Consider the following 144,179-nt stretch of genomic DNA (forward strand, 5'->3'; position numbering starts at 1 on the left):
GCCAGTTATCCTGGGAGTAATCCCTCCACTGCCAATGACACTATATTGCAACAATGGCATGTCTACAAACGTCTTGACCAATTATTTTGACTTGTGGGACCATACTTTAAGAAACACTGCTTTGGATCTCAGACAGCAAAGGTCTTATGCTCTCTACAATGAGAAATGGAAATAATGTTGCTGGGTCTGCGCCCTCTCCATCCCAGTATTGTTCCAGACCTGAGTCAATCTGGGCTCTAAGGCAGGTAATCATGTTGAGAGAAAGAGCATGCTGTACTATGTAAGGAAGGACTTCAGTGCTGTATTTTTAGTGATTCAATTGTGTGGATAAGTTTCTCTAACTAAAGAGTTAGCATTTGATGCAAATTGAGGAAGAATGATTGGTTTCCTGGCACTTCAATACATAGGATTATTTTTATTTTTTATTTATTTATTTTAACATTTATTTATTTTTGAGACAGAGAGAGAGCATGAACAGGGGAGGGTCAGAGAAAGAGGGAGACACAGAATCTGAAACAGGCTCCAGGCTCTGAGCTGTCAGCACAGAGCCCGATGCGGGGCTCGAACTCACGGACCGCGAGATCATGACCTGAGCCGAAGTCGGACACTTAACCAACTGAGCCACCCAGGTACCCCTATAGGATCATTTTTAGAATTGGGGCACAGTACTAGCAGCACAAGAAACATCCTTTCTAAGATAGGGTGGCTTGTGTTCCTATTTACTATGGTGTAACAAAAGGCCACGGGCTTTGCAGTTACAGCGTCCTGAGTTTGCATCCTGCTTCTGCCCCTTGAAGGTTCCCACCTTGGGCAAATTAGTCTCCATAAAATCTCTTACGCTGTGTGTGTCTGTGTGTTTTAAGCAATCAAAGAAATCTCATATGGAGACGACAAGGCACAGAAGTAGTGAGTTCTCACCCTCTCTTACTCCCTTTCTCAGTAGCATTTCCTGTCTTGATTAACCGTATGACTGTGTAGTAAGTCACACTAGAAGGTTCAGGGTGGTTTTTAAAACTTCACCCCCTTTTTCACGTGTCTTATCCAATTAGCCACCAAGTCTACCAGCTCTGCTCCTGAAAACCTTACCGACTCCCAACTGCTCTATCGCAGATGTTTATACTTGGTGCATCCTTTATCTAGAATGTCCTTCCCCTTCTACTCCTCTCTAGGAGAGGGATGTCTCATGCTCTCAGAATGTCACAAAGCCTTTGATCATTCAGTGCTGCCCAGACTTCCCGAGGATAACAAGGCAGCTATGTGCCCCACAGTGCTACAGGCAAAACTGTGACGCTGTACAGGTGGATTACTCCCTACAATGGAGTTCCTTCCTCATCTGGACCCTTTCTCTAGGGGTTAACGAGTGACCTTTTAACACAAGCTCTGGTGGAGTGCTGAAGATGGTTGTCATCTTTAATGTGTATCACCAATACCTGCCTCTGCCCTCTTGAGACTCCTAGGGCTGCCCATGTAAAACAGCCTACTCCCATCTCTCCCTGGGGCTAACCTCTTAGGAAAGACAAATGAATCTCCTGGGTCACAGATAAAGCCGTGGTTTCAATTTGCGTGTGTAAAGGAGCTTCCCTTGAGTGTAGTTAACAAACGGAATTAAGATACAAAGACCATCTATGCTAATTAGAAATAGACCTAGAAAACAAAAAATCAAGAGACCTTTCCAGAGAAAAAAGATTTCTTTTCAAGAAGGAAAACCTGAATTACCTATTTAAGAATAATTATGTGGAATTTAAGAAACAAAGCAGATGAACAAAGGGGAAGGGAAGGAAAAATAAGATAAAAACAAAGAGGGAGGCAAACCATAAGAGACTCTTAAATACAGAGAACAGACTGAGGGTTGCTGGAAGGGAGGTGGATGAGGGATGGGCTAAATGGGTGATGGGCATTAAGGAGGGCACTTGTTGGGATGAGCATTGGGTGTTATATGTAAGTGATGAGTCACTAAATTCTATTCCTGAAATCATCGTTACATTATATGTTAACTGGCTTGGATTAAAATTTAAAAAAAAAAGAAAAATTTTAAATGAATGAATGAATGAATGAATGAATGAAAAACATTTCAAATGACCTACCTTGGAACATAGCTACTCTATCTCCCTACCTTGGTTTCTCCAAATAGTTTCTGAAAGCTAAACACCACGAATTACATGTTAGGAAACCAATAAACATTTGTTAAGCGATTTTCAGAAACCAATCAATTGGTTTTCAAAATTCATATACAGGTAGACCTAGATATACAAAAGTACAATTACACAAAATATAAAGTGATGATTGAAACGAAATCCAAGAAGAATGTTGTTGCTTTCATCTCGCTGCTGCCCATTCCTGGAACCTAATTGTGAAGTCTTGAATGTCAATGACTGAGAGCACAGTTATAAACCCAGCGGTGGCTAGCTTAAAACTGGCAGGGAGAGAAAAGCGGCATGTGTGGGCCCCAGAGACTGGTCCATCATAAATGGACTTAACAATGATTAAGAGATTTATTCAAACATTTGCCAAATCAAAGACAGCTTCGTGAGGTTACTACAAGAATGTGTCCTGGGACTCTGGTAGAAGCATTGATGCTTCTGTAATATCATGATAAGGAGGACTTTTCTAGGACACAAATTCCCTACCGCTTTATTATTCTTCCATGGCATTTTTAAAAGGTCATTTATGGTTGGAAATGCTTATGCCAACTAAAGAAATAAGTCCCCTGTAAGAGGGTGAAGTAGGTACAGTTAATCACAAGATTAGAGCTAGAGAAAGAGCAAGGCTAGTCAGACTGTCTAGGCAATAGAGTTCCTTTGCTGGAAACAAAGATTATCGGGAGCTGTTTGATACTGTGTACATCCAAAAGCCATAACTGGCATTGACAGAGCACCTACTCTGTGCCAGGCTAATGCAGAGTTGTGCTACACTCTTTGCAGCCCTGGTCTCATCCGATCCTTACAGCAACCCTATGAAAGAAGCACTAGTTATTACGTTTTACAAATGAAATATTTAAGCCACAGAGAGGTTCAGTAATTTACCCAAGGTTAAAGAGCAAACATGAGGTAGAGAGCTCATGTTGTTAACTGCCACACTATCTGGCCAGTTTACTACGTAATACTGAAATTTGTTTTAGCTCATCAAATTTTGTTTACTTCTCATAAAGTGAAAAAACAAAACAAAATCTTGTTACCTTGTTTAAGGTAACTATCAACTCATTTTTTCTGTCTACTCAACATAAAACTAAAAGATTTAATCAATCCAGATAAGTGAATTAGACCGTGAAAAAGGTACCAGGGCACTCAGAGAAAGGGAAGGTGTTGTCTTCGTGAAAATGAGGTTGTGGAAAAGCCAGCAATGTTCCCAAGGTCTAAAAGTTGTCCCATTAAAAGCAAAAAGAAATCAAAACTGTACAAATGGTTCCAGACTGTATGAATGCAAGACCTAGTTAACATCTTTTTATTTTAAACTCATAAAACTCACAGCAATTTAGATCTACAACCCTCTCCCAAATAGCAACAATACTAAATGTAGAAATAAAATTAATGCAAAACATTTGCTTCTACTTCCTTCATGTCACATTTTAAGGTAAGAATGAGCACTTTTTTAGTCAAAAATCCCCACCCCCTCTCCCACAGGAAATTATGCCAGCGAGTGGGATACACATGGCTGGCTGGGCAGAGGATCTAGAACACAGTTAGGTAGGACACCGCCTGGTTGATGAGCACACACCTCCCTGAAAGAGGAAGGAGAAAATGCTGAGCCTGGGTTGGGCTGAGAATGGTAAGAAACAACTCCTAAAGCAGCTTCAGAAGCATCCGGAACAGTGTGCCTCATCAGCTAGCCCCTCTGATGATGGGCTGGCGGGGGGCAGGGGGGGAGGGTCAATTTTACCAGGAGAAGGAACAAAACCAAAACCTCAAGTTCCTAGCATTGAAGTCGAAAAACTAGCCCCTCAATTATGCTTCATCCACAAGAATGTATTAAAGGCACGAAAATGTGACAGTCATCAGGTTAGACACTGAATATAGAAAAATGACAACTCTGTTTCCAAGGAGCCTATTTGTAGTCTAGCATGAGACAAACAAGATTTTCAACAGTCCCCAGCTACAGGGAAGGGTGGGGGGCTGCTGAGTTAATCGGGAATAGAAAAGGAGAAGCATGGGTTCATGATATGGAGGAGAAATTGGGCTCTGCCAGCCTTGATAGCTCCTACCTCCACGGAGGACACAGCCTTTGTGTGAAGTGCTGGCACCCACCACACAGGGGTGGGGTGGCAGCGGCAGTAGCCACAGCCACGGCCAGTGGGTTCTCAGGCCTACACTGAGAAGTTCATCAGAAAAAGTCCAGGTAGCTGCATTTCAACAGAAGGAACTTTCCAAGAAACATCTCCTTTATTAACTAGAGAGACATTTGAGGGACCAAAGCACAAAATATCTGTTGACTCATCTTCTGATGGGCCCCCAAGGCCAATGACCTAGGGGAATCATGTCTGTTATGTATGAGTATAAGGCCATTTTTAACAGCAAGTAACTGGTAAGTATTTCTTGAGCTACTATCAGCATGCTAGACCCTGGGCATGCAATGAAGGAGTAAGAAGGCATGGTCCTTGTGGTCACCTGTTGAGATGCTCAGGTGGGGAAGACAGACAGTCAGCTAGCTAGATACCCAAATGAGAAAATATCCTAATTGCAGACTAAGCTGATTTTTCCTAAGAAAAGAGCCTGGTTTTATAAACCATATAAACCACAAATGAGGGGCTCCTCGGTGGCTCAGTCGGTTGAGCATCCGACTTTGGCTCAGGTCACGATCTCATGGCTTGTGAGTTCGAGCCCCGCGTCGGGCTCTGGGCTGATAGCTCAGAGCCTGGAGCCTATTTCAGATTCTGTGTCTCCCTCTCTCTGCCCCTCCCCTGTTCGCACTCTGTCTCTCTCAAAAATAAATAAAACATTAAAAAATAAATTAAAAATAAATTTAAAAAACATGTAACAAAGGAAACTGGCCTAAGTGGGTTGGTGAGGTGGAGACAGTTTCCCATGTGAAAATCTTTTATACTAATAGAACAGTATGTAACTGAACTGTTAGCGTTGAAAGTTATTGAAGAAATCCATTCACCATAGTAGATGACCTATAGGATTCTAGAAATATGTAGGGAAAAGAAACGTGCTCTGGATTGATTTGTTCAGATTAGCACTGCTAAGCAACCAGCCTCTAACAAGCAATATTTGATGGATCTTATTATTGCAGTTTCATATAGTAGTTGTTAGAAAATCAGCGTTTCTTAACTAGTTCCGCTTCTAACACGCAGGTGTGGCATGCACTGCTTTGTTATTAACAGTTCTCACCAATGCCCAATAAGGAAAGCTAACGTTCTTAAGTTCGTGCCCATGGAGAAATTCCACAAACCACAGCACACGGTAGCTCAAATTGAATGGCTGTACATTCATGAAAGGAATAAAATGAATTTGAAAATGAAAAAGGTATGATCTCCATACTGAACATGTTTTAAAATGTATTTTTAAACATTACGTTTACCATATTTAATCTTTGAGACAAATTAAATTGTGATAACGCTTAAGCAGAAGCAATTATTTTCAAATACTGCTCTGTGAAGAGTAGAGTAAGGAGCTGTAACCACATTCCTCATAATGATGATGATAGCACATTCAGAGAGACTGAAGAGAGCCGATTTAAATGGAAAGGGAGCCGCTAGTTAGAAAACAAAAATCTGAGTAACAGTTCTGTACTTTAGGTTGTTGCAGTAATGATTATGACCGAAATTCCTTTCAAGGGAACTTAAGTTATAATACTTTCATATTTAGCCTATTTATCTTTTAACTTAACAAAAAATAGAATACGCATTGTTCTAAGGAGATACGAACTTTGAAAGTGAAAAAAATTTAAGAATTCTCAAGTTCTTAAAATATTTCTGTCGAAGTTTTGAAGAGGTTTTCCAAGACAAGCCTGCAACATTTAACATAGTATTGGGGACGCCTGGGTGGCTCAGTTGGTTAAGCATCCGGCTTCAGCTCAGGTCACGATCTTGCGTTAAGTTTGAGCTCTGTGTAGGGCTCTGTGCTGACAGCTCAGAGCCTGGAGCCTGCTTTGGATTCTGTGTCTCCTTCTCTCTCTGCCCCTCCCCCGCTCACACTCTGTCTCTGTCTCTCTCAAAAATAAACATTAAAAAAAAAATAGTATCATTCCTAATTCCCGTTGAATATCCTTAAGCAAGTTGGAGATTTTAAGAAATTCAACCCACCACGGCCAGGAATCTGTGACATAAATAATTTTGAGGTCTGTGCCTACTGAAATTATGTTGTTTATCCTCCTATAAATTAGTATGAAAGGCATCAAATACAAAACCTTGATCTTACTGTGTGTGGCTAAGCTTACAAAGACAAAAAAACATCATGAGAGCTTAAATGACATCTCCTAGCTGATATTGTTTTGGCAAAAATAAGAATACTGGGCTCACCTTTGCAGCATGTCAGGAGGCGCCCACAACTCAGAATTTCAGCACATGCTGGGGTACCAGCTCGGCGAGAGTTGCAGACACGCCTTGTGAACATGTTGTCGAAAGCACCGCTACCCCAAGTCTGTTCTTGGCATCAGAAGTCAGAAAGACGAATCCGTGGTCCAAACTACTCAATTAGAATCTCTGTGGTGGGGCCCAGCAATCTCTCCACGTGATTCTTGGTTGCACTCAAGTGCAAGAACTTCTGGTCTAATGGACCCCCACAAGCTGCGTGAAAGGACTTGCTACAGACAAACAGGTGAAGGAGTTTAAGTTCCTCCACTGACAGCAGCATGGACATCACCTGGGAGCTTTTAGAAATGCAGAAACACCTGCCCCAACCCTACAAAATCAAGAATCTGCATTTTAGTTGGCAACCTCCTCTGTTCTCAGGAGGTTTTAATCAGCCCTGCCTGCTCTTAAGCAGTAGCCACGGGGCTATGGGCTTCTTTCACTCTCTCCTCCATCAGGATCTCCAGTTACCCAACAACTTGCTTAGCCAAGGGTGGACAGGGATGAGGAGTGATTTTTCTAAGCCAATGAGCTTTATTGTATACTCACTGATAAAACTCAATGTGTTACGGATTCCTGTAAATATCAGTATTAAAAAGAAAAGATTTCTGGAGGTGACTATATTTTAAGCCAAAGAATGAATCTCTAATGGTAAGATTCTAGGCACAGCGAGAAACTGTAGAGAAAATAAAGATTTTGTGAAAAGTATAGTTTTGATACGCCACAGATCAGGCCAGAGATGAGCTGAGCTGGTCTCGGTCTTCACTTGGATTCCTTTATATTAAACAGAGAATTCACCCCCAAATGGGACTCCAGTCACCTCTACTAATCAATCACCTAGATTTGTTGCAACTAGACCGCAAGCCCAGTGTTCGCTGTGTTTTAGGCTTGTAACATTCTCGTGGCTCGAGCAGTCCAAGAATTAAACTGAGCACACACCTGGGGTGGGGTGACTTTGCATCAGTAAATAGTATCTGCACCGGTACTTTGCAGCACCCTGAGGAGTCCTGGAATCGCACATTTGCTTCCCCCATCCACCTACCCCATTGCCAAATCTGGAAATCCAGGTTTCCAAATATCACGGTTACAGGATGGAGACGGTGGCCGGGAAATACACACAGTTTAAAAAAACCTTTCTAGGCAATTCTGATACACATGCCCAACTTCTCCAACTGATAATCACTGATCAGCTGTGTAAGTTTTATTATTGCCCATGAATTTGATATATAACTCAGTGGTGGCTACTGTGTTATTACTTGAAATGATCCATATCACAAAAGTGCAAGTTTTTTTTTTCACACATATGAAGTTATTTTATATCTCAGTTTGATCCACGCATGATTTGATATATACAAGTTCTGAATCAAAACATTGGTTCACGTATGCAAAATCAATAGCTCTTAGGATTTTTAATTTTGAAAGTTTCTCTAACTTTACTGTAACTCTTTTAATCTTGAAGCTTTTAAAATGAAAACACAGACTTGAGGGGAGCTACAGTTAATAGACACTTCTGCATCAATATTTAGTTAACATTGACAATGCACTCAAAACTAGAGCAAACAGCCTCCTGGGGTTTGGACAATCATTTATTTTCAATTAAAATTCACAGTAAAGTTTGAAAATATGACCCTGTACTGCCAGTTTAAGCTTGGTTTCTGATTTAACTGACATATTTGAAGTAAATAAACCAAACCAAATCTTCTTGAATTTCAATGGTTTACAACGTACTTCACTGATATGAAACAAGCCTTTATGAAATGGAGATTGTGGCCAATTTTTAAAAGATGGACAATAAAGGAGAAATCATTTTTTCTCTTTACTTATTATAAAAACAATATTACCACGTAAAGGGGAAGATTAAACTCACCCACAAATCCACCACCCTAACATCTTCTCTGTGTATTCTTTAAATCTTTATCTACAAACATAATATTTACATAGTTATAATCTGCCTATTTATGCAATTTGGGGAAAATCACTTTAAATACTAATATACAGGATTATATGTAGACTCCTCTTGAAGGATATTATACAGTGGAAAACCTACAATATGCCTCATGATCCCCAAATACCCAAGACCTTAAAACTTGAAAACTAAATTACAACTGCCTTTCTTTCCCTCTCCACTTGAGTACGTGAACTAAGACGACTCTCACATGAGGTGAGTTCATCATCTCTAAAACAGTATATGGAAAATATAGTTGTTATTGTCTTGGTTCAGCACATCGTCTTTGTATCATCCTGCTAAAATCTTAAAATTACATCTCTAACATCCCCATACTAACTTAACCAATAACAACAATGATTCTTTCCTATTTCACTCCTCTTGAACCTGTTTTATAGGCAAGGTAGTTAATACAAACGATAGACGAAGGGGAATCTGCACGTACGTACACTTCCATACCTAAACACCACTATTTAGGTAGAGTAGGTTCTGTGTTTGCAGAAATACCAGCCTAGGTCCGCGAGACGCCGACTACGTGGTCTTGGGCCATTTTGTCCTCTTGCACTTCAAGTTACTCTACTGGAAAATGTAAAATGAATATTTGCAATCTGTCTCTTTGAGGCTATTATGGCAACATCAGAATACAAGTGAAGAATGCTGCAATCCTCAGACAAAAGGGTTCATTTTTTATTAATATTGATTAGGACAAATATAACTTATTACTAACCTATATGCTAAAAGTTCTCTGTATCATTCTCATTGAAAATTAAAAATGAGTTCACCTACCCCGTATGTTTCAAGAATGGATCTAGAAAAGCACGCGGAACCAGTTTCGTGTAGTGACACACTGACATCTAGTGGAGATTTATGGTGCGCCATGGGACACTGCAGAGCCCCAAATAACTTCACAGTGCTGGTGGGACCCGAGAAATGCAAAAGCTCTTCTTTTGGTCTTTATGCAAAGCATCAAGAAAAAATATAAGTGAATTAAAAAATAAAGGTACACTTCTTGTATACTAAGATTTTTGTTGCCAAAGTAAAAACACTGACCGATTCTCAAGAAACTGAAAAGTTTACGGGATGATATGAGGGAGTGGCAAAGATCTGGTTGATGTTGCTGTTGTGAGATATCCCCCAAACCCTCCCTCTGACTCAGTTTAAAAGAGCGAGGATGTGTAACTGTGTATTCACCTGCTCTTTTCCTTCTACAGTGAAAGCAGGGAAGAGCTGGCAAGGAAGGGGAGAAGGTAAATGTGGGGGGAGTAGACTTTCTAGGTTTTTCATGATGTCCCTTGAATTAATTTCTGTACTTCTTTGCGGTGAGCATTTTATTAAATCCAGAGGAAAAGTTCCTTTAAGCAAATACACGTGTAAGCTTTTTGGCACATCACTAAGCATTTATCTAAACACGCTCATCTAAATATACTGCATTTACTTTGCAACAAAAATATAAAATAAAGTGTTTCTATTACCCTGAGCTTTCACAAATACGAAGCACCATCAGCAAATTATGGCTTTGCATTTCAGGTCTGTCCTTTCCAAAGGCTACAGGAAATACATGTTGAGTGGCCTTAGGAGAAAGTCAACTTGGCACCTACATACACTAACATGTATTTAAATTAAGATCACAAATATTCATTGGAAGGTTGTCACAATCACATTATGTCTGCTACAGTACCAGTTACATGTACATGTTGTCCCCTCCTCCCCCTTTAGTGAATGTGGAAAGGACGGTTTCATCTACACCAGCCCATTTCCTTGTTTTCTACAGAGCTCCAACCACTGGATGGGACTTCTTTACACCACTGTTTAAGGGCTTCATTATTCCAACGAACAGGAAAGGTTGAAGAGGAAGAGTTCTGAAAGCTGGAATAATTTTTTATTTATTTATTTTTTTTTTTTGAACTGCTGTGTGCTTAGCCTCTGGTTCTGGGAGACACTTCACCACACCTCTTCTGAAAAGAAAAAAGAAAGAAAGAAAAGATAGGAAAATGGGTGGAAACATCTTACTGTTGGTCTGGAGGAAATAGCATGGAACTAAAAGAAACCTCCAGGACCAGGAAATGTGTGATTTGTCTCTGGAGAAGAATGTGCATGAGTTTGTTCCCACCACACCCAGAATGCTTTTAAATTCTTTAACTTCTTCACTCTTTTGTGGATGTCTGGGAATCGGAAGAATCATCTAGAAATGATTAGACTAGACCAGATGTGACATGTAAAATCCTAGAAGAATCTTAAGGCAGCTTAAGATTCAATCTTAATTATAATCAAACATTCTTTAGTAAATATGTATCTGTTATTGGTGGTGTTAAATTTAAAAGAAGAAATATACTCACTTATGTCCCTCTTGGCTATTAATAGCAAACTTCCATCTTCAGAGCCCAGAGACAAAAACAAACAAAAAACAACAAAAAAAGATGCGACACAACCTATTAGCACAAGCAAAAACAATGTTCTAATAGTGAAGCTTCATGCTGCACTCAAACATGTAATTATTCATACAATTTGCAATTGTCTTGTTTTGCTGCTTTAAAAAAGTCTTTCCAGATTGCTTTTATGATGCCCAGTATTTTACCACTCATTTTTCCCCATCACTAAATGTTTCTGCATTGTTATTCATTGTCTTTTGTTCAATTATAGAATTAAGAAAATTCAGGCCCAGAGACATTAAAAAAAAAAAAAAAAAAGGAACACCTACAGAGCAAGACATTAAGAAATTTGAAAGCTTAGTTACTCTACCACAGGGTGGTGGTTAAACTTCTGGCTGCAGAGTTCAGTATCCCTAAGACCCACAGTATGAACTGAAATAATTATTGGGTGTTTTACCCACAAGCAAACTATTGTGATAAATCAGTGACTTCTAATTACACTAACTGGTAATACAACTTTAAAAGTTGTATTTAAAAGTTGTGACCTCCATATCCATTTCTTTCAAGAGAAAGTGTCAAAATGCCAGGCTACAACGCTTGGTAATTAGTTTTCATATATATGTAATACAGATTCCACTTGAGGATCCAGTTTTGTTTTGGAAAACGTGATTTTAAAGACTCCTGGGCAGGACCTCAACTTTGGAGCTAAGGTTTACAATCCCTACTGTGTTGAATAAGCAGAGTCCAGTGATTTTCAGAGAGGTCATCAGTCATTGTGGGGAGGGGGTGTGTGTGTGTCCTAAATCACTCTTCTAGTTCCGTGTTCCCAAACTATGCATACGCCACTCTGTGGTAGACAGGAAGGGGGTCTTCCAGACATCTGCAAAGTGTACATGATAAAGCAGAGGCAACTTACTATATAAGAGATTGGTCCATGGGTATGAGATGTGAAAAGACCGAGAGCTGTGGTCAGGGTAAGTGTACACAACACATTTAATGTCAGAAAAAGAATTCACAGTAACATTATAGACCCAATACTAATATCCCCACCACCAGAATCCACCAGCCTTTATGGTCTTGGCGTCCCAGGAAATGTAGAGAAAACAGAGACAAGTCTGATTTACAGATTCTGAAGAAACTTTTTATTGATCTCTTTATCCTTCCAGCATATGAGAGCAGGCAATACAATATTTTAACCCAAGCTCAGAAGAGTATACCTTTCCCCCAAAGTTTAAAATGGTCTGGACATTTTCTCCGCGGTATAGTAGCACCCTCTTCTAAATCAACCATCATTGTCCTCCATCAACACTGTAACCCATGACCGAGTGCAGAATAGGGTGCTTTGCTATTTTTCTTGAGATCCCCACTGGAGTGTTATCTTGTGAGCTTCTGGCATCCTATATTTAACACCCAGCATTCCCCAAATGATAACTACAGAGTTATGAAAGAGTTATGAAGAGAAAAAGTACATTTCTAGCTAATCACCAAGAAGGCTCTAACAAGCTGCACATCAGAAAGAATACAAAACGATTTCTAATTTTAAGTAACAAAATATAGGGCTTTAGAGATGTTTTTCAATGCAGTCTTCCAGCCAGGCCTTAAATAAGGAAATGCTGTGTTAGTGAGGTGCCTGAGAAGAGGTGTTAACCAGGGGGAATAAACGGAAACCGAGGACAGATGACCAATATGAGACTTAAAAAACCTCTGTTCCTTTAAACTCCCTTCAGCAACATTTGGAAAGCTTCCCTTTTGATCTTAACTAACATTAGCTTAGCTAACAGTTAACTTTAAATCTGCAAAGTTTTATATGCCTGTGTTTAAATGTGGCCAAATACTTGTTAATCTTAGTAGAAACATTATCACTGTAATGAAAATAAAAACAAGTTGGAGCCATATGCCAAACTGATACACGGTGCTTATCCACTGATTATGTACTTACTACACCTGTAATGTCATTTCATGAAGGTGCTTACAGTTAACATGTAAGCTAAAAAAACATTTCCAAATATTCAAATCCAGAAAAAAAAAAAAAAGTACAAAGTTGCCCACTCATCACTGAATTATTCTGGACTGAACAGAAGGCTCAATTTCAGCACTGCCAAATGCTCTTAGGCACAGAAGCAATGCACCATCTGTCTTGAAGCACCAAGTATATCAATTCAGATTTCAAATACTGGTGTGCCTTGCGGTGTATCTGAAGCAATCCATTTGCTGATGCTTGAAACCTCACATGGCCAGCAACAAGGTTGCATGCATCAATACTTTGAACCGCTACTTGGAAAAGAAATTATAAAAATGTCAGAGCATCAAACGAGTTGTGGTCCTAGGAGCAGAAAGCCTTGAAGAGTCAGAGGATTAAGGAAGTGTTCTCAATAAGTCACTATTGCTATTTCTCTGAGAAAATATTTTTAAGTGATAGATGGAACCGCTGCCATTGGCAAGAGCGACCCTGGGATTTCACTACAGAACGAGGGCATCTGAAGCTGCTATTGAAATAGATGCTGCTGGACTGATCACGGGAGCACATGGAGGTCATGACACAAAGCCAGGGTTCTAAGGGGTTTGGACTTTATTCTGTAAACAATGGGCAACCACTCAAACGTGTCTTATGAGCAAGGAATATCCTGATAAAGAGCTTACTCTGGGAAGATTAATGTGATAGGGGTGTGAAGAAGAGACCAGAGTCCTTTGTATGGACAAGAGGTTAACTTAAAAGGCTCCTATAGATAAGGGATAACTGTGAGGGCCTGAATAAGACAAGGACTAGAACACGTGGCTAAATCTAAGCACTTAGAAATTAAAATTAAAAAAAAAGGAAAAAGAGGCTAGAACTGGAAAGGAGAACAGACCATGAAAACATGTTCTTCAGAAATAAGGGAAAAAGAAAAGGCAATTAGCCTGTAGAGTACATGTGAAATATTCTAAAGGATATTGTTATGATGAACTTGAGAAAGAAGAGGCATACCCTATTTCTTTAATTGCAGATCATAAATACAGCTGGGTTTAAATGTACAATAATAATCACAGCAAAGGTAGTGTTCAGCAAGACTCAATCAGGAAAAAAAAAGTTAACTTGTAAGTATTTGTTAACTCTTGACTCTCTAGGCAAAATTAAGTGGTTGCATCGATCATGGATCAGGCCTGACTGGGTTTTCAGAGAAAATAAGCTATGTCCCCTTTCTTATGTATGAACCTTGGGGAGCAGAAAGTCAGGACTGTAGCAGGGAAAGGAAAGCCCACCAGGTGGGGGCCTTGGTCATGGCTCACTGCCCTATGGGTTCTCTGGAAATGAAACCTGCTCTTCAAATTCCCTACTTCCTGGGTAAGGTGGGGCCCAACAGGATGAAGGCCTGCAACTACTCAGGAACTGTTTACTGTGGGACTAGGGTGGAAGTCAGGGTAACGGGGATTGGTGTGACTATGTCTTTCTTTGACCATCACATCCACAAAGCAGACTTGGGGTAAAGAATGCTCAATTTTCTAGACTCATCTGAGTAAGCAAGAAAGGACCTTCAATAAGCCATTTTGCTCTGCCCAATGCAGAAAAGTCTTCTGCCACATCATCTAGAGGTGCTTCCAAAGCTCTCTGTACTTACCTAGGACATCCCTTTTCTCAACTAGACTATGATGAGCTCCCTAAGAGACCTAAATTTCTCCTGTTCCCATTTATAGCAGTTTAGCATTCAATGAATACTTAAAATTCCTCTAGTTAAAGTTGGTATCAAGGTAGATCCTTCAATGACAAGGAAGATCAAAGGAAAGAAAATATTAAGGTGCTTAAGACTGAAACCAACTAACAATTGCTGACCATATTTGGATAAAAAGAGCCATTCCAAATGCTACTGGAGTTAAAACTGCTTAATTATTAACATGTAACTATGAAATTGAAAGCCCACCTAGATAAAAAAAAAATCACTTAATCATACATGTATTCTCCAGGGCACAGAGGAGTCACACAAGCACATTAGCTCTGGTCCTCTCCCAGCTCAGTTTCAGCCAATAACCACCTCCTATTTCATGGAGGTATAAAAGCAACAAGAAAGCTTCCTCCTCCATCTACCCTCCAGCCTGGACCTATCCGCTTGTCCTTTGCCGATTTTCCTGCGAACTATGGATGGGATGACATTTTGCAGTTCCCAGCAAAGGACAACCACTTCCTTTGTGTGTTAGATCCCATTCCCTCCTGCCTACCTAGGAGAATTCAAGAATTTGGTGAAGACCTGGACTGCTGTAAGTGGGGGTACTATTTCCCAAAGAGTTCTCGAGTCTAGTCAGAGAGAAATGTCCAAGGCAAGTGCAGGGAACTTTGGAAACACCCTCGGCAAACAGCATAGTGGATGATCTTCTCCAGGACATTGCCCCTCTGCCCCACTCATTCGTTTCCCCTGGCTTCAATTTTCCCATGAACAGTTTTTCCTATGTTAAAAAAACCCCAAAACTCCCAACTATTCCCTATTTCTCTACTTTACTGCAACATTGGGGTCTCCAATTTCTCTTTCATTACCTGTGGCACCCCCTCCAACTGAGCATTTGCCCTCACCACTCCAATAAAACTGTGCTAGTGAAAGTCACCAATGCCCACCACCCATTGACTGCTAAATAAAATGGGCATTTTTCAGTCCTCAGCTTATTTGACTTAGCAGTTGCCCTGTATCCAGTAGATCACTCCCACCTCCATGATACTCCTCACTTCCTTTCCAGGTACCCACACATTCCTGGGATTTTCCTTTTCTTTCTTTCTTCTTCCTGCACTTTTGTTGATTCCTCATCTCCTCAGCTTAATGTTTGGAGTGCCCAGACTTCTTTCTTCTCTAGCAGCACTGACTTCCTCAGTGATCTCATACAGTCTCACAGCTGTATCACCTATCCACTCTTGAGTCCCAAATGTACATGCCTGGCACAGAACTATTCCCGAATTCCAGACTGGTGTATCTGCTGCTCTGACACCTCCATATGCATACTGAAGAGGCATTTCAAACTTAACCTGTCAAAGAACAGCTCTCACTTTTCCCCAATCCTGCTCCACCTCCAGATTCCTTGTTTTAGTTGATTCCAACTCCAGCCTTCTTAATTTGCTTAGGTGCCAAATGTTGATTCCTTTTCCACACCACTTAGTTAAATGAATCACTAGCCAATCTTGTTAGCTCTACCTTCGATCAGAATCTGATCACTTCTTACCATGTATTATTAGCACCCACTAATGCTGTTCAGGTAGGAGTCATCACTAGCCCTTACCCTGCTCTCCCCCCTCCTACTCTCCTCCACCAAGGCCCTTCCCTAACAGTAATCAGAGATTCTACTAAAACACATCTTATCTTACCACTTTTTGGCTAAAAAAAAAAAAAAAAAACCTTCCAATGGCTTCCCATCTTATTTAGAATACTACCCAAACTCCTTACAACGGACTACAAGACCTTACGTGGTCGGTCCAGCTGTCATGGTCCTGACTTGCCTTCCACGCTTTTCCTAGTTGCTTCTTTCTTCTCCACCTTCCCAACTCTTGCGGGCTTTGTGCATGCACTGGGCATGCTCTCAACACAGGGTTTTTCATTTGCTATTCCCTTTGCCTGAAATACTCTTCCACCATGTGGCTTATCCCCATCTTTAGCTCCTGATTCATCTTTTGGATCAGATCTTCTCTGACTACCCATTTTATGACTGCACTGCAACCTTCCCTTTCCCCTGCCCAACAACACCCTCCCTCTTTTACTGCCCTGCTCTCATTTTCTCCATAACACTTACCATCATGGTTTTTGTTTTTAAAACTTTGTTTCCTTGCAATGTCAAGTAAACACCATAAAGACAGGGATTTTCATGTGCTTTGTTCACTGCTAATCCTGAGCACCTAAAACAAATTTAGGAGAGTATACAACTAGTAACTTATTAACTAAGTGAACTGGATCCTTGATTTCTAGGGGCTCATGATCAAGTAAGACAGACCACATATAAACACAAATGAAACGTGTCATTAAAAAGAACATCATCTCACATGTATGTTTAAAAGGACTTTTACCATTTGGGAGCTGAGTGGACACAGTTCAGCAGACGGCAAAAGTGCTCTGAAAACATGATTAAGGAATCAGAACAGGGGTACTCGACATGTAGCTTTATTCCCTCACTCCCTCGTGTTCTTCATAATTACTCTTCTTCCTCACTTTGTAGATGAAAACATGAAATGCTCATGTAAAGATTTGTCACAACACTCTGATTGTCGGGACATCTCTTGGTGCCCAATACCTCTCCGTAACCCATTTCTCCACAGTTTACCATTTTCCCCTCCTGGTCTGAGGTGGGCCTGGAGCAACAGGCAGCCTGCCTGAGTTCGCTCAGCCGATCCGTGAAATACTCATGTTACGGTGTGCAAGAAGTTGCTGGAATTACATTTCTGGAATTAGGGAGCTTCTACCCAGTCACCTTTCAAGTATATCTATTGATGCAGAAATAACGGGGCAATAAAGAAAAAAACTGAACCCTTTGATTCTTTATTCTATCCCCTTATCTCACAGAAGCTAGAAGTGAGGAAGAAAAAGAAACAAAAAGACAGAGACCGTATTTCAATAACCACCTTTCAATGCTCAAGGACTGCCCCCTCCATACTATATAGTATACTAATTCCTTTCCCCTGAAATATTTCTTTTAACAGAACTTTTCTCAAAGGCTCTAACTTTTCACTTTCCTCTTACAGTCTCCTCAAAGAATACTGTAAGCAGGTATTCCTTTGTATCTTTTTTCTTTTTACCAATAAAAGAGAATAGAAGAAATAGATCAGTTAAGAAGAGAGTTATGGCAATGGAAAATTATGTAAACTTTACAGGACAAAAAGCATTTTGGTATATTTAAGGTCTTTTAAAATTACAAGATTAATTCATTCTCCATTATAAACACGTTATGGGTTATGGCAACAACCCACTGAAACTTCTATTTCAAGTTGACAGGACTATGTCCAACATCTACTACATACTAAGCACTGAATCAGTATAAGGGGGAATTAAAGAAGACATGACTGATTTGCTTCACGTGGTCTTTGGATAACCTTCTGGAAAAGATTTATACCCATAATATTAATTCATCCAGCAAATATATATCATGTTAGATATTAGGCTGAGATAACAAAGAGTATAGCTATTATCTTCCAAAAGCTCGCTATCCAGAAATGTGTATAAGGTGTTAAACTGAATGTAATAAAATGCCAAAATGCATGCTGCAGACACTGGGTACTAAGAGTAGTTTGAAAGACAGTAATTCGTTTAAAAGCATCAAAAAGTATTAAGTATGTTTAATATCATATAGATTGGGTAAAACTTACCGATTATACTAATATTTTCATAACTAAATCAGCAGGGACATCTGTTCAATTTCTCATTCAACAGAAAATGGAAACACATTAGCAAAGATGTGTTCTCCTTTGCTAAGATGAGGCAAAAATCTTATCTGGGCAGGAAAATGATGAACTATTTAAGGATGTGACAAGGTATTCATCTCTGTATGCATCATACTGCCTGAAAGGATCTTCAGTCAGTAAACAATCAAAATCTGTAGAATGAACTGGAGGTCAGTTAAGGGGTTGTACAGCATAACCAACCTCCACCTACCCACCCCCCCACCATTGGAAGAAAAAAAAAAAAAAAAGGAAGAAAAAGAAGGATTCTTCCTGAGGAAGGCACCTGGCACTTGGAAATACACACATGCTTGACTTCCTTTTATTATATCTGAGGTCTATGCACATGGGCTCTCTGAAACAGACAGACTAAAAGTATATGATAGTAAAACAGAAAGGCTTCATGAAAGGATGTGGACTTGAGATAAACTTTAGGGATGGAGGACTCAGGGAAGGAAAAAGCCTGCTTTTCATGTTTTGTGCTGGGTAGGTTGGCATAATTGGCTTTAGCTTACTGGATTTCAACAAGGTAACCTATAGCTGTGGAAGATTTAAATTGAATTTACACTTGATCATAGCCAAAAGGCCGAGAAGCAATAGATTTAAATTGAATTTAAATTTCTCCAAATATACTCATTGGTAATATCTAGATTTGTTGAACAATTCCGTTCCTATGTCACTGTGCTGCTTGTTTCTGAATATATCCAGGGCTAGGACGCAGAGCTCTGCTGCCTAATCATAGTCGAATCACTCTTTCTCACATACAACCAAATTAATGATAAGTAATGGCAAGGGATGTTTATACTGTCCTGTCCTTGTACCTGTATCTGAGTAATCTATTGCCTTTTTTTTCCCCCAAACTTAGCATCTGAATGGTCTAATATAACTTGAAAGACAGTAATTTATTTAGACATGAAACAAAACTATTTATATACTCTACTCATCTCAATAAGGAATGCTAACTTTCAATAAGTGGAAAATGTAATTATTATAGACTCATTATCTCAGCCTCAAAATAATCTGCAGTGGTTTTATAAAAATAATGTTTTCATATCATGCCATAATTCTGTCTAAAGATCACAATATAAATGTCAAGTGACAATGTGTTAATGTACTGCATTAACATAACACAGCTTAATATACAAAGTCATAGGACTACAACTGAATTAAATTTTACATTATAGTCATTCTTATATTGTTATAAGAATGTACTTGGACAAATTAGTGGGCAACACCTCAAAGTTCTTATTAGAAAGAGTAGCATATACACATGGGTCAATTCAAACCACAAGTGCCTAAAGAATTTTATCCCTGTGACGACTTAAGATTTCCTGCCTTTAAAAAAAAAAAAAAAAAAAAAAAAAGGCAATGTCTAATGTCTAGACAAATAATACATCTTTGTTATTTTGAAACAGGTAATTATTAAATGTTTGACAGACTTATCAATATAAATTTCCTAATGTGGTTTTTTGTGGTGAATGGTTAAAAAAAAAAAAATTAAGATAACATTATTTAGGGGCGGCTGGGTTGCTCAGTTGGTTAAGCGTTCTGATTTCAGCTCAGGTCATGACCCCAGGGTCCTGATATTGACCCTGATTCTCTCTCCCCCTATCACTTCTCAGACTTTTGGCTAAGATCAAGTGAAGATTCTCTCTCCCTCTGCCTCTCCCCCACTCGTGTGTACTCTTTTCAAAAAGGATAACTTTAGCTCGTGTTCCCAATTAAAAAAAAATTTTTTTTTTAATGTTTATTCACTTTTTGAGAGACAGAGACAGAGCATGAGCATGAGCAGTGAAGGGGCAAAAAGAGAAGTAGACACAGAATCCGAAGCAGCCTCAAACTCACGAACCGCGAGATCATGACCTGAGTTGAAGTCGCACGCTTAACTGACTAAGCCACCCAGGCACCCCTCGTGTTCCCAATTTAAAAAAGGGAAATTAGTAATGTTAAAAGTATTCCTATGACAAATGTCTAAAGTAGAAGATAAAAACATGCCTCATATTCACTGGAATCAATCAATAAAATCTTCTTTTGTAAGGTCACATTTGAAACTTTAAAATAGAGTATTAAAATAAGAATTTGATACAATGCAAATTTTACTTTATCCCATAGAGTCATTTTCAGAAGTTATCAACCTATGTATATCTAATTTTACATATATACATATATATAATCAATATGAGCTGTGATGTTATGCACTGAAACATGGTGAAGAATGGAGACTGTACTTCCTCATCATATTAGCTGTGTAATCTGGGCAAGTTATTTAACCAGTCTATGCATCAGTTTCACTCCGTCAACCAAAGATCACTGGAGTGTCTCCTGTCCTAAAGCTCTTTAGGGGATATTAAAGGAGATAAGATCCATCAGTAACTAAGCGGTGCTGGCCTGCAGTGGTATATACCACATGGCTCCTCTGAGGGCACATGACCATAATCAGAACACTCCAGGCTCAATGGGATGCTCAGTGCCTTGCCTACTCTTGAATACTTACAAAGTGACATTTGGACTTTTACTTGTAAAAACTGTTCTTAATGGATAAGAAAAAAATCTGGGTTCTAAAATATCACAGTTTACATCTTAGAGCAAAGTTTCACGGGAATAAAACCTACCCTGTTTGTAGTATACATAGATGAATACTTATGTGACTAAAAAGCAGATCTACAGTTTTCCAGAAATAGAAAACAAGGTAAAAAATTCAGAATTTTAAGGGAACTTGATAGGAAGAAACTAAACGATAATTGTTATTTTTCAGTCCATTGGAAATTGTAGCCTGTTTCCTGAAAGAGAAAGCAGAACAAGTGTAACAATGTTACAGGATTAGAACTACTGAGTTTGAAGAAAATAATCAAATTCAACTTTCGTTTCATAGATGAACAAAATAAAACTCAAAAGAAGTTGGGAGTGTTTTATTCAAGGCCACAAAGGTAGCTTGTGAAAGAGCCACAAATATTTTTAGGGAACCAGTTCCCTCTTCTCTGTCCCCAGTGAGTATGGGGTAGAGCGTACAAATAGCAAAATAGGTTGGTGGGAGTAATCAGGGTGCTAACAAATAACGAAGTCCAATGACAGCATCCCAAACATCCTAATATTCAGTATGATGAAAGCCTTTCTAGCATCAAGACAGAAGTTCATTACTCTAAGATGCAGAATGTACATTACTGGAAGAGGGGAAAAAATAGCCTTCTGCAACACACCTACACAGAAAACCTTACAGCTTACATAAAAGGTCCCCGGCTCTCATGACATTGACTTGAACTCCATTATAGATTATTACCACCTAAAATAGTCAAGGCTCAGAGGTTTTCATAGATCCAAGCCTGAATCCTTCAAAACACTACCTATTTGCTTAGTGTTCCTTTGTAATATGGAGATATTTGGGGGGGGGGGGGGGGGGGGTAAGTGAAAAATAGGCATATAAATGTACTTTTATTTTTATACTAATTTAAGACTTCTGTTGACCAGTACTCAAGTAGGAGGTCCACTATTCTTAGTAAGGGTGTATGCAACTATAAATGTTTTACTTTATGATCCTGAAGCAATGTATTTTTATGCTAATAACTCCATTCTGTAAGTTTTAAAATGGTACTCTAAGAGGCTCCATATTTAGGACTGGAAAAGACATCTGCTCCATATTGCACAACCTTGGCTACAAGACCAGAAAATTACCTCAACAACTATTGTAGTAAAAAAAAAAATAAAAAAAATAAAAAAGGCACATTTATAGTATTTACCAAACTTGAATACTGCAAAGTAATTAACTCCTATAAGAAACCTAACATTTAATAATTGTAACCAAAAACAAGGAATTTATATGATCTGTAAAACCCTTAAAATTGGTTTTGTTTTGTTTTTTCCAATTGAGAAATAATGCCGCATCTGCACACTAATCCAGAGTTCTAGTCCACGTTCAGGGCAGACAATGGTTTCTATGTTCAACTCTGCCTCTAGCTCTATCTGCTGGCTAAGTGCCACAAAAAGAATGGTAACGCACACCATACACCACAAAAAAGCTAGACAGGATTGGAAGTAAAGTAAAAAATACACAGACACAGAAGCAGTATCAGATTAAAGTTATTTGACAATATTGTCCAATGGTGGATGTTCATCACCAATTTGGAAACAAAATGTTCTATAAGATAATACCAGATTCCTGAGGCAGGATTTCATATTATCTTGTGCTCAAATATGGTCTTATCAAAGTAGAGCTTCATGTGTTTTGAGATCAATGGTTTAAAACCCAGTGCTGCATCTTTAAGCTCATTATATTCTCTCATCATACCGAAAAAAAAACTCTACACATTTAACAAGATTTCAAATGTTTTCAATTTAACAATTCATTTATTTGTACTGGTCCTTAGTAGTCAATCTTCATATCCACATTTTTATTTCATCAACAATCATCTCAGACACACCTTCTAACAAGATTGACTTAAAATATTACGACAGGAAACTATGCCTTCAGGAGCATGTTTATTGTGTTTGAGATGATACATCAGGTGCTCTCTGAGCTACAAAGGGTAAAAGGAAATCCTCTCATTACAAACTGACAAAGGTAAAAGGTAAAACATTTTTCACAACAGCATGAACCACATACTCAGAAATAGATCTGGGTTTAATACAAATGACGTAATTCCTAGTCATCTACAGCTACTTTTATAACTTCATACAGATAATGAATTAGGCTAAAATGCACTATAATATTTGGTAGACTTCAGGACCAGTATCCTTAGTACATCACAAAATACATTTTGATATCCCAAAGAAGCAAGACTTGCAAGTAGGCGTTTTAAACATAACTAATCTACAGCTACAAAGTTCTACTCTTGATAGCATTTACCTTTTTGGGGAGGCTCCCAGTCTCCAAAGGATAAAAGCAGAGAGTAGAATCAGTATAACATATACACAGAAGTCCGTATTGTAAAGGCTATAAAGATTTGCAGCACAGTGAGAAGAGGCCCTCTGCTCCTTCACACTGCATACAAATTATGTGAATTATGTGGCGTATCTCTTGGTCCACTGTCTGGCTATCCTGTCATGTTCTGCTCTGTTGGTCAAATACTGAGTGGCTATGCTTCCAACCAGAGGATCCGCTGAAAAAGTAGAAAGAACATTAAAAGATATATCATGTGGAGTCTTAATGTCACAGTTTTAAGAGTCGATTAAATCGAAACACTAATTTTCAAGGCAGCACCTCGACAGATATATAATGGCTAAATTTTCAAAATTAAAATACTTAACATCACATAATCAGCTGTATATTTTAATATTCAATTTTAAAAAGCCCTTTTAACTAAAAACAATGCATGTTAAGTTAATAAATTTGATTTTAAATGTATGCCTTTAATAAAATATAAAAACTATTTTTCACTCGGCATTTTATTCAGTAATGCTAAGATGATTATATTTCTACCTTCTTATGGATATTTAAAAATGAAATTTATAGGGACGCCTGGGTGTCAGTTAAGCATCCAACTTCAGCTCAGGTCATGATCTCGTGGTTCGTAAATTCAAGCCCTGCATCAGGCTCTGTGCTGACAGCTTGAAACGTGGAGCCTGCTTTGGATTCTGTGTCTCCCTCTCTTTCTGCCCTTCCCCCACTCACTCACTCCCTCTCTCTCAAAAAATAAACATTAAAAAAATTTTTTTTTCAATGCAATTCTTAAATAAAAACTCAAATCTTATAACACAGTGCTACTCAGAATGTTTCCTTCATTCTGCAATAGTAGGATTCAAATCCTTATCCTTATCTCCATTTAAAAACTTGTCATTTTGTTTTAAACAGAATTCTAAACTAAAAACTGAATCTGAGCTGTAAATTTCTACTCTGAATTTGTTTTTCAAAAAGGTAAATATGTACACACAGCATAATATCTGAAGTGCACCAAAAGAAAGCCAGTGAAAAGTAAAGCCCTCTTCCCTCCCGACTCCCAATTACTCAAGAAGCTTCTCTACCTAGCAAACGATGTCACCTGCTAACAGCATCTCTATCCAGGGACAGTATGCACACGTACACGCATTTAGAACAGGACTGTTATGCATACGTACTTTTCTTCGGTGCCTTGCTCTTCCACTTAATATATCTTAGAAAGCTTTCTCTATCAGCTCATTTAGAGCTGCCTCACTCTTTTCAATCCTGTTTTTCTACCTTTGGCAGATGTATAACTGTTGGGTTTCAGACAACAGTAAAAGCCTTTGGTGATTAGCCCAATATTTAGAAAGAGTAATTCTACTTCTTTAAAAATGACCACTTAGTTAGACAGATAACATATGCAAGATCTCAGGATTAAACGTCACTTTCTCAAGTCAACTACACATGTTAATGCATGGCAATTATGCATTTCCTTTTTTTTTTTTTTTAATGTTTATTTATTTTTGAGACAGAGAAAGACAGAGCATGAACGGGGAGGGTCAGAGAGAGAGGGAGACACAGAATCTGAAGCAGGCTCCAGGATCTGAGTTGTCAGCACAGAGCCCGACGTGGGGCTCAAACTCACAGACCGTGAGATCATAACCTGAGCCGAAGTGGGACGCTCAATGGACTGAGCCACCCAGGCGCCCCTATGCATTTCTTAAAAATGTTATGGATTATATATTAATGACTTTGCATTTCTATAATCATAATCCTAGTCCAACTATCTCATCAACTATCATTTTAATATCCACTATTACTACACCTAAAACAACCAACTGTAAGCCAAGAAGGGAGAACAAGAAGCTCTTCATTACTCATTGGTAGCTTTTAAAGCACATGGCAGCATGGAAGGAGCAATGAAAGGATGCACAGGTGTCCGAGTCATTATTTTACTCCTGGCAAATATGATCTGTAGAGCTACATTAATTCAGAAAAAGTCCATCAAGGACAGAAAGAAAGTAACTATAGGTAGCACGCCATTAATAAACTCAAGAAAGTTATTGTGAAACTTCTGGTCTATCTAACTGAAATGGCATTGATCATTTCCTTGCAAAATGCTTTAGGCTGATCTTTCCACCAGTAGCACTTACTTTCTCAACTCAGTTAAGGTAACCAAGAAAACACGTTGGTTTTTGTAGCCTCACTGTATGTGTTAATAAAGATTTGCTTACCAGGGTTGCAATCTGTCAAAAGCGAACAAATCGACAGCAAAACCTTTGAAATAGTCAAAGCAGGACTCCAGTTGTCTTTAAGGATGTCCAGACAGATGACTCCCTGACTGTTGATGTTGCAGTGATAGATTCTGGTGCGGAAAGTAACCTAAGGACAGTTCCATTAAAAACAAAGAAAATGAATGCTTTATCACCAACTAAAACTCTCACCAACAAAAGTGAAGGGTAACACAGATACTAAATAGAAAATAATATGACTGAAGAGCTAATTAAACACTAGGTGGAAGTAATATCAAAAGTAAATGGTTTCTATTTATTTAATTCAGTTGAAAGACATTTCTTTTACCCAGTAGAGCAGGAACTTTCTTGATTTCACACCAAAGTGAGTAGCTGATTTGGATGGTTTTCTCTAAATGAATGATACAATAATTATAGGTACCTATGACCATATATGTACCATATACACATACATGTACACACGTGCACATACAGCCCTCTGTTTAAACATGGCAAGTGAGAAGTGTTTTACTGCCAAAGGAAAGGAGGAACTGGTGAAGAATTTTTTTTCACCATAAGACAAAAGTTACATCAGTTTCTTAGTAGAAAAGATCAGTATCAACTCTGCTAATATCCTGTCATGTATCAGAAAATACTGGACAAAGATTTAAAGGAAGGCTGATGAAATCACCAGTCTATTTTTCAGCTTTTCATTTCTCCAGCTAGTTCAATGTCTTATTAGACTAAGAGAATAAAATAAAACAAGCAAGGTACTTAAGGTACTGAATAAAGGAAACTAATATATCTCTGAGATATATGAAAAAAGAGACTAAATCATAGGAATAAATACTGGCAAGTTTCAAAAACAGTCACAAACATTAACAGGGTGGTTAATTCTTAATTTGGAGTTGCAGAGAAAAACAAAACAAAACAAAACAAAACAGTTCCTGATGTCTTAGAACTCGCAGCGTACTATGATCACCCACATGGAGTCTAGAAAGAAAATATTAAAAGCCCTCAAAAGTGTATTTCTGATAATGGTGCATAATTAATTAAAAACAAGAAAGACAGCAGTGGTCTAGTAAGGGAGAAGGAAGAGACTGTACTTCTAGAACCTGTCTAATAAAGTACACATACTAGTTATATGGATCTTAAAATGTGGGCTAGTTGAAGTGGGCTAAAAATGTACAATACATACCAGATCGGATTTCAAAGACAGTACCAAAAAGAGAATGTAAAACATCGCATTAACAATATTCTTACATTGATTTCATGTTCAAATGACAGTATCTTTGGTATACTGGGTTAAATGTTATTAAGATTAATTTCACTCTTTTTTTTTTTTTTTTTTTTTTTAATTTTGGAGAGAGTGGGCGTGAGCAGGGAAGAGGGGCAGAGGGAGGGAGAGAGTATCTTAAGCAGGCTCCACAATGAGCATGGGCTCAGCAGGGCCCAATCCCAGGACCCCAGGACCCCGGGACCCTGGGACTATGACCTGAGCCAAAACAAAGAGTCAGATGCTCAATCAACTGAGCAACCCAGGCGTCCCTCTATCTTTTTTAATGCAGCTTGTCGAGTATTTAAAACTACACATGTAGCTTGCATTGTATTTCTATCAGACAGTTCTGTTCTAGAATATGGGAATAATATGTTTAGATCATTGACAGCTGACTACTCAATAGATATGTGTAGTTTACAAACATGATGCAATAAATAACTTTGAATCCTTTCAGCTATTAATAATCAATGAACAGAAGATAATTAAACTTGTACTATTTCATAGAAGTTCAGTACTTTATCTGAACTTCAAAAATAATCAGAACTGTATAGAAATAATTGTACCTAACACCAAGATAAGAGCAGAGGTATTATTTCTTTTTCACTTGTCCAACTACAGATCCGAATAATGCTTCATAATACTGTGTAAGATATCTCAGGCAAGAAAAATGAATCAACATGGAAAGGTTAGAAAATTAAAATACTGAGACTTCAGCAAAAAAAAGTAACATGCTAAAATAAAACATAACCACTATATTAACCAAAACAATTGATAAATCATATACAGAACTATAGTTTGAAACCTGTTAGAAAAAGAAAAATAGAACTCTTTTCCTTTCCCTGATATACAAATATAGTTTTGTAGAAAATAAACCTTGCAAACTTTTTTCTGCTAATTTTGCTACCATATAAAAACCAATTTCAAGAAAAATGAGGCATGTAGAAGTATCACTATTTATAAATACAGCCATGAGCTATTTTGCTAAGGTTTTGTTTTCTGTAATACAGAAAACGTAACCACTGAATGCAAATTGAGCAGTTAATGATATACCAGCATTTAACATGTATCATTCTGAATGTGAATACAATTTGTAGTATTATTAACATGGGGGCTTTGTTCCTTTATTTGATCTAGCAAGACATACTCTACATACTTGGGAACATTAAATAAGACAATCATTTACAGATCTTAAATTCAGATGAGACAGTATAGTATTCAAAACACTGGTAATTCCAGTAGACAGCAAATAACCTCTAGGTGATAGGGAACCTTGGTGTCTGTACTTTGAGGTAGATATCACTAGGTGGAACTGTTGTTACATTATTAGATAATGGAGAAATAACCCTGGGTTTAAAAAAAAAAATCCTTAATTTTTACTCTCTCTCTTCTCCCACCCTCACCAAGCATGCATGTGCACACAAGCATTAAATTGCTACATGTGTTTTAAATAGTGTAGGGGACATAAGAAACTATGTTGAAAAGAAAAACATTTCATCATAGTTAAAGGCCTGATAACAATATACTTTTCCCTGACATGTCAGAAGTCTCTGTAACTAGACCATAATTATGTTCAGGCTTAATATTGGCAGTTTTCACCTGCTGGCTTGACCATTTTATAATGAGAAGAGGAGGAAACCATTCAGGTAACTTATATTTAAGACTTGAAAAATAATTGCCAAGGCACAACTCAACCCTTGTGTTACCCATCTAAATTCATACTGAGAGACAACTAAGGCTTAAGCCACCCAGCCCACCCTCATTCTCATTATTACATCCTATCTACAGAGGGCACAAAGCAAGCTTTTTGAGTAATCGTTTCCTTCTTCTTTGCTGCGGTTTTCTAGTTTTGCTGTGAAGAGATGGTATTGAGCACAAAATTCAACTTACTTAATTCTTATTTCTGCAAGTTGTCAAACAGCTTTACTTTTAATCCCGACAGGTATCTCCAGGAAGCTTCATAGGATATTTTCCCTTATAACATAAATCTAAAATTTATCTCCTTTATTGGTGTGCAAAGTGGCATATTTTTATTTACAATTAACAAACTCTTTCTGCTGACTATAAAGTTATCTGTATAAGGCAGAAAGCAATTTCTGTCAGTTTCAAAATTCTTGGTTATAAGAGAGTTTCCATATCAATTCATGAAAAGCAATGCCATGAAAATGATTACATCAGTACATATTTAACCTCTAGAATTTTAGAGAAGGCTAAAGATTAAAGAATGGACTTGTAGGTTCTTACCTTTGGTGGCTTAAATGGATAATCGGATGAAAAAGTGATATCCAGAAAAAACACACCACCTTCATATACAGAACCTGGTGGACCAAGTATAGTCGATCTCCATTCATAAATGTTATCTCCTTTAGGCCCAGCACTATTTAAAAGAAATTAAAAATCAATGTGTATATCTATAAGCAATAAATGTTAACATCTTAAACCAATTAAGTATTAAAGGTAAATTAGCAACCTAGAGCAATAAGCGATAAATATGAAAAGTAAAAGAACTAAGTCCCAATGTGTGTATACATGTATGTATAAACTTATTTGCAAACATTTCAAATTTCCAGAAAAACTGCAAAACCAAAGAACATCTGTATAACTTAACCCAGAAACTACCTGTTAGCATTGTGCCCCACTAGCTTTTTCATCTTCTCCCTCCCTCCCACACCCTCTCTCTTTCCCTCTCTCTGTATGTATGTATGTGCACATACACACTGACACCCAAGGCTTTTTTTTCTGAGCTATTTGAGAGTAAGCTGAATGCATCTGGCCCTTTCCCCATAAATACTTAAGTTTTCACATTTCCTATCCTCCAATATAATCAGAGTACAGCCACAATTTCTGTAAATTAAAAAAAAAAAAACAAAACACTTTAACCAATTACCTGCAAAATAATGTTGTCAACTGACCCAACAATAATGACTTTTTAAAAAATTTAATTCTCGTCCAGATACAGAATCTACTCTTAAGATCATCTATGGCCTGTGTCTTTAGTTTCCTTTAAGATGGAACTTTTTGGCCTTGACTTTTATAACATTAACATTTTTGTTAGTGAATACAGTCATCCTCCTTCCCCATCATCTCCTACTTCTTTCAATAGCATGCTCATCTTTTTGGAGTTATCTGATGTTTCATGGTTAGATGCAGACAGGGCATTCCTGGCCACAACAGTGCAGAAGTGATGTGTTCTCAGAGTACCAAGGTATTCATTCACCTGTCCCTAACCGGTGTTGTTAATTTTCATTACCTGGCTCAAGCGATATCTGATTTTCCTACTGCTTACTTACTATCTTTTTCCTACAATAAGCAACCTTTGCTCTTCAACCAAATTTCTCCCCTACATTTAACATCCATTTGTGATTCTTGACTGAACTAAACTTTACTATGATGGTGATAAAAATCATAATTTTCCAACTTTAACATTTACTCTACATTTACCAGCTGGCCCTTGATTCCTCTCTTCTCCCGTTTGTATGAATGTGTGTATTATTCACATGGTCTCATGGATTCTCTCTTTTTTTTTCTTAATGATTTATATAATTCATTACTGCCTTTAATTGTTTTGATGCTCAAATTATCCCAAATTTGGCTAGTGGGTGCCCCTTCAAAATGGCCCCTCTATTCTTGTGAGAAGTTGCTGTATTTTTATAAATACTTCCTTACTTTCACGGCATAACACGGCACAACAACTGTTCCAGGATCCCAGGCTTGGAATCAGCCATTTCCTCAAGGAGCCCTGGTTCCTTTTAGTCCCACATTTAGGGAATGTTAAAAAAGCAAAGTCTGAATGCTCGATGCTACTAATTCCCAGGTACACTGCATTATGCTCAACAACATCATTTCATTTATAAAATACAAACAAGAAAGATAATTCAAATAAAATCTAAACTCACAATTATTTGCTGGTAAGGCATACCCAATATTCCTTAAATTCTCTTCAAATTTACCTTACAGACTTCCATTTTTCCCTAACCTTTACATCATAAATTATCTTGACTTTGTGAACTAATGTACATCTAGAGCGTTTCTTCTTTTATTTTTTTTTTAATTTTTTTTTTTAACGTTTATTTATTTTTGAGACAGAGAGAGGACAGAGTATGAACAGGGGAGGGTCAGAGAGAGGGAGACACAGAATCCGAAGCAGGCTCCAGGCTCTGAGCTGTCAGCACAGAGCCCGACGCGGGGCTCGAACTCACGGACCGCGAGATCATGACCTGAGCCAAAGTCGGCCGCTTAACCGACTGAGCCACCCAGGCGCCCCGAGCATTTCTTCTTTTAAACTGACCTATTAGTTTACAAATGATCTGCATGTTTGATTTAAAATAAGGGTAAACCAGCATTGATAAATCAACCACTTGATAATCAACCTATTGTATTAATTATAATAGGACTTCCAGGTATAGTCAAAATAACTGTGTATTATTAATTCTGTAAAACAAACTGAACTGTAAACATCAGGTAAGTGATGCTATCAAATCAAACCTATGCTCTAAAAAATAGTCCATACAGAAAGGATGTAGAAAACTTGATGGTATAATCAAAATATTTGCAGCATGCTTTAAAAACCTATATTTAAGGCAGATGCATGAACAATAAAATCTCACTATTTTGGCCCATTTAGGGAAAAATATTTTTTAACATAAATACTGTTTTATACGTCTTCAGTGTACACAGCAACTGAAACTAATTACAGTAATGGCTCACTGTCCTGTCATCATTTGAGAATCAAGTATATTCCCTAAGTGAATTTTCATTGTAACTAAAAACATAATATTGAGCACTAATTTTGTAAACAAACAAAAAAGGGTTTAACCTGATTCAACAGCATTTCCTTTTCCAAGTTAATTTTTCCCTTGGTGGCTTAAGGTAATCATCATAAAATGAAATTATAGTGTCAGAAACTTTTATGGTAGAGCTGCTTCACTAAAATGATTCTAAACTATACATGTCACACACTGGTAATGTTAATAATAGTAGTAGTCATAATAATAATAATAATAATAATAATAATAACAACATTAGTTAAGATTTACTCCATCCATATTGCAAGCCAGGCATTGTTCAAAGCATCACGGCATAACTCATTTAATTCTCCTTACAAATCTATGAAGTAGGTACTATTAGTACATTACTATTTTTAGATGAGAAACAAAGGTTCTGAGAGTTAAACAACTTTCCATATGTCCCACAGTCACAAAATGACTCAGAAAGAACTTGGACAAAGTCTGTGAACTAGTCTGTATTGTCTTCAACAGTGTGCTGTATTATATTTCTAATTTAATTTCCGGTCAAATTTTGCTAATATCTATTTGTGTAAGAACCCAAAGGGAGCTGTTATCCAAAAAACTAAAAAACAAAAACAATAATAAAAAAACAAACCATAATACAAAGTTCCTCAGTAATATTTCTTAGTTATTACTAGAACTATGTTATGCTTCAGAGAATACAAAGAAGTTGGAGTGGGGTTACTATACTTTTTAATGAATCACAGAATTTCAGACTGAAAAGAATCTGGTTGCAGCCAATCCCATCTCTTTATACTTGAAAAAACCAAGACACAGAAAGTAAATGGTACATCTTAAACCCCCTCTGCCAGTTGGCAGTAAGAGCTGTGATTCCTACATCAAACTCGTATTGGGTTCTTAAATTTGCTTTCTTCTCACTTATACTGTTTTGTCCCAGGGCAAAGGAAATGTTTATTACAGCAGAATATTAAATGTGACTTCCCTTGTTGTCTTAGAGAAGACTGGGCAAGGCCAAAGCTTATGGTAGTATGATTCCTTTAATGCTCCAAGAATACTGAACCTAAGGCAAGCAATGGCTAAAATCCAGCCCTAGTGCTGGCTGCCTTATTTGGAATAAGGACACCCTTTGCCTTCTTAGAAGGTGCCACCTGCAAATCAAGACATTCTTAGTGGGGGTGGGGGGAGGAAGGTGTTGGATACAAGAACTGGCTCCACCCAAATTCAAGCCAAGTATTTTTTACAGGCTGCCTTCTGGTCTGCCACTGAGGCTTCACAGCTGAGGAGAAAATGAGTGATAAATGCTGACAATCTCAAGACAGGTGCTATTCATACCTTTTCATTAGTTAGTTTCATTCCCTCTGTTTTACACAAGGGTAACATTCCAGTAGTTCCACATGCCATTCTAGATCATTTGTGTTTCCCTCTCTGGGGAATGATGTTCACAAGAATATCACGATAACATTTCCCCAATCTTTATTAAAAAATAAACCTCTATTACTCTACCCCTCCCAGCTCCCATCTCAAAGATCTCTTAACAGGCTTTATACTCCTTATCACTACACTGAAACAGCACTTATCAAAGGTCACCAGTGACCTCATCACTAGACCTAATGCTCATTTCTCAATACTCATCTTATTTGACTGCCCCAGCAACATGTTGACACATTCGATCACTTTTTTCTACTGGATATAAACTTCTGTTTTGTTACTAGAATAACATACTGGTCTTCCTCCTAACTCTCCTGGTCCTTTCTTCTCAACTACTAGTGCTATTCCTTATCTCCCTAATCTATAAATAGAGTCAGTCCTTCAGAACTCAGTTCCTGGACCTCTTGTCTTTTCTTCTCATATCTATCCTTTTGTTGATCTCATGCAATTTTATGGCTTCCAAAAGCACCAGTAGGCTCTTAATTTCCAAATCTGTATCTCCAGCCTATGTTTTTATGCTGAATTTCAGAACTACACATTGAAATGTTTACTAAACAGTCTTTATAATATTTTGAATCTAATAATTTTGAAAACTGCCTCATATTTAACATGTCCCAAAATGAGTTCATGTTCTAACTCCTCCTACAATCCTCCCTATTTCAGTTAAATGCCAACTCCATTCTTCTAGTTCCTCATGGCGAAAGCAAAGACCTCTTCTTTAACAACACTTTACCTCGTATCCAGTATATCAGCAAATTCTATTGATTTTATCTTCAAACAAACCCAAAATTCTACCTGACCCTGATTCAAAATACCAGAATCCCCTCCTGGCTAGTTACAATAGCCTCTCTGCTTCCACCTATGGCCCTACTCCCACCATGGTAGTCTATTTGCAAAAGACAAGCCGGCAAGGCAACAGGCAGAAAGTAAGTCAGATCATGTAATTCTAGTCAAAACTTTCCAAAGGCTTACCACCCTCCTGTTCTGTGTTAAGATCAAAGCCTTCTGACCTACAAGGCACAGTATAATTTGCTGCCACCATTATCACCATCATCCTTCTTATCTGTTTCTCTCTTCCCTGTTCAACTGGCTCTAACAACCTGTTTCTCCAACACACAATGTACAGTTCCACCTCAGGGCTTCTGCACAGATGTATCTCTGCCTAGAATGTTCTTCTTCAAGATGGCAACATGGTTTGGATTCATCACTTTCTGCATGTCCTGATTGCAAAGTCACCTTCTCAGTGAGGCCTTTCCTGGCCACTCTATCTAAAAATGTCATACATCATCTCCACATATTTTATTATACCTATTTTCTTCTCTATATAATTTATCACTCTCTAACATATAGTTTACTTATTTATCTTACTGTCTCTCTCACCAGAATGTAAGCTCCATGAGGTTATAAGATGTAGACTAGGCTTCTTTCAGTGGATGGTGCTTTTATGCCTTAAAAGTTATAAGTATTTTGGCAACTCAAAGTGACTGAAGAGCTATGGGATCTGCCCAAGGTGAGAAGGGAGATCTCAGAGAGAAAGTTTAATAGCAGGGGGAAGGAGAAGGAGGAGAATGAAGGGAAAGGGAATGTTTTCTTACTTTACTTCCCTCCGTAAAGAAGGGTTCATTTATTTTACTTCACTGATACAGCAAAGTAAAATTTATTCCAGTTCTGAGTCAAATTACGAGAAAACAGAAACAAAATTGTTCACTGACACCTCACTATGCACAAATACCAAAAAAACAACAGAAAAGACTGTTAAATTCCATAATGAGAGCTCAATTTTTTGTTTAAATGTTATTACGAAAATGAGAAGTACCTTTATTCTATTGCTTTTTTTCCCCCTACAAACATCCATCCCTCCTTTTAAATACCATATTTCCCATAAGCTAGTATACGTTCTACACAAAACAACAAGAGTAAAAAGCATGGAGAAAGTTTAGATTGAGTGACAAACTTAGCCTAAAATTTTTGTTACTAGCTGCTCTTACTGTTAACAAGTGATATAATTTTAACCATTAGCAGCATGAGGACAGATATCTCAGCAAAATTCATTTTCTCACTGCTTGAATATTAATTCAACAATTACTGTTACTGCAAGGGTCATTAACACTGTCTTTTTCCAGCACTGGAATAATTCCCAATACAATGTTTCAAATGCTCAATTTAATAATAGACTCATTTTACAAAAATGCATTTTTTAACACAATGCTTCCCACACACACAACCTTTTAACCCCTACCAAACTAAATGCCAAGATTCCATATGCTTTCTATCCCGAAGGCAGGAAGTTCTACCTTGAGCTGAACTAAATTCAAAGAGAAAAGGACATAACAATGACTTAAGCCAAGACTTGACAGAACTATGAAAACTGTGGTGTAACGGTGAAATGTTCCATTTTAAATAATTAAAATGCTAAAATGAACATTTCTATGTGTGCAGGATGCATTTAAAATGAAAAAAAAAATCTTACTAATACAAAGTTTCTACTGAAGCATGGGTTACATAATGAAAGACCTTGAATTAAAGATGCCATATTGGCATAACTTCAATAGGACTTATCCACCCTCACTGAAATCTATTAAAAATATAAATAAAACTAAAAAGGAACTAAATACAAGGAGAGATACTCTATGTTCATGCATAAGAAGACTCAAATGTCAAGATGTCAGTTCTTCCCAATTTGACCTATGTGGTCAATCCAATCCTACTCAAAATCCCCCTAAGTTATTTTGTGGATATCCACAAACTGATTTATAAAGTTTATATATGGAGAGGCAACAGAATAGCTGACACAATCCTGAAAGAGAACCATGTCAGACACTACCCAACTTCAAGACTTACTATAAAAGCAACAGTAATCAAGTCAATGTGGTATTGACAAAAGAACAGAAAAACAGATCAATAGAAGAGAAAAGAGAGCCCAGAAATAGACCCACATAGAGTCAAGTGACCTCTGACAAAGGAAATAGAATGGAGCTAAGATAAAGACAGTCTCCTCAAAAAAATGGTGCTAGAACAACTGGACATCCACAGGTAAAAAAATAAAATAAAATTTAGACACAGACCTTATATCCTTCACAAACATTAACTCAAAATGGATCAAAGAATTACTCTAAAATGCAAAACTATAAAAACTCCTAGAAAATAACATGGGAAAAAACCTTGGTGATGACTTTAGGTATGGCAATATCTTTTTAGAGACAACAGCAAAGGCACAATCCATGAAAGAAATAACTGAAAGTTGGACTTCATTAAAATTAAAACCTTCTGCACTGCAAAAGACAATGTCAAGAGAATGAAAAGAGAAGCCAAAAACTGGGGGAAAAATATATGCTAAAGACACATCTGATAAAAAGACTGTTATCCAAGATATACAAAGAACTCCTAAAACTCAACAATAAAAAAATGAACAACACAATTAAAAAATGGGCAAAAGACCTCCACAGACCCTTCACCAAAGGAGATATACAGATGGCATATGAATTTATGAAAAGATGTTCAATATCATATGTTGTTATGGACTGAATGTTTGTGTATCCTCAAAAGTCAGGTTGAAATCCTAACCTTCAGTGTTGGTATTAGGAGGGAGGCTATCAAGAAGTTATTAGGTTATGAGCATGTGCCCTTCTTAAATGAAATTAGAACCCCAGAGCGCCCTTGCCCCTTATGCTATGGAAGGACACAACAAGAAGACGCTATCTATGCATCTGGAAGCAGGTACTCACCAGACACCAAATTTTGGACTTCCCAGCCTCCAGAACGTTAAGAAATAAATTTCTGTTGCTTATAATCCACCCAGTCTAGGAGCACCTGGGTGACTCAGTCAGTTAGGCATCTGACTCTTGATTTCGGCTCAGGTCGAAATTTTACAGTTTGTGACATGGATCTCCGTGTTGGGCTCTGCACTGAGCATGGAGTCTGCTTGGGATTGTCTCTCCCTCTCCCTCTGCCCCTACCCTGCTCTCTCTTTCAAAATAAATAACTTAAAAAAAAAAGCCACCTAATCTATGGTGTTAGATACATGTCATTAGAGAACTGCAAATTAAACCAACAATGAGGTAACACTATACACCTATTAGAATGGCCCAAATCTAAAACACTGACAACAATATATTCCTAGCAAGGATGTGGAACAACAGGAACTCTCATTCACTGATGGTAGAAATGCAAAATGGTACAGCCATTTTGGCAGACAGTTTGACAGTTTCTGAAAAACTAAACATATTCTTACTATACAATCCAGCAATTGTGTTCCTTGGTGTTTAATGAATTGAAAACTTAGGTCCACACAAACACCTGCACACAGATGTTTACGGTAGCTTTATTCATAACGACCCAACAAGGTGAATGGATAAACTGTGGTTCATCCAGATGATGGAGTATCATCCAAGGCTCCAAAGAAATGAACTATCAAGCCATAAAAAGACATGAAGAAAACTTAAATGCATATTACTAAGTGGAAGAAGCCAATGTGAAAAGGACGTAATGTATGATTGCCAACTATATGACACCCTGGAAAAGGCAAAACTATAAAGACAGTAAAAAGATCAGTGCTTGCTAGGGCTTAGTGGGGAGGGAAGGATGAACAGGCAGAGAAGAGATCTTTAGGACAATATAACTATGATACCATGATACTACAATGGTCATTACACATTTGTCAAAACCCATAGAACGAAGAACACCAAGAAGTGAAACCTAACACAAACTATCAACTTTGATTAATGATGCAGCAAACATAGGTTCATCAACTGTAAGAAACATGTCACTGTGGAACGGTAGTGGGGAGGCTGTGCATGTGGGGACAGTGGGTATATGGGAACTCTGTACTTTCTGCTCAATTCTGCTATGAAACTGAAACTGCTAGTAAAAATAGTTTATTTTTTAAATGTTTGTTTATTGATTTTGAGAGAGATCAGGGGTGGGGCAGAGAGAGGGAAAGAGAATTCTAAGCAGGCTCTGCATGATCAACACAAAGACAGATGCGGGGTGCCATCTCATGACTGCAAGATCATGACCTAAGCTGAAATAAAAAGTCGGACGTTTGGAGAGCCTGGGTGGCCCAGTTGGTTACCTGTCCGACTTCGGGTCAGGTCATGATCTCGCGGTTTGTGAGTCAGAGCCCCACATCGGGCTCTGTGCTGACACAGCGAGGAACCTGCTTGGGATTCTCTCCCCGCCCCCCCCCCCCCTTTCCCTCGCAGGCTCTCTCTCAAAACTAAAGACAATTTAAAGAAAAAAAGAGACGTTTAACTGACTGAGCCACACAGGAACCCCTAAAAATAAAGTTTATTAATTTAAAAAATAAAATTAATTTAAAAAACATAAAGCTTAGATGAAGTAGATGTTTCTATATTAAAGCAAGAAGTAGAAAGTATTTAAGTGTTGGTCTATTAAAAAGTTTCCAACCTACAAAGGGATGCTTTCCAAAATTTTGTTTTAAAATCAGGTACTTAGGAACTTGAACACATTTTAACTGTGGTAATATAAATGGTGGTTTCAATGTTGGCTCACAAAAGTCAATTTAAACCACTTCCCCCATAACTTTTGAAGGCCACCAAGAATACCTACCCTCCACTACAAACTGCTAATTCAAACACCCATCATCCTTTTTCCCCCTCCCAGGTACTCTATTACCTTTCAGCTGCAGGAAGGGAAACAAAGATAATCTTAAATTATCAATGAGGAGTTCACTTTAACAAGATTATCAATAGTGGTCAGGGCTTTGGAGTATCTCTAGCATGAAGAAGAAATTTAACTACATTAAAGTACCTCAAATACTAAATGGACATGTGTGAACTAGACTGGAAATCGAAGCAACCTTTGTATTGGGAAAACATGTGCTGTGATAGCAGCTTCAGCAACAACAGCAACTACCCGCACTGACTGAACACTTGTATGTTGCCAGGAGTCACTATGTTAAATGCTATGTATCTCATTTACTCCTCACAGTAATACTATGAGATAGACACTGTAACTATCCCAGCTTCAAAAATGAGAAAGCCAAGGCTCAGAGCAGTTAAGAAGCTTCCCCTGAAGTCTCTGGGTTCGTAGGAAGGCAGACACAGCAAGTATATCTAGAGAACAAATGCAAGCTTAACCACATCTCTCTCTTTCCAAACTTCGGGCAATTTGTTTTAAGTCAACAGGTGCTATTCCTGAGTGCTCTGGAAATAGCCCTATTTCTCTAGGTTGAGCGTAATTAGAAGTTCACAACTTACTAGGGAGAGATACAAAACAATGGAAGAGGGGAGATGGCTTAGGAAACAATACAAGGAAATAATTCTACTAACTAAAAAGACTGGTCTAGCTTTCTGCTAAGCAGTTCACCATTATCTTATTATCTTCCTATCCCCTCCCCCAGAATGACCTCTTTCCAGTAAACATAAGACCTGTGAAGTCTGGTGAAAAATGATGGTACTTACTGCTTATTAACCCATACTGTGCCTTGTTGAGCATATGAATTCACTTTGAATCTGAAAAATGTCTCTGAGATTTTACAATATCAAATTACAGTACTTTGTATACTTTCTACAGAAGATTCAATGGAGAAAATAGAAATAAATTCATTCATTCACTAAAGATTTAAGTGTCTACTATTTTGTGCTGAGCACCTACACTGGAAACTAAAGACACAAGGGCCAGTGCCTTCATGGAGATTACCATCTAGCTGGGGATAAAGATATTAATCAAATAAACGCACGCACGCACACACACACACACACACACACACAAATAAAATAGAAAATTTGCTACAAAGGAGAGTTATACCTTGCTCAGTGTCAGGGGAATGTGACCTAGTTAGGAAGATCAGGGAAGTCTCACAAAGGAAGCAATGCTTGAGATAATATTTGAAACACCTAATGGTGTTTACTAGAAGTCAAAAGGGAAGAGCTGGGGAAGACTGAATAGCAAATGCAAATGCCCTGAGGCAGTAAGGAGCAAGGTTGCGTAGCAGGGACTAGAAATAAACCCAAGATGGTTAGAAACAAAGAGAACAGGGGAGAGTGCAATAAAAGATGAACTAAAGAGGGAAGTAGTAAAAATGTCCATGCAGGACCTTGTCAGGCTATATGAAAGGTATTTGGCTTTATCCTAAAAGCAACAGAAAGCCAATAAACATTTTAAGCATGGGAGCGGGTCATACTAATATTCACATTTTGGAAAACTTCCTCAGATTGCTGTGTGGAGAATAGTCTGGAAGAGGGCCAGAGGGGCTGTGGGTGGACTACTGTGGTAATCCAGGTGAAGATGGCAGGCTGGACTAAATCAGTACTAGATACAAACAGAAAAGGATGGATTTGAGGGGGGATTTCGGAGTTAAAAATCAACTGAAGTTATGTTTTTGAAATATGGGACATGAGAAGGGGATATCAAGAATAGCTCATAGTTTTTTGGAGGGTACAACTGAGATGGATATAGATACCATTTACTAAGATAGGGACCCTGGAAACAAAGCTCATTTTGGACATACTGGGATTAAGACATCTTAAAGATATACAAGAAATAGCTATCTCAAGGAGATATATGTATCTAAGACTCAGAGGTAAGGCCTGGGCTGTACATACACATTTATGAAACCTTGGTATTTAGGTGGGAATTCAGGTCTTGCAGGTAGGGTGGACCAAACTGAGATAAGGGACACATGAGATGAGATCATGTGTCACAAAAGGCAGACCTGTAGTAAATGTATATAAGAGAAGGAGAAAGAAAGTAAATGGAAGCAAAGCAAAGGAGAGATTAATTACCTCAAGAGATGTAAGAACAAACTGGGTTTGAAAAAGGATATCAAAAGGTAAGGAAGACTTCATCTGGTAAGGATAGGATGTGGGGATCATACCAACTCACAGTGAGGAAAATAAAAAAGTAATCTAGAAATATCTCCAAGATATAGGTTAAATTAAAAAAAAAAAAAAAAAAGGAAGGTGCAGAGCATAGGTATAAACTACAAAAGCCTTCTGCCATGTGTATGCTGGCAATAAGAACAGACTCCTAGAAAGATGCACAAAATGCTAATAGTGGTTTCCTCTAAGAAGGATCTGATGCTGTGGAATAAAAAGGAACCTACTTTTCATTGTATATTCTTTTCTATTCTTAATTATTTACTTGTTCAAAAAGCATTTAATTTAAAAAAATAAGGGGAAAAATCCCAGTGAGTTTTGTATCACTGAACATCTAAACCAAAAAGGATTTTAAATATGCAGAGTGAATTTATATGATAGGTTTTGTTATCCTCACACTTAAAACTGGAGAATTGTGGTGCCAGAGATCCCCTAATCCTGAAATAACATAGATCTATTAAAAAAAAAATTTGTTTTATGTTTATTTATTCTGTGTGAGAGAGAGAGAGAGAGAGAGAGAAACACGTAAGTGTGAGCAGGAGAGGGGCAGAGAAAGTGAGAGACACACAATCTGAAGCAGGCTCCAGACTCTGAGCTGTCAGCACAGAGCCCGACGTGGGACTCGAACCCACGAAATGCAAAATTATGACCTGGGCTGAAGGTGGACACTTAACCGACTGAGCCACGCAGGCGCCCCTGAAATAACATAGATTTAATAAGAGCTTTTAGATATCTTAGCTAGTATTACTTACACTTTCTCAAGTACCTTCCTTCTTTGTACATTGTAAAATTAAGGGCTCATCCAAAACTTAAGCTACTTTGCCAATATACTGTGAATTCGTATCACAATCAATCACATTTGATTGGATCATCTCATTTTTATTTTCCACCTTATACTTTAAGACAGACTATGACTGGGTAAGATACAACTAACAAGATGATAAATGTGCCAAGCTCTAGTCTAGTTTACTGTGAAGTTTAAACGCAGACTCTAAACGTACCTGTTTGTTCACTAGTTTTTCTCTATGTTTTTGCTTTGACACTTGATATGAAGGCCAGGTATGCAAATGCATACTTCTACCAGGAAATGTTTGTGTTGTGAGCTGCATCTTTGTTCAAAACTTATGTCCACACAGAATCCCTAACCTGAAAAAGACTTTCAAAATTCAATAAAGCTTATTTTCCTACTTATGTTCGGCTTTACATACGATCTTTTTCCTCAGTGGATAATGTAATTATAAAGCTTAAGAATACAGGTAGTGCACATAGATATAAAACAGTGAGGTATTCCCAAAACTCAGTGTTAATGATTCATTCTTGTAACACTTACGGAGTACCCATTATGTGTTGGGCACGGACAGGTACTAAAAACAGAGTGATGAACAGAACAGATATGACATCTGCCTCTTAGAGAATATGCAAATAGTGAACAAACAACATAAAATTATCAATATGAAATAACACCAGAAAAATGCAAAGTCACTTATGTAAGCAAAGTATCTACCAAAAAGAGTACAAGGAAACAGTACTTAACATATTGATCCTTTGGGTTTTTTGTCCTAACACATCTAAGGCATGGGCTATACTCCCATCAGTTAACACTGGCTCACTCAAGTAGTAAGGGGAAAAGGAAGGAATAAGGTGGAGAAATCTTCCAGGTGATTTTAATAAGCAACCCCTTAAGAGCTACTAAGTTCACCAATGGCATTACCACATCTAAAACCATGGATCACAACTCTGGCTGCGCACAGAGCTTTAAAAATTACTGATTCCTAGGCCCTACCTAGGAGGTTCTGATTTAATCAACACAGCTGTAATCCAAGCTTAGAGAAGTTTAAAAACTTACCAGGTGATATAATGTGCAGCTGAGATTCAAAACAACTGGGGGAAAGAGATCTGATACGCAGGAAGAATGGGAAATGAAAGCATGGAAACATAAGAACATATTCCAATTCTCAGGTATGATATAACTATCCGGGCTCTGTAACTGTTACTCCTACTGGGCAGACAGATGTAAGAGACTTTAACAATTTTTGCCAAACTCATTACAGTTTTTGGATTATAGTGAATTTACTAAGGTAATGCTACTCTGGTGGGCTCAGCCAGGTACATGCCAACCTCCCTGGACAACTTCCCTAATCACCACACCTTAAAAAGCTGCAGTGATAACCAGGAGAACGCAACTTTTTTCCAAACATTGGTCATATAAGGGAAGGTCTCAAAAATATTCTTACTCATATAATGCACAAGTAGTTTTGCCTATGATATATTTGCCATTAAAAAGTAAGATCCTTGCTCTTTCTGCTCTATGCTGTCTCGCCATTTCCCTTTCGGCTTATAAAGCAGAAGCAGACTTAAAAGCATAAACACAAAGCAAAGCTATCAAAATAGGTAAAATCTTATTTCAAAATCCTACTTAAAAATATCTATTAAATTCTCTCTCATTACATTCAACATTTAGAAATTTCTACATAATGGGAAAATATATTATTAATGATATACAATATATAATTATTAAGTCTACAACATTCACCAGTAACATCACTAGTTACTATAGGATCGTTGTGCTATAAAATACTTTTAAAACAGAACTGAACAATTTGAGACCTGTACTTGCCATACAAGGACTTTAGTAATACCTTATCACCTAAAAAAGCAAAGATTCACTAGGAAGATCAAGACCACATTAATCTAGGGGAGCCTGGGTGGCTCAGTCAGTTAAGCGTTTAACTTCAGCTCAGGTCATGATCTCATGGCTTGGCTCATGAGTTCAAGCCCCATACTGTCCTCTGTGCTGACAGCTCGGAGCCTGGAGCCTGGAGCCTGCTTCGGATTCTGTGTCTCCCTCTCTCTGCCCCTCCCTCTCTCTTTCTCGAAAATTAAACATTAAAGTATTTTTTAAGAAAAGAATACATTAATCTATGTGACACAGAATAGTTTTATTGGTATAATAGTGGAATACTGAGACTGGGTCAGAAATTTGGTATTACAAAAGCGGCCGCTACCCAATAAGCAAAAAACAAATACTCTTTAGTATATGCCTTACAGAAAATTTAACCTGCTACTAATGTAAATCCACATTGTCTATCATCTCCAGCATTCCCTCTCACCTTGAAAGATTCTTTTCTCTACTTCCATCCCACATTATCTGGGCTTTCCCTGAATGCAGTTCAGCCTTTGGCTTCCTACTTTTTGCTATATGTAATGCCACAGATACCATCACCCATCCTATGTATATTTATTGCTTAGACATATCCTCTTTCATAGTTTCTGAATCTTCAATTGTAGCATTATAGATTTGCATTTATCATTCTGCTTCCTCAAGTACTAGACACTGTACTTGTCTGTCCTATTGTCACCTGAAACTCAAAGAAGTTAAAAAAATTTTCAAAACAAACCTGGGCCTTCTAAAGTCCAAAAATTATATAGCACTTGACAAAAGTGCAGGAGGGACAGTCATGCTTATCCACAACTGGTGGGAGGAGAAAGGAGTACAACTTCCCTAAAAACTATCCTAAGAGAATGAACACAGATGTGGACGAAGATTTTTGCATAAGGAGGCTGAAAGCAATATAACAGTAGTGAGACTCAAAATCACTTCAATGTCCAACAAAAAGGTATTAGGTTAAATCATTTGTGGTTTTCAAAGAACAATGATAACTAATAATCAAGTGTTGAAGGTTATTTAGTGGCATGGAAAAATATGATAGATTAAGGTGAGAAAGGTCACAAAACTGTATACCAGTAGTAACCTAACTATGTAAAATATGTATATGAATAAAAACATTAACAGTGGTTATATCTACAGTAAACTCATAGCTGATTGTGTACTGTTTTGCCTTTGTGTCTTAGCAAATATTCTATAATAATGATACTTTTATAATCAGAGAAAATGTTTGTTTTTTGTAACGGCACTTTATCACCATCTATGTAGGCATAAAACTAACTGTATCCGAAGGTCATGGAAGTCCTTTAGAATCCTTGCAAAAATTCCTCAAGTCTCTGCTCAAACCATTTCTTCTCCCTCCCTAATCACTCCTACTTCCTTCAATACTCTTTACCTGAATTCATTAATAAACAGAAGGCCCTCTGTAATGCTAAAAGGGACTCCTCCTTCTTTTTGAACTTATCCAGTACACACTGCTATTTGGCTTTTTGGTTAGGGCACACTGACAGAAGACCAACTAGAAGAAGTGCACAGCAGCTGGAGGTCAAGGCAAAAAACAAGAAACGTGTAAACAACCCCTGAAGGCACAGAAGAGTAACATGGTTCAAAACAACAGCCTTGTGTTAATAGGAAAAGACTGAGTGATGTCCAGCACATAATCTGTTTCCTCAGCATATATTCTGTAAAACTTAAAAAGTGCTTAAAATGAACATGTTAGACCAAAAGACAGGACAACTAAATTCAATGTGGTATCCTCGCATGGACCCTGGAATCAAAAAAAAAGGATATTTGTGAAAAGCTGATAAAATATGAATAAAGCCTGGAGTTTACTTACTAGTAAACTAATGTTAATTTTCTAATTATCTAATATTAACCCAACATTAATTTCTAATTACTAACATTACTTACTTTTGGCCAATGTAGCAGAAGGCTTCATAAATACTCCTCATTTGCAACTGCTTTCTACTGCCTAAGGGACAGTCACCAGTACAGTACTAAGGCAACAGTAGTGCAAAGGAAAGCCGGTATGACCCTCCACTCTGTGGTGGTAGGGATGAAGTCTCCGCCTGGCACACCACGGCTCCCATGGACCACAATGCCTCAGGTCCAAGGCTTGGTTTCCATTCAGTTCACGGAATGAAAGCATCAGCCATTACCGTATTAAGAATCTTTGTATTTCCCAGCATTCACAGAAAACTCTGGCATCCATTTTTAACAAATAGTATGGAGCTATACTGACCATTTATATAAAAAATATTTCACACTAAGCTTCTATTTCCTGTTCAATGCTCCTATAAGGAGAGGTAAAGGTTTTGTCTCACATTTGACACCCTGTATGAGGACCAAAACCTACTCGAAGGGTAAAAAACAGACAAAAAATGCCACTGAATCTTCATTGTACTTCTTTAGAGAAAAGGAAATGTGCTGAAGCATCAGAAGGAACCGCCAAGAGCCTACTTATGAAAATTCAAGTCTTCCGCTCCCCTAAGGTAAAGAGTATTTCATTTACTGCACAGTCCAACTCTTCTGATCAACTTAACAATATGACAGTAAGGAGAATGGTTTTATAAAAATCCCAGGAAATGTTTTCTTAAATGACATTTAAACTATGATTATTTTGAATAATAGCTGCTGAAGTGATTTCCTTTGTCATCAGACTAAACAGTTTTTCTAGTATTTTTTTAAGCTGCGATCCACCTAAAAGCTCTAGTGAGATTACCTATCCTCATCCTTTGTATCACACCTTACGCTAAACACAGATTACATTTTATTCTAACCTTAAAAGTTTAGATGTTACAACATTTATGTATGTCCCAAAGCAGCTAGTATAATGCTTTCCACATAACACTCAGTGGATGCTTGCTGAACAGATGTCAAACATTATAAAAGGCATCATGGCACAAAATTCTTTATAAAAATTGTTTTGTCCTATCCACCAATTTTTTACTTTATGTACACCAGAAGCCAGGTACTGTAGACTGGGGTAAGGATAAATAAGATGCCACCTAAGTTTACAGATATGAAAATGGTTAAATGCAATGGAGTATAACAGGTGCAGAACTAGAGACAGTTCAATGACCCATGGAAGGAGAAGAGGATGTATCAATTGTGTTCAACTGGGTAGAACAGGAAGCTGTATGCACGCCTAAATATACTGCATGCCATTTTCCCAGTAAAAGGAGAAAAAAAGTTTTTCCCAACTTAAGTGTATCAATTTTTGGAATGCCAAGAAAACCGTCACATGGCCACTTAAATTATTTACTAGTTTAGCAACAGATATTTTAAATCACCCAATATAATAATAAATTAACTTGCAAATAATGCTTTCTTCCACTGTTTCATTAAAATTTTATTCAACTCCTTGGGGTGCCTGGGTGGCTCAGTTGGTTAAGCATCTCTTGGTTTTGGCTCAGGTCATAATCTCACAGTCATGAGTTCGAGCCCTGTGTCAGGCTCTGTGCTGTCACTGTGGAGTCTGCTTGAGATTCTCTCTCTCCCTCTCTTTGCCCCTCCCCTGCTCTTTCTCTCAAAATTAATAAATACTAAAAAGTTACTTTTATTCAACTCCTTGACGTTAGTGTTATGATCGTCACTAGAAGGCTTTTCTAGAGTACATTATCTTCACTTCTAAGTTACTGAGATGCAGCACTTTTGATTCTGCACTTGATGCTGTTAAATTTTATCAGCCAAAAGTAGTTTGTAAATGTTAAGACCAATGTTTTTTCATTCAGCCTAAAAGGGTGTTCATTATATGCTCAATATAACCATTTATTATACTCTTCTGTTTTAATCAGCTTGGCTGAGGTATAATTTATTTATAATAAAATTCACCATTTTGAAGTAAACAATTTGATGAGTTTTGACAAATGTATACAATCTTATAACATCGCCACAATCTCGATAGGAAACATTTCTACTACCTCAGAAGAGTTCTGTGGTGTTCCTTCTCAGTTAATCTCTTCTGCCCACCCCTTGGCTCCTAGGAACTACTGATCTACTTTCTGCCATTTCAGTTTTGTCTTTTTCTAGAACTTCCTATCACTGGTAGCATGCAGCATGTAGAATTCTGTAACTGAGTTCATTCATTTAGCATAATCCCTTTATACTCATCCATGTTGTGGTGTGTATCAGCAGTTCATACACTCACACAGATACATCACAATTTATTTATTCGTTCAACAAACTAGTAGACACTGGACTGTTTTCAGCTTTGGGCAATTAGGACCACACAACTGTTATAAATATTCAAGTACATCTCTGTGGAAGTATGCTTTCATTTCTCTTAAGTAAAAGCCCGTAAGTGATATTACTGAGTGTATTAGCTTCCTAAGGCTACTACAACAAAGTATCACAATACGGGTGGCTTAAAACAACAGAAATGTACTCCCTTACAATTGTGTGGGCAAGAAGTGTTTCAAGGTGTAGGTAGAGCCACACTGTCTTGAAGTCTCTAGTACTAAATCTGGTCTTTCCTCGTCTCCTGGTCCTGTCAGTAATCCTTGGCAGCCCTTGGTTTACAACTGCATAATTCTAACCACTACCTTCCATCATCATATGGCATTCTCCCTTTTTGTCTTTATGTGGCCATCTCTCCCTTCTTTGTCTCCTGTGGCTCTCTCCTCTTATGAACACAAGTCACACTAGATTAAGAACTCCCTACTCCAATATAAGCTTCTCTTCAGCTGCAATGATCCTACTTTTTTTTTTTTTTTGAGAGAGAGAGAAGATGGAGTGGCTCGCATTTGGGAGAGGGATGGGGGGGGGAGAGGAGAGGGAGGGAGGGAGGGAGGGAGAGGGGGGGAGAGAGAGAGAGAGAGAGAGAGAGAGAGAGAGAATGAATATGAATTTCTTAAGCCAGCTCCACAGCTCAGCTGGAGCCCAATGTGGGGCTTGAGCTCAAGGCCGTGAGATCATGACCTGAGTTGAAATCAAGAGTCAGATGCTTAACTGAGCCACCCAGGTGTCCCCATTGGTCACATTCTGAGGTACTTAAGGGTAGGACTTAAATATACACTTTTGAGGAACACAATTCAATTCACCGTACTGGGTCATATGGCAACTGTGTGTTGATAACAACAAAATGCAAACCTATTATTCAAAGTGACTGTAACATTTTGCCTTGTACCTCAACAGCAATGTAGGTCAGCTCCACATCCTTCCCAACATTTGGTGTGATCTGTTCTTGTTTTAAAGTCCATGTGTCGTTGTATCTCACTGTGGTTTTAATTTGCATTTCCTTCACAACTAATGATGTTAAGCATCACTGTAATTTATAAAGCTTTGTAGGTGACACTCCTATTCAATCTTTTGCCCATTTTGAATTTGCTTTTCTCACAATTAAGATGTAAGAGTTCTTTGAATGTTCTAGATACAAGTCTTTTAACAGATACAGGTTTTGCAAATATTTTGTCTATAACTTGACTTTTAATTTTCTCGACAAAATCATTTTGATGAAGTCCAACTTACCCATTTTCTTTTATTTCATGCTTTTTGTGTCCTAAGAAATCTTTGCTTAATCTAAGGACATAAAAACTGTTTTATTCTTGAAGTTTTATCACATTAAACTTTTACATCTAGACCTATTACCCATTTTGCATTAATTTTTATGTATGATGAGTGGCAAAGGTCAAAGCTTGTTATTTTACAAATAGGTATTCAGTTATTCTAGCATCATCTGTTGAAATCTTTCCCCACAAGAATATTTTGGCACTTCTGTGAAAAGTCAGCAGATCAGTTATGTGTAGATTTATTTGGGGACTCTCTATTCTGTTCCACTGATCTACGTTTATCCATCTGCCAATACCATACTACTGTGATTCCTGTAGCTTCATATGGCATGTGTCAGAATCAGGTAGTGTGAATCCCCTCATTTTTTCCACTTCCAAAAATCAGAATGTCCAAAATGATGCCAGACACAATCCAGTCCCTCCATTCTATCCATTTCAATTTACAAAATGTGACATTTCAAAGAGATCATCCAAAAAAATGACAATTATATCTCTGCTGTTTAATGAATATACTATGTTAATATCAGCTACAACACCGGAGGCTTACTTTATCACATACCAAGAGTTCAATTTCATATAAAATCAATCTTGAACTCTACGACAGCTGACTACTGAAAGATCAAAAGAATTCATTACCAGCTTATATGGCTATTATGTAAGCCTCCTCCTGCCCCCATGTCCCCAGTGCAAGAACCCTGAAAATGTACGGAGATTTGTATTAGCAATAACAATTATCTAAAACTTAATTCATACTCTTTAAAAACATATAAAAAATTCAATAAAATGACAACTGTTGCATATAAAGAAAAATAAGTCATTATAAGGACTGTATAATGACTAAAATACCTCAGAAAAAGAGATAATATATATAGATCACTATATATACTCTTAAATTATCTCTTAAATTTTATATACTCTTAAATTATCTGTATCTATCTACCTACCTACCTGCATACATTTCCATGTACATATTGCATTATACAAATCACAGAATAGGTACCTTAGGAATTTTTTACTTATAGGTTTCACTAAAAACTACTGAAAATGGTGTTGTTCCTTAAAGAGAATACATACAAATACTGAAACAAAACAGTTTTCTGTAATATACACAAATTAAAAATTATGAATACTAATTCTAAAGTACTTAAGTTACTTAGCTTATGAATGGTTTTTATATTATAGATATTATGTAATTTTTCCAAATGAGATTTTGCCATTTACCTAAATAGAATTTATCTATTAGTCAGTTAAGTATCCAACTCTTGATTTTGGCCCAGGTCATGATCTCACACTTTGTGGGATCGAGCCCCACATCAGGCTCTGCACTGTCAGTGAAAAGCCTGCTTGGGATTCTCTCTGACCCTCTCCACTTGTGCTTTCTCAAAATGAACTTAAAAAAATAAATAAATAACCCAGAATTTATCTACCTAAAATTATCTAAATACTAGCACTTTTCTTTTTTCTCTACATTTCATAAATTGTAAGTATCAAAATTTCTTCTGTGAAAATGTTATCACATATCCTTTAAATGTGTTTAGAAAAATCTCCATGACAATGACAAAATTGTGTTTAGGTTCAAATTCTGATTTTTTTCTATTACTCAAAGCATTTCACCTGTTGAAAGCCATATTTTGTTCTTCTCAATACCTCTTATGAAACATCAATACAAACAGAATTGAAGTACAATGGAGTGTATATACTATAACTTGAGTGGGGCATAAAATAATATTATGACATGCTAGTTCCAGGAAGTTTCAGATAGAGTTTGATAAGCCTAAAATTATGCTTGCCCATAAATTTCAATGGTTCTGAATTATAGTTGGGATAAGGAAGTAAATTTAAAAATTTTATGTTTTCAATCTCATTTTCTTTGTAGGTTCAAATTATAATGATACACTTAAAACTTTCTTTTATTTTTCAGACTGAATTTTTCTTGAGAAAAATATTAGCTTTAAAAAAACGCTTTTCAGTTAAAAAAATGTATACAAATGAGAAAGTGCTAAGATACAAAGAACATATTCAAAAGCACAGCATGTTTCACTCTGATATTTTTTTGAAACTTCATTATTTTATCTACATCATCTACACTAGAGAGATTCCCTATGACAGGAGCCATTTGAATAAATTAGCCAAAAGGTTTTTCTGTAGTCTATTTATATGCAAGAATAATATACATTTTTATCAGATAGCAGAAGCTGACTCTCCAGAAAAATAAATGTTACCACTTAAATATTAATGTTGAATATGTGTTATTTCACGCAATTGCTACCAGATGAATAAGTAAGGCCAAGTTCTGTTTTCCTTTTCTTTTAAAATAATGATGTTCACTTTAGCTTTCATCAGATACTACTTCAACACAAAGCTTCATATTGTCAGAGACATCTCCTAAGGAAAGCTGGGCATAGAATGCGCTCCAAGTAGCACTGGAAGCTTCTGCTTCCTCAAAAGAATAAAAACCTCAGAAGAGTGATCATCAGCAGTTTTTGGTTTCCAGGTCTGGCTAATGGGGTACCCGCCTAATACAGGTTGCCCAAAGCAGAAAATAACTTCTGGACGATAAGAACAGGTTACATGGCATTTCCAAGTCGGCTTTTGCTTTAGACAGAAACAACAGCATTTAAAAACTCATTAGTCTGGAACCATTTAAATCAGGGAAGAAGCTGACCAAGTTAAACTGTTCCGTAGTCCTGTATTATAGGAGAAGGCACTAACCTATTAACTTAGGACTCCTTTCAGTAGGCATGGTAAAATTTCAAAAGAACTATAATAAAACTGAAATAGTGTATATCTTCCAAAATGGATATAGAAAAAAAATGTAAAAAAACCTAATAAACAAGTAAAAAGTCTTCAATAAATTTACAAAGGGAGAAAGAAAAAGGGGAGGAAGTAGTAAGACAGGGACAGAAAAAGAAAAACAGGAAGCACTAAGTAGATGGCAGAAACATACCCTACAACACAATAAATATAAACAGATCACTTTTCAGAGATTGTCAAACTGAATTCACAGGCATACACACACTTACATATACATACAGTAATATGGTATTTTTAAAAGACAAAAAAACAAAAGCTATGAAGATAAATGTTTCAATTTATTGAGGCGTATCATTTAAAAAAATTTTTTTTAATGTTTATTCAATTTTGAAAGACAGAGAGCAAGCAGGTGTGGGGCAGAGAGAGAGGGAGACACAGAATCCGAAGCAGACTCCAGGCTCTGAGCTGTTAGCAAAGAGCTTGACGCAGGGCTCGAACTCATGAACCGTGAGATACTGACCTGAGCCGAAGTCAGACACCTAACCGACTGAGCCACCCAGGCTCCCGTGAGGCATATCATTTTTAACTTGCTTTTACCTAATAAAATATTGTCAAGATACACCGCTAACAGGAAAGATGAGACAAATGCATACCTTCCTATACTTCTTGTTTTGTTTTTGATAAGTCAAGCAGGGAAAATAAATGAAAATATAGAATATCTGCACCACACAATTAATGCAGACATACAGAACTTTCTATAATGGAGACATATAGAACCTTACACCTAACAATTAGAGAAGACACATTTTTCCCAAAGTACTGAAAATACTTACAAAATCTAACCATGTGTTAAGCCAAAAAGCAAATTTCATCAAACATTTAAAATCACAGTATCAGAGGAACCAGTAATTACAGGTAAAGTTACAGTGTGGGGGCTTAAAGTAAAAAAGCTGAAGATCAGCAAGCTAAACACCCTACAACTACAAAAAGAACTACAGTATAAAGCTACAATAAATAAGAAAGGAAGTTACAAAGGTAAAAGTATAAATTAGTGAAACAGAACACAAACACAAAACACACAATCAACAAAAACACAAAATGAAAACCTTATGCACAGCGAAGGAAACAATCAGGAAAACTAGAAGGCAACGGACAGAATGGGAAAAGATATTTGCAAACGACATATCAGATAAAGGGTTAGTATCCAAAATCTATAAAGAACTTACCAAACTTTTTTTTTTTTTTTTTTTTGGCTAAAACTCATAAAATAGATAAAGCTAATACTGAATAAGAGACGGCACAAAACAACAGACATGCATAAATCTTAGACAAATGATCCTACTCTTAGAAAAATGTAAGTTACCAAAAGGAAGCTACTATGAGAATACTGCTATAATCAATGAAGTAATTGATTGGTAGTAATCCTCTACCTTCTTCTCCACCACAAACCACCACAAACGCAAAACTTCCAGTTCCAAGTATTATTTTACAGAGTTCTAACAAATTTTAACAGATCATTCAAATTTCCAAAAAACTCTTCTGAGGCCAATATAACTTTGATATTTAAAAAGGCTTTAAAAAGACTTAAAAGCTAATCTCATTAATGAACACCGATGCAAAACTCCTAATAACAGACCATATACAAGAGTGTTTTGATTAAAAAGGAAAATATACCATAACCAAACTGTGATGTAAGTTATTTTGCCATCATAAAAATATACAAATTTAATTTCTCATATTAACAGATTAAAGGAAAACCATGATTATTTCTTGATAGCAGATAAACATTTGAAAAATTTAATAACCAATAAATATTTTACATAGGAACACCACTAACAAAAAAAAATATTTTCTTAGCAAATTAGAAAAAAAGGGGGACAGGACTTTCATTAACTTATATAAAGACTCACAAGAAACCTCACATTCAAAGATGAAAATTTGTATCATTCTTTTTTAAAATCTGGAACAAGACAGGAGGCACACCTATGACCTTGTAGACCTGAAAAGTACAGTAAGAAAAAGAACAGAATGGAAAAGGGTTTCAGAAAATAAGGAAAACGGTCATTCAGATATAACAGGATTGTCTACACAGAAAGCTCAAAAAGTACATAAGCAAATTATCGGATCTGATAAGACTGTAAGTAAGGGTGCTAGATATAGATACAAAGACAACAGAAAAAAAAATCAACTTAATTTCTATATAGCAGGACAGGAACTGAAATTTTTAGATGATGTAATTTATAATACCATCAAAAGTATTAAACACCTAGCAATAAATCTAACAGAAATGCAGTATTTATAGAGAACAAATTGTAACTGTAATCAAAGAAATCCTAAATTAGTGTGTTATGTTCATGTACAGTGAAGAGTCAACATTTTTAAAAATTTTACTTCTCCCTAATTTGATAAACATATTTAATAAATTTTCAATCAAAACTGCAAAAAGAAATTTTCAAGGAGTTGATAAAATGATTCTCAAATTATATGCATGAGTTAAGCAGTTCTTGGTAGAGATGTGGATTCTTGCCCTACCAGGCATGAAGACTCATGAGAACTATGGTAATTAACACAGTATAATGTAGTATTTGTGCAGGGACAGACAACTTGATCAATAAAACAGAAGAGCTCAACATAGAAGCACACATGTGGCACAAAAACAGACACACAGATCAATGGAATAGAATAGAGAACCCAGAAATGGACCCATAAACCTATGGCCAACTAACTTTTGACAAAGCAGGAAAGAATATCCAATGGAATAAAGACAGTTTCTTCAACAAGTGGTGCTGGGAAAACTGGACAGCGACATGCAGAAAAATGAACCTGGACCACTTTCACCATATACAAAAATAAACGGGATGAAAGACCTAAAACAAGACAGGAAGCCATCAAAATCCTTGAGGAGAAAGCAGGCAAAAACCTCTTTGACCTCAGCCACAACAACTTCTTACTCAACACGTCTCCGGAGGCAAGGGAAACAAAAGCAAAAATGAATTACTGGGACCTCATCAAAATAAAAAAGCTCTGCACAGCAAAGGAAACAATCAGCAAAACTAAAAGGCAACCGACGGAATAGGAAAAGATACTTGCAAACGACATTATCAGATAAAGGGTTAGTATCCAAAATCTATAAAGAAATTAACCAAACTCAACACCAAAAAAAAGAAATAATCCAGTGAAGAAATGGGACAAAAGACATGAATAGACACTTCTCCAAAGAAGATATCTAGATGCCTAACAGACACGTGAAAAAATGCTCCACATCACTCATCATCAGGGAAACACAAATCAAAACCACACACCTGTGATACCACACCTCACACCTGTCAGAATGGCTAACATTAACAACTCAGGCAATGACAGATGTTGGCGAGGATGGGGAGAAAGAGGAACCCTTTTGCACTGCTGGTGGGAATGCAAACTGGTGCAGCCACTCTGGAAAACAGTATGGAGGTTCCTCAAAAAATTAAAAATAGAACTACCCTACGACCCAGCAGTTGCACTACTAGGTATTTACCCAAGGGATACAGGGATGCTGTTTCGAAGGGTCACATGCATGCCAATGTTTATAGCAGCACTACTGACAATAGCCTATATAGACAGACACAGACACAGACACACACACACACACACACACACACTCACAAATACGATGGAGTATTTCTCGGCAATCAAAAAGAATGAAATCTGCTGTTTGCAACTACGTGCGAGGAACTACAGGGTATTATGCTAAGTGAAATTAGTCAGAGAAAAACAAGTATCATATGACTTCACTCATATGAGGACTTTAAGATACAAAACAGATGAACATAAGGGGAAGGAAGCAAAAATAATGTAAAAACAAGGAGGGGGACAAAATGTAAGAGACTCTTAAATATAGAGAACAAACAGAGGGTTGCTGGAGTGGGGGCGGAAGGGCTAAATGGAGAGGCATTAAGGAATCTACTCCTGAAATCACTGTTGCATTATATGCTAACTAACTTGGTTGTAAGTTAAAAAATAAATAAATTATTAAAAATTAAAAGAGGGAAAAAATAAAATAAATGAAAATAAAAAACAATTTTAAAAAGTAACACACATATACAGAACCATGAAATGACACAGGTGGCACTGCAGACACTGGAAAGAGAATTCAATAAACAGTATTAGAATACTAGAACAGTCACTCAGATGGAGAAATACAATTGGACCACTAACTTACACTGTCCAAAGAATCAATTCTTGACAGATATAAAATAATATCCTCAAGTCCTTAGAGCAGGTAAACAGTTCTTAACCATGACATTTAAAAAGGGGTTAACTAAAAAAATAAAATAAAATAAAACAAAAAAAAAGGACTAACTATACAAGAGACTGGCAGAAACAAAGTTCATTACACAGAAATAAAAGTTGGAATGGAAGATAAACATAAAAAATGTTCAACCTCATTATCACCCAGGAAAATGCAAAATTAAGCTATGACAAGATACCATTTTTACACACATGAATTAGGAAAAAGTCAAAAGCTCTGAAAATTGTCAGTGTTAAAAAGCATACAGAGCAAAGGGAATTACTACACTCTGCTGATGGGATCGCACAATGGTACATCATCTACTTAGCATTAGCTTGTATGGATGAACATAATACATACTCTGTGCCCCTCCCCCACGCACCCCCATTCCACTCCTAGATATACAACTAAAGAATCTACTCACATATACTGGAACACATGTTAAATAATCTTCACATTAAAATTCCTCATGACAAAATATTGAACACCCAATATTCCCTACTACAGTAGACTATATCACGGTATATTCACATAATAAAATGGTATACAGCAGTGAAATTTACTGAACTATATATCTACATGCCATGACTCAAACCATGAAACAAGATTTAAGAAAAAAGGGAGTTTCTCCTCAAGGTAGCAATGTAGGAGGATCCTGAACTCCCCTCCTCCCATGGGCACACTGAAACTACAGCTACATATGGACCAGTTCTCTCTGAAACAAACCTAAAATCTAGCGGAGTTACGCCTATACATTGGGTGAACAAGAAAAAACCCACAATGAAATGGGTAGAAGAGGCTAAGACATGATCTTGCTATTGCTACCCCCCTGGTATGGAAATTCACATCAGGAGAAACCTCACAACTGAGTTTCTCCCTGAGAAACAAAGGGCTGCTTCTCCCTTAAGATCAAAGGTTTGAACCCCACATCTGGCACCACAACATTTAAAACCTGCACCTAAGAGGGGGCACCTGGGTGGCTCAGTCGGTTAAGCGTCCGACTTCAGCTCAGGTCATGATCTCACAGACCGTGAGTTCGAGCCCCGCGTCAGACTCTGGGCTGATGGCTCAGAGCCTGGAGCCTGCTTCCGATTCTGTGTCTCCCTCTCTGTCTGCCCCTCCCCCGTTCATGCTCTGTCTCTCTCTGTCTCAAAAATAAAAAACGTAAAAAAAAAAAAAAAAAAATTTTAAAACCTGCACCTAAGAGATGGGCCCACAAAACATCAGCTCTGAAAGCCAACAGGACATATATCCACAATACCCCCAAGGTTACTGCAAACTAAGAATCAGGTCTTAAGAGGCTCACACATATTCATGGAGGCTACACCACAGGACCCAGAGAAGCAGCTGATTGAAATACCCAGTCTTTCCATGAAAGAGGCCTAAGTGCTTATATTGAAAGCTTCTAAGGGGCAGGCATCTAATTTAACACCTATCTACCAAAATATTCTCCAAAAAACTGCAAAGGCCAGTGGGCACCATCTTCACTTTCTCCCTTTACCTCACTCCAGGTCATGGTATCTCCTAGAAAGGAGCTTACGCACATGTCTGGTACCCCCTTGACAGCCCAGCTCTGATGGCCAGCAGGGCTTGTGTTGACAGGTTCAACAGATGGCAGTAAACAAAGAAACAAGTTCTTATTTGGCTATCACCACAGAGCTCAGTATAGAGAGAGCAGAGAGAACATCTATCTCCCAGTGGTTCATGAAAAGAGGTATAACTGCATACTTTAAAAGATACTACCTAAAAGCCCAGCTTCTAATCAACCTGAATCCATGTGCTGGCTGAGATCCTCCCCCTTGGAACACTGACAAATGTTAACACACCCTGAATTACTGAAAGCAACTAAGAACAAAGCAGGCTGAATGGACAATCAGAAGATTTGAAAGACAACTAAGAGCTGGGGCAAGGTTTAACAATGGGGTTCATCTAAACTAGGCCATTCCTTTAAAACTGGGGGGAGGGGGGGGCGGTAGCTGTTTTATCTAATGCATAAAAACCAACCCAGAAAGTCAAGGAGAATAAAGAAACAGAGGAATATCTTCCAAATGAGGGAAGATAAAAACCTTAGAAAGAGACCTTAATGAAACAGAAGTGATAAAAAGTTCAAAACAGCAGTCATAAAGATACTCACTGAGGTCAAGAGAACAATACATAAGACAGTGAGGCTTCCAAGGGAGAATATACAAGAAAATGCCAAACAGAGGTTGAGTGTCCAACTCTGGATTTGGGCTCAGGCAATGATCCCAGGGTTATGGCATCAAGCCCTATGTTGGGCTCTGTGCTGACCATGGAGCCTGCTTGGGATTCTCTCTCTCTTTCAAATAAAAAAACAAGAAAGGAAAATACCAAACAAATCATACAGCTCAAGAATATAGTAACTGAACTGAAAATTACAATGGTGGGTATTCAGCTGACCTTAGGATCAGCCACCTTAAAGACAAAGCAGTAGGACTCATCCAATCAGAGCAACCATAACCGTTTTAAAAAAAAAAAAAGACAAAGAAAAAAGAGTGGAGATAGCTTGAGGAACTTATTGGACAACATCAAGTGTACTAACATTTGCATTATGGAGTCTCAGAAAGAGAAGAGAGAAATACAGAGGCTGAAAACTTTTGTGAAGAAATAAAGACTGAAAACCTCACTAACCTGGAGAAGGAAACAGATATCCAGATCCAGGAAGCCCAAAAAGGTCCAAATAAGATGACTCCAAAGAGACCCACATCAAGACACATCATAATTAAAAGGTCAAAAGTAAAAGACAAAGAGAAAATCTTAAAAGCAGTCTGAGAAAAACAGTTTGTAACATACAAGGATAGGTAACCCCTAGGACCATAAGTGGATTTTTTAGCAGATATTTTGCAGGCCACAAGGGACTGGAAAGACATAATTCAAAGTGCTCACAGAAAAAAAGAAAAGAAAAAAGAGCCAAACAAGAATACTCTACCAGAAAAACTGTCTTCAGAATTCAATAAGAGAGTTTTCCAGACATGTCAAAGCTAAAGGAGTCATCACCACTAGACTGGCCTTACAAAAAAACGTTACAGGGACTTCTTTTTTAACCTGAAACTAGAGGGTGCTAATTAGTAACAGAAACACATATGAAAGTACAAATCTTTCCTGTAAAGCAAATATAAAATGAAATTCAGAAAATTCCACTGTTGTAAAGGTGGTCAGTTGATCATTTGGGAATCTAGTTTGAAGGTTTAAAAGATAAAAGTAGTGGCAAGTATAATACTTTGTTAATGGATACACAAGACAAAAAGGTGTTAAGTAGTGGTAACATAAACATAAAACATGGGGAAAGAGAGTAAAAATGTAGACACTTAGAATGAGTTCATTCAAAGTTAAGTTGCTATTAAAATGAACTGTTAGAGAAGTCATTTAATGTAAGCTTCATGGTAACCACACAGCATATCACTACAGGAAATAAATCACAGGAGGCGAGCAAGAGAAGAACAAAGGAATTTACAAAACATCCAGAAAACAATTAACAAAATGGCAGTAAGTCCAAACCTATCAATAATTACTTTAAATGTATATGGACCGAATTCTCCAATCAAAAAGCAAAGACTTTTTGCACTAAAAAACCCACAGCTCCCTATACATTCACTCTCAAGATTCACTTTAAATATAATGACAGAGACTGAAAGTAAAAGGATGGAAAAAGAATCCATGCAAATGGAAAGCAATCAGACAAAATAGACTTTAAAGACAAAGAATGCACTAAGAGACAAAGGTCATTAGATGATAAAAGAAAACCCAACAAGAAGATATAACATTTGTAAATATTTATAAACCAAACATAAGCAGCTAAATATGTAAAGCAAATATTAACAGGTACAAAGGGAGAAATAGACAGAAATAAAACAACAGTAGAGGACTTTAATACTCCCTTTTAATCAATGGGCAGTTCATCCAGACCAAAAATCAACAAGGAAACAGCAGCCTTAAAGGACAGATTAGACCAGATGGGCTTAGACATACACAGAACATTTCATCCAAAAGCAACAAAATATATCTTTTCAAGCACACATGGAACATTTCTAAGATAAATCATGTTAGGCCATAAAACCACTCTTAATAAACTTAAGACTGAAATCCTATCAAGCATCTTTTCCAACTACAATGACACCAGAAATCAATTATAAAAAGAAATATGTGAAGATTAAACAATATGCTACTGAACAACCACTGGGTCAAAGAATAAATTTTTAAAAATTTAAAAATACCTTGACACAAATAAAAATGAAAATACAATATACCAAAGCTTATGGAATGCAGCAACACCAGTTCTAAGAAAGAGGTTCATAGCAATAAGTGCCTACATTAAGAAGAAAGAGGTCAGGGGCACCTGGGTGGCTCAGTCGGTTAAGCGTCTGACTTCAGCTCAGGTCATGATCTCACAGCTTGTGAGTTCGAGCCCTGTGATGGGCTCTGTGCTGACAGCTCGGAGCCTCGAGCCTGCTTCCGATTCTGTGTCTCCCCCTCTCTCTGCCCCTCCCCTGCTCACGCTCTGTGTCTGTCTCTCAATAATAAATAAATGTTAAAAAAAAAAAAAAAACTTAAAAAAAAAAAAAGAAAGAGGTCAATTAAACAAACCTAACTATACCTCAAAAAACTAGAAAAAGAACAAACTAAACCAAAAGTTGAAGGAAGAAAATAACAATGATCAGAGAAAAAATAAATGACACAGAAGTTAAAAGATAAAGCAAAAGTCACTGAAACTAAGAGCTGGTTTTTTGAAAAGATAAAAAATAGACAAACCATTAGCCAGACTCACCAAGAAAAAGTGAGAAGACTCAAAGTTAGAAATGAAACAGCAGATATAACAATGGATGCCAGAGAAACACAAAGGATCATGGGCTAATATTAACAATTATGCACCAACAGACTGGACAAAAAGAAGAAGTGCATAAATATCTAGAAACACACAACCTACCCAAGATGTAATCATGAAGAAATAAAAAATGTGAACAGACCAATTACCAGTGAATTAGTAATCAAAACCTCCCAACAAACACAAGTCCAGGACCAGATGACTTCACTGGTGAATTGTACCAAACATTTAAGAAGAATTCATACCAATCCTTATCAAATTCTTCCAAAAAATAGAAGAGATGGTAACACTTCCAAAGTCATTTTATAAGATCAGCATACTCTGATATCAAAACCAGACAAGGACACTACGATAAAAGAAAATTACAGGCCAATAACCCTGATAAATATAGATGTAAAAATCCTCAACAAAACATGAAGAAATCAAATTCAACAATACATTAAAAGAATCACATACCATGATCACATCAGACTTATTGCAAGAATGCAAGGATGGTTCGATCAGTCAATGTTATACACTACATTAACAAAATGAAGGATAAAAATCATTATCACCTCGGGGCGCCTGGGTGGCTCGGTTGGTTAAGCATCTGACTACTGGGCTGACTGTTGGGTTTCAGCTCAGGTAATGAGCTCACAGTTGGTGAGTTTGAGCCCCACATCAGGCTCTGTGCTATTAGCTCTGCTTCAGATTCTGTGGTCTCTCTGACCCTCCCCCACTTGCGCTCTGACTCACTCTCTCTCTGGAAAAAATAAACACTAAAATTTAAAAAAAAAAAATCATTATCATCTCAATGGTTGAAGAAAAAGAATCTGATAAAATTAAACATCCATTTATGATTAAAAACTCTCAAGAAAGTGGGTATAGAGATTGTACCTCAACATAATAAAGCCAATAATCTCAAGCACATCATACTCAATGAAGAAAAGGTTAAAACTTTTCCTTTATGATAATAAGATGATAACTACTGCCACCACTTTTATTTGATACAGAATTGAAAATTCTAGCTAGAACAATTAGGCAAGATTAAAACATAAAAGGGATCCAAACCAGAAAGGAAGAAGTTAAATTGCCTCTGTGCAGATGGCATGATATCATATAAATACAACCCAAAAGATTACACCAAAACACTGTTAGAACTAGTAAGTAAATTCATTTGCGGGATACAAAAAAAAATCAAATACACAAAAGTCAGTTGAGTTTCTATACACTAACAATGATGTAGCAGAGAAATGAAGAAAATAATTCCCATTTACAATTGCCATCAAAAAGAGTATCTAGGAATAAATTTAACCAGGAGGGTGAAAGACCTTTAAAATAAAAACATTAAGATGCGATGAAAGAAATAGAACAAATAGAAAGATAATCCATGCTCATGGATTACAAGACTCAAGATTATGAAAATGTCCAAACTGCCCAAAGCAATCCTCAGAGTCAGTGCAATCTCTATCAAAATTCCAATGACATTTTTCACAGAAATAAAACAATTCCAAAGTTTGTATGGAGTAACTTCAAAAGACTCCAAATAGCCAAACCAATCTTGAGAAAAAAGATTAAAGCTGGAGGCATCACACTTCCTAACTGTGACCTTTATTACAAAGCTATAGTGATCAAAACAGTACAGTATTGGCATAAAAATACACACATGAAATGAACAGAACAGAACAGAGTCTAGAAATAAACCCATCCATGTTTAGTCAATTGATTTACAACACAGGAGGCAAGAATACACAGTGGGAAAAGGACAGTCTCTTCAATAAATGGTGCTTGGGGAAACTGGACAAACACTTGCAGAAGAGTGAAACCATACCGTTATCTCACACAATATACAAAAATCAACTCAAATGGATAAAGACAAGAAGGTAAGACCAGAGACCATAAAACTCCTAAAAGAAAACATACACAGTTAAGTTCCTTGACATCAGTCACCAATAGCAAAAGCAATGATAGAAAAAAATAAACAAGTGGGACTAAATCAAATTTAAAAGCTTCTACCCAGCAAAGGAAACCATCAGCAAAATGAAAAGGCAAACCACTGAATGGGAGAAAATATCTGCAAATCACCTATCTAATGAAGAAGTCAATATTCAAAATATATAAAGAATTCATACAACTCAAAAGCAAAAGAACTATCTGATTAAAAATGGGCAGAGGATCTGAATTCAGTTTCCCAAAGACAGATGGCCAACAGGTACATGTAAAGAAGCTCAATATACTAATCAGGAAAAAGCAAATCAAAACAACAGTGAGGGAGTACCTTACACCTGTTAGAATGGTTATTATCAAAAAGACAAAAAATAACAAGTGTTGGGGTTGTGGAGAAAAGAGAATCCTTGTGCACCATTGGAGGAAATATAAATTGTTGCATCCACTACAGAAAATAGTACAGAACTTACTCAAAAAAATAAAAATACAACTCCCATATGATCCAGCAATTCTACTTCTGGGTATTTATCTGAAGGAAACGAAAACACTAACTTCAGTAGATATATCCAATCTCATGTTCATTGCAGCATTACTTACAACAGCCAAAACATGGAAGCAAACAAAGTGTCCACTGATGGATGAATAAAGAAAATGTGGTTTATATATGGAAGGGAATATTAATCACCAATAAAAAAGAATGAAATCTTATTCTGTGCAACAACATGGATGGCCTGTCAGGGCATTACACTAAGTAAAATAAGACAGACACAGAAGGACAAATAGCATATGATCTCACTTACATGTAGCATCTTAAAACCAAAACACCAAATTCATAAATATACAAGTGTATAAATATAGAGAAGACACTGGTGGTTTCCAGAGACAAGGGGAACAGGGAATGATCTAAATGGGTGAAGGTGGTCAACAGGTACAAACGTCCAGTTGCAAAACAAGTAAGCCCTGGGTATGTAATACACAGCATGGTGACTACAGTTAATAATACTATATTTCAAATTGAACGTTGCTGAGACTTAAAGGTTTTCATCAGAAAAAAAGATGTTTGATTATCAATTATCAATGTTAACTAGATTTACTGTGGTGTCATTTTGTAATATGTACATATATCAAATCATTTTTATAAACCTGACTAATATGTTATACATCAACATATCTCATTAAAAAACCTTTTAAAAAAACAATGATAAAGATAAGAAGATTGCAGAAAGTCTACTTCAATCCCATGAATCATGAGATGATGACCTGAGCCAAAATCAAGACTCAGATGCTTAACCAACTGAGCCACCCAGGTGCCCAAGAACCTGTATTTTTAAAAGAGTAAAGGAAGTAATTTTTAAAGCTCTCATCTTGGGGATGAGGGGAAGCACAGGACTGGATAAAGATGAACATTATAGATAGATTCAATGATTTGTTCTGGTTCAAAAGTGAAGAAGTTATCAATGTTTATTATTATGTTCATAACCTGTGACACTTATTCTTTTCTATACATTATGTGCTGCATAAATACTTAAAAGTGTACTGACATACAAAATAAAAGAGTATACTCTTTCTGTAGAATGAAATGACTAAGAAAGTAAAGCTATAGTGATGCTGGAGTGAAAGATAGAAAATAAAAGTCAGCTGAACTACATTCAGCTTCAACAGCGTATTTAAAAATAATAATAGGAACTGGGGCTTTTCTGTCAATCTACAAGACTTGTAAAAGATACAATATTCTCTAGTACTCCTGCTTCTCATAATTATATGAGTTTTTTTTCCTCAGACCTTCAAATAAAAAAAAATTTCTAGCCTCAGTGATATATGAGCAACAAAAACTTTTTAAAGTCTACAAACAAATGAATTCTTGTATTTTTTTTTTTAAGTTAGAGTTCAGAATTAAATGACTTGACATCTAGGAATTCCTGGTGAAATCTTCTCATTTAATAGGTCAAATAGCTCTCCTTTCAAATTTATTTGGCATTTTTAATTATGGTTAACCATGCCTCTCAATTTTAAACAAGAGGTTTGGCTGATCATGATAGTTACTAGTATCTTATCCAGAAAAACCAAAAGCAGGGCATTAGGACTATAAAACTTGTCCACACTTTTTGTTACAATCGATCTTTCATTTTAAGATCTAATTTATACATACATGCACACACACAAATTATTTGCTACCAATCTGAAATTCACATACATTGCAAAATATATAACCTTTAACTTTAAAAGTTACAGATAACATTTTATTTTTTTAAAGTGTATTCATTTATTTTGAGAGAGAGTGCACATGTGGGTGGGGGAGGGGCGGAGAGAGGGAAGGAGAGAATCCTAGACAGGCTGTGTGCTGTCAGTGCAGAGCAGAGCCTGATGTGCAGCAGGATCCCACAAAGGATGAGATCATGACCTGAGCCAAAATCAAGAACTGGATGTTCAACTGACTGAGCCACCCAGGTGCCCCACAGATACTGATTACAAAAAAAATTTCCAAATAAATATTTAACAGACATATTAAGAACATTCCTAAATGAAGTGTAAATTAGAAAGACTAGATAAAATTAGAAGTTTGAATATTGTGCAAAATTCTCATTCACAAATCTTACAAATAAATAATTAGCTTCATGGACAGAGACTGATTAGTAAAATTCAAATTGAAACATTTAAAATAACAATTGCCTGGGTAACTGGTTATCAACTTTACCTACGCAGTAACCATAAAAATTCTACAAAATGCCATATGGTCAACAGACTCAAATTAGACATGGATTTCAATCAATATCAAACTAATAGAAGTTTACGGACAATATATGTACAATACATCAGTAATGCCACTACCACAGGTTTAATTAAACACAGTCAACAGTGCTTGACGCAAAAGACATATGTGTCTCAACTACAAAGAGGCCAGAGACAAACATTTACATTAATGGCATTATTGCAACTTGAAGAACACTAATTAATCCCATCTAGTCCTCATTAGATGCAGCTTTTCCATCCTCTTGTTTCTCCATGGAGGGCATTTCCATGGATTATCAAAAAATGGCTGAAAGATCTAATAACTGACTGACAGAAAACACACACACACCCCTCTTCCCTACCTTCGAACAAAAGACATACAGAAATCAGCAGAAATCCAAATGCTCCATGACAGAGTATAGTTGTCTTTTCAGGGAAATTAACTGAAGCAGTTACCTATGGTTTATTCAGTGTCTTCTTAAAATTAAAAAAAAAAAAAAAAAAAAAAAAAAAAATTTCAGATTACCAAAAAAAATGCCGAAACAATTTTTTTAATGCTTATTTATTTTTGAGAGGGAGGGGGGTGCGGGGGGGAGTGAGCAGGGGAGGAGCAGAGAGAGAGGGAGACAGAATCCAAAGCAGATTCCAGGCTCTGAGCTGTCAGCACAGAGCCCAATGGAGGGCTCGAACTCACAGACTGCAAGGTCATGACCTAGGCCAAGTCGGACACTTAACTAAGCCACCCAAGCACCCACCAGAACAATTTATAGAATATGTACTTTATATCTGGAATACTCAAAAACTTGTTTTTCTGTTTCCATGAAAATGTCTACAAATATTAGCCTCAAATCATTATATTCCAAATATCTGACTAATCTTTCAAAGGGTTTGAGTTTGCTTTTTCAGTTTTTCCTGATGTTTTAATTAGAACTATTTATGTATTCATTATCCCAACACACTTGATCTTACAAGATCTTCAGTTGTCTCTTCAGTTCTTTTTTTGAACAATAGTAAGTTATTTATTTACTTTGAGAGAGAGAGAAAGAGAGAGAGAGAGAGAGAGAGCGAGCAGGAGAGGGGCAGAGAGTGTGAAAGACAGTGTGAATCCCGAGCAGGCTTGCACTGTCAGTGCAAAGCTGGACATGGGGCTCAATCACATGAACCGTGAGGTGATGACCTGAGCTGAAACCGAGTCAGACGCTTAACCTACTGAGCCACCCAGGCGCCCCAAGTCTCTTCAGTTCTATCACCATTTTATTAACTATTCTATGGACTCTTTAAATGAAATAAAATTGCTTCTTGGTATTATTCAAATTTTAACATTTTTGTGAACGCTAAAAATAATCTGTACACATTTCAGACAAAATGTTGAGTGCAAGTTTATGTGAAAATTTCCATAAATCCATTTCCTGCTCCTTTGAAAACTGTTTCCATATAAAACTGAACTTAGAGTGTCTTAAAAACAAAAAAGAAAGGGCTATACATTGACATTAGACTTGTTCTCGCAGAAGATAAGGTGTGAATTTAATTTTTTTCTTTTTTATTAACTCTAACAGATTGTCAATAAAATGCATCTCTACTGCTAATGTATGTAGATGTGATTCTCAAATATTATTAATAGCCAATAATATGATTCAAATCCAGAATTAATTTAATATAATGACCATGTATTTCCATAATTTCTGAGACAAGTTCAATAACACGGCATGGTAGTCGCTTAAATCCAGAAAGTGATGTGGTATTTAACAACCATAATTAACAGTACCTCTAAGATAACTGTTCAAAAAGTGTACCATAAGACGCATACATTCCAGGCAATTATACCTGTTTTCACAATAAATCAGGTAGAAAAATATTCAAGTTATTTTGCCTAACAAGGCTAAACACATTTTAACACCAAATACCAAGGAAAAAAATAGTTAACATCTTCAATGACAAAATCAACATAATGACACCATGAAGTCTATTCATTTGTAAATAAAATGCTGGTAATAAAAATGAAAACATGTTCAGAAAACAAACTCACTTCACTGACTATATGTTATTAAGAACAGGATTTCTGCTCTATTTAGGAGAGTGTCTAGGCTAGTGAATATGGTGAGGAATTCAAGTACCTTGGGCAAAGTGGTCTGGTTGTGTACCTCTAAACAGTGTTGTCCCTAAAAATTATTTGCTATTTTTTATTCTCCAAGATTACTTCCACATTCGGTCCCAAGAACCCTGACCATGTGTGAATGACTGAAGCCACATAAAATGGTTATGCAGGATTCTAAAACTCTAGTTAATAAAACTATTTTTTCTAAATTGGCTATCCTGCCAATGGGAATATGAGAATTATTCTGCTACTGTTCTACTTCTATTGATAGAGCTAATGTGAAATAATATTATATTATCACAAAAACCTATTTTTGAAATTGTATTTGAATTACTACATACAGGTGGTCACTGTAAAATTTTTAGTTTTGTGGTAGGTTTTTAACATTTTCATAATAAAATGCTGAGAGAAAAACAGATTTCTAGAACACTGACTCATATCTACCCAGCAGCATGTTGCAATTACTCTTTACAAAATCATTATATATAAAATATAAAGTTTGAAAATAAATTGAAAAAAATGCAAAGTGTAATTTATAGTTCTATAATTCTATTTTACTGTAGCTTTACCTATCTTGGTTACTGCTCATTCACTCCATGATGACTGAAACTCAGTTTCTAAAATACTAAATATTAAATCTTCTTTTTTGAACACTTTTCTGTATTATTTTTCATAGAAGACAAGTGGATGACAGGATGGCAGGATGGAAGGATAGTCTCACTTTTTCCCTAAACGAAGTCTTAATCCATAATTCACTTTAAGAACCAATCTTATATATACACTGTCAACCATTTTCTGAGAACAAGTCAGTCAAAAGACTAATCTTGGAAGAAGATAGAAGAAGATATTAAAACAAGTATGTTTTGGGGAATGAAAGCTGGTACAGCCATTCTGGAAAACAGTATGGAGGTTCCTCAAAAAACTAAAAATAGAACGACCCTACAACCCAGCAATTGCACTACTAGGTATTTATCCAAGGGACACAGGTGTGCTGTTTCGAAGAAACATATGCACGCCCATGTTTATAGCAGCACTATCAACAATACTCAAAATATGGAAAGAGCCCAAATGTCCATCGATGGGTGAATAGATAAAGAAGATGTGGTGTTGTGTGTGTGTGTGTGTGTGTGTGTGTGTGTGTGTACATACACACACAATATAGTGTGTGTATATGTATTCATATGTATGCATACATACACACACGTATGTATACATATGTATGCATACATACACACACACACTACATAGTATTACTCAGCAATCAAAAAGAATGAAATCTTGCCATTTGCAACTACGTGGATGGAACTGAAAGGTATTATGCTAAGTGAAATTAGAGAAAGACAAAAATCATATGACTTCACTCATATGAGGACTTTAAGAGACAAAACAGATGAACATAAGGGAGCGGAAGCAAAAATAATATAAAAAGAGGGAGGGAGACAAAACAGAAGAGACTCATAAATATGGAGAACTGAGGGTTACTGGATGGGTTGTGGGAGGGGGGATGGGCTAAATGGGTAAGGGGCACTAAGGAATCTACTCCTGAAATCATTGTTGCACTATATGCTAACTAATTTGGATGTAAATTTAAAAAAATAAAAAATAAAATAAGTTAAAAAATAAAAAATAAATAAATAAAACAAAGAGAGGATTAGGACTTTGCTTTTGTAAATAGGCACAAACACCAAAATTGAAAACTTCTTCAAAAGATACTATTAAGAGAATGAAAAATAGCCCACAGAATGGGAGAAAATATTTGCAAATTATATGTCTGATAAGGGACTTGTATCCAGAACATATAAATAACTCCTACAACTCAACAATAAAAAGACAACCTAATTTAAAAAAATAAATAAAACAAGTATGTTTTAAAAAAATCCTTTGGGGGGTGCCTGGGTGGCTCAGTCGGTTGAACATCTAACTTTTGATTTCGGCTCAGGTCATGATCTCAACGGTTTGTGAGATCAAACCCCATGTCAGGCTCTGCACTGGCAACACAGGGAGCCTGCTTGGGATTTTCTCCTCTCTCCCTTCCCCTCCCTGACCTGTGCTCTTTCTCTTTCAAAATAAATACATATGGGGCACCTGGGTGGCTCAGTCGGTTGAGCATCCGACTTCAGCTCAGGTCATGATCTCACTGTCTGAGTTCAGACCCCACGTTGGGCTCTGTGCTGACAGCTCAGAGCCTGGAGCCTGCTTAGGATTCTGTGTCTCCTGCTCTCTCTCTCTCTCTGCCCCTCCCCGGCTTGCCCTCTGTCCCTCTCTCTCTCTCAAAAATAAACATCAAAAAAAATTTTTTTAGAAAAAAAGAAATAAATTGAAGCACAAAGAACTTAATAGACCTAAATGCACACATCAAGTAAGAGATAATACTAACATACAGCCCATGCTCTTAACCCCTTTACTATACTGAATGTCCCTGATTTTTACACCCAGAAATACCTGGAGGTTGGGAGAGTGGGGTTACTTAAAGAGCATGACTATAACTGAGTAAAGTAGTGTAAGGCATGCTGCATGCTCACTACAATGATCAAAGTCTTCTGTCTTCCTTCTCATACCATACAGTAATTCATGATTAAGTTCCAGATTCCTCATCATCAAAGAAAAGGGCAAGGCATTAAATTGTTCATTACAAATATCACTGATAATAGAGATTTTGTTGCTACACTGAGAAATCAGAAGACAAGGAGGATGTACTATTTACCATAAACATAAATTTAGGAAATTAAGATAAAAATTATCTGAATCCAACCATAACAACTTAATAACTTAACTCATCATTCTTTCACTGTTCCGTATATAGTTGATCCTCATTCATTCATGGATTTTGAAATTGAATTCACCGACTCCCCAAAATGTATTTATATACTCCAAATAAACACTAGCGGTGTTTTTTCGGTCATTCGAGGCATATGTAGAGTGGCAGAAAACTTGAGTCCCAGCTGAGGTAGAATAAGGCAATACTCTGCCTTCTTGTTTCAGCTCTCATACTGTAAGCTGGTATTCTTTTCAAGGTCTACTCAGTACCACATTTTTCGCATTTTTGTGCTTTTCACTGTTTGAAATGGCCCCTAAGCACAGTGCTGAAGTGCTGCCTAGTGTACCTACGTGGAAGAAAGCTCTGGTGCACCTTAAGAGAAAATACACATGGTTCTATCAATAGGCTTCATTGAGGCATGAGTTATATAGTGCTACTGGCCGTGGGTTCAATATTAATGAATTAATAATATGTATTAAATATGGTGTCTTTAAACAAAAACATAGGGGTGCCTGGGTGGCTTGGCTGGTTGAGCGTCCTACTCTTGATTTTGGCAGAGGCCATGATTTCATGGGTCATGAGATTGAGCCCACATTAGGCTCCACGCTTAAAATTCTCTCTCTCCCTCTTGTTGTCACTGTCTCTAAACAAAACAAAACAAAACAAAACAACCTTAAAAAAAAAAAAAAGAGAGAGAAAAACCCAGGAATATACGTCATATACTGACATGTTAATGAAATGTAACCAGAGGCTCACAGGAACCTAACCCTGTATTTTTTCTAGGAGGGATGGTTCAGTGTTCACCAATTCAATGTTCATGGCAACATAACCACTGCAAATAATGATGATCAAATGGATCTCCTTTTGTAACCATCTGATAAATCTTCCTGAAATGAAAAGAGCTAGCAAAATTAATCTTATTTTCAAGTCTTACCGAAATGCTTAAATTTCCCAACTATCAGATAACAAACATTCTTTTTAAAAAAGGTGGTCCATGGGGCACCTGGGTGGCTCAGTTGGTTGAGCGTCCGGCTTCGGCTCAGGTCATGATCTCACAGTTTGTGGGTTCGAGCCCCACATTGGGCTCTGTGCTGACAGCTTAGAGCCTGGAACCTGCTTCAAATTCTGTGTCTCCCTCTCTGTTCCTCCCCCGCTCATGCTCTGTCTCTCTCTCTCTCTCTCTCTCCTTCAAAAATAAAATACATTTAAAAAATAAAACATTTAAAATAAAAATAAAAACATTTAAAAAAACTAAAAAAAAAAAAGGTGGTCCATGATTCCTAGACTTAAAGTATTACCATAACAAACGTTAATTGAAAGCTTTCAATACACATTCCCACTTAAGTTCTAATGTCATTGTTAATGCTATATTACCCCATCTGTACTGTGTCCTAATGATTTCCAAAATGATACACACATTATCTTATCTTTGTAAAAGTTGTAAGTGAGGTAAGGTAGCTTTTACTCTTAATAAAACAACTGATCAAAAGAGAAAAATTGGTGGTTTCACATACAAGCAACACTAATGTCATGGATTCTCAGGACTGTTACTCTGAATCTGAAGATGCACTTGGAAATCATTTAAGTAAAAAAATTTCAAAAACATTTTCCAACCTACATATGGTTCCTGAAAAAGATGAAATATAAACCAATAGAAATAATTAGTCTAAAAGAATATTAAGGAATCTATCAGTTCAAATATCACTAATCACTTTACTCAATTCCATGACCACAGATATTAATACATTACATACACAACTAGTTTCAGAGAGAGCACAGCCCTGCCCATACCTTGCTTTTGAGAACTTTGGGCCCCCAGAACTGTGAGACAATAAATTTATGTTTAAACCCATCCAGTTTGGGGTATGTTGTTCAGGAGCCCAAAGAAAGTAATACATCAACTTCCCAAAAAAAAACAAAAGAAAACAACAACAACAACAAAAAAAACCCCAACACCTAATAGCAATTAAGTAGACCAAAAAAAATTACTGGTGCGTTATGCCCTGCAATGAAAATGAGTTTTGCTATAATTACAAATGAAGTTCCCAACTCCTCGGAGTTCTGTGGTTGCCATTGTTTCTTCAAAATGCAAAATTAAAATAAAATCTATGCTGTGTTTTCTGAAGTAACAACCTGAAACAATAAGTTAAGAATGCCACTGCACACTGTATTTTCAAAGTTTGAAAGTTTATACTGGTAGGAGGGAAAGAGATTAATGCAAAGTTAATATGCTTCTGAGTGACATTTATGGGCAGAAAATTTTGAGCACTGGCTGAACATGCTCCATGATTTAATGTCTGTCAACTAAGAATTTCACAGACCCATATTCTCATCAATTTTAGAGCAGCAAGGGAACTTCAGAATTTTAGTTTCCAACTTCCTCATTTTATAATGAAAAATCCGAGACCAGGAAACCTAGATCTCTTCTGCTTCTAGCCTAGACAACTGATTCAGGAAAATAATTCTCCCCTATACAAAAGCCATGAGCTCTTCTAGATCCTCCAGATACTGAGGGAAAACAAACAAACAGACAAACACTATGATCATTTATTGAAATACTACCACTGTATCAAATCAAAGATGAAGAATCCTGGTTGAATGACAAACAAGAATGAGAAAACCTAAACTAACTCCTGGGATTAAAATAACTTCCTTATTCAAGCTCTTCAGAACCTGCTTATATTAAAAGGTCTAGTAAAATAATGAACATTAGAAACTGAAACAAAGGGTGCCGGGGTGGGTCAACTAGTTAAGTGGACTAAGGCTCAGGTTCATGAGTTCGAGTCCCACATCAGGCTCTCTGTTGTCAGTACAGAGCCCTCTTTGGATCTGCTGTCCCCCTCTCTGCCTCTCACACATACACACTCTCTCTCTCTCTCTCACTCTCTCTCAAAAAAAAAAGAAAAAGAAAAGAAAAAGAAAATGAAAGAAAGGAGAAAGGAGAAAGAAAGGAAAGAAAGAAAGAGAAAGAAAGAAAAAGGGAGAAAGGAAGAAATTGAAACAAAATGTAAAGGTGTCAGCAATAAGAAAGGCACACAGTTTTAACTACCTACACTTTTTGGGTCCTTAGGCCCAAAAGCTAATAATGAATTAAACATCTACATTGAAATACATGTATATACACACATATATGTACACATGTATATAAATACACAACACTCCTGTAGATGTACAGTACACACTACATCTTCCTATAGGTCAAATATATTATGTATACAGATGAACACATTTTTTAAATGCTTATTTTTGAGAGACAGGAATAGACAGAGCACGAGCAGAGGAGGGACGGAGAAAGGAAGACAGAGACTCCAAAGCAGGCTCCAGGCTCTGAGCTGTCAGCACAAAACCCAACGTAGGGCTTGAACTCACGAACCATGAAATCCTGACCTGAGGCAAAGTTGGATGCTTAACCAACCGAGTCACCCAGGTGCCTATACAGATGAAAATATTAACCACATTTGTAAACATGGGTGCTTACATGTGATATGTATTTATGTATGTATGCATATACAACGCCAAAATACATTCTTCCCAGAGAGGCAGAATCTTTAAATATAAATGGTATTCCTCATATTTTAGTGTCATAAAGTACTACTGTAATATAATCTTTTTATTAGTTATTCAAGAATAGCCATTTTAGAAAATATGGCCAATGAAATACCAAAAGCAAAGCAAAAGGAAGTCCAATAGGCACCAATGAACCCAAAGCACAGTCAACTTGGCAGTCTCCTTACACAGAACTAGGTAAAAATAAAAGGACAGAAACAAAAACTAAGGTGAACTTCCATGTAGAAAGAGAAGGCAGAAAGTCAATACTGTAGAAAGAAAATGGAGAAAAAAGTAAACCAAACTGAGAGGGAACTGGAAGATGACTGTTGACAACATGAGAGGGGGGATTCCTGTGACCCAGAAAACCTGAAGCAGTGGGACACTCAGTGTCTCAGGTCAGTCACTCTCTTTATAGAGGCAGACTATTCCCCCTCCCCCTGCTCCTATCCTCTGATTATGAAAGCCCCCCTTTTTAGCTGGGAGTTGAAAACCAAGGCAAGCTACAGGAAAGTATTATTAAATTAAAGAAAGTTTTAAGCCTTTTTTTTACTTAGCACTGTTTATAAATAAAAATATGTTAACACAAGAGACTAGGAATCTCTACACAAAACCTGTCAAGGGAGAAAGCCAGAGCTACAAGGGACAGATGAATCAACTCTACAAGTAACCATATTTACCAAAAGGGTGGTGTACATATGACTACCACATTGAAAAAAGATGATTTCAGACAGTATACAAATGGTCTTCTGAAGAAAATTTCCTAGAACTGTACTACTCATGGTCCAGTCTTAGGAGAAAAACAGTTGGTTTAATACTGGAGAGAATCATACTTGGTTCTCCACCCCTGTGCTCCCAACTCAGCCTCTAGGGTCCCAACCTCAGATGTACCCACACCTAAGCTTTCATTTTGGAACCTCTCCAACTGGCCCTGCCCTTCCCTGTCCCACTGATCCCCCCCCGGGGCCTCAGCCTTCACCTGAGCAGTCCTTCGATCTCTGGAGAGCTCTGGCCACCGCCTAGCTTTAATCTGAGCTCCCAGTCCAATGCTTCTTCCCTACTTCCCAATCCCTGTGTCCCCTCTTCAGGCTCTACCATCCTTCCCTCTCCCAGAAAGTGTTCCATCCCCTCCGTTCCAGATTCTGATAATCCAGGTGCCACTCCTGGCCCAACTCTGTCTCCTACACCCCACCCCACCACCACCCCATCGCCGTACCCCGCCCACCGCACTCTTTTAAATCAAATGCAGGTGCTCCTGACTCTATTCCCATCTTCTTGTATGCGATACAGTTCTCAAATGGGATCCAAATTGCCAGTCCCAAACCTGCTTCTCTGAAACGTTCTGACATTTCCAGGCTCTGGCCTCCAACTCAGAGATTTTTCTCTCTCCGGTCCCTTGGTCCTTCCTATCTTTCAAATAACTTTTTCTTCTTTATTTTTTTCTAGGGAAGGAAGGAGAGCTCCTTCCCTTTTCAGTCTTTCATACCAGTTGTTTAGTTTTATCAGGCAGTTTCCTTCTGAAATAAATTTAAGTAAAATATATATAAAGAAAAATACCAAATAACAGTAATAGTGACACATTGATAAGACAACAGTTGTTAAAATGGTACAAAATGCATGAAGTTTGTGACACACTACTGCCATATCAAAACCACCAGTCTGGGGGTCAACAGCCTTGAGTTCTAGCTTTATCACTTGTCAACTCACCCAGCTTCATCTGTAAAATGGAGCTGACATGGGCAGCCTCATGGGGCGCTTGTAAGGATTAAATGAGAAAGTACTAAGAAAATGACACTGCCTGTCACACAGTTGCTGCTTAATAAAGCTGAGTTTTGTCATAGCTCTGACTGAGAAGGTAAAGGTTTGTGCAGCTAAACGAGTAGCAAATTTAGGATTAAAATTCAGTCCTTCGAACACAAAACACGTTACAGTGTTCACTACCACTCATTTCAAAGCCTGCATATGAATGCCAGTGACAGCATGTAGATATTTTATCTTCCTACGAATTTCTGTAACTTGATAAAACTAGATTAACTGGACAAATTTTAATCTTCACTGGCAATTACTCCAATCTAGTTTTCATAGCTCTAACATGCTCCCTGGTATTTTACAACATTCTCCACAGGGCAAGAAGAGGACCCAACTTCTACTTTGGGCTCTTACAGTATAGTTAGCTGCAATCTCTGTGAATCTTATCTCTAATAAGTGGGCAAGGACCAAGTGACCGCTTACTGATTATACCCATTTCAGACTACTTTGCATTCTTTTAAGTAATTGCCAATTTTTTGTTACCATTCACTTTTGACAGAATCTGTAGCATCTGTTTTTTAAATGTCTATTATTTCTTGGGGACTTTCTAAGCCAATTAGCTTGTTTTTACCAATTCTTAACTGTTGAAATGATAAATGCAAAGTAAAACATAGTCTTGCCTTTATCATTTAATGGAAATTGTTCATTTTTCCAAGAATGTGGACATTGTCTTTTAACACTGCCACAAGCTTGTTTCTACAAGATTACACTTTACCATTTGTTTCACCACTTTTTTGTTTTGTTTTGTTTTAAATAAAATCCTTTAGGGGCACCTGGGTGGCTCAGTGGGTTGAGCGTCTGACTTTAACTCAGGTCATGATCTCGCGGTTTGTAAGTCTGAACCTCACATGAGGCTCTGTGCTGACAGATCGGAGCCTGGAGCCTGCTTGGGATTCTGTGTCTCTCTCTCTCTGCCTCTCCCCTGCTTGCTCTCTCGATCAAGAATAAATAAACATTAAAAAAATTAAAAAATAATAATAGTAATATAATGTTTTACATTTGTACATCTTTATTGCAAAAATCCATCAAGTACTATCTATTCCTGATCTTTTTCAACAAATACTGCAGTTATTGACACATGCTCCAGATTTACTGGAACCAAAAAAAAAAAAAAAAAAAAAAAAAAACCCAAGAATTTAGTTTGGGAAGAACACATACAAGCTTACAAGCTACATGATAAAGTGAAGCTAGGTAAAAATCTGATTTTGAAAACTGCCTAATGTAGCCACAGGTAGGAGTGGCTTTAAATATTGGGCCATAAACACCTTATTCCAATTTTTAAGTATCCTTCTGCATGCCCCTTTAAACTAAATTGACAAGATATATACAGTTCTGCCCTCATCTTTCTCTCTCTATTGATCCTTAAAAAGGTGTCGAGCCCCTTCCATTTTAAAAAGGGATAAATTGCATATAAAAAAAGTCTCTTTACTTCATATTCCTCTACAGCTACTGGCCTCGGTCCCTCTCCTCCCACACTGACTAAACTTCTTAAGAGCTGCCTCACCAGGCATCTCCACTGCCTCTCTTTCCACTCATTTTTCACGCTACTCCCATTTGTCTTTACCACCAACTCTTCAAAAACATTTTTGCTAAAGTCACCTCCAAGAAGCCAAATCCATCGAGCAACTCACTTGACTTTGATACACCCTTGAAACACTGTCTTCCTTAGGTTTCCTTGACTTCTATACTGGTTTTTCCTCCTACCTCTCAGGCCATTCTGTCACTCTTACTGCTGATGTAGCCTCCTCCAATCAACCATTAGAAGATGTTATTCCTCAGAGCTCTTTTCTAAAATTTATCTTCTCTGTCTACATTCACCTAAGTGAACTTTACTGATACCTCTACATCTAAAATTGCCATCTATATACCCAACTTTTTGAAACAATTATTTGCAGCCCAGACTGCCAGACTAGCAACATTCCATTTTCAGTCACTGTCTCTCATGTAACTCAAACTCAGTTCATTCAAAAACGAACTTAGAATCTTCCCCCTAACTTAGCCCACCACAACCACAACCACAATCACTGAAAACAAAAACAAAACAAAACCTCTTTCCCCACTTTGGCCTTTATTCAGGCTTCCCTATCCCAAATACAGCACTACCTTCCCCTGACTGCTTGTGTCAGACCCGCGGGAGCCATACCTAACATACCTCCTTCACCATCCACATCTTTCCAATCACAATCTTTCCAATCCAATCTTCTGCCACATCTCTCACAGGTATCTGCTTCTTTCCATCCCCACTGCCACCACCATCATCTTTTCCTGAACTACTGGAAGCATATTAACGGGTCTGCCAGCACCTCCTCTTGCTATCTTCCGCAGCAGATTATATTTTTCAAAAATGACCACATCAATAGTTGTGGTGCAAAGATTTCCTAGAACCTTGTCCCTATTAAGAGGCATGGTCCATCTCTCCTCTCTGGAATTTGGGTGGGACTTTGGAATGAACTTGATGAAGAGAATACAGCAGAAGTGATGCTGTATGACTTCCAAGACTAGATCGCAAATGACAATCAGGCTTCCGTTTAGTTCTCTCTCTTACTCTCTCTCAGAATGCTTGCCTCAGTGCTTACTCTGGAGGCAGTTAGTTCTATATTATGAGGACATTTAAGCAGCCTATGAAGAGGCCTATGTGGCGAAAAAATAAGGCCTCCTGCCAACAGACAGTGAGGAACTGAGACCTCCTGCCAATAGCTATGTGAGTGAGCCATTGAGAAAATGGATTCTCTAATCTAATCAAGTCCGTGGATAACTACAGCCTGCTGATACCATGACTGCAACTTGATGGAAGATCTTGAACCACAACCACTCAGCTTATCCTCTCCCAAATTCTGGACTCATAGAAAGTGTAAGATAATGATGTTTCCTATTTTAGCCTGCTACGTTGTGGGGTAATTGATTAAGTAGCAGTAGATAACTAATACAACCCCTATGGTACACTATCATAACACTTAGTGTTTTTTCTTTGTTACATTTAACATCTTTGCAATTAAAAAAAAAAAATTAACGCGTATGTCTTCCTAAATAAAGAAGAGAATGTGCAAAGAGACAAAGCCTCACTTGTTCAATGTTACATGTCTGACACCAAGTAATGACAGCAAGTTTTGTCTGATGCATAGTAGGGACTTCAGAAATATTCAATGAAAAATGTCAACATTTACCAACATCTCTAAATTCATAACTACAAATGTGTTATAACGATTAAACTTTAGTTTAATGTGTGATGCATCAAATGGCTTAATACCTCAATTTAAAACATAGGGGTTTACTTACAAATAAATAACATAGAAATAGAAGTGGGGGGGGGGGATGTGTGTAAAACAAAATATTCCTATATATAAAACATACTGCACTCATTTTACTAGTTATATCTTCCAAACTGGCTTCAGGCATAACAAAGAGATTACTTTGTGGCATTAAGTGTTAAATCTCTGATAATGTGTGGGTGTCACATAAATGACTTAGAATCAATTACACACACAAACATGAATCCATGAAAATGTGTGTACAGTGCATGTGTGTGTATACACATACACACAGACACACACAAACCCCTTGACCATATGTTCGTTTTTTAAGGGCTAGCAAGGTACCTAACACACACCTAGGACATAATGTAAATCATAAGACAATACTGATTCCAATGACAACTGTAACTAACAACCATCTTGATTTTTAATCAACTGAATAAAACAAAATAGAATACCTAAGTTATATTACAAATTTACAGCAGACACCATTATATATAACAGATTTGCTAAAACTAATCTAACTGGTGTTGCTAACAGCACTGCTGCATAAAAAAGGAATATGCATATTATTCAAAAATGTCATGCTTGGCAGGGGGTAAAACAAATCTGTAGCCAGTGACCAATCACATTGCATTTTCTCAAAAGAAAATAATTAATTTTTCCACCTCCCACCTAGTAACTGAGTTCTCTACCTAACAGTGAAGCAAAACAGAGCTGCCCTTCCACATAAAATGATAGTTTAGTTCTGAAAACACTGAAGTGACAGGAAAACATGATAGAGTCTATGGAGTCCACTTTGCCTACCAAACCATACTCAGCGAATTTAAAAACAAATAAAAATAATTGCCCATAAAGTGTAATTAAATAATCAGAAAAAATGTTGGTCAATCTTTATCATATGTTCTTCCTAAAAGCAGTTAAAAGGAGGACATATGGTATGTTCATTTCAAAAGCTAAAATAAGAACAATAAATAATGGTATGATCCAATTTTTATAACACTACTTGCCAGAGGACCTCAGTGATTAAACTGTTATGGCTCACACAATGCTGACATTAAGATGAAAGTTGAAAAATGGAAGAACATTAAGTGGCAACTAATATAGTTATAAATGACACTTCTATATCATGGTTCCTTTGCAGTCCTTGGGTTATCTTTCTAAAAGAAAATTTTGTTTGAGGAGAACTAGAAATAACACTGGACTGGAGCCTAGAGATCTGGACTTTTGTTCTGGCTCTGATCAAAAATGAGTCAGGATCTTGTGGCCAAGTCACTAAATCACTCTTTGATTTTACTAACAAAGTGAGGGGCTTATAGTGGATAAGTCCATAATGGCCCTACCTGTCATTTGATGTGCAGCTAAAGCCAGTAGTAAGTCTTCAGTAGGAAATTTTAACTCACAACACTCACTAACAAGGAAATGAGTAGGTTCATTTTTGCAGAGGTGCTCCAAACATACATAAAAGTCTGAGACATTATTTGAATATTGCCAATAAGCACATCCATGTAAGAGTAAAATAAAAAAAAATTAAAAAAAAAAAAAAAGGATGCAACAGAAACTGCCAGCAGGAGGTATATATATTCAATACTATAAAACATCGTACTTCTTTTTTATCAAAAAGGATTTTTTTTTCCTAACATCAAAGACTGTTTTATTCTGAAGTCCCACTAGAAAACACTGTTTATCCAAACACAGAAAAGAGAAAGTATAATATGATATTGAGAAAAACTCTACTAGTCACTGTTTCCCTTTTATATCTAACTGTAAAACCAACTTCACATATAACTTCTGAGTTCTTTTTTGGCAGCTACAAAACAATTGCCAAAATCTAACTAAAACAGTGCCAATCCTACTAGAATTTTTACACCAGAGCAAGGAGAATTTCCAATCTCATAGAAATATTAAAAACTTGCATAGTTTCTGCAAATAATCTGCTTTCCTATTAGCAAAAAGCACACAGAAAGATTAAGGCACCTAGGCAAAACTGAAATATATCACTATCCCTTTGACCTCTACAGCTAAGAAAATCAACCACTAGTCTTATTTTAAAAAGGAATCAACTAAAAGCAACTACCTCGAAAAATAACCCTTCAATATTATAAATGATAGAACAAATCAGAAATAGTAGTACAGTAACATGTTAACAACCAGTTCTAACACACCTGAAATTGTACCTTCTACTTACTGTTTTCTTTGAATGAACACAAGAACTATATAGGGAAGCAGAACTAAAAAGAATACAGCCTACCTACCACAAATAGGTATCTTCTAATTATTATACCAGAGATACAGTAGACATAATTCTTTGGCAGGCTTTCATCTTATTCTGTTTCTAGTTCATAAAACGTTACCATGATCTAGCTAGGGTTTAAAAACAAAAATGGATGGGGCTGGAATCACATTACAACCACGCATCTGGCTAGAACAGAATAGAAAACAGTAACCACATGTACAAGATCAAAATGCAAGTACATGAGAGAACAACTAAAGAGTAAACAAATGTAGTGAACTGGAATAGTTTATCAAGAAAAATAATAGATTGTACTTTTATGATTAAAAAAAAAAGCTTATAAAGTAGCTAAGCACCAATGTGCTTCAATACCACCTTGCAATTCTAGATATTAACAAATTCTTAAAAAGAATGCTCTGTACATTTCTTGGAGAGATTAGTATTAGCATGTACTTTAGAGTACAGGAGCCATATGAAATTTTCACAATCAACACTTTAGTAGAAGAAAATAAATACTGAAGGAAGAAAATTATATTTGTTCACTGACTCCAAACAGTTCTATACACTACAAATACAATATGATAATTTAATAATTCATAGATAGCTTTACAGATAAGTAATAAAAAATATCATTTACTTTTCAGTTACTTGTTTTGTAATGTGCCCAATCTGTCAATATCAAAAATATTACATGCCTAGAAAAAACATCACACTAAGCATTAAATTAACAATTACTGAAGAAACTCACGGATTAAATAGGATATTCTTTCAAAAGGAGCTGGTAGGTGACACAGTGTCAGAGTTGGCTTACAGAAATAACTACTTCCTTTGCCTTTTTACCATTTTACACAAATCGTATAAAAATGCTGATTTAGAATAACCATCTTTAGCATTACTATAGTATCTAGTGCATCAAGACCCAATCTTATTCCATTAAAAATTATAGCCTAGGCTGATGAGGAAAGAAAAACACGAGACTGACAGACTTTGTCAAAGACTACCAGGGTGAAACATGATCATAATCTAACAATTATTTCAAATAATTATTTCAAGCTCTCAAGAAATTAAACCATCACCTCTCAGTAACTGTTTGATGTCTGCTTGTAAGAGCTGACCTGCCTTAAGCATGCCCACTGCTCCCTGACCCACTTAAAGTGTGCCCTTTTTCCCAGCCCAAAGCCACTGAGGAATTCCCTTCCCTCTCCACTACCCTCCTTTACCCCCATACACTGTTGTCAGAGCCAGGTCCACCTCTCACTGCTAGAACCCAGAGCTGCCTGTAGAACTGCCCTCAACGGCTTGGAACTGGGAAACCTTTCCTGACACAATCAGGGCTGTAATATATATACCCTTGGACCTCAGCTGGAACAAAGAATGCATTTTTCTACCAGAAGTCAATTTCTATGCATGCAAACAAAATGTCTGTGGCCACTTTAACAACTTGCTAGACCAGTGCAATGTAGCAGTTAAACACATAAACTCGGGAATCTGAGTTCAAATCTTGGTTCCACCTTTTACCAATTACATGATACTAGGCAATTACCTTAATTCTCTGTGCCTCAGTTTTCTCATCTCAAAGTGAAAAGAACTTTCCTAACATTCCTGCTATAGACTTGGAACAATGCCTGGCACATAGTAATTATTCAATAAATATTAGCAGAATCATTTGCAAAGCATCCAGCCAAACCTCAAGTAGAAAAATAAAACCCTTATGCAAAATAACTGCCTGTTTGGCATAGCAGTCACATTCGTTTATACTGTAGAGACCCCATGATGTCACAACCAGTAATATTATCACTAAAGCCAAAGCTTTAATGGATTACCTCGGTATTTGTCAAGTCCTACTTTAAAAAGCCAGACTACAGACTATTCAGAATACAAAATACTGTATTTGTATGGTTTTACTTTCAGTGTATACTTGGGGTATAAGCACAAAATAACTTTTTCATTCCTGTAAGGAGTTTGGATAAAAGTTCAAGACTCCATTCACAATATGGCAGCCACTAGCCACATGTGGCTATTAAACGTTTTAAGTGAGTAAAATTAAATTACAAGGTCAGTTTCTGAATCATACTAGTGACATCTAAAGCGCTCACCCCCCACATGTGGCAGATATCAAACTTTGCTATCACTGTACAAAGTTCTTTTGGACAACGCTGGTGTAGACCAAGCCCTGAAGCGCTACCACCTGCTCTACCGGCCTCCATTCCTGCTCCTGCCTACCACTGAGTGGTGGCGCAAAGAACAGGTTGATGCAGTGCTGCTCCTGCAGAAGGAGTAAAGCTGGAGACCAAAACTGATCCAATGGAAGGTCCAGTGGCCTACCTAATTCTAGCTCCAATTTCCATCTCCTCACTAGAGAACAATGTTCTACACCTATCAGCCCAGGTGTTTCCAAGCACAAAGGAAAAAGAGATGATCAATTTTTATTTAGTTCAGTTTTACTTAGTTCCACTTACTCTTCTTTTCCCAGTTCAGTCTATTTGCTTTATAAAACAAAACAGAAGTCCTAATCAGGTTTGTTTACCAATGGAGAGCTAACAGCTGGAATTGACTAAGCAGTTGTGTGGGAAACAGGTCGGCCATGTTTCTCCCCATGCCATACCACCCACTGTCCAGATGAAGGAAAAGGGCAAGGAAGTAAGCTGCTCCCATTTGACTCAAGAACTCTGAAAAACTGAAGGATCACTTCATTTTCTCATCTTACTGAAAGGGGTGGTGGGCATATAGGATCTGATTTAATCAAATTATAATTCCACAGTTTGATATCACCACAAACTGCAGGAAAAGATAGGATTGCCAAATCTGGGTCAAGAGAGTTAGAACAATTCTGAAACACTGAGGAATGAAAAGAGACCTGAGACTACCTGGCTCAAAATATTACATGCTCAGAGATGCCACAAGCTAAGTTAGTTCATTGTTTCATAATACTTTCCTATGTATTATCTTTAGAAAGGAGACTAAATATAAAATACTCTAAACTCTGCATAGCTTTTAACAGTAATTTTATTCTGAAATTTAGAAATGTTTAAGTACTTTCCGTAGTACTTTCTTCAAAGATTACGATCTTTCCTCAAAGATTATTCTTTCAAAAATCAGTCTCCTATGAAGTGTTACAGCGTCCCCAAAGGGTTTCTAATTAGTATGTATTATTTGTGAAATACAAATGTATGGAGGTTGGGTTGCCTTATGATGAAAAGACCCAGAGAGGGCTGCCCGATTTAGCAAATAAAAATACAGGATGATCTCCCTGAATCACTTCTTATAACTGGACACAAATCTATAATTATCTCAAAATAAAAACTTTAATTCAAGGAAAACATAGAATAACTGGCTAAATTTGAAATTTAAGATAAACAAGGAATATTTAGTATAAGTATATCCTGTGTATATTTGGGACATACTTATACTAACAAGTTGTTATTTACTTGAAATTCAGATTAAATTAGGTATACTGTATTTTACCTGCCCTTTCTAGACCCAAAGGTATTAGCCTTCATGGAACCTGCAAAGGCAGAGTGGAAGCTGATAAAATCTGAAATCACAATCAATATGTATATAGTAAATACAGATACTACAGAGAGGTGTGCTTTTAAAACAAGTGAAAACATGCCTCTGAGCAAACCCTAAGTCTTTGAATCTAATGCCAGTTCAAGAGAATCTTGTTAGAGAAATTTTTTCTACATTAGTTGTGCTCAATTCTAGCTCCCACTCCAGCTCCCACTCTGTTAATTTCATCCTGTTGACATAAATCCCAAATAGTGTCACAGACTTGTGCCTCTCTACCCTTTTCAGTTCAGGCTTGAGCTCAGAGTGAAGGACTCTGGAAATGTCTCCTGATTTTATTCCTAAAGAAGAACTAGGCTTAGACCCTCTCCATTCCAGCTATGCCAGACACCTACCCCTCAGCCCATCCATTGGATATTTAGATCAAGAGCTCTTGGTTTAGTTGTAACTATATACACAGGCCGAAATTTTGGCCACAGGCTCTTCTAAAAACCTGTCAGACACAGTTCAAGACATCTAGTTCAGGTTTAACCAACAAGCAAACTTGTTTTGGTAAAGTCATTCCCAAAACCTAATGAATTCAATTCTCTATACAGGCATACCTCATTTTATTATGCTTTGCTTTATTGTACTTCACTTTACTGTGCTTCACAGATGCTGTGTGTTTTTTGTGTGTGGTTTTTGTTTTTTTTTTTTTTTTTTACAAACTGAAGGTTTGTAGCAACCCTGCTTCGAGCAAGTCTATCAGTGCCATTTTTCCAACAGCATTTCCTTACTTTGTGTCTTTGTGCCACAGTTTGATAATTCTTGCAATATTTCAGACTTTTTCATTATTATTATATTTATTATAGTGATGTGTAATCAGAGATCTTTGATGTTACTACTGTAATTTTTCTGGGATCCCATGAACTGCAACCATAATATGAGGAACTTAATAAATGTTGTGTGTTCTAACTGCTCCACTGACCAGCTGTTCCCCTGTCTCTCTCCCACTCCTCCAGACTCCCTATTTCCTGAGACACAACAATATTGAAATTAGGCCAATTAATAATCTTACAATGGTCTCTAAGTGTTAAGTGAAAGGAAGAGTCACAGGTCTCTCACTACTCCAGTAAACACACTAATGATAAGAAAGCGAAACAGCCTTACTGCTGATATGGAGAAAGATTTAGTGGTCTGGACAGAAGATCAAACCAGCCACAACATTCCCTTAAGTCAAAGCTTAATTCAGAGCAAAGCCCTAACACTCTTCAATTCTATGAAGGCTGAGAGAGGTGGGAAGCTGCAGAAGAAAAACTGGAAGCTAGCAGAGGTCGGCTCGTGAGGTTTAAGGAAAGAAGCTGTCTCTGTAACATAAAAGTGGAAAATTAATCACCAAGTCTTGAAGCTGCAGCCTGTTACCCAGAAGACGCAGCTAAGATAATTAATGAAAATGAGATCTAGCTAAAATAATTAATGACAGTGGCTACATGAAAGAACAGATTTTCAACGTTGTATGAAACAACCTTTTATTGGAAAAAGATGTGATCTAGGACTTTCATAGCTGGAGAGGAGAAGTCAATGCCTGGCTTCAAAATGTCAAAGGACAGACTGACTCTCTTGTTAGGAGCTAATGCAGCTAGCAACCTTAAGGTGAAGCCATTGCTCATTTATCATTCTGAAAATCCTAGAACCCTTAAGAATTATGCTAAATATATTCTGTCTGTGCCCTGGTAAATGAAACATCAAAGCCTAGATAACAGTACATCTGTTTGTAACATGGCTTACTTACTAAATATTTTAAACCCACTGTTGAGACCTACTGCTCAGAAAAAAAAAGATTCCTTTCAAAATACTTCTGCTCACTGACAATACATGTAGTCACTCCAGAGTTCTGATGGATATGTACAATGAGATTAATATTGTTTTCATGCCTGCTAACACAATATCCACTCTGCAGCCCATGGGTCAAGGAGTCATTTCAACTTCCAGGTCTTACTATTTAAGAAATACATTTTGGAATGCTATAGCTGCCATAAATAGTGATTCCTCTGATAGATATGGTCAAAGTAACTTGGAAACCTCCTGGAGAGGGCTGACCATTGTAGAGGTCATCAAGAACATTTGTGATTCATGGGAAGAGGTCAAAATATCAACATTAGCAGGAGTTTGGAAGTTGATTCCAACCCTCATGGATGACTCTGAAGGGTTTCAAGATTTCATTGAAGGAAGTAACTGCAGATGTGCTAAAAACAGCAAAAGAAGAAGTGGAGCCCGAAGATGTGACTGAATTGCTGCAATCTCATGATAAAACTTTAATGGATAAAATGCTGCTTCCTATGGATGAGCAAAGAGAGTGGTTTCTTAAGATGGAATCTATTCCTGGTGAAGATGATGTGAAGACTGCTGAAATGACAGCAAAGGATTTAGAATATTACATGAACTTAGTTGATAAAGTAGATGCTGGGTTTGAGAAAATGGACTCCAACTTTGAAAGAGGTTCTACTGTGGTACAATGCTATCAAATCAAACAGCATCACATACCACACAGAAATCACTTGTGAAAGAGTCGATCAATGCAGCAAACTTCACTGTTGTCTTATTTTAAGAAACTACAATGGGGGCACCTGGGTAGCTTAGTCGGTTAAGCATCCAACTCCTGATTTTGGCTCAGGTCATGATCTCATGGTTCATGAAGCCCCAAGTCGGGCTCCACCCTGGGTGTGGAGCCTGCTTGAGATTCTCTCTCTCCTTCTCCCTCTGCCCCACCCCTGCACACATGCTCTCTCTAAAAAAAGAAAGAAAGAAGAAAAAAAAAGAAACTACCATGGCTACCCCTACCCTCATCAACCACCATCCTGATCAGTCAGTAACCATGAACATGGAGGCAAGACCCTCCACCAGCAAAAAAATTAGGACTCTCTGAAAGTTTAGATGATGATCAGCGTTCATAACCCATAAAGTATTTTTAAATTAAGGTATGACATTTTTAATACAGTGCTATTATACACTTAAGAGATTGCAGAATAGTGCAAACAGAACTTTTATACACACTGGGAAACCAAGAAATTCATTTGACTCACTTTATTGTGATATTTACTTTATTACAATAGTCTGGAACCAAATCCCCAAAATCTCAGAGGTATTGCCTATAAGCATCTTTGCTGCTCCACAACTCAAATATATTTATAAGAACATCTAAGACACAGATATCCACAGATTGAAACTATAAAAATAAATCTGTTAAATTGAGAGAAATAGACATTTATATAACCACAACAAGTTCTTCAATAGTTCTTATACCAGGAAGCTATAAATCAGGGGAATCAAATTCAAATGCTCTAAAGTGCCAAGCAAGTAATGTAAATTAGTTAAGTAAGCCAGCGTACTGGGAAAAGTGAGGACTACAGTGAAACAGAAAATGCCTGCCACCCCAAAAGAGATGCATATTGCATTTGCTACTCAGCTCTATTCACTTGACTTGTAACCCATTCCACACTTGCAGCCCTTCTCATAACCTATATATGGAGTTATACAGGTGGAGTTAATGTGACAGAGTCTCGGGGCCAGAGCAGTCACCTAGGCATGAACCATATGTACATAACATTTCACTCCACTCCACTCACCCCATTGTGACTGATTCAATGATGAATCCAATTAGTGTTAATGAGATGCAATTAGAGTTGTGATGAAAACACTGGAGCCAGGACTCACACTATTTCACACTGCATATGAGCCTGAAGGATGTAACTGGGTGATACCAGCAGTTACCTTGTGACTCCAACAAGAAAATCTGTCTCATAATGGAGTCAACCAAATGGAAGAGGTAAGTCAGATGCCGGGGACATGCTTAAAGGCCAATTCTATCTTGAACTTTTCAGTAATGGGAAACAACTTATTCAGTTGTGCCATTATTCAGTTATACCTACAAACAGGTTTTTCTTAAGCCAGTTTGGTTTGAGTTTTCTACTACTGCAACCAAATGAGTCTTGATACAGGCATTCAAAGTCAATCTTTAAAAATAACACACACAAACACACAGTGCTGAGTTTGGCTTACAGGCTGCCAATATGCAAGTATATGCAAATATAAGCCTTTGGGTTTTATTTAAAATTCTTTCAAAACATTTTCTATACAGTAAGATATAGACTACCTTAAGGTGTAACATACAAACACTAGCCTTCAAAGCTACAGTTGGCAAAAGGCCAAGAAGCAAAGGCGGTGGTTGTCACTTACTACATAATATATATTACTTTTTTTCACAACAGACTATAATGCCTTCACCTCTTTAAAAAGAAACAAGCCCTAAGTATGTGCATTCAACACAAACATAAAATGACAAGTATTCCTTGTCACAGAGTACCGTCTAAACCAATTATCCTTACTCTTTCACCCCTACCCACACACACCTGATGCCATCAGAACATCTAAGGCAGTGTGATGAACAGCATGACCTCTGGGATCAGACACACTTGAGTTTGAATCTTGTTGCCATCATTAATTAGTATGTCTTTAGACAAGCTGCATAAGATTTGAGATTAATAAATCTCAAAGATTTATTCTTATTTTTTTTAATGTTTTTTTATTTTTGAGAAAGAAAGAGAGAGAGCACGAGCAGGGGAGAGGCAGAGAGAGAGGGAGACACAGAATCCAAAGCAGGCTCCATCCAGGCTCCGAGCTGAGCACAGAGCCCAATGCGGGGCTAGAACTCACGAACCGTGAGATCATGACCTGAGCCGAAGTCTGACGCTTAACCGACTGAGCCACCCAGGCGCCCCTATTCTGATTTCTAAAAAGATGGTAATAATATCTCCCTGAGAGAAGTGAAAATAATACCTGTAAATTACCTAACAAAGTACCTAACATAGTAAGTAATAGCTATTGTTTCAAATGGGCATGCACACCTGCAACTAGGTGACACTTGTCATAATTCATGTAAAAAGTAAATGGCAATAAAAATGTAGAAGACCAGAAGTCTTGGAAAATACAGTCTGGTTTTATCATGCACTATGTGCAAACAAATAAATTTTGTTTTAGAAAGTTTTTTAACATTAAAATTTAGTGTTCAAAAACAACAACTGCCTTATGGCATTAGAGTAGTGAATAAAAATCACAACCAAAAAATGGAACTAATGCTATCTTATTTATAGTTTATATCAAATAAAGTCCAACTATAATGAGATTAAGTCAACTTTAAATCCTGAGACAATGTCATCCCTCCTAGAAGTTCTTAGAAAGACATAAATAATTAGAATTAAAGTTATTTACAAAGTACTTTTATAAATGTCCAGAGAACATCACATCTGTTCTTTAAAGGTTGTCTGAAACATGAGTACTGCTAAAGGCAAGATTATCTACAACAAGATCAAACATTTATAAATATGTTAGCTCATGTTTGCTTAGAAGGTCTTAATATAAAAAAGTCATACTCATAACAAATGACATTTCAGCTTAGAAAACCAATGAAGCCAATGAAAAAAGAACAGAGAGACTCCCATTCAATCATGCATATACTACCATAAGATACCAATAATGAAGAATCATGGGCAGAGAGATTTGGGTTTCAAAACAAAATCCTCTGGAAAACAGCTTGCATTTCTGTACTGACTGCTGAACTTTTGGACCTTTCACATCTACCTGCAGCCAAAAAGGGTTATTAATCTTCCTTTTATAAACAGGGGTGTGCCCCAGTTCTTGAAATCTATGTACAGTAACAAGAGGTAAAAGGGAGTAAAAGACAAGTTTATCCATAATATGTGGATGGACACAGGACAAACAATTCTAAATACAGGCTATCCGATACAGGAGCCACTAGTTACCTGTGGCTATTAGGAAGCACTTCCAGAGTGACTAGTGTAAACTGAAATACACCATGTGTAAAATGTACACCAGATTTCAAAGATATTGTACCAAAAAAAGTTAAAATAGTTCCTTAATAATTTTATCTTGGTTATATGCTGAAATAATAATTTTGGATATATGAGTTAATGAAAATATATTAAAATTAACTTCACATATTTCTTAATTTTTAATATGGTTACTAGAAAATAAAAAAAAAATTATATACGTGGCTTATATTATGTTTTTATTAGACAGCACTGTTTTAAGTCATGGCACCTAAACTTAACAGAAAATTTTCTTCATTTGTAGTTGTCTCTAAACTCGTTTTTAACACAAAGAAATGTACGTGCCACTTTACATAATCTATGTTTCCTGCCCCTGTTCCACACATTTTCATACAACCTCTCAGGATGCCTTCCTAACAGCAGCAAATGATATGAAATAAATGTTAATTAATATGATATAGATTACTCTTGAAAACAGATCAGAAAACATTATGCTGTTACTAATGTACTAGTGGTTTTTATCATGTAGCCAACAACTGATACACATTTTCATTAAAAGAAATCCATGGAAACATCCATTCCAAGAGGTAGTTAGAGAACCCAACCATTAAGTCAACCCAATTCCTAAAATTCCATCTACCAGCTAGGTGTGGAAGGCCACATATACTTCCAGCTAATGCCAACTGGGTTTCTACTGTATTGCCTGTTATGATATTTAAACCCTGGAATCTCCATGTGCAGCAGCTAGAAAAGTACAAACAACTTCCTTGTAAACTTCCAATATTAAAACATAGAGACATGGACAAACATCACAGTTTTATTCTTTAGTAACTAAATATCTCACAGCGAGGAGAGCATCATCTTACTGGAAGATTACAAAAATAAAACTGTCAAATCTCCTCATCCCCATTTGAAAATATATTAACAGATTTGAAGTTGAAGTGCATCCAGATCATCCCCCCCGCCCGCTAATCATCTATTTGTCAATTAGTTACCCAAGTCTGTTTTATCACAACTCAAGCTGCAGGATAATCCATTACTTCTAAATCTCAACTCCTCTTTCAATACCCTGCAAAGACTTCTCATGGCCCTTACATATCAGGATCCTTCAGGCATGATCTCTACTTTTTTTTCTACTTTTCTGCCTATTCTTTCCATTGTGTTTGAGGTGCTCTTTCAACCCACCCCTTCTCCAAATCCTCTTTTTTATTATATTTCTACTTCTTGTTCCCTTACACATTCAGAGCTGGCAGGTGGACTTCCAGGACTCAAAGCAAAATATAATTTTATTTTTCTTTTCCCCAGCTATTTAAGAAGCTCTTTAAATTCTACTTTCAACATGCAAGCTCTCAATTTTCTGGAGGCTATACAGTTAATTCTCTCCCACATATCTTTCTTGGAAAAGTGTCATCTTTTACTTTGTTTCTTTGTACTAATTGACATCAAATGTAATAATTTGTTTATAAAACTCCAGAGCTTAGAAAGAACTCGGTGGTCCCCTAAACTTCCTGTAATATCACGTGTAAATATTTTTCTGAATAGCTGCTTCACAGCTTTCAATAGGTTTTTGAAGTAGTCCAAGTAGTGCAACCCCTCCAATGTCGCTTCCAGTTTTTGCCTCTTTTAGAGCTTCTGTGAATTCCTATCTTTCACCTGATCGTTACGAATGGTATCTTTATCATAGACATGAGCTCCTTATAATACATATTCTTTACAATGCTGATGCAAGTATTTTTCCTGTGTGTTTAAAGTTTTGTTCTTTTTCACAGCACAAGAACTCTTACTTTACGTATTAGAATTTCAATCATGTCCTTAATTTTGCTTATGGATTCAAAACTAAAGTTAACCTTTGGGGTCTAATCATGGCCACCACACTGCACAACTCCAAGGGTATGACTTAGACTCTGTGCTGTGGTGTCTTGAACAGAATACAGTATAAATGACACCCCCTCCCTGGAGTTGCATAATGCGGATGTTCTGGAACAACCAACAATATATATGCCCGGTTTCCAAAGTTTTCCAACAGTTTGACTTTTTACAATATACTTAAGATTTTCATCCACCTGGAGCATATATTATATTGAAAAGTTGTGATTAACAATTTTTTAAAACATTATTTGCTTATTCCAATTTCACTTAATAAGTAATCTTAACTCCATGTTTTGAAAGTTACTTTAACAGAGTATTTTTAAAGGTATTTGTTTAATACACTAAGTCTCAATCTGAACTTCTATTCAACAGAACTTTAAAAGATACATAACGCCAGGAACTGTATTAAATGCTGACAATAAAAAATGTAAAAGATGGTTACAGAACACAAAAATCTTAGTCTTACCACAGAAGTCAATGACTAGAATGTGTCATTTTTTTTAATTTGGTCCCACTCATCGTTGCTACGTGTGGACTAGAAATATTTTTTAAATCTTTGTACATAACTGGGGCGCCTGGGTGGCTCAGTCAGTCGAGCATCCGACTTCAGCTCGGGTCATGATCTCAAGGTTCATGAGTTTGAGCCCCACGTCGGGCTCTGTGCTGACAGCTCAGAGCCTGGAGCCTGCTTCTGATTCTGTGTCTCCCTCTCTCTCTGCCCCTCCCCTGCTCATGCTCTGTCCTTGTGTCAAAAATAAACAAACATTAAAAAAAAAAAAAATTAAAAAAAAAAATCTTTGTACATAATTGACTCTAAATATCTCATTTTTCAAAGTCCTTTCATAAACATGCTGGTTTACTTTTCCATGTAACAACTGCCATTTACCATTACATGCAACATACACCAGGTACGTAATATCTAATACTAAAAAACAGATGAAATAGGATTATTACCCACATTGACAAGAGTTCTCTTAATTCTTTATTTAATTTCTATTAAATAACTTGCTCAAAATCTCAGTTACATTGTGGAGCTGGGACTTGAACTTATATCTGTCTAAGTCACTTGGAGTTCCTGGATATACTAAAAAGGACAAGGGCGCCTGGGAGGCAGTCAGTTGGAGCCCTGGATTGGGCTCTGTACCGGCTCTACATGCTGGGCTGGCCTTGCGGACCCTGCTTGGGATTCTCTGGTCTTTCTCACTCTCTGCCCCTCCTCCGCTCACGCTCTCCGTCTGTCTCTCTCTCTCTCAAAAAAAAAAAAAAAGTTCTACAATATAAAGGACATTTTGCGTGGGGAGTGGGTAGAGGTTCTACCTGTCTCCGCCTTCTCAGTATTTATACCTGTTCTTTTTCAAACTTTACATTATAGTCAGTTATTACAAAACTATAATGGGGGCATCCTTGGCTTTACTCCCCCCAAATTAAAAGAACTGTTCACAAGTATTTTCAATAAGCAGAAATTGGCTTTTTGCTAAAGGGAAGGAAGCATAATTTATTATTTTAAGGGAGAATACCTTTCTACTTCAATGTTTAAACTGGGAGTCAGTTAGAATATACCAAATAATGCACAGCACCACAAGTCATCAGAGAAACAAAATCCAAACCGCAATGAGATCCCACTTCACAACCACTAGGATGTGTATAGTCAAAAAACCAGAAGAGGTGTCTGACAGAATGTAAAGATATTGGAACCCTTCTACACTGTTGGTGGGAAACTAAAATGCTACAGCAGTTTGGCAGTTTCTCAAAAACTTAAACAGAGGCTTACATGGCAATTCCACTCCTAGAAATATACCCAAAGAACTGAAAACAGGTATTCAAACAAATGCTTGTAGACAAATGTTCGCGGCAGCACCATTCACAGTAGCCAAATGGTGGAAACGACCCAAATGTCCATAACTGATGAACAGGTAAAATATACCAAATGCTTTTATTTTGTATTCTAAATTTCAAAATGTTCAATAATTTTTCTTCTGCAGCCTATTGTAGTAATATGTCACAGGACTGGAAGCCACCACTCTGCACAGTCTTGTAACAAGCTCCCTTTGTTTGAGGAGTATAGCCTAATAAATGAATTCTACTTGTCTTCACTGTTGGTCTTAGATGAAATTGGACAATGGTCATTTTGGTAGTGTTGGGTCGTGCTTGAGGATTTAGATTATACCTGCCTCAAAACTGGCTTAAGGTAGTTTTTCATGTTTTCCTATGCTCTAGAATAAAAGATAAGAAAATGTCTACGACTTTAAAACATCTTATCCATAAATCTATAGAGAAAAGTATTTAACAAAAGTATAAAGAATTTTTTAAAGTCACTTTACAAATAAACTAATTCATGTTTTCAAATGACTCATCTTCTGTTAATTACCTGAAGATACTGCTGTTGAAGTATTTTATTTTCTTGTTTTTTAAACAGAACCATATGAGTGAGATTTAGAGATATCTCTGGAGTTATTAGCTCAGTCATCTTCTTCCAAAGTTGCATCTTACTAAGTTCTGATTTACTTCTGCTTTCAGCTGTTTGCACTAAAATTTCACGTCCTCAAGTCGTTACACACACACACACACACACACACACACACACACAGAGTCTTAATGTTTAGCACACTCCTCTACATACACTTTTGCCAATACTTTGGTATTATGACACCGGCATTTGAAGTATAGGGGATCTTAAGAAAATAGCTAGCCATTAAAATTAATTAAGAAATGCACATTTAAAATGTGCACATTCTTAAAATGCACATTCTCAGGCCACCCTTGGAACTACTAAATCAAAGTCTCTGCTCTGAATAATTGATGACAAGAATCTTTCTTCACCAAGCCAAACCAGAACAATGCCCTTGCCCAAGTATAGCATGACCCAATAATTTAGCATACTGACTTGGGGCATTACTGAAAGTGAAAAGAAATGCTATTAATAGTTCACCAAGAAAACAGATATAAGCCAGGATGTATGGTCAAAACAGGGTTCCCATAGTGTTCCAAACTTTGAGAATTTGGCTAGTTTCAGAACCACTTTCAACCAACAAGTTCATTAAAATTATTCTAAGATGTAATGCAAGAATATTACACTAAGAGCTGAAAATACACAGAAACCTGAGACCCATACTCAGGTCTGGTGCCCAGTTGGAAAGAAAGGGCAAATGACAACAGGTAGGAAGTAGCAGAGAATAAATAATAATACGTAGGCCTCTTAAAAGAGAGGCTTCACAAAATGCAGGACTTGAAATGGGCCTTCAAGGATCACTACTGCTCGGAGGATGAAAGCCAATCGAGGGGATGAGAGAAGATAAATAAAGACTGAAGAGCCTAGAAAACCCATGTCATGCCCAGAAGGTGGGAAACAGACCCACTGTCACTAGAGCACAGGGCTTTCATACAAAACAGAAGATAAAAATAAAGTGAGGAGCCAAATGCAGAAAAGGTTGATGGACAATCCCGGAGATTTCTGAGGAAATTCTGTAATCAAAAGGCCCTCTGACACAATGTGGCATGAGTACCCAGGGGAGATAAGAAGAGATTAAAAAGATACACTCGTGAAAAAAGAATAATACCACATGTAGGTGGAAATACTACACACTTAAAAAAGAGTAATTAGGAGAAGAAAGATTTCAGAAACAACAGAAAAGAAGTTGAAAAGTAAAGAGACATAGCAACGTGTGTACTGAAAACAACAACAAAGAAATTACAAATAAGTCTTATGAAGAAAACACTGACAGCTAAGATTACCAGAGGACATTTCTGAAATAAAACAGAAGAGGAAAAGCCAGATTACAAAACGATGAAAGAAACACAAAACAGAAAAGTGTAAAAGTGGCTGTATACACGGCTCAATAAAGATGAATGAGAGGCCAGAGAGTAGGTAATACAGAGAAAAGATGACAGAATTAAACAGGCTTTTAGATAATCTCTGAAAAACCGGAAAGATTAATAGAAAGAGATTAGAAATAAAAGAAACTGAAACATTCAGTTTGAGGCAATAGGCTAGCAGAAAAAATCCCATCAGGTAAGCAGGTTTTCCTGTAAATAAAATAAAATTCACTGAACAATAAAAACACCAAAAGAATATTAGAGACAAATATGTATTTGCAAGAGAGTGTGTTAATACATATGTTAAACTCAGGCACAAAGTTCAAATTTAGTATGAGAGTTCAGAGTTCCGGGGAGCTGTGAAAAGAAAAAGGGTAGAGGAAGAAAACTTCTACTATTTTTTACATAGAAGACAATTCCGGACTGAGCCACCCAGGTGCTCCTAGACCAGTAATTTGTAACTAGAAGTGATTAACCCCTTCCCCCCTCCTTAAGACATTTGGAAACGGGAGAAGGTGGTTTCTGGTGGCCATAACCCTAGAAGGGGCCCCACTAGCATTTAGTCAGAAGAATCCAAGGATGCTCAATGTCTTCCAAGGAAAAGCACAATCCAGCCCAAAATGCCAAGGGGGTCCCTGAGGAGAAACACTGTGAGTAGACAAGGAAGGCTGCTTATCCTGCATATTTTAGATTACAACAGGGTTGATTTTTAAATTCATTTCTTGTGATAAACTAATTTGATTCTAATAAAGGTCCTTGCATTCCAGCTTGATTTATTTTAATTCAGAACTTAAAAACAGACCTGTTGTTCTAATAAGGGTATTTCAGTCATTCTAACGTTAAGACTTACTAATTACCCATTAACAAATGATAAAGTGTGGCTAAGAGAATGTCACCATGTTTAACAATAGCTAAAATACGCATTCCGTTTTTTTGTTGTTTTTTTTTAATTTTTTTTAACGTTGATTTATTTTTGAGACAGAGAGAGACAGACCATGAACGGGGGAGGGTCAGAGAGTGGGAGACACAAAATCCGAAACAGGCTCCAGGCTCTGAGCTGTCAGCACAGAGCCAGACGCGGGACTCAAACTCACGGACCTCGAGATCATGACCTGAGCCGAAGTGGATGCTTAACTGAATGAGCCACCCAGGCGCCCCTGCATTCTGCTTTTGAAATAATATCTAGGGCAATGGTTAAGTTGAATCTATTTGCATTATTTTTTACCACCAAATATGTCCATGCAATTTTTATACACCCAAAGTTTCCTAAGGCACAGCAATTTAAGCTTAAGTTTACTTAAAATTAAGACAGTGTTTAAGGATTATAATGGCAATATACAGAAGTATTGCAATGATCTGGAACACAATAAATAATGAGTTCACAATGATTCTGAAAAGGATACTAGGAACACCAACTATTATTTTGAAAAAAACACTAAAAATAAACTAGTAAACGTAAACAAGGGAAAAAATTAAGCATTTACTCTACGTTCACTAGGTAACTTACCCCATTGGGTAAACAAAGAAATGATGTGGTAAGTTTCTCTTCAGAGATTTATTCCAATGGCTGCTAACATCACAACAAGAAAATCAGATCTTACAAATCTCCTGACAGAAAAGCACACTTATGAGGCAACTGTGTCAAAAAAATAAGAAAGAAAGAAAGAAAGAAAGAAAGATCGATCGATCAAACTTGAATTGGATCAAGCCTCTTAACCTAACTCAAGACCTGAAGTTAGAGCAAATACTGAACCCAAAGAAAGCTTTAAACTACACCATACAAATTCAGTAAGTAAAATCCAGACTCTCAGAAACCCCACCCAGTTCTTTCATTAAATTGCAAAAATAAGAGAATGAGAATTAAGTGAAAAGAGTCCCTATCTTTCAAAAATGCACAGTGCAATACTTGTCTTTTAAAAATGCATATGAAATGATGTCTGAGATTTGCTTCAATGTAATATGGGAGGGTAAAATGAATGGGATTATAGATGAAACAAGACTGGCCAAGGGTTGGGAACTACTGAAAACTGGGTGAAGGCTAGCTACATCGGGATTCATCATACCAGGGTGTTTACTTTCTTATGTGCTTAAAATTGTCCATAATGAAAAGTTAATTAAAAAAAACAAAAAACAAAAAAACAAAAAAAAACTAAGAAACCTCTTCAGGAAGGGAAAGCAATCATTTGCAATATGTTTATTCTAGGGTTTAAAAAATAAGAAAATGAATGCTTGGCATAGTCCTCTAACGGATAATGGGATAATAAGCATCTGGGAAGATAGAAATATCTTTTAAAATTGTGAACAGACACTGGTGTAAATAAAATAAAGAAAATGTAAAGGTATACTAATTAAAACTGTCACTCAATTCCACATGGAACACATGCATCTAAGTTCATGTTCAAACCCATCAAATGCCAGATTTTTCCTCACTGTGATAGCAGGTAAATTTACTACGAGCATATATATCACAAATCCAACAAATATTACCAATACCCTTAGAAACAAGTGTGTAACAAAAATAAAACCATAAAGCCAAGGCCTTATGGTGCCCTCTATATTTTGTTGTTGCTACTGTTTAAATTGAGAAGACTACAGAAAGCAATAGGAAGCCGTAAAAAATATGTAGCCACAATCTTCCAAGATCGATTCTCTTGGGGACCCTGAATAAATGGATTCTTGACCTACTAAAATTTAATGTGAAAAAATGATCCATTTGTAAAGGACCCATAAGATTGTAAATGGCAAAACGAACTACAAATAACCACTCTCAGAAAGGGAATGTATGTTGTTTATAAAAAGTGAGAGGCATGGATGTAAAGGGAGGATCATCATGATGATTTATAAGTAAAGGAAAATAAAATAAAAAGGTAACAAAATTCATGTTTCCCTAGGCCTTTCATTCAGACCAAAACATGTGGAGCTATACTCCCAAAAGCAATTTCAGACAAGAGATGTCTTTATTTTTCCCCAGACAAGCTAGAAGTTAAACAGAATGACAAAGTGTATTTGCTCTGGGACAGTGAAGCAGCGAAGAAACTTTGGAATGCTATAACTGGTCCAAATGCCTCCAAAGCAGGCAGGCTAAACCACAGACAATGAACACGGAAATACTGCAATTCCCTTCAGTTTTGTTTGTTGCAAATAACCATTAAATTAAAATAATTACTATATACACCGAGGATCAAGAGGGGACTGAAACTTTTTTAAATGTAATGATCCTAGAAATTTTGCCTTACTGCTATTATTTTTTAGGTTAATCATATCCTATGACCACCACATCCAAAACAGGTGTTATAAATAAGGTTATGCTGTTTATCCATATATATAAAACCAATGAAGTGTCAACAGAGAGAAATATGTCAAAACTTCAGAATTTAACTTTAATACTGCCTTTAGACAAAATGCAAGACAAAGAATGATACATGAAACTCATTAGTTTCATTAATCTAAAATGAACTATATAAACCTAGCAGGGCACCCTGAGAACATCAGGTCTATTTTATTTTACTAATTGGACCGGCTCCTTTTCTAAAAAGACTCATAAGGGAAAAGCAAATCCCCATACTATCTGGGAAAAATTTCTGTATAAATTCACAAATTTAGGAAAAACAGTGATTAAATGAACTATAAAAAGACAAAATTAAGAGGAATCTAATATGAAGCCAAAGTTGTTAAAAAGTGAGATCTAGTGCCAGTATTAAAAAATAGTAAGTGCACATGCTGCTGAGAAATCAGTATTAAAATTCTCCTAAAATCCTATATGATTCAGACTTTTCTCCATAAAGCCAGAAATTCTTATCTGCAGAGGGATATTTTTCCAACTTCAAAGCAATTCATAAACATGGACTGCTTCACAATACCCTAGAGAAAAAAGGAGAGGTAGATTTGAAGATATTCCTTTGCTCACAGGAAAGCCATACACAAAGAACTACATGGTAGAGAACAAAGATTTGCATTTTCCGTTATGATCATACTCAGTCCCTGACCTTCTTTCTTACAGGGGAAGAGAACAGGGCAGGATGACAACTGGGGGAGTGCTCCCTGAAAAGAAACTGCTTAAATGATTCAAAAAAAAAAAGGGTAAGAAGAGTCTAGTACCCCAAAGCCAAAGAAGGAAACTTTTTTTTTTTTAATGTTTGTTTATTTTGAGAGAGAGTGAACATGTAAGCAGGGAAGGGAGGAGAGAGAATCCCAAGCCAGGTTCTGGCTCCATGTTGTCAGAGAAGAGCCCGATGCCAGGCTCAATATCATGAACCACGGGATCATGACCTGAGCAGAAATCAAGAGTCAGATGCTTAACCAACTGAGCCACTCAGGCTCCCCAAGGAAATTCTTTTCTTCTCCAACTCATCATCTGAACCTTATTTGCCAGGTTCTAAACCCTACATGAAGTGTATTCTTGGATCCTTCAAGAAACTATGAATAAATGGGACACACTTCAACTAAGCATGCACCTACAGACCCACAATCAACTCGAATGTTTTTACCAAATTTCTCAAGCAGCACTGTACAAAAGCAAAAGTGCTTACTTTTATATCAAAAAGTAAACCCAGATTTTTGCCCTGCATCTATTATATATATGCACTACATATGTGACATGTAGCAATTTTCTCAACCATTCTAAGATTCAGTTTTGAAATCTTAACAAGAATGATTCTTTATAGGCTTCTTTTGGGAATTGAACAAGTTACTGTATTAGTAGGCACTATGCTATGGAATCCAGGACAGTGTCAGGCTGGATGCCCAATTATCTCCTCTTTTGAAGTGAGAATGAAAGCCATCTATTCTTGGAAGTATACATCCTTTGTGGCAGAAAAATTGATTTCTCATTGAATATCCATATGCTCCCCCCACATTTTCCAGCCCCCTTGCAGTTAGTTGAGGCCATGTGATTAATTCATGTCTTCCTTCCAGACCAGAGCACTTAAAAGCTGGCACATGACCCTCTAGCTCTTTGCCCGGACACATGTTTCAAATGACAGAGCCACAAGATGCAAGCAGCACAAATCAGGAGTCCACACATGGAAGAGCTACCCAGGAGAGCTCCTGAACCTACAGTGGACTTCATATGAGCAAGAGAAATAAACCTTTATATGTTTATGGTTATAAGCCGCCTAGGTTCGTGAACAAAGCAAAATTTAATATATCCTCTTATAGTCCAATTATACTCAAATGCTGCAGGACAAAATGCATACATAAAAAAGGCAAGTTCTCTGTTTAATATTAAAGGACATCTTGTTTTCAGTATAATTTTATATATTTAGAAAAAAGGAAAGGATTAAAAGATAATATTTAATAATAAACTGGAAAAGGAATCCAACATACACAAACAACTTAAAAAGAACTGATATTTATAGTTTCACCTTAAGGGGAAAGAATTCTAAAAATCAAGAGTCTAAATTTTTTTCTAGTTAAGCATACAAGTTATACAACATAAACAACAAAAAGCAATTATCCAAAAATAAAAAGTGAAAAACTAAAAACAACTATTAGGAAACAGGTAAGGAAAAGCAGACCAACTTTAAAACACTTTTTCACTGTAACTGGCTGTAGTCAATAGTCATTGTAATAGAGGTAGCATAGGACCACACAAGCTTGCCCACAATTCTGAAATCCCAAAGCCCTAAAAATCAAAGACTTTTAAAATAAGTTTGGAGAAAAATAATTTAGCAGCAACACCAAACATGAACTAACCTGAAACTATTTGTAGTTTCTACTTATCCCATTTAGTATAAATATTCATACATTTTTGGTGTAGAAATATGATGTGTTTGAAGATCCCACTGGGGATGTTACATAAGATACAGCAAACACATCATCATATTCCCTTTCTAAAATCTAAAATTTTCTGTACTCTGAAACACATCTGGCCCCAAGGGTTGGAAATAAAAGAATGTGGACTTAGAACAACAATAGAAGTGAATATTCTCTGTACTGTCTTAATGATGAAAATAAAAACCAAATCAAGAGCAATGGCTTTCTAACCTGTTTGTAATTCAATGTAAAACTGTATTTTGATGATTTTCCAAAGGTGTTTCTCCTTGATGCCTTGTACTTCAATATTTCTGGTAGAACACAGATACAACAGCCTAAAGCTAGATCATGCAGGGGTATAATTAACTGGTAGAAGACAGAAAAGAAATAAAAATACCGCCAAAAGCATTTCTGGCCTCAACAGACCATAATTTAGCAGGTGTTCAAGGTAGCCATTCCTGTGGTTTCACATAAAAAACACACACATGTCAAAAAATATACAATAAATGTAAACCACAGTACAGGAGGAGCAGAGGTAGAGCCATCAGCTCTAAGGAAGGTGCAGGACAATGTACTAAGCAGTCATTATTAATAAGACAAGAAAATGGTAAAAAGCAAACTATGCAACAACTCAGGAGGCAAGGTATCAGAATAAATGTCTACAGCAGGATTGCTCAACCTGAGCACTACTGACTTTTAGTCCAGATGATTCTTTGCTGTAGAGGGGTTGTTCTACACACTGTAGGACATTTAGCAGCATCTGTGACCTCTACTCACAAAGTATCAGTAGCAACTCCCTCTTCCCCCAGTTGTGAAAGCAAAAGTCTCCAGGCACTGCCAACTCTTCTTTAGGCTTTTTTTTTGGAGGGGGGCAGAGGACTGGCAGGGAGGAGTAGGGAGGCAAAATTTACCCCTAATTGAGAATCAAGGATCCAGAAGCAGAAGAAAGATTTGAAGTTTAAAGAGTTTCTTCTTCTAGAGGTGCCTGGGTGGCTCAGTCAGTTAAGCATTCGACTTCAGCTCAGGTCATGATCTCAAGGTTCACAAGTTCAAGTCCCGTGTGTGGCTCTAGGCTGACAGCTCAGAGCCTGGAGCCTGCTTCAGATTCTGTCTCCCTCTCTCTCTGTCCTTCCCCCACTCACGCTCTGTCTTTCTCTGTCTCTTAAAAATGAATAATAAAAAAAAAAACTTAAAAAAGGTTTCTTCTTCCAGATTCTAATAAAATGCCAAATACACTTCCCTGTCAAAAGAAGAAAAAAAAAAATCCTATTTCTCTAGATCTGTTAAGTGGTTTTATCGTATGTTTTTAATCTCAGTTTTGTAGGGACGATGAGAATGGCAGGATCAAACTCCCCATTCTCAATCTGAATGCCCCTGCACTCTAAACAAGAAAGAGTTGCTGATTTTCCCATAGCTAAACATATCCATCTGTTGTTACAGCAACTCTTTCAAGGAGGGAATGAGATACCAATTGGTTAGCTATAGAAAGAGACAACAATTGGCAGTAAACGTCCACACTGTTTTCACCTACTTTCTAACTATATTATCTGCTTTGAACATTGTATGTCCCTAATAAAAATGTGACCTTTTGGGGGAAGAATAGTGTTTTCAATCACGTCATTCTTTTGGAAAAAGTTTTTAGTCACAACAGCACTGGGTCTACCTGCTGCACTGACATATAAGAGAGAAAAAATTAGGCTTACTATGATTATCAATTTCCTTTTATAAAAGAAGCAGTAGCTAAATGCCTTTGAATGATATTAAAAATTCTAACTATGAAAAAAAGTAAAGAGTATGTGGGATTTTTAATTGATTTTCTCCAAAGTCACTATTTTGCCTGAAAGTTCTATTCCTGGTAGTCTGACAGATTTCGATTATCTACTAATTTAACAAATCTTCACATGCAAAACACTGTGTAAAGCAAGAGTTACAGAAACGTGTAAGACCATCCTCCTTTCAAAGGAACACTTACTCTTACAGAAGGTAGACAAGCAAATAATCACAGTATATAGCATTAACATACTATAGTATTTCACCTATGCTGGTTAGTATGGGCTTCAAGAAACATAAAACATCACTTAAAATTATCAGTAATGCCCAAGTCTCCAAAAAATCCTCATGATTTTTGAGAAACTTAACTAATAAATAATATCCACAGTGGGGTGGATAATAATGACCCCAGTGGGGTGGTAAGGAAAACACCTTCAATCAGAGTAGCTGTGTATTTATCTGTTTTAGAAATCAAGCTTCCAAATAAGATTTAACTTTTATTAAAAAAAAAAAAAAGGGAGTTCTAGGATTGTTTTTGAAGAGTTGAAAATAAAAGGAATTAACTGGATAAATGGGATACAACTTTGTTTTATAAAATAGGGAATCTTTACCTAGCACACACTAAAATCAACAATAACAAAAATCAAATGTATAAGTAAACAAGAAAAAAAGCTATCTATATGTGGGGGCTTTAAAATCAAGTGGTGTGTAAGCAAACAACTAAGCTATAGATACCACGTGTTATTTTTATTATTACCTGCCTTCATATACCAATTACAAAAAGCTTCCAAAGCCACAGACAAGGAAAAAAAATTGCTGTTTAGGTAACTGGTAAACTACATCAATTCAGAATCTAATTTTCCAAATATTGATATAATTTCATTCTCACTTCAACTGTAAATTTTAATAACAATATTTAAAAGAGAAAAAATAACTAACATCCTTATTTTAAAATTTTTCATTACAATTTACTACAGAGACAGAGCATTCTCTATGAATTATCATTAACTTTATGTATATTCCTTTAAATGGGATACACTATTTCCTCATCTTTGCCCAGTATTCTTAGGTTTTCTTTTTTACTTAAGTTCCAAGGAACTCCTTTTAGTTATATACATATAAAATTTTGCTTATGTGTTCTCAAATAAATAGCTGTTAAATTGATTAAAATAAAATTACTCCTATAGTAGGATGTTGATGCACTGGAAAGAATGCTAGCCAAGAATGAGGGCATGTGGCTAAACTGCCTCTTTCCCTTTAATCATTCTGTGGCCACTTTACTGACCCAATTTACACCATTACCAAACTTTAAAACATATTAACATTTAATCCTCACAATAAACCTATGGGAGGGGGGATTATTTTAATCTCTGTTTTACATTTAAGAAAACTGAAAGAGAGGGGCGCCTGCGCAGCTCACAGTCAGTTAAGCGGCCGACCTCGGCTCAGGTCATGATCTCACCACAGCTTTCGAGTCCCACATTGGGCTCTGTGCTGACAGCTCAGAGCCTGGAGCCTGCTTCAATTCTGTGTCTTCCTCTCTCTCTGCCCTTACCCTGCTTGTGCTGTCTCTCATTAATGAATAAATGTTAAAAAAATTTTTTTAAAGAAAAAAAGAAAACTGAAAGACAGAAATACATCCTAAGTGATCTAAGATAACACAGCTAATAAGAGGCAGAGCAGGGACCGGACCCAAACCAATGCTTTAGAAACCTTAATATACAAACAATTCCCCTGGGAATCCTGCTGAAATTCAGTTTTTGGCTCAGTACTTCTGCAGTGGGGGAGGCAAGATTCTGCATTTCTGACAATCTTACCTGTGATGCAGACAGTGCTGATCAGAAGATTCACCCTATGGGTGGCAAAGTTCTAAGCTACCCTAGAAAATGGTGGCAAGTGGTGGTAACCCTCAAAAGGAGGTAGAGTTCACCCACCATTAGACAATGTAAGGCACAAGAGTAAATCAGGGGTTGCCAACTTCTGGTTTAGAACTTAACTGCTTCTTTTATTAATTTTGTTTTTAAAAGAAGGATGTTAGCAAAATTACAAGTACTATAGTACTTTTCAGGTTTTGCAAGTGAACACATTATAATAAATACTTGCTACTATTACACCTCCCTCCAAATAAGGCTTTTCCCACATCTAAAAACTATTACAAATGGCCCTGATATCTACCTTTAACACAGATTCAATCTGAACATATTAAAGAATATTTTAAGAGCATACATTTGTGCTTTCTCATAAATGGAAAGAATTAGAGGTGGAGTTAAAAATCCAGCAACTTCCTAAACTTCTGCCACTTGTAAAAGGGGTTACTGTGATCAGACAAGGGCACTCCCTGGGAAACAGATGGAACGTAAACGTCTTAAGAGCACACTACTCAACAATTCTAGTTAATCACTTTCTCCAAAAACAGGAAAATGCCCAAACACAACCTCCCTCCGTTCTCACTGACGTATCAACTATGTATACCATAATCTAGAATATAGTATGCAAACAATATAAACTAAAGCCACTATATAAATATTATATCCCTATGTTTTGAATGCTCTGGCCTAAGGCACTCCAACACCTAAAAACCGAAATGCCATCAAATCATTGGAAATAACATTTTATCAAACTTTTATACCATTAGGAAAAGAAATATCGTTACTATCGAAATATATTCAAATATGTTTAAAGCCACACACTTAATTCAACAGTTAAGTCTATCCTAAGATCACCTATGGTGTACACATGTTAGACACAGCTATATACTAAGGGAATATATAACATAACAAAAAAAATATTTTATAAATAAAACACAGGAAGGGAGGAAGGGATCTAAGAGAAATCTTAGTCTCATTGGAGTAATTTTGGTTTTGCTGAGTTTTCTTGTATTTCAATCAACTTTTTCCTGAATGTACACAAATATACTTTACATTTCTTCCCTGAGGAAAAATTAAATCCGTCAAATACTGACAAGCTTGTAAAAATTATTTTCGAAACCATAATGGAATTCTGATTAATTAACTACACATGAAAGTCCAACATCAAAGTCAGAAAAGTATTAGGTTTCATAGATTTCAGGCAATATGAATTCACACATTTTAGAATTTAATATAGAATCCCACTTTTAACTATAACAGAAATTAATAAATTTAACCTGTACAATCACTATAAAGCTAAAATTCTCACCCATGCACCTGTGAAGTACAAGAACACCACAATCTGTCACATATCAGACGTGAAGATACAAATACAATACAAATTCAGACTTAGCTGTCAAAATCCTGAAATGCCTCCACTAAACACTCAATATTTCATTTTTTTTTTTTGTTTGTTTGTTTTTTTTAAACACTCAATATTTCAAATTCCTGCTCAAGGACAGGACTAGATCATATTCCACCCCCCAAAAAGCTGAAGACACTTAAAATAAAAGACACAAAAGGATCTATTTTGCACATCGGCCACCTGAATAAGAACGTCCCCAAACTAGTAAGACACAACTTCTGCCAGTTCCCAGTTACGACTCATCATTTTCTGTTTGCTTTCTCTTTAGTCACACAGCCACAAATAAACTCATATATTAAAGAACTAGAGAACTGAAATATATAATTTGCATACTTTACAACCATCCCAAGTTGTGACAAGGGAAAGTGTGGATGATGTATTCCAGGTTATTGTTTGCAAGCCCACACGTTTGTTCGCTATTTCACTGATCACTAAAGGTGAAGCATTTCATGGAAACAACATATGGTATATAGAGAGAAAAATAAACGAGTTAAACTTTCTGCCTCCTAGAAACATTCTACTTCCTCTAAAATAATCCTCAGTGACCTTGTGGAACCATTCCCGGGTTAAACATGTAAAGCATACTTCTTCAGCAACTGCAACATTACACTACTGCTCCAAGGGCATTCAACACATTCTCTACTGGGTTCTCTAGACTTAGGCACGAATGCTAGTTTGTGAAACCTTTAAAAATGTTTGACATTACATGCAATTTTAAAACATTTAAGAGTTCTGAATTGATAGATCTTTGTATCTTTTATAATGAGAAATATTAGAACACCCTCTGCAAGTTAAGTAATTCTTCAGAGAGCAAATTTAACTTGACCTCGCTAAATGGCTACAGATTTGACAAACCACTGAGAAAGGTGGAAGGATTTATTTATTCTCTAAAGCAGCACTGTTCCATAGAAATATAATGCATGCCACATACATAATTTTAAATTTTCTAACCACATTAAAATGGTAAAAAAGTAAAATTTTAAAACATTCCATAAAACTTATCATATCCAACATATTATCATTTAAGCACGTAACAGATACTTTTAAAACCCAGTAAGGTATTTTACATTCTCTTCTTCATACAAAGTTTTCCAAAATTCGATGTGTGTTTTACACTTACAGCACATCTCATGTTGGACAACAATTAAAGCGGTCACTAGCCACAAGTGGCTAGTGGCTGCATTACTGGACAGCACAGCTCTTAATACTTTGAGATCTGACGTACCACTACCTGTTTAAAATTAGTTTACATTCATGTTTACCTTTTGAGCTGACATAGCTGATTACAAATATGAGCAAAACTGTTAATTCACTGAATAAATCAGAAGATCATCTTATCTAAGGATCTGGTTAATACACACAAGAGGCAACTGAATTATACCAAATTATATCTCAAGTAGACTTCGGAGATAGGTCAGATCATCTCAAGTGAACACAACTTGTAACAAAAATATAGGTAAGACAAGAAAACATTTTCATATCAGACCATAACACTGCCTGATTTCTAGCTGCCACTCTCACCCTGGAGCACATATCTCTATGCAAATTATCTACACAACTGTCCTTTCTAACTCTGATATATTTTGGAAGCCATATAGTCACTGGTGAAAAACAAAGCACTAGGTAAGACAAACTGAAAAAACGTTTAACGAAAAAAATTATCAACCAGTCACTTTTAATGCACCATATGCCAACTGACAATCTTAAATTATCCTACAGGAGTTTCACTGAAATGAGTTCTTCCTACAAATTCCAATTCATATACTGCTTTTCACACATGTATTTCAAGGACCAAAATTACCAAGAATTTTCCCAAGTAATTAAGACATTCGGTTAAAATGTAAATAATTCCAACAATGCATTCTCCAGAAAATAACTAGAAGCATTAGCTTAGCACATAAAATTTGTCCTTAAGGCACATTACTGAATAAATCAAACAGAAACTATACCCTTGTTTACTGCATTTACATTTTGTAACACCACATTCAGCAATTTCTAAATTTGGAAGGTCAGTTCAGATTGCACACAAGCAGTAACTTTAAAGCTTAGCAAAATTTTCGAAGTTTCTGCAATATAGTTCTGAATAAACACTCTACAGCAATGTTACAACAGAACAAAATCAGCACCATTCACACTAATCTCAGTAAGAAGCACAAAATCAGTATATTCATAAATTCCAAATGTATGATACATGCTAAAGAGTATTTTCCCCCAAACTTGTTTAATTCACCTTAGACAATTTTTGTTTCATGCACTTGCAAAGCTGAGAAGAAGCAAACGTAGCTTCTTCTGCAGCACACATATCCCAAGCCGATACATTAATCTCTTGTTATTTTTGCACATTTTGAAATCAAAACAAAATTTGTTTCTTACCTGCAGTTAGGAGGAGGATCGAGAGTTATTTCAGCTAGCTCCTTCTGAATTCTGTTAGTGAAATGAGAACAGACAAAAAGGATTTGAGATAGTCTACAGAATAACCGGGGAATTACACTGCCCTCTACCACCATGCAGTTAAATGCAAGGCTCGCTTTGCCTTCAGTAATGCTAACATGGCTGCTTCCTCTTTGTTCTCAGAGGCATAACCCAAATCCCTTAACAGAAACTTTGCAGCTTTTTTTCTCACTTGCTACTGTAAATAAGTATGACATTCACACCAGATCTTAGAAATAGTCCTCTACTAGTACTCAATAAAGGCTATAAAATCTATTTTAAAACACTTTTTACCAAAGAAATTCTCTTTTCAAGCTTATATGCAAATGAGACAAGAAGGGAGGAGGGAAAGCACTAGAATTTTTGACAATGACTTTAAGTCACTTTTACAGAGGTAAGAATTAGCAAGCTATTACATGAGCACAGTAACAGTTTTGACAATATTTTGTGTCAAAAAAAAGTTTAAAATTTACAAACATCTTGACCAGTGAAAAACTTCTAAAGGACTCTGACCTTACTTAACCAATTCTGTTTTCCCTAATCTTAAGTACAGCACTAAAATTGAATACATTTGGGGGAAAAGAAATAATAAGATATATAGCCTGGAGTTAAGAGGAGGGGGAAAACAGTTCTCTGATTTTATTCAAATGTAAAATGCTTTCAAAACTTAAGATGTGTATTATATGTCCCTCAACAGGATTACAGCAAATTGAGGATTCTAAATTATTTAAAAGACTATTATTTAATAAAATATTCTCAAGTTATTAATACTTGATTATTGATATAGCAGAGGTGAAAACCCACAGAAAAATAAGAGTTCTTCTAAATCACTTGGAGAACTCAATATTTGAACAGGTTTTATACTTCTTTTTCCTTTCGTTGTGATCAATAAAAATCAACAAAACGTCAATACTGGCTAATGCTACAAACATTTATGACGTATAACTAATAGAATGCATGGATATTCCCCTCCCTATTGCTACCAATGGAGTCCCATTGACATAATCTTTTTTTTGCCATCAAAGATAATATAAACCAACAGGAAACAAATGACCTTTCAAATATACCCAACAAAATGTTTCTTCTGCTGTTGAGTAATAACATGTCAAGCATATCCACAAGTTTTAGAGTGAAGAGTCACCAGCACAATGAAAGTTTTCAATAGCCAACTGCCACCCAAAATTGTAAATGGCTATGTTTCAGTTTTATTTACACTCACAATAATATAGAGGCATAACCATAAGTTAACTACAAAAAGTAATAACCTGGGATGCAATGACTTAGTCACATTTGTAAAACTGAAAGCAAATTGGGAGCACAATTTTAAATCTGCTCTCAAATGTTGTTAAGGCCTTGAATTTACAAATTTTCTAGCAACCATAATTATTTCTAATCATTAAGTTTCATGAAGAGAGGCGCTGCTGATCTCTAGAAGTGTCAATTTCAATGAAGAAGAGTATGACTCATAAAAAGGAACATCCTCAATGTACCAGCTAATTTGGGCTCACCAAATTTTCCTTGCCAACTCCTCAAACAATCTGTCAAAACGCTGGTCCAATCTCTACTCAAGGACACTTCTTTACTGAAGTTACCAAAGTAGAGAGTAAGTTTGCTGAAAAGTACAATTACAATTCTAGGCAGGTGGCTTATATGCCACCTAAAGAATGACAACTCATTTGAGTGCAAATAAAAGTGATCACGAAGTAAGTATTTTTGAACTGCTGCTACTGATGTAAAACCAACAAAAGCGTCCAACCATTTGGAAGACAACCTGATAATGTGCTTAATCCTTTTACACATTACCTTTTAGCACTAGTGGATAACTTAGCAGTGGTTTTGCTAGAGAGTTTGGTGTTTTTCTTCTGCTGGGTGGCAGAAGGTTTTCTTTCTTCTTGTTCTTCAGGCTCTGGAGCGGCTGGGTCTCGCTGGTCCGCATCTGAACTACCACTGCTGGTGCTGGGGCTCTCATCATCGGACCTTTGCCTATCACTGGACATCTTGGTGAAGTTATTTCTTGGAAAACTTTTAAAGAGAAAAGAAGGAGAGAAGGGAAATGTTAAGTCCAAGAAATAGACCAGGAGCATTTTCTTCTCTCAATATTCACCTAAAATTGTCATTTTAATATAAACACTTCAAAGTGCTCACACTTATCTCATCACACAGCAAGGTTACAGGGGAGGTGATGTGTCTCACAACGCCAGCGTTCAAGGATTTACCGAACTCAAGTTAGAAAACCCACTCACATTTTTTTCCATCCCTTGGACAATCTATCAATTGTCTACTTTCTCAGAAGGCATGAAGCAGATTTGCCAGGGAACTTAGGCAACGAGCATTAATAACATATGACACACTGTAAATAACAGATCTCGCTGAAAAATGTTAAAAAGTCACTAATAACGTCTAAATATTTACACACTGACATTGGTCAAAGCTACCAAATTCCCTTTCCGAGAGGAAAACATACCCTGTTAATCGCCCATATGCTTATTTAAGGTGGCGATTCCTTCTCTGTGCACGTAAGCCTTTAAATACAACACTTAGGAATTTAAAAATCAACTAACAAGCTGCTCTAGCCGTTTCCACGGCCAGCAGCGAAGATTCATCCGGCCAAGACCGAGCTGCCACCCTGGGAAAAGCAGAATCCAAACTGCACCTTCTGCAAAGCTCCCAATGCCATCAAGGTTCCTCGCTCAATTTTTACATCACGCACCGACATTTTGTCCAAAATAACGAAAAAAAAATCAGAGGCAAAACAAACAAACAAAGCCCCAAGAAGTGCAACAAATTTCCGCGCCCGCGGAGGCGAGCCGCGGCCGGCGGCGGCGGCCACGCAGCTCCGCGGCCCTTTGTGGGGAGGGCCGCGCGGGGGCCGCGGGCAGCGCTCGCCGCGCCGGGCGCCAAGTGATGCGAGCAGCCCGGCCGGCCCCGCCGCGGCTCGCGGACACCGGCGGCGCGGGCGCCCGGCGCGAACAAAGCTGCCCGCCCCCGCCCCCTCCCCCACCGCCGCCGCCGCCGCCGCCGCCCCGGCCGCCCCCCACGCGGCCCCCCGGCCCCGCCGCCTTACCTCGGCCGCCCGCCCGGCCCGCTCGCACGCCGCTACGGTGTGGGGGAGGGAGAGAGAAAAAAACCCTTCCTTAAGGAAATGGAGGCAGCTGGGGGGGGGGAAAGGGGGGGGAGGGAAAAAAAGAAGCCGAGGAGGCTCTGGCCGGGGAGTGTGGAACATTGAAAGTCGGAGGGGGTTGTGCAGTGCCGGGCTCCGGCCGGAGGGTGGCGCCGCCCAGCGCCTTCGGAAAAAAGGGGGGGGGGGTAGGAGCTCGGCTGGGCGAGGGCGCGAGCTCCCGGCGAGGCGGAGGGGACGCGGGAGACCCCCGCGCGCTGTGGCCTCGCGCCGCCGCCGCCCGGCTCGGCTCCTCCCGGCCGCGCAGTCAGCAAGTTCCGAGGCGAGCGCGGGGGGGGGGGGGAGGGGCGGGCGCGGCGGCGGCGCGCGTGCTCGCTGCTTGCCTGGCGGAGGGACGCGCGCCCCCGACGCCCGGCGGGCGCGAGCTCTTCCTGCGCGCTCCCGCGCGCTCTCTCCGCGCCTCCCTTCACCCGGGGGGCGCACGCGTCCGCCCGCGCGCGGCCAGGACAAAGAGCGCGGCGGGGACCCAGCGGGCTGGCCCCTGCCGCCCTTGGCCGTGGAGCCCGTGCCGGAGAGGGCGGGGGCGCGGGCGCCGTCTCGCGGGGCCGCTGTGCCGCGGGGTGGCTTCCGGCCTGAGCCCGCCTCCGGAGCGAGGCTGCCCATTGGGCTACCCGCCCCGCAGGCTGGGGCCGGGTTGCCTTAGGGGCAGGCAGGCTGAGGTCATCCCCAGGACTGGCCACATCCCCTCTGCCTGCGCTGGGACCGGCGTGGACCTCGAGGCCCCTACGCTTGGAGAAGGGCCCTGGACGCGTGGTCGGGAGTCCCCCTCTGCCCTGGAAGCCTGGAAACTAATGGGTGTCGTTGACGAGGCTAGGCACGCCCGCGGAGGAAAACTGCCTCTTGCCCCCTGGGAGCCAAAGGGGCAAGATGAGGTCTAGGGCATTGAAGGAGGAAAAAAGGATTTAGAGATTAGGGGACCAATCTCTGCTTCTCTTTGGCCCTCAGCCTACCAAAGGCAACAGTCCTTCGGATTGCTTTAAAAATTTTAAAATCCAAAATCCATTATTTTAAATGTCCTGCTCCAGATTTTTTAAAGTGAAGAAAGGGAGTTGGGGGGGGGGGGGGCGGGGGCTCAAACCTGACTTTCCTGCGGGGCTATTCTGATGTGCATGCTAGACAACAGTTCTGGAAAAAGAATCCCTGGATGATACTGGGTCAGAACATCCACACAAAAAAACTTCAGATGGGGATAATGAAGGTTAGTTTTGTTCTACCATTCTCTTTTACAGTGTCCAGGTGGACGCTGCAGTTTTTGCCCCAGGCATAAGGTAGCCAGAAGTACAAAAACTTCCTGTTTGCAGCCCAGATCTCCTCCAGCTACTGAGAAGTTGCTCCAGTGATGGAGCCCCAGAGGAATTTGTGGATTTCTCTCCCACAAGTGTCCAGGGGCAGGGGTGCTGGGAGAATGTGGAGTTCACAGAGGGGGTGAGAATGGCAGTCATAACAGATGAACCAGACTAAAAAGAAAAAAAAGGAAATAAAAAAAGACTAAATGAGCCAACATATTTACTTATTTTTCCTCCAAACAGAAAAGTTTTGGTAAAGGGTTGCTTACAACTCTGAAGAGTAAGTTAAATTTCTGTAATTTTCCAAACACAGAGCCATTCAGTGAGCTTTATGGAGAGCTGTGCCACTAGGTGCTGGACACAAAATCCACTCATTCAAATGCTGTGTGAGACTAAAGCCAGTTCTCTCTGTTCTGTGCCAGAAGCTCCCAGTCCAGAAAGGGAACAGATCATTAAAGTTCCCAGGTTGATAAGGAAGAAGGATACTCTGGTCAGAATGAACAGCATGTCTCAAGAAATGATAAAAAGTATGGTGTGTGTGTTGACAAGCATTTTGATTTGAGTGGATCAAAGGGTGCTTGTGGAAAGAGCTTGTTAGTGTAAATATAGACAGAAGGTACCCCCCAACTTTTATACTGATGCTACAGGACAAGCCAGCCAATTTGGAGTTTGGGCTTTGTTTGGAATGGGGAGCTATGAAAGAAAAGATATTTGGGGACGCCTGGGTGGCCCAGTCGTTAAGCGCCCGACTTTGGCTCAGATCTCAGGTCACGATCTCCTGGTTTGTGAGTCCCCAGTCCCATGTCGGGCTCTGTGCTAACAGCTCAGAGCCTGGAGCCTGCTTTGGGTCCTGTGTCTCCCTCTCTCTCTCTCTGCCCCTCCTCCATTCTTTCGCGCGCTCTCTCTCTCTCTCTCTCTCAAAAATAAACGTTTAAAAAAATTTTTTTAAAGAAAGAAAAACTGTTTGTAAAAGTGGATTCTTTTAGAAAATATGTATCACAGAAATAGCCTGAAGGTCCAAAGGCCCATTGCTGATAGGATTTGGGTGGAGCTAAGAGATTGGGAGATAAAGATATTTAGTTGTGTTTTGGTGGCATCTATTTGGGGCTGAAAAGCTAGAGAACTGGATTCTAATCTCATTCTACCAGGTTTATGTGACCTCTGGTAAGTTACCTGTTCTAACGTAATTTTTCTCATGTAAAAGAAGCTTGTAGTTTGCAAAGTTTCTAAGTACTCTCTTGCTTAACAACTCCATGGTTCTGGGGCACCTGGGTGGCTCAGGCCGTTAAGTGTCTGACTCTTGATTTCTGCTTAGGCCATGGCCTCACAGTTGGTGGGTTTGAGCCCTGCAGGGGGCTCTGCGCTAACCATGCAGAGCATTCTTGGGATTCTCTCTCTCTCTCTCAAAAAATAAATAAACTTTAAAAAAAAATTTGTTTTGAATTCCATGATTCCTCAATGTGTTTGAAGTCATGAAGTTCCACTCCACTTTCACTCAACAGAATATGGTACTTAGGAACTACCAGATACTGGGAAATTGGAATGAAACATGGGCACTGCTCTTATGGAGCCCAGTACGTAGTGGGAGAGTCGGAAATGTAGTCTATGGAGCCCATTAAAGGAGTTAACAGAATTAGTAGAGTGTTACTATCAATTAATGGGTAATGGAATTATTAATTCAGCCTGGGGTTATAAATCTTGGGTGGGTCAAAAGAGGTAACAGTGAACTGGGCCTGAAGGAATGAATGGATGATAATATAGATAATGCTCTGGGCAAAGTAACTGGGACGTAATAGATGTTCAATAAGTATTATTTACCATATTGTTAAAGTCACCATAAAGAGAATGAATGGCTCCTTAACGTTACGGAGAGTAGTGGTCTGCCCCCAAACTATTAGGTACCCAGTTGCCTTTATTCACCAGACTAAATGACTAAACGTGTCATTCAAGTGATTCTTTCCAGCTCACAGTTCTGCAAGGTAAGATAGCAACTTGTAAATTATGAATTGTTTCTAACATACAGTTCTTCCTCACAAGACACCTTTGTTTGTAATTATTTTATCTGCTTCTTGTATTTGCCATGTCTACCCTTGAAATTAGGGATCGTGTTTTATAGGCACTCCTGAGGGCATATAAATTTGACCTAATGCAAATTATTCCATAAAGTATGTAATAAAAATTGTCCCATATGACCCCTCAAAACAGTACCATGAAGCAGACACCAGCTACTACAAGAGGATTGTTTCCTCTCAGTCTGCTGTTTTTCTCTTGTTGGTATGGGGCCCTGCCAACTTCTTACTCACAACCCTGAGAGAGGTAGAGGTAAGAAGATACCAAATCCAATGGCAACAGATATTGCCATAATAACCTTCTCTTTTTGTGACCAAAAGGGACCTGGCATTATAAGGGCACAAAAGGCAGGCCCCAGAATCCTTTAGTTTAGGAGATGCTCTCTCTTGAACCTTTCCATGAGCCTCAGTGTTATATGTGTACATAAGTATATGTGTGTGTAACTAAGAATTTTACAGGAATATATCATTTGCATCACCTAAGCAGTTTCTGAATTGATGACTTGTATAAGCTTTGGTGAGGCTAACTGATCTTTTTCAATCACACAGCACGGCCAGCAGTGTACCTCACAACATAATGGAGATAGGATAAAACTAAATTCATTTTGTTGTGTTCAGAATGCTTTTGTTCGTTTCTTTCCACTCCATATCCCTTCATTTTACCCCTTTCTTTTTCTCAGGCTGTTTCAGAGCCTACCCAGGTACTTGTATCCTTTTGTCCTCTGACTATAATTTTTTTTTTTCTTTCTATCCATACAAATGGATTGGTTTACAGGGAAGTCATTTCTTGGCCCAGACTTAGTTTCAGAAGCCATGTTTGTTTGCCATTGTGAGTCTCAGTGGCTCTGGCCCTCCAGGATCCAATACTCTGCTTGACATCTGTGCGCTCTGTCCATTGCATCATGGATGGAAAGCCTGCGGTGTGCTAGACCCGAGGTTGGGCCCTGGAAATGGAAAGGTGTTTACACCTTCCTTGGACTCCAAGGACTTCAGGGCCCAAAACCTCAGTGATCATTTCCTGCTTTTCTCCTTTGAGAGAACTCTGACGGAGGGTAAATGCCAAAAAGGCTCATGTCTTTATTCCCTAAAGAGCTCATACACATGAAAATAAAATATAAGCATGTTAAATAGAACCAAAGCATGATCCGAAAAATTTTCAAAGAACTACATTTATTTAACCTTATTAAAAAAACAAACAAACTCAAATCTTGCTAGTTATCAAAAAGGGAAAATTAAAAAATAATCAACAAAAACAATTTTAGTGATATAATCAATTGCAAATTGGTAAAAAAATAAAAATTTAAAAAAGTTCCCTTTGTCCATTTCCAGTGGTAATGAAAGTTAGTACTAACCTTTTGAAAAGCAATCTGGAAGTTTGTGTCAAGAACCTTATATGTGTTCATATCCTTTAACCAACTTGCTCCATTTGAAGAAATGTATCTTAAGGAAACATTGTAAATGTGGAAAAAATAACATTAAAAAATTGGAAAAGTCCAATTCTAGGAAAATGATTACTTAAACTGATTCGCATGACATAATGAAATTTGCAGTTATTAAAATAAGATATATGAAGAGTATGCAAAATACAAAAATAAATTATGATACAATGTTAATGAGGGCAGGAGTTGTCTATTTTGTGAGGTCAGAGCCTGACTCGATGCCTATTAAGGTATCTGGGACAAAGTAAGTGCATAATAAATACCTATCAAATACATTTGTACCACATCTTTACAACTAGCAAGGCAAAACTATCTGAAAGAAATACTCTGCAAAAGGTTAACTGTGATTATATTTTAGAGTAACTATGAATAACTTTTTTCATTCTATATTATTTTTCTAATTATTTGTAAATAAGCAGGTACTACTTTCATAATAAAAAAAAGATACGAATAATTGTGGATGCATATATTTGGTGAAAATCCTGTTTGAACAGTTTTTTTAATATTTTTATGAACAGTTTTTTAAATTGTTATTTATAAGCAAAAAGAAATGAAAATTCAAGCAGACTGTTTTACAATTTGTCAAAATTTTCATACATGCACCAAGTTGAAACAACGAAATAGACACAATAGTTTGCACTATAAGGTTATATAAATCACATTTATAAATCACATTTATAAATAATGTGATTAATATAATCACATATAATTCTGTATAGGCTTATAAAATTATCAACTCAGTATAGACAGTTAAAGAACATGTTAGAAATTCGAAGTTATTCATAACAATACGTTGCCTTAAAAACACACCAAAAAAGCCACTAAGAAATGTCTATTAAAGTGAGGCACTACATTCTTGTCCACAAAATTTGCAAATCTAGAAATTCTATGATGTCAAATACCTGTGAGAATATTATGAGAAGAGCACTTTCCTATATTGTTGGTGGCATTGTAAATTGATACAACCTTTTTTTGGAAAGCAATTTGGCAATGTATTTCAAGAGTCATAAAAATGTTCATACCCTTTAACCTAGTAATTCTACTTCTGGGAATCTATCCTAAGGAAATAATCCAAAATATTAAAAAATGCCATATGCCTGACAATGTTTATCCCAGTGTAATTTATACTATATAAAAATGGAAACCACTCAAACTGTCCAACGTAAGGCTATGCTTTAGTAAATTATGGTCCATTCACTCAATGGAATATACATGAATATAAAATAGTGAGCACTGTATCATTTTTAGCGTCATATCCTTTTCGTGCTAATCCTTTTCTATGAGATCAGCTCATGTCCTGGTTAGTTAATAAGACTAACAAAAGATGTTGTGCATCAACTTTTTAACTGATGTTTTTGCTTAACATTATGTCACTTAAATTTTTCTGAGATGCTTTACAGTATCTCAAGTGTAAAATCAATTTAAGTGTATGCTTTATGCTTCAGAAAACAAAATGTGCAATATGATTGTCTGGAAAATGTATAAAAGAGATTTGGAAGAAATATGCAAACAATCATTTTGGGTTTAAGGGCCTGTTTACTTGTGATTCTGGCTACTTTTTTTTATATTATACAAGTGGTTATCCATTTGGAAGAGATTCAGTAAGAAATGATATGCTTTAATGTGGGGCTGCAAAAAAATGGTTTAATTTGACATGATAAATAAGTTTACATTTTAGTTGAATGCCTTTATAACTAAAGAAGAAAAATAATGTATTTTATTTTTTTGTTAATTTTTTTTAATGTTTATTTTTTGAAACAGAGAGACAGCATGAGCAGGGGAGGAGCAGAGAGAGGGAGACAGAATCTGAAGCAGCCTCCAGGCTCTGAGCTGTCAGCACAAAGCCCCACGTGGGGCTCAAACTCATGAACTGCAAGATTATGACCTGAGCAAAGTCGGATGCTTAACCGACTGAGCCACCCAGGTGCCCCGAAAAAAAATGTATTTTAAATGGGGATATTAACTAAATATGTTGTGAGTTTTCCTCGGTTTTTTTGGGTCCAAATTCTAGAAGTTTGTCATCATTTATAGACGATCTCAAAAGTATACCTAGTAAAATGTCGGAGTGCATATTTTAACTTCGCTGGATTATAATGTCTCAAGATAACTCGGATAAAATAAACATCACAGAATGATATGAGTGGGTTAAAAAAAAGTGTTAATTTTTAGTAAGAATATATACTCAGTGTTTGGTGGAGGTAAGAAGCACAACCAACTTGGACTCAGAAATACTATATGATTTCCCTAAAGTCTTAAATGTAGCTCTTGACAGAACTGGAGATAGAACTTTGGAATTTTTTCCCTATTCCACTATACTGTCATATCCACCAGAACATATAGTCCAGTTTCCCTAGTCACCAGCTCCTGTAGAGATGTCAAAAAGATGTCATCAGAAAGTTCTTTTAAGTGTAACACCCTTTTCTCTCTCTTGTTCATAAGCGTGAGAATGATCTTCTCTGACACATTGATATAATATTGGTAATCCTATTATAATCACTCCTAATACCCTATATGTTTTCTATAATACTTATCACATTTTATAAATAAATATTTATTTGTGTGATTGTTTCTTTAATATGTTTCTCTCCCTGAATGAGAGCAGGGACCATATCTGGTTTTTATGTCCCATACAGTGCCTAGCATATAATATTTAGTAAATAATTCCTGAGTGAATGAATAATTGAATGAATGGATGAATGGGCAACATATCTTCACACTCAAAATCAATGGAAGGGAATGTGATAGAATAACAACAACAACAAGGAACAGAAATTTTTACAGTGTCTAATATACTTAGGATCTGATTTTTAGGAAAAGTAGTATAGGCCGACCACACAGGAATGCAAAAGTATTTAGACAAATTAAAAGACACTAGGATCATACATTCAAATAAATTAAGGGTGTTTGGCATGTGACCCTAACCTCTGAAATACATGTCAGGAGAAAAATGACCACATTTTCTCACCAAACTTCTTACACAACCATGGTCAGAGAAGGAGTACTGGCTTATACAGTAGGGCAGTAAAATTTTTCTTCCTGTTTATGAAATGTCTACATAGAAGAGATCAAGTCATATGTTCTATAAAGCTAAATTTTAGCAATAAAGATTAAAATCAATCAACCTCAATCTCAGACCCATTGGCAGAGATATTTAAAAGGACTGATGGAAAAATAAAACTGTTACAGATTTGGTCCAACTTTCTCTAGCTCTTAATCAGAACATCGTGGTCATTGACCCCGAAACCTGGCATCTTGGGTTTTAGTTCTGATTACATTGCTTCAGCCTTCTAGATGCCAGTTTCCTCATCAGCAAAATGAAAGAGTCCAGAGATTCTTTCCAATTCTGGAATCTGTATGATTTACGTGATTGTATAAATAAGTCCTGTTGAACAAACTAAATTAACTAACATAGCTGGTAGTGCTTTTTAAAACACTAACAGTGCTTAATGGCAAGACTTGTGCCAGCAGTGATTTAAGGCCATATGTATCCACGCGAATTGATTAACTGCTAAAATTCAATTTGGCTTTTAAAAATTTGAACGTCTTTCTTAAATAAAGGCTACAGTAACCAGCCACCCTACTCCACATCCACCCCAGGACATCCCCCAGTTACTTTGGCTATATGAATATATATGCATCCAAAGCAACTATTAATTTCACTGGGAAAATATATACCTGAAATTCTAGTTGTTTAAAATTTTGTACAGAAAATAATCAATGTTATTTTTATGTATCTATTTTTTAATGTTTATTTATTTATTTTGAGAAACACGTGGGTGTGTGCACAGGGGAGGAGCAGATAGAGAGAAGAGAGAAAAGCCCAAGCAGGCTCCATGCTGTTAGCGCAAAGCCCAGTGTAGAGCTCAACCCCACCAACTGTGAGATCATAACCTGACCCAAAATCAAGAGCCAGACCCTTAACTGACTGAACCACCCAGCCACGCTTAATCAATGTTACTTTTAATATGGTTGTTTACATCAGGTGAGATTCCCACTTCCTGGTCAGATTCATTCTAAAATTAATTTTCTTTTGCCCCTAGAAAAATTTTAAGAAGTCCATAACTTACCAATCGCCATTTTTACCACACTCACAAAAACCCCCACAAAACTGAACTTAGCAGATACAATCTTTTGCATATCTGAAACTTTACTCATCTAACAAAATGGAACATATGCCTTTTAAAGGACAAAGCACAGTGCTAGAAGTTACGTGCCAAACAAGATAGGACACCATCTCTGCTATAAAGTTTATAATCTAGCACGATAGTTTAAGAGGGAGGGCTTCAAAATCCAAGAGCAGAAGTTTCTTGCCTAAAAAATAACAGGAGAATGTCATTCACCTACTTTTCATGTGATAAGCAACGCCTTGGAATTGTGCTTTTACTGCCTTCAAATACATTACCAGAAGCCAGAGGATGTAAAGGAGGGATTTATATGCTTACTCAACAAACAAACATTTCGAACCTGTTGAACAAATAAGAAAACGGTATTTTTGAATGTGGATAGCATGCCCTTCACCACAGACACACTCACACACTCTCTCTCTCTCTCTCTCTCTCTCTCTCTCACACACACACACACACACACACACACACATGAAGCAGGCTCTGAAGAAGTAGGCACTGGTTGAGTACATGAAAAACAAGTTCTATCTTAGGGTAATTACATGGTGAAAAAAACAACAGTTTTATTAATTTTTGCAATGTAGTAAGTTATTCTTTTGTTTTGTTTTGTTTAATTTTGTTTTGTTTTGTTTTGTTTTGTTTTGTTTCGTTTTGTGAGACTATAACTCAGAGTTCAACCTTCCAGCTAAGGTACTTCAGGTATTGGTCTCTTTCACTGACTCCCTTCCATCACAGCTGTATCCTCAGTGCCTAGCACTCTGTTGGAGTTCACTAAAAATTTGTTGAATGATAAACACTTCTATAATACTTACTGTCTTTTATGCTGTATTTTATATACATTGACTGATTTAATATTCCCAATAGCCCCAATGAGGCAGGTACTGTTATCATATATTAAAGTTGCAGATGAAGAAACTAAGGCACGGAGAGATTAAAGCAACTTGCCCAAAGTCATATGACTACTAAACGATGGACCCTGGCCAGGACCCCCACGCTCTTGACCGTTATGCTCTGCTACTTCTAAATAACTAAATGGCATTCCAAGTGACAGGATGGGAGGGAGGAGAAGGAATCAATAGCATCATCATTGCCCCCATAATCAGAAAGGTAAGAATTGGGGCCTCTGGGACAGGCTGGAGACGTTGATAGCCGGTGAAGAATGGAGAAGTGCTATGATTTTAGGATACCAAGGGGGTTACTTTTGGACAATCTATGGATAGTGGAGTTGACAGAGGCTGCCCAGTGAGAAAGAGACTTGTAAGAAGCTCCTATAAAAATCAGAAATTATTTGTGGTCCTTCCGGGCAATTTTTCTTCTGACAATCTCTCTCCTTCTAGTTCATCCTCCTTCTTCATGCCGTACCCTTTCTTTTCCGTACCTGTCTCTTTCTTCTACTATCCCTTTTAGGCTGTTCTAATGTTGGCTGAAATTTTAAATTATTGTATTTATTAAATGAAATGTATATATCATCCCACTCTGTCTCTGAACTTCTGTGAAAACCACTGAAGTTATTTCAAAATTATTCCTTATTAGTGCAGTAAATGCAGGCCAATGACTCTTAATAGAAGAAAAGTCTCCCAAAGTAGACTAATTCTTAAAAAGCAAGAGATCATGAAAATAAATCTTGGCACTCCATCAATTCAATATTAGAAGAGATTGCCAAATCTTAAGTACAAAGCATCTCATGTTGAAATTTAACGTTTTCTTTTAAGTTAAAAAGTATCTCAAAATTTAGATTTAAGAACATTTTAACTTTAATTAGACTCATCACTTTTAGAACAGGAGAAAGAGTTCTCTTGGGCCTAACATCAGGAAAGGAATTGTTTATAGAACACTGAAATTTCTCAGTTTCTGAAAAAAAAACCCACTAAAACACTGATAAACGATATTTGTACATTTAACTATGTGCATGTATGAAAATAATAGTGAGTCATTAAGAGGAGTTGTCTAGAGAAAATTCTCACCATCACCAGGCAATTTCTGCCTACTCTGGTACAGTGTATGGATTAATGACTTAATCTGAACATACTTAGTCTAATTAGTAAAACAGCGCAAATACAAACATACATATATTGTGCATGTGTGCACAGATAGTTAATTTGCCAAAAGAGGAAACACTTGTTTGTTAAAAGCTAAAAATAAGGATTAACATCGCAGCATTCACAACCACATAACTTAATAAACTACATAACTTAGGTGCTGCAAACATGGACAAAGTAAAAACCGGTATCGGGGACTGACATCAGGAGCATATGCATAGACTCCACATTGCCTAAGCTAAGTAGCTACAATGTGTTTTGGCATATAATATGTGCGATGTAAAATCCAAACAAAGGAGATCCCATTTTAAAGAGATTGATTTGGGGTGAGGGAAGGGGATGTGATATTCATCTCCGTAGAGCTTCTTAAAACTGATTTACTGCAGTGGCTTGTGGAAGTAACAGATGTTTATTTGAATGAATATTCATTCGCTGACATCAAATCCCAGTAGATGACACTTTCCTCTTAAGAGGTCATATTTTCCTCTTACGGAGTGTTTGCTATTGCGGTTGCCAATTGTCTATTTAGAAGACATAACACTAAGGAGCGATGTAAAGTGGAGTATTGATGTATAATGATGTAGAGTCTGAACCCAAGGTAAATATGCTAATTAGAAACAGTGATAATGCCAGGTATAAACATCATAGTGACTTACCTTATCCTTCTTGACAGCATCATGATAGCTTCTAATCAGCCAATCATGAATTTTCTTTTAAATTGCCTCATTAGTACATTGCTTGAGTTGTAAAAACATTTATTTAAGAAAGAACATTACCATGAAGTGAGGTGACTTTAAATCACCATAGAAACCAAATAGAGAACTTTATTGTGAAGAAGCTTTAAAAAAAATCATAAAATTCTGTGTGAATGGAAATTATTATTATTTGGGGCCTAGCCGCATCTCTACCGCTTGCTGTACAAAATCTTGCTTTTCCCCGTGTGTGTTTTTAGAGAAAACAGCAATATCAGAAGTACACATAACCTATTAGAATTGTTTGTTTCATAAATTTATGCATTGCGGCCAGTTTATTGTACCTAAATTTACTTTGGCTCTGTAAAGGATTATTTTGGCAGAAGTTTTATTAGTGTGTCAAATTGTCTTTTAAGGATATTGGCCAGGATTACTGCCCAAGATGGTAAGTTATAATTTTTAAATCTTATTACTATACACTCCCACTCCCCTCCCCCAAGACAGTAGTACCATCGAATTTCCTGGTGCTACCATTCAAACACAAATTTGTTATAGAATTCCAGAAACAAATAAGATAATTTTAGGAGCAGAGTTACAATGAGGTAATGATCTGGTTGTATTTCTTGGTCCATAAAGTGCCTACAGTATTTAGCAACATAACTAAGTCTCAATTATCTATGATGTTAGGAACAGATATAATATATACTGCAAAATCTGTAACTAATTCAAAATTATCACTATAAGCCGTTAGAGTCAGCCTTCTTTCTCACACTCACAGATGTGTTTTCTATTATCTAACCCTTTTATTAGTGATTCTCACCTTAGGCTGCACATTAGAATCATCTTGTGATGGTTGGGAGCTGTTAAAAATCCTGATGCACAGGGGCACTTGGGTGGTTCAGTCGATTAAGCGTTCAACTTTGGTTTAGGTCATGACTTCGAGGTTCACAAATTTAAGCCCGCGCATCCGGCTTTGCACTGACAGCTCAGAGCCTGGAGACAGCTTCAGATCCTGTGTCTCCCTCTCTCTCTCTGTCCTTCCCCCACTTATGCTTGTGCACTCTCTCTGTCTCTCTCTCTCTCAAAATAAAAACATAAATAAATATATATTTTTTTTAAATCCTGATGCACAGGTCACACACCTGATTAATTAAATCATATGCTCCGGGAGTGAGATCCAGACATCCGTAGTTTTTTAAAGGTCTCCTGGACGATTCCAATATAAGCTCAAGGTCGAGAACTTCTTAGTGGTAGGGATGCTGAAAATTGGTGAAGTGGAGAAAGAAGAAGAAAAGAACCTCTACTTACTAAATTAAAAAGTAAAAGTGATTGTTCAAACTGCTTTACACCAATGATATGTAGGAACAGATTAGGCTATTTTTTTTTTCAGATTACTTCAAAAATCGTATCTTCAGTTCCATTTATTTATTTACTTTTAACAGTTATTTATTTTTCAGAGACAGAGACAGAGTGTGAGCAGTGGAGGGGCAGAGAGAAAGGGAGACACAGAATCTGAAGCAGGCTCCAGGCTCTGAGCTGCCAGCATAGAGCCTGACATCGGACTTGAACTCACGAACTGGGAGATCATGACCTGAGCCAAAGTCGGATGCTTAACCAACTAAGCCACCCAGGCACCCTTCACTTCCATTTATTATGTGAGAGGTACATTTCTAGATTTTAGAAGTGTTGATCTATTTATTAAGATTGAAATATACCAGTAATGTTTCCCCTCTATCTCAATGTATAATAATTATTCCCAATTTGTGTCTTTTCCAAAGAAGCAGTTTTAAATACTTACCAAAAATACTTTACTAATTAAAAAACTATATAATATACATACATTGTATAGTCATGATGCAATGATGAAAATGAATATTTTTTAAATGGTAGTTAGAGTTAGCAGTGATGTCCTTAGGAAGTGGATTTTAGCCATTCTCAATTTAGGGAAAAAAACAATAAATCTGTATTTTGTGATGTTACTCCTTGAAGTTTAATTATTTTCATAAAGTATGTTTTCTTGAGTTATCTTAAAAGAATTATCCTACAAGGAGGATGAATCACAGTAGAGACAGAAAAATTCCCCCAACTTTAATGTAATGTCAGTAAGTTGCAAGCAGTGATTTATTTGCCTAGAAACAATATAATTAATATTGAAGGCAGTATAGTACAGTGATCGGATTCAAATAAACCAGGGTTCAAAACCCAGCTCTGCCCCTCCTGGCCATATTTCCTAGAACATATCATTCACCTAGTCCAGGACTCAATTTGCTCTCCTATAAAAGGGGCATATTTATATCTTCTGTGCAAGGTTGTTAGTCCTGGGAAATTAAATGGGGGAATGTTGACAGAGCCCATAGCATAATACCCAGTACATGGTAAGCCCTGAATAAATGGTAGTTATTTTTCAATTATTCAAGCAGGTTTTTTGAAGGCCTGTTTTTTCCCCTGAGTAATGCTAGTATGCTAGTTTTTAAATATATGCTATTTTTTTAAAGTACCCACCACAGACTTGACATTCATGAAGGTTACAGGAAATCTTTGCATATTCTTAAATTTAGATGTAGAGTGGCAGGGAGAGTGTGAGTTGCTGCATGGGTGCATTCCCAGCTCTGTGACTCGAGTGCATAACCCACCACGCTCATTCACAAACTGAGGTACTGGGTCTGTGACCAAACAGGAAACGTGCAATATATGTCTCAGCAAAGCCAAAATCATTTCCCATCACAGACTATCTCAGTTACTACTGAAGAGTGGAATCAAGAATGTTAAATCATCATAGTATAGGATCTCCTGATTCTATATATATTGCATTTCATTGATTCTAATGTGCACGTTTTAACATCTCTGAAATCAAAATGTACCATCCAATCAATGATGTCTTAAATCACTCTCAGCCAGGAAGCACTTCTGATGTGGCTGGCATTGCCTGTGACTGCATGAGCTTGGCCATAGCTCTTCATATTGTCGTGACGCATAATAAATATCCAAGGCCAAGTACATTTAAGAAAATTCTTTAAATAACTATCAAGTAAAAATTCTAAGTGATAAAAAATAGTGTCATAGTTTAACTGGCAGTACTGGCATAAAATAATAATGCATTTTAGAATCTAAACTTTAATTTGATATAATATTCTGTGTAATAATCTGTGGTGGTTTTTGTACAGCAATTTGCCAAATATGCTTCAAAGACCTTCACAATGTGCATATAACCAAGAATTTCACTGCTGATAATTCATCCTAAATAAATAATCAAAATCAAACCACATGAATACTTCTCTCTCAGTTGCTGTTTAGGCTAAATTTGTTAATCTGATAGAATAATGGCCCCCAAATCCCACACAAAAACAGAGGTCCGTATCCTAATCTTAGGAACCTATGAATATTAAGGTCACATGACAAAGGAAAATTAAGGTTGTGGATGTATAAGGTAGCTAATCAGTGGATCTTAAAATAGGGAGAGTATCCTGGATTATCTAGGTGGGCCCAATGTAATCACAAGGATCATTAAAAGTGAAAGAGCGAGGCAGAAGAAAAGGGTCTGAAAAGGAAACATAAGGAAGAGGTTGGAATAACAAGACATGGTATGAGACTCAATCTGCTGTTAGTGACTTTGAGGATGGAGGAAAGAGGTACAAATCAAGGAATGCAGGAGGCCTCTGGAACCAGGCAAAGGCAAAGGCGAGGGGATGCTTTCTCCCCCAGAGCCTGTAGAGGAGGATGATATCTAAGCATACCTTGATGTTAGCCCAACAAGATCCAGGTCAGACTTCTAACCTACAGAACAAGAAGATAATAAATGTTTGTTGGTGTAAATCACTACATTTGTGGCAATTTATTATATCAGCAATAAGTAACTAATATGGTTGATAAGGTAGAAACATTTTTATGATTGATTATCTGCATTAGGTAAATAGTTACTAGTCTTGTAAATTTAATAGACCAGTAAAAGTTCCAAAACTTGTTAGGGCCAATTCCCAGTGTTTAATTTTGCTGCCTTATTCTAAACTTAACTGCTTAGAATTATAACATGACATCAGCATATTGTCACATAGCTTTACAAAAGAATAATAAGATAAATATAACATATAGGAGCAAATATTTAAATGAATTTAATTTAGAAAAAACATTCTCTTCCTCACTTGATCCAAGGACCAATAAAAATATTCCATAGCAGCACTATTCTAAGGATCAAACATTTGCAAACCTCTGTATTAGCTGTGTTTTGTTGATTTCAGTGTGAAGGTCTTAGAGTCCTCTAAAAAGAGGGAGATTGGCATAACGACAAACAACAAAATCGCATTTGTGCGGGCTCCACTCTCATGACCTACTCACCTCTTGAAGGCCCTACTGCTATTAACACCAGACTCGGGGTCAGGATTTCAACATGTGAATTATAAAATATGTATGAAAATAACCCAGTTAAAAATGGGCAAAGGATGTGAATAGACATGTCTTAAAAGAAGACATACAAATGGCCAACAGGTACGTGAAAAGAAGCTCAACATTGCTAGTCATCAGGGAAATGCAAATCAAAACCACAATGAGATATCATCTCACACCTGTTAAAATGGCTATTCTCAAAAAGACAAAAGATAAAGTGTCGTGAGGTTGTGGAGAAAAGGGAAACTGTACCCGTTGGTAGGAATGTAAATTAGCACAGCCATTGAGGAAAAGAACATGGAGGTTCCTCAAAAAATTAAAAGGAGAACTATGTACCATGCGACCCACTTCAGGGTATATAGCCAAAATAAATCTGGATCTCAAAGAGGATAAAAGGGGAAAGAAAAACGTAAATTAAAGTCTGCCTCATCTTCAGCTCTCTCACAATCAGTGTCAATAACTGAGAAAATTGAATGACATTTTCATATTTAAAATACTGTAGTATTACAATAAAGAAATAATCTCCACATGTATTCAGAGTGAGAAATGATCACATTTCTTAGCAACACCAAGCATCTGGGGTCCCGGTTGCCTGAAAAATCCTAAGATTTTTAGTTCACATGGCAGAGGGCATGTGTTCAATTACCTGACCTTCTTTCTCAGTGCTTCCATAATCCTTTTTCTTTTTCCCCTATCTCTACCTCAAACACAGAAAAAAAAATCCACATCTCCTTTGTGGTCATATAAAAACTACAGCAGTAACTGGAAAATATCAGAATACTGATAATTCTATAGCCCAAAATATCCCACAGATTTTCAGAAAGTTGCCACGGAACAATTTTTACTACTACTGTTACTAATGACCACCACTGCCACATGTAGTGATATTCATAGTATTAAGAATCATATTTGGAGTTGCTACCATTTTTAAATTGAGCACCTACAGTGTGCTACAGACTTGCCTGCATATTCTCATTTTTTTCTCACTATAAATGTACACCATTTCACAGTGAGACAAACCGGGATGAAAGATTTTAAGTAACTAACCTATGGTCATGTAGTAAGTGCCGAAGCCTACATTTGAAACCAGGCAGCCCTTAATATTCTATGCTTTTTAAGCATTAAACTTAACTGCCCATCAGTGTTCCGAACTTACCAAATGGAACATCTGAAAGCAAATTACATTAGTAAGAATTTTTGTGGTTGCTAATATTATAATGAAAATTCTTTGAAATTATTTTTAAAAAACGTTTAGTGTTTATATATTTTTGAGAGAGAGCATGAGCGGGGGAAGGGCAGAGAGAGACAGAGACACAGATTTCAAAGCAGGCTCTAGGCTCTGAGTTGTCAGCACAAAGCCTGACACAGTGCTCAAACTCATGAGAGCTGTGAAATCATGATCTGAGCCGAAGTCAGATGCCTAACCAACTGAGCCCCCTGGAGCCCCTGAAATTATTTTTAAACCCTGTACTGATGTAAAAAGTAACATTCTCAGATTAAAATTAATCAGTGTAGATACTTTTAAAATCTACCTCAAAAAGCACTCTTTCTTATTTTTTTATGGCTTTCTTCCACAATTATTTTATTTTACTTTGTTTTGTTTTTAGTTTATTATTTTATCTTATTTTATTATTTTATTTTAATTTACTTTTTAAATTTACATTCAAGTTAGTTAGCATATAGTGCTATAGTGATTTCAGGAGTAGAGTCCAGGGATTCATCCCCTACATATAACACCCAGTGCTCATCTCAGTGAGTGTCCTCCTTAAAGCCCCTTGTCTGTTTAGCCCATCCCCTGACCCACAAATCCTCCAGCAACCCTCAGTTTGTTCTCTGTAAATTTAAGAGTCTCTTGTGTTTTGCCCCTTCCCTGTTTTTATATTGTTTTTGTTTCCCTTCCTTTCTGTTCATCTGTTTTGTATCTTAAATTCCACATATGAGTGAAGTCTTGTGATATTTGTCTTTCTCTGACTGACCAATTTAGCTTAGCATAATACACTCTAGTTTCATCCATGTTGTTGCAAATGGCAAGGTTTCATTCTTTTTGATTGCCAAGTTATACTTCATTGCATATATATACTGCATCTTCTTTATCCATTCATCTGTCAATGGACATGTGGACTCTATACTTTGGCTATTGTCGATAGTGAAAAAGCACTCTTCTTTAACTAATTGACAGTTTGATAACCCTACACATTTTCTCTTGGGTTGTAATTGAGATCCACGGTTTTAACTAATGCCAATCCACTGGTGAAACCCAAGTCTTTAACCCTAAGACCAGTTTCTCTTCCTAGTTCCATTCTCTGCATACATTGCTTTGGAACTTTTCCAAGAAGATATTCCGTCATTATCTAAAAAATAAATGTCTAAAAATACAATTTCCCCAACAACACTATTATATATAAATCCCCTCAGTGTCCCTTAGCATACTAGTTTTCCCCTTTATTCTTTTTACCACAGTTTGTAATTCATATTTATTTGTTCATACGTTTTTCTCCATCACTAGAGTGATTTCTAGTTGAAACAAACAAAGGTCATTTAGTACAAGAGCAAATGAAATCTGTATCGCCTCCTGTGTTCAGGGACTTGGCAAATATCAAGACCATCCACATTCACATGGTCCAAGCCAGAAAATGTTAAGTCAACAAAGACTCGCTCTTCTTCATTTCCACTTTAGTGACAGTTCAGGTCTTTTATTTTCTCTTTGTATAACTTCTATAGCCTCTTTATTGGACTCCTTCCTACTGGCTTTATCTTCAAATGATTTTTCACACTCCCGTCAGAGTGGTCTTCCTAAAGCAGTATTTGTCAACTTTGCAACCTATGCCTTCTAAGATGCTTTCTTCCTTTACCTTCTGTGAAGTTCCAGAGATCTTATCAAACTTTACTTTCTGCTGTTATATCACAAAATCAGGAGATATACTCATATGCTTTTAAAAAGCAAATTCTCCAAGATTTGGGCCTTGCTCTCCATAGCCTCTCTCATTTTGAGAAAGAATATTGTTGTTAACATAAGCTTACTTAAAAATTTTCAATGGCTCTACATCGTCTAGCATTGATTTTCAAGTCTGTGATTTTCATAACACTGGTAGTTTTGCTTAAGCTGGATCTCATTTTGTCATTTCATTTTCATAACTGAATAAGATATGTTTGCATTTGTATTTTTACTTTCATGATGATCTAGAGCAATTTAAACAAGTGTAATGTGGATGATCTCAATGACTACCTTATTCAGTGTCCTTGTCTATTTTTATGTTTATGATAACATGCAAGAAGACTAGTATAACTATTTGTGTTGTGGGCTAAAGATGAAAAAAACACAATGAAGTATAACAGAGATTGCAAGTTGCCTACCAATAATCTGTCAATAATCAGTTGTTCCTGTTTCCTCAGTAACCAAAAGGCAGCCTCTAAGAAAGGCTTTGTTTCCCACCATCCCCTGCAGCTAGGTGTGACCACAGGACATAATTGGAGGTGGCATGTGCAGCCACTGGAGAGCATCCTTAGTGAGAGAATGCACATCCTTTTCCTTCATTTTTCTCTATTCTGTGGTGTAGAATATATTCTCATGCCTGAACTCTTCTTAGCTGATGAGATATTTAGGGCTCATTTAGGTCCATTTAGGGCCGGCAAAATGATAGTACAAAAGAAGCCTGGGTCTCTGATACTGTAGAGACTATACCAAACTGTATCACCTTCCCAAACATATACAAGAGAGTAATAAACATCTATCCATTTTAAATTAAGTATTTGGATTTTGATCACTTGTAAATGAACTTAATCCTAATGAGTACATAGATTCAATACTCAAAACATTCTTAAGTGAAGGTCAAATGACATCAAAATGGGTCATATAAATTAGAATTCATAGTAGTTCAAATAGGAAAAAGTGTGGGATAAATGAAGCCATTACATGATGCACAATCATATCGACATGCTGAACTCTGAAGATCTAGTGCTGCAACAGGAGGCAGAGTCATAGTCAATGAGGAAGCTCCAATTGAGCTCAATAAACAACTCCATCCCACAATTGAAATGAGTGTTATTAGATTTAAATTTTATTGGTTTCACAATTTCTTTTTACATTTATTTTCTTTATTTGAGAGAGAGAGAGACAGAGAGAGAGAGAGAGAGAGAGAGAGAGAGAATCCCAAGCAGGTTCTGTGCTGTCAGTGTGAAGCCCAATGAAGGGCTCAATCTTACAAACTGTGAGATCATGACCTGAGTCAAAATCAAGAGTCAAACACTTAACCGAGTGAGTCACCCAGGTGTCCCCACAATTTTTCTTTGAATTTCATTTGGAAATACTGGTGGCCAGTTCCAGTTTGCTTTTCCTATTAAAAACAGTCCCTATATTACACTAATTTTAGAAACATTGACCAGCTTACTATAATGTTTAATTCTGTTTCCAGAATCTGATTAAAGGGGTCTCTGGGGGAATGTGGGAATCTATAACTTTAATAAATGTTCCAGGTGATCCTAATGTAGCTAGTCTTCTGGGAACAAACGGGTTTATCTGAATCCTTAAATTGTTTCACAAATCTTTTTAATGTCTGCCCCTGCCAACTTTTCCAGCTTCTTTTCTCACGGTCACCACACACCTTTTTCCTTACAGCTACAATAAACAACTTGAAGTGCCTTTAAAATTGCAAACTCTGTTTCTACTGTTCTGTGACATACATCTTCCTTCTGCTTGAAATACTTCCTTCATGCTTTCCTTTCATTGACTAAATCCCATTTATCACTCAAAATCAGTCATGACTTCTTAAAGGAAGCTTTCTTTTATCACCCTAATGCCCCTCCTCAATGCACCAGCATCTAGGGCCAACTGTTATTTCTGTCAATCACCACCCTCTGTTATCACTGTTATTTGTTGTCTACCCTGTTAGACCTTAAGTTTCTGGAGGGCAGGATTAGTAATATTCCATTTGGTATCTGGATTGCCTAATATAAGTCCTGGTCATAACAGGGACTCAACAGATGCTTTCTACCTGAATTAATGATAAAGGGAATGAATGAAGGATATTTTAAACAGAACCAAATAGCATATTTAAAATGCACAAAATTACAGTGGTGAAAATACATAGCAAAGAAGAAAGCCCTTAAAATAATGTTCAAACTATTTTTTCCAGTTTTATTGATATACAACTGATCTATAACATTGTATGTGTTTAAGGTATACAACATGATGATTTGCTATATGTATACATGCAAAATGATCACCATAGTAGGATTAGTTAACAACCATCACCTCACATAGTTATATTTCTTTTCCCTTGTGATGAAGTCAATTCTTTTCACAATTTTCAAATATGCAGTATATTTAACTATAGTCATCAAGCTGTGCATTACATCCCCAGAACTCATTCATCTTATCACTGGAAGCTTGTACCTTTTGGCCACCTTCACCTAATTCCCCCACCTGCCACCCTACCTCTGGCAACCACACAAATGTTCTCTGGTTTTTAGGAGTTTGGTTTTTATTTTAGATTCTACATAGAAGGGAGACAAGTATCTGTCTCCTTAAACTCAATGCTTAAAATGGATGTATATTATGAAGAGGTGGCTTTTGAGACAATATACTATGGGCACAATCTATCTAACAGGGAGCACCTGGGTGACTCAGTCGGTTGAGCTCAGGTCATGACTCAGGTCATGATCTCATGGTTCATGAGTTCAAGCCCTGCATCGGGCTCTGTACTGACAGCTCTGAGCTTGGAGGCTGCTCTGGATTCTGTGCTTCCCTCTCTTCCTGCCCTTCTCCCTCTAGTCCTCTCTCTATGTCTCTGTCTCTCTCTGTCTCTCTCTCTCTCAAAAATAAATAAACATTAAAAAAAATTAATAGTTATGGTTTATGCCTATTTTGAAATTAGAGTCAGGTTAATGCCTTAGTTCCCAACATAAACCAGAAGTTCCTTACCATCAAAATATAACAAGCGAAAACAATCATTTGCTATGGATATTGTATTTAACTATTACCATTAGCATCATCTGACTTCATCTCTTAACTGAAGGGGAAATAATGTTCTTTTAATTATCAGGTTACCGTATTCCACTTATAACACTCACATATGTCTCTAGGTGGTTCGGTGTGATTCCTTAAAATAAACTAGCAGTTAAGGTAATATTATCATGAAATAGTAATTTCTTTCTATTTCTGATGGGCTTTAACAAAGAAATAGGTAAGAACACAAGACTTTGAATTTCATGTGCCTTGAAAAAGCAGCAATAAACAAATGCCTGTGTCTGACTCATACCAAAAATTTCCAGTCATGATTAAAAGCAATTGTATGTTATTGGCTCCATGCTCTTTATCTGTATTTAATAGAACTAGACTTACAACATGAAAAGCACATACCCATTCTTCAATATTCTTCCTTAAATAATTGTTTTGAAATTGAATACACTTTAATATATGTACCTCTCAGGCCTACATTTTCTTACCCTTCTTGAGAGCTTACCCTTCTTGAGAGAGATCTAGTTTTAGTTCTCCAAAGCCCTGGGAGACCTTTGGAGAAGAAGTGTTGTAATTGTCCTAGAGGATGCTGAAGGTGAATACTGAGAGTAAGCATTGGAGCACCTGGCCCAGAGTCAAGTTAGCATCACGGTCGCTACTACCTGGAAATCAGCTAGATCACCTTTCACAAGAGGTCAGTCAGGGGCTCCTATTTCAGGTAAACAAGTAGGGTTTGGTTGACTACTTCCAGGGATTCAAAAAAGTAGAGAAAGATCATGAAGGACACAATTTGGTTGTAGAGACAAGACAAAGCCATAACAAAATGGCAATATGGAGTATCATATACTAGATAATGAACCGCATTGCAATTAGACACCACACTAACTTTTTATCCATTTATTTTACTTCATCATGTCCCTTAAATTATTTAAGGTAGCTTACAAGAGTTGCATGAATATGACATTAAAAAAATAATTATATGAGGCTTCAGAAGAGAAGGGGGTTCCCATAGGTTGGCTTTATAAGGAAAAACTTATACAGATAAGCAGAGAGAGAGATTATTTTAGTCAGGAAATAAGGAAAACAAGAAAGATGGTATTCCTCTTGTATGTCTGAGGACAACAGTTCAATTTATCTCAAATGAAAAATTTCAAGTTAAAAGTTGGTGCTAGTTTGCTGGGATTGCTGTAACAAAGCATCACCAACTGAATGGCTTAAACAACAGAAATTTATTGCCTCACGTGGAGTTCAGAAGTCTGACATGCTCCCTCTGGACATGATAGCAAATGATTTATTCTAGGACTGTCTCATAGCTTCTGGTAGTTCCTTGATTTGTTCTTGCCGTGTGCATATGTCTGGGCCCAAATTTCGCCTTTTATAAGGACACCAGTCATACTGGATGAGGACCCCACCCTGCTCCAGAATGACCTTATCTGAACTATTACACCTGCAATGATCCCATGTCCCCTATTACCAAATAAGGTCACATTCTAAGATACTAGGGGTAGAGACTTCAGCATATGAATTTTGATGGGGACACAATTCAGCCTACACCAAAGCCTAAGAGTCTCCCTGAGTTCATAGGCAGTGGTGAGTTACTAAGTGATTTTTTTTTTCCAGTTTTCTTTGTGTTAGGAAACTGATGTGTTCCAGCAGATCTTTTTGAAAGATATATCTAGTTCTAGTGGGCGAGAATAATTGAAGAGGCTGTAACCCGGAGGCAGAGAGGCAAATTTTATCCTGTTTGATGTCTACAATGTAGTACATAGCCTACAAAGGGCTGGATGATCTGGCCACCCTACCTTGGCAGCCTCAGGGCAAACCATTCTCCTCCTCTCTTTGCCCTCCATCCAACTTGGCTTTGTCCCGGTATTCTGAACGCCCCAAGTCCTTTCCTCCTCAGTTTTCTTGAACACCTCGTTCGTTACGCCTAGATTACTCTCTCCTTGCTTCACTTAGTTAATGCCTCCACTTCAGAGCTCAAAAAAAAAAAAAGGCACTTCCTCCAGCCATCTTCAACCTGAGCTCTGCAGACTAGATATGTTCTCTCTAGTTACTTGCTCTTACAATTGTCAGACTTTCTTCCATCAAGCAATGCCACAGTTGTAGTTGTAGGATTAATTCTGTAATTTGTCATTTACTGTCTATCCACCCTGCTAGACTAGACATTCCATGTGGGTAGGAACAGCCTCTGTCCCAGTATCATAGCCTTGTGCACAGTAGGCACTAAATACGTATTTATCGCAGGAAAGAGGTAATGAAAAACCTGTGCTAGGGTGGGAGCCATGGGAATAGAAAAGGACAGAGAACAGGTTCAGTGGTAACTGGATATGGTAGGCAAGAAAGGAGAAGTCAAAGATTGCTCAAAGGTTTCAAGTGTGAGAGAAGAATGGTGCCGGTAATAGAAATGATGCTAGTGGGAGGTAGCCTGGGAGTCCCATTTTTGGCACTTCTTTTTTTTAATGTTTATTTTTGAGAGAGAGAGAGAGAGAGAGAGTGAGCATGAGCGGGGGAGGGGCAGAGAAAGAGGGGAACAGAGAAAGAGGGGTTCTGTGTTGACAGCTCATAGCCCAATGTGGGCCTTGAACTCATGAACTGTGAGATCATGACCTGAGCCGAAGTCTGACACTCAAGTAACTGAGCCACCCAGGTGCCCCTTTGTCACCTTTAATGTAAGGTGGATGATGAGACGCAAGTAGAAACACCAATTAGTCAAAAAAGGAAGGTACACAGATACTTGAGGTTAATGTGTGCGTCTCGGGCAGATTCCAGGAAACACTTGATAATCACTTTTGAAGGACAAGATGTTCCATCTTATTTGATCTGCATTTTCAATACTGTATCTTCATATGTGTATAAGTATTTTTTTATTATTAAAATGTTGTTCTTTAATGTAGCTAATTTGGGCAATTAAGAAAAATATAGAGGTGCCTGGGTGGCTCAGTTGGTTAAGTACTCAACTCTTGGTTTTGGCTCAGGTCATGATCTCACGGTTTTGTGGGTTCCAGCCTGTGTTGGGCTCCGCACTGATGGTGAGGAGCCTCCTTGGGATTCCCTCTATCCCTCTCTCTCTGCCCCTCCCCCACTTGCACCATCTCTGTCTCTCTCAAAATAAATAGATACACTTAAAAAAAAAAAAAAGAAAAATATAAAAAAGACCTTGTAAGCTAGGTACACCTGAGTAGAAAATTGGCTTGCTTACAATAAAAATACATAAATTGGTGTAACACTCATGGATGGTCGTTTGAAAATGTGATATAAACCATTTAAAAATAACTGTATACTGGATCGTCTCTATGTTTAGGAATTTAATCAAAATAATTAATCAGCTATGTGTATAAGGTTTGCACTCACTTTACCTAGATATGACATGGTTGAATTTTCTTTCAGGAAAACATTTTTCTATGTTGGGTCTTACTGTATGAATAGTTTTAAAAACTCAGGCAGATCGTGCAATACATACTATTTCAAACTTTACCTTTCCCCCCTATCTTTGGTCATAATCACATATATTAGGTTATGTCATAATAACCTAATAATTAGAGGTTTTTTTCATTATTTCTTTTATAAACATACTATGATAAACATCTGTATACAAATCTACTTTACCCAACGATGATCAGCTGTGAGCACAAAGTAGAAGTGCTGTTTTTTAAAGACTCTTGATGCATCGTCAAATGATCTTCCAAAAAGTTGAACCAACTTATACTCACACTAGCAGGATAGGACATTTTACAGTGATAACAAATTCTGGCCAAGTTTACAGTTATCTCTGATCAGACCTAGATGACTCACTGGGTCCATTCAATGTCAAATAGGCATTGTCTGGGCTTGAGAAGGAAAAGACGGAAAGGAGATCACCACCACACATTGGTCATTAGTGACATAAATTTAGGGTAAATGGACTTCAAGCAATGTAATATATATTTCAGTCTACTTACTTCAGTTGATTTGAATTGAACATAGGTATAGCTTGAATATAGAACCAACATCTCTCTTGGAAATGTCACTTTTTTGCCCTCCAGTTTTATTTCTCAGAGAAATGTTCAGTTTTTGATTGAGGCATTACAGCACTATATGTGCTATAGGTGAGTATCAGGGTCTTAACTGTGTATGTTGGTCTCTACTGGATTCCCCTCTACCCTCTGCTGCATTTAAAGGAGAGGATTCAGCAGTATTAACAGTTACCAAAAGGAAACTATTCTGAAAACATTTTTCTTCCCAAACTGGGATTCAGACTAAATAAGCGATGTTCAAACGTTTTATGCAAGGGTTATTCTCCAATGAACTCTTACACATTATTTCATCATAGATGTTTTTAAACTGGGAGCATAACTTATTGAATTGCATTTGCTGCACTAGAAACCATGAAAAGCCTCTTTGCAGAGACAAATGAGAATCCCATTTTCTAGAATAGAGATACATAATGTTGGGCAATTTGGGAAAAAAAATCTGCCACTCTTATAAAAATTCCATTCTGAAATGGAGAAAAAAATTAAGTCAAACAAAAATAGAGAAAGACAGAATGGAAACTGAAGATCACCTTAGAAAAGCAGCAGAATCAAAGAACAAAATACAACTAACTTAAAGGGGCAAGTAACTCTGAAATTAAAATGTTTTTTAAGTTGAAAATTCCTTTACATTTTATTGCCTCAACTAAGATAATTTTACAATTTTTAAATTATGCCCTTTCTCTCTCCTCAAACACTACAAAATTAATCTTCCATTCATGAAAAGCTTTTATATGAACATCAATGAGGAGTGTTTTTTCTGCATGGATGAAGAAATTTGGCTTAAAAATTTGATTAGTTATACATGTTTGGAAACAGCTTATGTGTAATACAATGGTTTCCACTTAAACATGAGGTTGTGATTACATACATCCCTGCAGATGTGAAATTTAAAAATAACAACATTTACTGAATGACACAATACATTATTTAAAAACCCGTAGCAGACTGAACTGTACTTTGCTATTTTAAGACTTTTTTGTAAACGTTAAGAATTCATTGGTAGAGCCAATTCTATCCGAGTTTTGATGAAGGTTTTAGATGAGTGTAGTATATTTTTATCCAACCAATATTTATTTTCCCCTTCATCCTTACTAATGAATTCTCATTTTGTTCAAGGCAACAAAGTGCATCAATAAAAATACTGACTTCCTGATGCTGCCATGGCATGTAGGGTACATAACGTGACATACTTCTGGCCAAAGGCAGACAAGTGTCTGCTGTGCACCTAATTTCCTGAGATAGGTACTACTCCTTCACCTTTCCATCTCATTCTTTCCTGAAACAGATGTGAAGTGTGGTGGGGTAAGAATCATCTTGCAACAATGAGGCAACAAGCATGATGAGAATGGCTAAGGACAGAGGAACATGAAGATGGAAGGAGACTGGGTCCCTGATGATGTCACTATGCATCATTATATCTAAGCCTTGGAATGCTCATATCTAGTCTGGTTTAGTGGGGTTTTTTTGTTTTTGTTGTTTTTTTTAATGACATGAAAAACATTTCTATTAAGCCCCTGTGGTAGAGTTTCTCTTATTTGTAGCTCTGCACATTCCTAACTCATGCAGTGACCAGTTCTTTTAGAGTTCTTTGTTTTTTTTCTGTTTAGATGAGCAGTACCAAGTATACTTATGAGAGAGAGAGACAGAGAGAGAAAGAGAGAGGCATTTTAATTAAAATAGAAAACAATTCTATGCAATTTGTAAATAGCCACTACCCCAAGCCTTCCAAGTGCCAGACACCTGCCCTAGTAATCTTGGTTATTTCCCTGAGGGCTATTGGATTCTCTATCGTCCCCCATGGATCTCAGCTCAATGTCAGGCACAGCAAACGACCTCCAGAACCTTGCTCCACTGGGCCATGCATCCTTCAATATAGGTCTTCCTTCTGCCTTAAGGTTGTTAAATATTTTTAATGTCATCTTAGATAAAACATGATTTATTTATAAGAACAGCATCAATGATATTTTATAAACCTTAAATAACATATGCTGTATTCAATTCCCACTTACTGTTCTTATAGAAAACTTTCAAAATTTCCCTCTTTTAGTTTTAACCCCATATCCATACATTTATTTTCTTTTATGGTAGATAACCTGGATAACAAGCTTTTGTTCACTTCTAGACCTACCAATGCTTTTTTGATTTTCTGTGCCTATCGTTATTTACTCTTATGCTCCAGGCACCTGCATCATTGTCAGGCCTCCTCATCTGCTTTGTCTTACCACCTTATTGCCTTAACTAAGGGACGCAGAACAACTTGGATATTTGTACTGGAAAAAACTGTGAGTCATCTGTATTTAATATATTCATCATCATAGAGCAGGTATTTCTTACTTTCTTTCCAAATACTCAGTTTTATAAGGTCTCAGCTCTTTCTATGATCACCTCAAGCCAAAGAACATGTATTTGGCTTCCTTCCTTTCTCCTTACAGATGTCACAAGGAGGCAATCTTAAAATCTGCATTTACTTTTCCTCCTCTTCTCTTTAAACTTTATGTCCCATTATGGAAAGGGAAGCCCATTTTTACTTCTCCACCTCTATTTTGTGTCTAGTCTCTATTTTCCTTTCCCCAATTTTACTTTATGTAATTAGATGCAATGGGAGGGGCTCACCATTGTCTTACATTAGAATTGAAATCCTCACAGTCATTGAAAGTATATACAAAGGGAATTTCGTGGTTGGACAGGGTTAGGAAGAGATCACTAAACTCAGTAAGTTGCTTGCTCTGTTAGGTAATATATTTTTAGAATTATTTTAAATTATAATATATATGTATTAAAGGATAGATTTAAAAAAATCTTTAAATGTTAATTTACTATTGAGAGAGAGAGAGAGAGCATGAGCAGGGGAGGGGCAGAGAGAGGGGGAGACACAGAATCCGAAGCAGGCTCCAGGCTCTGAGCTGTCAGCACAGAGCCCGACACGGGGCTCAAACCCACAAATGGCAAGATCACGACCTGAGCCGAAGTTGGTTGCTCAACCAACTGAGCCACCCAGACTCCCCAAAAGGATAGATTTTTAAAGGACAAAATCATGTCTCTCATACAAACAAAAATGAACACATGTCAAAGATTTTATGTAGTTTAAAAGACAACTTATAGTCAGATAAGAAATGCTGAAATGAATATATATATAAATAAAACACAGTTTGCTAAAAGAAGTCAATGTCTAGAGAGCAATAATCAATATAGCATTTTACCAGACAATTTGCATTTCTATGGAAAAGAATTATTGCATTATTATTCATTTTCTACAATTTCTATGTCTACAAAAGTGTAAAATAGTCCAGTAAAGACAAGCAAAGGTGATCACCAGATGTATGAACTAGCAAGGATACCCCATAATTTTAGTCCTTCAGTTTTTCCTTACATAGGTAACCTGGTGAGACATAGCCAAAAGGTTGTGCTCTTTCTCAACCTCCATCCTTGGGAACAAGCTTTTTAGACTTTCCTAGGAGCAGATAAAAATAAGGGTGAGGGAGGGCAGTTTTAAAGGATAAGACTAGGAAACTGAGTAAGAGTGAGACAAATTGTCCTTCTTGCCCAATTAGGGGTAAGTGTTCAAAGCTTGGGCCCTACAACCACAGTTTATGGTTCAAATCCCATTTTGGGGCACTTACCTATATGTCACCTCCTAGGCAAGTTACTTCATCTTTTGACTATTTTATCTGGATAATGGGATATTTAGTAATTCCTTATTGATAAGTTTATTGAAGGAACCAAGTGAGATGACCTAAGCGAAATGTTTAACATAATAACTGGCATGGCAAAGTGCCCAGTGTTAGTTGTCATTGTTAATATTTTTGTCAGCATTATAATTTTCTCTTAAGTGAAACGAGTATGTCCAAGTTAAACTAGCTCAGAAATATATAGCATCAAATTATTTTTTAAAAGTTGTATTAATGCATAATTAGTATATAATAAACTGGATATAAAGTTTACAATTTAAGTTTGATATATAAGTACTATGAAACCATCACCATAATGAACATGTCCATCACCTAGAAAAGTTCCTTCATAACTCTGTAATTTCTACCTTCTACTGTACTGTTTCCCATCTCCATCTCCAGACAACAACTGATTTAATTTTTGTCACTATACATTAGTTTGCATTTTCCTTATTTTATTTTATTTTGAGAGAGAGAGAGAGGGAGAAAACATATGAACAGGGGAGGGGCAGAGAGAGAGAGGGAGAGAGAGAATCCCAAACAGGCTCCATGCACAGCACAGAGTCCACAAGAGGGCTCAGTCTCACAACCGTGAGATCATAACCTGAGCAGAAATCAAGAGTCAGATGTTCAATTGACTGAACCACCCAAGTGCCCCTAGTTTGCATTTTCTAGAATGTTTATAAAATGAAACATATGGTATGTATTCTTTTTTTGTCTGGCTTCTTTCACTCAGCTAATTCTTTTGAGATTCATTCATGCTATACTCTATTAATAGTTCATTCTTTTCAATTGTCAAGTCGAATTCCATTGTATATATATATCACAATTTATTTACCCATTCAGGTGTTGACAGAATTTGGATTTTTGGTCATTACAAATAAAACTGTCATAAACATTCCTGTACAGGTGTCTATATGGATGAATGCATTAGTTGGGTAAATACCCAAGAGTGGAATGGCTAAATCATATGTAGGTACCTAAGTGTTAACTTTTTAAGAAACTGCTAGGCTATTTTCCAAATTGGTTGTATGATTTTTCATTCCTGCCAATGTGTATGAAAAGTCCTCTTGCTGTACCTCTTTGTCAACACTTGGTATTGATCAGACTTTTAATTTTAGCGATTCTAATAATCACATGGTTAACACCTCATTGTGGTTTTAATTTATACTTCCTTAATGGTTAATAATTGAACATTTTGTCCTGTGCTTGTCATGTACTTCTGAGTTTAATATGAGGTGCTTTGCTAAAACTATTGTGGGACTTTGGTCAGTTGGGTAATAAATTCATGTGTAACACACTTCATCTTGTTGAAACCCATAGCCATAACAGATGAAATGTAAAATCCGTAGACAGAATCCATAACATGTAAACATCTACATGGCTCATAAACCAATAGAAATATGAATAAGTGGGACTGAAGTTGAAGGCCTGCCAGATGATGAGTCTGGAAACAGAAGTGGGGAAAGGATGGCTCCCATTGGTAATGAAGATTAAAAATCCTCCATAGGAGACAGGGGACCTGGGCTGACTCATAGCTTAAAGCCAGTGGCTGGAGTGGAAACTTTCTTACTCACCCCTATGAAAGGAAGCTGAAATAGGAAAGGCCCCATATTTTTACCCTCCACCTTCTTGCTGCTGACCCTCTGTCTGGGGCTCACAGGAAGGTGTAGCTAAGCAAGCAGGAAGCAGGGAGACTTGTGACTGGAAATTGAGTCAAGCTGTCCTCTGGCCCTGGGCCTAAATCCATTATAAACCCATAGGTCGTAATAGCATGATATCCCAAAACACATTATAAGACTCAATTCTGGACCAGAGGTCTGAAAGAGTGGGAGAAAAAGTAAAAGTAGGATAGGTGGAAGAGAGAGACTGAGGACTGAAACAACAAATCACAACAAAATCTAACCCTCAAAATGAACCTCATGAAAAAAGTAAGGATAAGAACAAGACAGCCAACAAAGTTAACAAGCAGAACATTCATTCACCCCAAATGAAATCAGTTCCATGGCACAAGATGACAAAGATCTTAAATAAGTTTGTTCTTTCAAAGAAAGAAATAAAAAATTACATTCATTACAAAACAAGATTTTATGAAACAAAATAGGCATAAAAAGAGAATATATGGATATGATAA

The 144,179-nt window shown here is 37.1% G+C and overlaps 1 protein-coding gene across 4 annotated transcripts; it reads right to left on the reverse strand.

The window, feature by feature from the left end:
* Positions 1-22,654: 22,654 nt before the first annotated feature.
* On the reverse strand, positions 22,655-112,888 carry UBE2E3 (ubiquitin conjugating enzyme E2 E3). Of its 4 annotated transcripts, XM_060622071.2 has the most exons (7): positions 112,703-112,888; positions 112,266-112,297; positions 111,005-111,223; positions 109,145-109,195; positions 28,804-28,936; positions 25,287-25,434; positions 22,655-23,293 (listed from the first exon to the last, which is right to left on the reverse strand). In XM_060622071.2, the coding sequence occupies exons 3-7, from the start codon at positions 111,196-111,198 to the stop codon at positions 23,196-23,198; spliced, it is 624 nt and encodes a 207-aa protein (XP_060478054.1). In that variant the 5' UTR covers positions 111,199-111,223; positions 112,266-112,297; positions 112,703-112,888; the 3' UTR covers positions 22,655-23,195. The 4 variants fall into 4 exon arrangements, with proteins under 4 accessions (XP_060478054.1, XP_060478055.1, XP_060478053.1 ...); XM_060622072.2 differs by lacking the exon at positions 112,266-112,297; XM_060622070.2 differs by lacking the exons at positions 112,266-112,297; positions 112,703-112,888 and adding an exon at positions 111,855-111,964.
* Between the last annotated feature and the right edge of the window lie 31,291 nt (positions 112,889-144,179).

This window comes from Panthera onca, chromosome C1 (genome assembly GCF_046562875.1).
Source record: "Panthera onca isolate mPanOnc1 chromosome C1, mPanOnc1 haplotype 2, whole genome shotgun sequence".
Taxonomy (NCBI): domain Eukaryota; kingdom Metazoa; phylum Chordata; class Mammalia; order Carnivora; family Felidae; genus Panthera; species Panthera onca.

Coding starts and splice junctions, on each gene's coding strand:
- UBE2E3 (XM_060622072.2), bottom strand. CDS start 111,198: ATGTCCAGTGATAGGCAAAGGTCCGATGATGAGAGCCCCAGCACCAGC. Junction 28,937..109,144: donor GATCCTCCTCCTAACTGCAG/GTAAGAAACAAA, acceptor TCTTTTAAATAG/TGCTGGGCCTAAAGGAGATA. Junction 25,435..28,803: donor ATCCATTTAAGCCACCAAAG/GTAAGAACCTAC, acceptor AACTGTCCTTAG/GTTACTTTCCGCACCAGAAT.